Genomic DNA, 144,179 nt, shown 5'->3' on the forward strand with positions numbered 1-144,179 from the left:
AGTCAGAAGAGCACAAAATTCAGTCGGCAGACTTTTAATTTAAAAACTAAGATAAGACAAAGTCTATCTCTGTGAGGTTATTAGGCAAATAAACAAAAGAGCAAGTGACTCCACTGAATCATTTTCATTATAATGAGAGTGAGGAAGACAGTGGAAACTTTGGCTCCATGTTGGAATAAAATATAATGTTCATCTCCAACATTGAGCTGTGATCTAATTAAATTGTTTTCAGAGTGACAGCGTACATTTTTTTTAGATGTAATCTGATTACCATAATCCTGTAATCCATTACTTGTTAACCATTCAATTACAGTCATGGGTAAACAATCTAATCTAATTTAACTACTTACCCCTGTATTAAACAGTGATCTATCATGGTTGCTCTGGGAGAGATCCCTAAATTTGAGTCACTGCCAACAGTCGGAGGGCTTTATACACTCCCTCATGACCACGGATTTGATGGGTGAGACTTGACACTGGCTGCTAGCTGTTAATAGTTAGCTTCTATGGTAATTAAATTGGCGGCAGGCCAAATGGCGGCGACGGCGGATCATAAATTACCTTGGCGGGAATGGCCGATGAATGTGAGCGGAAGCAGAGCGGCATGAAGGGATGAGCGGGGGGGGGGGGCGGATATAGGGAGGATAGGGGTGTTTTACTGCAGGGGCCTTCGGAAAATACAGCAGTGTGGGGCAGTGAAACTGGATGATGGACTTAGCCTTATACTTTAACAATAATGGCTGCCGTATCACCTCTATATGTTCTGGTATTATGGTGGTCGGCTTTACAAGATTGCTTCCCGTTGTGGTGCCTATGATGACAGAGGCCAAGGCGACCAGGCAGGGAAGGAGATTTGGGGTCAAAAGGACAACTTGAGAGAGGAAAATTGAATAAGAAAAAGGTGTGTTCTTTGTGTCTGAACCTAAGTAGGCACCGTTGCTTCTATGCTTCCTGTAATAGTCCTGTTACAATGATCCACTCAACAGCTACATTGTGCGGATCTCTTTGCTATGACGACAACCACTGATCTGCCTGAAAGACAAGTTATCATATAATGTATTTACAACTATGGCCCATGTGTCTACACATAAGTGAAGACACACCAAACATACCAATAAAGCAAAGATGAGGATTTAGTACCTGAGCTTCTCAATGACATATAATCAACTTAACTGGGACAAACAACGAGTGAAGTGTCTGGGACACACCTCTTTGAAAATTTGAGTATTGGGTCAACTGGTATTTAATTGCCAACTCTCATCTACACTCGTGTTTGGCAAAAGAGACTTCAGTTTCATGTAAGCTAATCTTCAATTTTGAAGATAATCTGACTTGTGCTATATAAATAAACTTGCCTTTGATCGGACATTGCTTCTCTTGACCATTGTACTACTGTGCAATCCCTTAAAGTAAATATGAGTGACATTTAACTTTCTCTCGAAGGCTCTTTCTTGAGGACCTACCTGGACATACCTGGAAACACCAAAAGTACCTCGGCCACAGTTTTTGAGAACCAGTGGTGTGCAAGTGAGCTCTCACTAGTCAAGGCCTACTACCCCCTGAAGGAGGGGGGGGACAAAAACGCACACCCTCCCCTCCCCTTTCCGGAGGGTGTAATTGGAGCAGACAGCAGTTGGCCAGGCCGGCCTGACTGACTGACTGACAGACAACAACAGTCCAAGTTGGCCAAACCAACACTCAAACTGAAGAGTACGGGTGAGCTGCGCAGGAAAAGAAAAGAAAGAGGAGGGGAAAGGAAGTTTAAGAACGTGGATTATTGAACTAAAGATATTTTTCTTGCAGAGGGGAGACCTTGTTGTTTTGGGGGGCGCCATGAAAGGCCTAAATCCTCTCCTGCTGGTGTGTTGCTTGTGCAGCCTGAGCACATTGGGAGGTAAGGCACAAACTGACATATACTGTACCTATCGAACAGAGCTCTAGTGGACATATAATATTTCTCACATTAATGGTGTAAGTGATTCTGAAGAATGCTTGCTAAATAACTTTTAGTCAAAATCAGTGAATATCTCAGGCTGCCGTACTGTGTGTGCGCTGAATTTTTGTTTGGGAGTGTAACTACAAAGCCTTGGCTCTGTAAAGCATTCTCTAGAATCGCTGACTCCACCTTTAATACTACACTTATATAACATGTTGCATAGATTGCCATATGGAACACAAAAATAAGTTTAATTTCACTAGTATGCTAACATACTCACTGTGACATCCTAACATGCTTATGTTTAACTTACCTGATTCACCACCTTAGCTTTGAGCATTAGCATGCTGACATTGGCTCATTAGCACTAAACAGGAAGTGCAACCGAGGTCGATGGGAGTGTCATCATTTGTGTATGTATTGACCATCTGCCTTGCATCTAGCTTGGATACATTGTGACAATAAAACATATCGTACACCACAGATGCAAAATGTAATGGCCGGTACCATTTTTCAAAGTCAATTCTTGTATTGTATTATGTCAGATAGTCTTTACGGATTCATTTAATCACCCTGTCAACCAGGCTGCAACACTAGAAGTGTGAAAACCAACCAAAAAGCTGGTAGAAGTTCTGTTTAGAAAACCTTTGGTGTTGCGTTTAGTTTTGTGTAGCTCAATCTGAAGGGACATCTTAAACCAAAGCTATGCACAAGTATATCTATAGTTATGTGACAGAAAGGGGATGGAAGAAAACTGGGAAGTAATAAACAAAAGTAAAGTGAAATAGTAATAGGCTGTTATCCCTAAGAAAAAGACCTGCGTTGCTGCTGACAGCAGTCGTAAACTTAACACACTATCATCTGAGACACTAAAGCTATAAACAAATCATCGTCAGTTGAGTGGCATCCATTTCTTCAGAGAAATCAATGGCTTTCTCAAGGCCATTTATCTGATATCCGACCGCTGCCTTCTAGAATAAAAACAGTGCACTTAAACCTCTTGGAGAAAGATGTAGTTCATAAAGAACTTTACTGCTGTCATTGCCATTTTTTAAATCATGTTTATCGCTGCTCAGCAAGTGCACTCACTTGTTTGTTTTTTTGTGAAGTTATCATGCAGGAAAACAGCTGAAAGCACATTTTACAGGCTTTTCCAGATGGAGGAGTCATCAATTCTTTTTCTGCCCTTTTATCAGAGTGACTTCGGAGGAACAAAGCTTACAACAAGAACATTCCCTTTTGCCTATGTATTTTATTGCCATAAGTTGTATTCATTGCAAGCATCCGTCCAATGCTCAACACCTTCAACGTGGTCTCAGCTCACATGATCTCACCGGCCTTGATTGTACCAACCTATTTACCAAGTCGTCTGAACTGGCCAGAGGGAGAACAATGTTAAAATTCCAATCCAGCCTTCCACAACCACGTCCCAGCCTCGCCCATCAGCAGTGCCTATAGCTAATAGGTGGTGCCTTGCTGGGTGATCGTTGTCATTTATACCTGTCAGGTCAGGTCCTTGCCGGGGCCACAGCCATGCCAAACGTGATGAATGCTTTGTCAATGGAGCTGCTGATTATAAATGCTGCTAACCTTCACTAACAGCACAGAGGGGGGAAATGGGTGGAAATAAAAGTTGAAAGTGCCATTGAATGTTGAATGTATAAGCCTGTGGGTTCTTTCGAGATTTACATCTTCACAGGCTTGTTGTAAGGCAATTATAAACAGTAGCCGCTACTAGGCAGCAATACAGTCTGCTGGAAATAGTATAATAATATAGCTTTTTATATTTATTTTATGATTCAAATAGAGGATACATTTCTTACTGCTAGATAAGTTCATTAAATACTCGTCCTGAATGTGCCTTTTCGTAATAAAACATATTTTCGAGGCTGAGAGTATAGAAAGACACACTTGCCCTTTATTAGACCATCGATTGTGTCACCTCATCATTACTCGTCTATAAGTCCAACTCAGGTTTATCACTTCACCATACACTGACATATCTCCACTCTCGTTCCCTCCCACTTGCCGGGGAACTTCTATATTCCGACATGCTGTAATAGAACACTAAACTCACAGAGAATTTAAGAATTGAATTACATTTATAATAAGACAAAACAACAGAGTACAGAGTGTAAAGCTTCAGACCTACACGGTCAGCCCCCGATGGGACTGACAATATGTGATGGTCAAACAGAGTTTTTAAGGCCTCCTTCAACAATGGGGGTGTCAACTAACAGATGGTTAATAGAGTAAACAGGTCTCAGGGGTTTATTGTGGTCAGCCACAATAAACCTTAAAATAGTTTAAGCAACTGTATTGTCAGCACATGTCTTAGAGGAAATGCACATGTGTTAAACTGATGTGATATACATATGAAAAACAGATCAATTAGATAGTTACAAATAAATCTGCCCTCACACCACTCTCATTTTAATGAAATGTGTGCCTGCTGCGTTGTCTGTGGGATCTGCAGTCAATGTTAGTGGGTTCTGGGGCAGTAGATGGGTTACTGTCTAGTAAGACTTGGATCAGGACACAGCTTTGTTTAGAACTGTTATTTGATACCTTACTCTCCTAATTTTGCTTCATCTAGTCTTGCTATCTCCTATTGGGCAGCACATCTGGCTGTATTAGCAAATTCTCAGAAGCATCCGCCCACTGTCCCCTACTGAGCTAGAGGCTTCATTGGTTCTCATATTTAAATGCACAACACACCTCGCCTGCCTGTCAACTAGCTTTGGCCACACCTGTCACCAGTGTGATTGGCTTGGCACAGAGCACCCAGGAGAAACTTTAGTTTATAGTGTTTGGGTTCATTTTATGAATTTTAAGCTGTTATAGAGACAGGCAATTGGCAATAAAAATGGGAAATTGACACATTAGTAGCCATGTTATGACCATTATGACCATGTCCAGCTGCTACTGAGGCTTCTGCATTAAATAATGATGCAGTTGCAGCCTAACGCGGCTGATGGCTTTACTGGCTGTTGGTTCAAGAGTACTTCCACGAATGGGTTTCCCATAATCCATTCTTAATAAAATCAAAACAACCAATCAGCAGGAAACCCCAATGTCATAACTGAACCTGTCATCTAAGCTCTCTATCTCTCCATCATACAGGTGCTTCCGATGCAGAGAAGAATCTGACGAAGGCCCTCTTTGTCGGCTACAACCTTAAGGTGCGGCCGGCACACCGTCCTGAAGACAGGGTGGTGGTTCGCATTGGCATGATCCTCTCGTCCTTCGTTGGACTGGTGAGACTCAAACAGTAACATTCATTTACACTCCTACATGCACAACCATATAAGACCTAAAGCCTCCTTTCCACTGAGCGCTGTGTGGTCCGGTGCGGTGCGGCTCGCATGTATTTGCGTTTCCACTGTCAAAAGTTGAAAACGGTATTTATTATTATTTCCGTGTGAGAGATAAACTGCAGTGTGTAATCACCTCGGCGAGAGTGAAAACTCTTGTGTTTAGAGAAAAATGTTGGTGTGCATCTGTGTTTATTTTGTCCTGTTTTTCCTCTCCATTGAGTTCATCAGCAGGCTACACTGTGTCCCGCTGCTCTGATATCACGATAGTTGCGTAGCTGCTGCGGCCAGCGCTATTCAACATCGCATATACTGTATGTACTTGCGGCAACAAAACCAGATATAGGGTAACTGTACCCTACCAAACCGTTCCGTGCTGAACCAAACTGTGCTGCTCAGTGGAAACGAGGTGTAAGACTTATAAAGACATATAATGATATGGAAAAACTGCCCAGTCTACCCATGGCTTCCACCAATTGGACATTAAAAACAAAAGTTGTTTCACACCAAGTTTAAACAATTTTCAGACATCAGAAAAAGAGCCAGATTGAGCTTCGGAAAGGTCAGAATGGATGGATTGGTAAATGATCCCATAGAATAACCTCAGCAGGCTTACAAGGTAACCTATAGTTTAGATGTTTAAAAAAAAGGCCGACTATACCCTTGAAAATGGCTTCAGAACAGAACATTTTACAAAAAGTTTAAAGTAAGCCTTCGAGTTTGGGATCTTTGAAGGGTTGACAGTCGGGGCATTAAAATCTCCTGGGATACACCTGTATCAGCCCACACTTCTCTTCTCTTACACTTGACATTTTACTGGGATTTGATAATGTAACTAATGTATCCAGGGGGGGGAAATGGGCTCTTCTGCCTCGAGAACTGCTCTGCTGCTAATAAATTTTTTTTAATCAAACCTGAAATCCACAGAATCTCAATGTCCCTGTGAGGGTTTTAAGCACAGTGGCTTCTCCTCACACTGAGGACCAGCTATACTATATGGTCGCAAAATGACAGGATAACAGAAAATAGCGTATTTAGAACATAAATGTAGCGCTAGTTTTTCTGATGCAGAACTGCCAATATGTCTGAGAGCCATCTGGTTATGATGTTGGCCTGCTGAGTCATATTGCACAAAAGAGTCATGCCACTGATGAGAAGTAGGCTGCTGCTGGGAAGCAGTGATTTTGGCAGCATGTACTGACTGGGCCTCTGCCTGTACACACACATGCACACACACACACACACACACACACACACACACACACACACACACGCACACACACACACACACACACACAGACACACACACAGGCCATTATCTTATTATCATATCTTATTTTCCCCTTGGTTATCTTGTCTGCAGCACACGTATGCTAGCATCAACACACATATCTATGCAGTGTCATATTTCTATTCACATCTACAGCGAACATGCCCCCTACACCTGCACTCAAGGTCAGTCTGGCTCTGGAGAGAGAGTCAGATTTGGCGCGCAAGTTCCGGAATGGGACTATCTTGAAAACTGACCCACTTGGACGCTCAGTCCCCCTCCCCTAGAAATACTCATATTGAGCATGTGTTACTATAACAGAGAAAGCGTTGGTGTCATAGTAAGCCAGCCTTCTATTCTTAATTTTTAATCCAATCGTGTTGAATGTATAAGTCCCTATATCTCACTGAAGTGTTGCTGGTTAGTGGATTGTGTCTTATATTATTTCATGACATAAGTTGACTAGAAATTAGGCCAATATACTTAGGTAAGATTTTGAATTTTTTGAAGAGCAGCTGGATAATGGCAGTGATAAACCTTATGCCCAGGTGGTCAGTATAAACAGTTACAGGCAGTATTCAGGTCTGTTGTGAGAAAGGTATTTGTGTGAGGATATAGGATAGGAGAGAGAAATGGTTTAAGTCAACCTCCCTTTACCAGCAGCCCCCGACCCTGTTCCTGCTGTCCCAGCTGTCTCCCCGACATTCCTCCCAGTGTTTTAAATAGCAGTGCCGGCTTAGGGAAGCTCCACCTTACTGCTGGGTAGACAATCACATGCACACACACACTCGTAAACACACACACCCACACACACATGCATACACACACACACACACACACTCGCACATGACGGTGGGTATCTACACATGCAAACAATTTACGCCTTGAACTCTGTCCCAGAAGTGGCTGGGTCCATCGCAGTCCTGCCAGCCACTATCTCAAATGACTATCAGCTTTTTGAAGCAAGTAGAGACTGTTGTTACTTGTGTCATGACTCTCTCCAGCAACCATGTACAGTATAGTATGATAAGCAGCACTGTGACTATTGTTACAATTGCGATTTTACAAAGGACATGTGTAAAATCATAAGGAGTAACTGGGAGTAATATGTATGCATATATAAAAAATGTCAAAGATAGGCTAACATTAACTTCAAAAAGCATCAGCTTGGTAACGCTCATGTCACAATGCAGCCCACAAATCTGGTACTGCAAAACAATGCTGACATCATTTTATCCGGCTATATATACTGTAGTCATTGGAATACCAAAACATTTAAAATAAGTATTAATTAATAATAGTGTTGTTAAACATTTGCACATTGTACATTGCATTACTTATATACCTGGATCTTAAGCCCCTTTACATTCATTTGTTGGGAGTGATATCATTTAGTTTTCATGTCATGAATTGGATGCCATCAAATTAAAGTGATGGCAGCAGCAGCACAAGTAGAGAGAAGGAGAGAAGGCCTTGTTCTGCCCTCTAAGATCACTGTGTGTAATACATGTAATATCTCAGCCATAGGCTCTGATGTAATCAGCCAAAGTTTATTAAACTAGGAAACACTGTGGAAGAGCCCATTTTCAGTTGTAATGACGAGCAATCGTTTAATTTCAGATCAGTCTATAAAAAACTCACTTACCCTTCATGATGTGAGCGGGGCAGAAGAGGTTAAAACAACCTCATTTACTACCACAGTAATGATCCGAAAAGGGTTGGTAGTGGTTCTTATCACCCTTACTTTCTTTATGGGGAGCTTTACGCTTGGCCAGTCTTCGAAGCCATACATTTGTTGGAGTTACACAGCTAGAATCAGCCGTGTACACATCGGAATTTAATACCCAATCGTATCACTGTATATACTGTATGAACAAATGTATGCAGTTGGCTACAATAGCAAATGTCTGTGTTTACTTCTTTGAAAAGGAATTCAAGTAAAACCGAAGTTTCACCTTCCTTTTTTCTGTTATGTATATTTTGGTTCCAGAATATGAAGAATGAAGAAATGAGCACAACAGTTGTCATGAATCTGGTAAGTTTGATTTTGTGTCAGCACCTCTGCAAATAGGAGTTGGAGTTAGACATTTTTGTGGGGTTTAATCTGAAGTCCTCCCCAACCCACAGTGGGGGTGACGCAATCCATTAGCAGTTTGTCACAAGAGCTTGCTGCTTCACTAAAACTAAGAGTTTCCACGAAGGGAAACCCACACGCAGTCAGGTGAATAACTTTGAAGTATATTTCATCATTTTGGCTAATTCAACCGTGACTCCATGCTCCACTGCAAATAAGTGTATTAACATTGCACCTCCTTCATCATACACAAATGACCAAGGGAGAGTATGTGGTCCTAATAATGCAGAGCATATGCAAAATGAAAAATTATGCAAATGGTGGTTTGTTGCTAAGGGGGGAATGCTCTCTGTGGAATCTAATTACAGCAGAGGGAAAATGAAAAATAAACTGATGAAATGACAAATTGGTTAAATTCAGTATTAGTTTCAGTCACTTTCTGTTTCCCTCTTGCCCCTGCCCTTTTCATGTACTCACGTGTTATTCCCACATTCTCGCCGCATAAACACAAACACTTTAACATATTTTCTTTATGAAAACAGGAATGGACAGATCATCGGTTGTCATGGAATCCCAAAGAAAATGAGGGGATTCAGGTGTTGCGTATCCCCGCTGGGAAGGTCTGGCTGCCCGACATCGTCCTCATCAATAAGTAAGCATTCACGATGCCATGAATTTTCGAACACATGCCAAAAATATTTCCTTTTTTTTTTCATTGATGGACTTAAGGTCATGTTGATATAGAGCCAACATGCCTATTCCATTTCTGGTGTTTTACAACAGGCTAACCAGGCCTGTTTGCTTTTACTCTTGTCTGTTAGTTATATAATCAACTTTGAACCCGCTCCTTACACCTACACTCAAGGTCCTTGTACATTTTTTATAAGTATTTAGTCTGTCGGTTGTGAGAAGAGGTGATGTTGAAGTAAAGTAGACATTCTAGAGACAATCGTGTGAGCCAGTGTCCACCCATAGCCTGTTGAGACCAGCTCTCTTTTTATGGGGTGCAGTGCTTTGTTGCAAAGAACAAAGAGGAGTGAGAGGACGCAGGATGACATGAAAACCATAGGCGATATAGTAACCTTCCACTGACATGACGTTTAGTGGTTGTTGTTTTATTGACCCTTTCTATGCCTCTGTACTGTGATATTTTAGCAGTGAGACGGTTGTTGAGTTCACAATTAGTTTTTTGGACAAAAGGAACTGAAAGAAGCATTCGTCTTGTGGAAAGTGTAAGAAATGTAAGTGTAAAGGAATTTATCAGCTGTTTAATGAATCAGAGATATTCATCTTGTAATCATGTGACAAATATTCAAAAATAACTTTATCAAAAATAATTTACAGGTGTGGCCATTCTCTGCTCCCTTATATATAGGTATAAGAAAATAACTAAAGTTACTAATTCCTACTGTTTCTCCATCTCTGTTTGTAGTAATGACGGGGTGTTTGATGTGGCGCTGCATGTCCATGTCCAGGCTTATAACAATGGCAGAGTGACCTGGACCCCCCCGGCACTGTACTGTAGCTCCTGCGGCGTTCAGGTGAACATCAACACACATACATAGGCAAGCTAACTTAAAGCTATAATGCGTAACTTTTTTCATATAAATGAATGTCTGTTACATTCACGCAATTGCCAAATGAGTTGACACAAAGTTGATTAAGCCTATCAGCTCTGGAAAACTCTCTCTGTATTTCTCAGTATGGCAGCGTTTACAAATTGGTGTCGCCCCCCTGACACTGGCGCAGGAGCTATTAAAAATCCCAAGAAGTGTCCAAGAAATTAATGTTGTTGATTCTTCTGTTTAGAAAAAACCTGGATGTACAGCAGAAGGCATACAATCCATTTGCGATCACTGAAGGCTTACAGTGCGTCATGTAGATGCACAGACAGTGTTATTGTAATTACTCAGAATTCCTCATGGGGGCGACAGAAGTTACACACTATAGTTTTAAACCATTTTCATGCTTGCCATTGGTTTTCTTCTAAGCCAGGCCCTCTTCTTCTTCCATGACTCATAGTAACATCCCTCTTTGCCTCCCTGTCTAGGTAGCCTATTTCCCATTCGACTGGCAGAACTGCACGATGCAGTTCCGCTCGTACACGTACGACTCCACCGAGATCGACATACAGTACGCGCTGGATTTCAAAGGCAAAGAGATCAAGGAGATGCAACTTGACGAATCTTATACTGGTGAGAACTTGGATAGGGAACACAAGAGGAGGATGGGTGGATGGATGAGTGATTCAGTATAGAGAATAAGGATCATGCAGAAGATTGCAACAATACCACATTTAAAGGTGTTCCAAGGAACTTTCAGTAATTGTTATTTCTTGCACCCCCTTTGGACTAAGGTGGTGGTGTTTTTGCTACGCCAGCTGTAGTTCTTGGGTGAGCGTACCCATGACAAAGGCATAAAGAAAAACTATATCAAAATAGCATTCTTTGCGCTGACACCTCGTTTGTTTTAACATGTATATTATGATCATCAGAGGAAAAATGAGACTGTTTCAGAAATATTGAAAAGTTCCCCGTAGCACCTTTAAGCAGTTTCACTTAATTTTGAAAAGGGATGAAGGCAATCATCTTACCTAAAAAATTTGAACATTTTTCCAGAGGGCGGCGAGTGGATCATCGTACACAGGCCAAGCCGGAAGAACGTGAACGACGATGGCTACGAGGACATGACCTTCTACATGATCATTGAGAGGAAGCCCCTGTACTACGTGCTCAACATCATCCTCCCCTGCATCCTCATCACCATCATCGCCATCTTTAACTTCTACCTGCCTCCCGATGCAGGTATACGCAAACAACAAGAGAATAATACAGGCACAGCAGTTTACTGTGAGCTAAATGTAAAGACAGTTTACCAAGTCATTCGGTTTTACTATGACAATCTGATTTAAGAATTAACACAGTGTGGGCTTGATTGGGATTTTACCACCTTATCAATGCTTTCCATGACTGCTAATACCGTTTTCGTAATGAGGGTTGTGTGGTCTCTAGGTAAATTGGGCAATCACACATTTGTCCAATTTGCCGGCACAAAGGGATTCAATTTCAGATTAGATAATTGTTTCCCACAGAGGACTGCTGAATCAATAACCTCCTAAATAAAGACAGTAGAAATCAGCCCCACAACTACTAAGAGTGAGTGTGCAAAAGATGGTGCACTAATGCTTTTGAGTAAAATGTGCAAATGTGCTTATGAAGCTATACCTATTAAGATTTGACTTTACTGGCACTTTTGGTTGTTTCATGTTGATCAAGCGGAAAAAAGAAAAAACGTGAGATGCGGAGATCCCGGGCCAAAATAACATACCAACTTATCCTGACTAGAAATACATCCACAATACTAAATGGACTATCCAATAATCAAATAAAAACAATCAGAAGTTAACAAACGCTTAAATGTATAGGAATTTATATAGATTCCCAGCAAGACGTTGAGGAATAACTTGAAATAATGAACTAATTTAATAAAAAGTTAACAATAACAATAAGGGAATTTTTAAAACGAAAGGTTTTCAGCATTTTTCCTTCTGAAACTGTGTTCAGATCATCATGATGGATGGTGGTGCTATTGCATTGAAGGTGGCGTGTGTGTGTGTGAAACCCCCTCCTTTTCCTGCCTGTTTTACTTCATGTTTTACTTTTTTTATATTTCCCCCTCTGCATGGTTGACCTCTCAAGGTCTTACACATTCTGCAGACATGTGTGCACGCTCATGAAGTATGATCCTCTCCCCTGACGGAGAAAGGAACTCTGGATCATTAAAGTGGTAGTCCGTGAAAGATTTTACAACTTTCATAAGATGTGTGCTGCTATATCCATAACGTTCTGCACTGTACATCCCAGAGGTCACATGCCAGCCATAAAGACTCTGGCATGTTGAGGTTCGCTGGCATTATTTAATGAGTGAGGGAAATGCATGACTTTGACAGTTACTCACTGTTGGAGCATGCACTGCCCTAATGCACATCAATTTCTCATTACCTACCACCTCTTACCAATCAGAGGTAAACAAAGTGTGTAAGTGACCATTGGCACCTGGGAGGCCTTGCTCTGTTGGCCAATAAGCTTCACTTACAATGGGAGATGAATTTGCCATTAGTTTCCATCAGAGTCATTACTGGTGAATTATATGGACCAGCCACTGCGAAAATCATAGATCACAGTTGGTTGAAGGAGGAACAAACCTTGTCCAGGTAAAGCTAGATGAGCCGTAACACAGACGCTCCTCAACAAGAGTAAATATTTAAAACATGAGTATTGGCTGGTTACCTAACTTCTCTACAATGTTAACCCACTTTTGCATGAATTATAATTCAAATAAAATGTTTGAATTTGTTTTTATAACTTAAAATTGCTTAAGAATTAAAAATTGTAATTTTGTTTAAAGGGAGGTATTTTGTAAATGCACCATCCAACTATACAATCCATCTAATTACACAGATACATTAATATAAATATGAAGAGTATGTCATCAATTATTTGTTCTTCAAAGTTAAAGTCCCCCTTTTCACAAATAAACAGTATAGCAGTACAGTATAACAGTATAGATTTTTATATTACAACATTTTAGCAAAATAGAAATAAAGACAAATAAGATAAATTGTTGCCATATATCAGGTTAAATACATTGTTTTCCCTTTTTTTCCCCCACTACCAGGAGAGAAGATGGGTCTGTCCATCAACGTGTTGCTGACTCTCACTGTGTTCCTGCTGCTGCTGGCTGATAAGATCCCAGAGACCTCCCTGGGTGTCCCCATCATCGTCAACTACATCATGTTCACCATGATCCTGGTCACATTCTCCGTCATCCTCAGCGTGGTCGTCCTCAACCTGCACCACCGCTCCCCCAGCACCCACTGCATGCCCATGTGGGTGCGCAAGGTGAGCTCCCTTCATCCAGTTGTTATTCAGACTGGAGGATACATGGATGTTAAATTGTTTACGAACTGATTCTAAATGTTTGCCTGAATTGATATTTTTCTCTCTCTTGCTGTTTTTTTTCATCCATAGAAAGGTCATGCCTCTGTGCACTTGCCATATTACAGTGGTCTAGTAGCGGACCTTACCCTTTTAAGAGGATACTGTATCACAAAGTGATCAGGAAGTCACCAGACAATATCAGTCTGTCCTCTATGGGATAGAGGCACTGGGAAAATATGTACTCTGGTCTGTAACCTGGTCCTATGTGCAGATTCAAAACATGCAAAATACAACCAAGGTTTCTGAGACTTGTGGACACCTTTTAGTGAGAATGACCCAATACACCCACACAGATACATACCTACATTACCAACAGTGGACTATCGGTCTAAATTGACCAAGTATGGACGTCTATTTCTGATAATTTATATATAAAAAAAACAGAATAGAAAGCAAAGGCAGTGCCAATGATGCGCACACCTTCAGGTCCCCTCTGCACAAAAGTTGACAGGGGACCTGACAATGTCCCCTGTGTGACGACGGCAAAGTCCACTGTTAGATAGGTACACAAGTGTGCAAACAAACACTCATACACACACACACACACACACACACACACACACACACACACACACACACACACACACGTGCACACACATTATATTACATTTAAACACAATATCCATTAAGTGAACAAGCAACTTCATCAATTTAGTTAATTGAACCCTTGAAATAATTAGTTAACATGATGTTAATTATTTGAGATTATTCAGTGTGATGGGGGCAATTGTAGTTAAGGTTCATGCAGACTTTTGGATTAAGTCGACGCAGTTCCCAACACACTGAAGGCCATGTTTTACCATTAACCTCCTTCAGTGGCTGTTGCCCTCACTGTTCATTATGTGCAGCTAATCACAGGCCTGAGCAGCGGCTTTATACTGCGCTACAACTTCTGTCACGCTTTAAGGGAACATTCGCTTCAGACTGGCTCATACACAGGTGATTTGCATGGTTCAATGGAAATAAGCAGCTTGGTACTTGATTGATGGGAGACAAGAACGTTATAGGTTGAGTTTCTCTTCAGACCATCAGTGTCATGAGATGTGGAAAGGAAATATTTGTGTGGAGTAGTTGGAGATGGAGTCAGATGTTCACATATGGATTTTTATTTTGTTCTTGACTCCAGAAAACATTTTAATATAAAACAATTGGCTAAAACAAACCAATTAATGCAGCCTAACCCTATGTGAAGACTCATGACAAAAGTAAAGTACATGTGATGCCCCGGTGTAGCCTTAACTACCAACAACAAGCAACAATTAAGAAGAAGCACACATACCTTAATGTATACTTTAATGTGCATAAGGTTTTGTAATATCAGCAATTATTTACAAAATCCAAATGATCTCATTCAAAGTAAATATGAATCATGTTTGACAAAAGTGCATCAATTTACTATACAACAATTATATTCAGCAGTTGAGGAAAATATAGACTTTTCTGCTTTCATAATTACTTAATTACATGTATTACAATGTTGAATGGCACCACTTCCAAGCTGGGCATTTAGCTCTTCCATTTTACATATTAATCTTTACATCTAAGCCAGAAAATACTTTTTTTTATATGAGCAAGGAAAACACCTACATTTTAGTTTTCATCAGAAATCTGGTACGTGTTGAAGGTCAATTCTGTTGTAAGGTAAATATGATCAAACTTCTTACAGAGTGAACAGCAGGAAACCAGAGAGGTTGATGTCCCCAAATGCATAGGATGCAAACCTTGTCTCAGGAAATATTCGACTGTCAATAACATCTCCTTTCTCCAGCTGTAGGATCACAGTAAAGGACAAATTCAAGTGACCATCATTTCCATTTTGCATTTGCTTGTACTTTACACTTCGATCGTTCTTATACAAGAAAACACCCATCCACTTATTAGCTCGGTCATCTATTCCGCTGAACCTGAAGTAATACACTCCTCGCACGGGCGCGGTAAAGGTGCCTGTAGCCGGGTTGTAGGCGTTGCCAATGTTGGTGTTGACCCGTTTGAAGATTACTTTTGTCAGTGTGTCAAATGGCCCATATACGTTATCAAAAGAAGTGTCTAAAGAGACAGAAAAGGCCACTTTGGACCCCAAACTCAGTCCCTGGGAAGAGGACATCTCCCCTGCTTTTCCTCTCTCTTCCATGTTTGCCTTCAGCATTTCATTTGTTTTCTCCAGACGTTCAAGTCGGATGGCCGTGGCTGAGTTCTCTCTCCTCTGGATGTCCAGTGCTGCCTTGGTGGCTCTCAGCTCCTCCCGCTGCTCAGTTAGCATGTCTCTCAGTTCCCTCATCTCAGCCTGTGTGTGGCTGTGGATGCTCTCCTTCGTGATCGCATCCCCGCGTGTGAAGCTCCGGTCTGCAAGAGCCCCACATAGACAGAGCAGCAAAGCCAGCTTGGTTCCAACAGCCATCACAGTGACCTAATAGGTGTAGATGAAGTGGAGCTCCCAGGGCTGCAGCTTTTCTCTCTTATATTCACGGCTCATGACGTGCCAAGAGGTGGGAAATATAACAGGTGTCGCTTGGGGTCAGGGAGAAAAAAATTGTGTCCAAACCAACAATGCCGGTTACATTCAAGCCATTGCCAAAGGAGTTGACACAAAGTTGATTAAGCCTATCAGCTGCACAAAAACCGCGCTGTATCAGTTTTACTGCGTTTACAAATTGGTGCAGGAGCTCAAGAAGCGCCCACAAAATGTTTAAGTTGTTGATTTTACTGCTAAGAAAAATCTATAGTGTTGCTGTAATTACTCAGAATTCCTCATGGGCTCGACAGAAGTTACGCACTATAGCTTTAAAACCAGCAAAGGCTTGAAATGTGCATCTTAAGAGTTGATTTGGAAGTCACCTTGGATTGACAGAATAGTGTATTTTATCAAATTATTCAGCAGTTCCTGGCTCGACCTGTATTTGAACACAGATTCCACAAGTGGAACATTCCAGAGCGAAGCTTTGGGGAGGTGTTCTGGAGAGTAGAATTAATCATTAATTGAACGTGGGGAGAGCCACATCTGCAAGCAAAACATAATTCAATACACTCACTACAGTACACCACATATGACACAGTACATTAAACTCCATCAAACTTGAACATTGAACACGACAATCAACTGTTAACTCATTGCAATCTGCAACCAAAGACATATAATTGTCCTGCATTTACCTGAGTTTTAACATATCAACACCGTCTCCAAGTCCACCTGCGCCACTGTGCCGCACCTTGATTGCTTTGATTCGTCTCGTTCTTAATCTTTGTTTTGTGTTGTCATGAATGTGATTATTGTCTTCCAATTCATTAATAATTGATGCTACAAAAATCGTATTTCATGGGTAATATTTTGACTAATAGTAACAGTTTATCTCAAGTGGAAGTGGCCTAAGGAAATATTTCATAACTTGATAATGAAATGTTCACTTTGGCCACTTGACGGCGTAACGAGCTGCTTTCTTAGTAAATCAGGCACAGAATGCGCACAGCTGACGGCCGCCAACTCAAATCAAAACGTAATTTCTATTCGAAGTACTTCAGCCCCATTGTTTGTGCTTGTGACAATGACACACACAGACACAACTCCAATGACCTCATGTGATAGAGCTCTGTCTCTCTCTCTGTGTTGGGCCAGTTATGCCGCTCTCTGCTGTGTTCATGTCACTGTCTGTGACTCACTGGTCTGTCTGTTCCACGCACACACACAGAGCGAGCCGTCTCTGGGAAACATGACAGCTGTTATAGTGTACTGGGAAACGGGAGGACAGATAGAAAGTCACATAAAGAACATGGACATATTTGATTCAGAGTGAAGCCTTAGTCACCCTCTCTTCTTTATCTGATGTCACATTCTAGCTGCAGTACAGTATGAACCTTGCCACTGGGCTACCGTTGACATCCATCTGTCAATGCAGTCAAGCCTAGAGTCATTTTAAACGGATATCCAAGCCCTTCAAAGTGCAAATAAAAAGAGCTATTCACGGATTTAAACAGCGTTTCAGATATTGATCGAGATTAACATTTGGCCCAAGGATTTTCTGTTTTATCTTCCAAGTCATATTCCTCTGGTATTTTTCTGAAAGGCAGCCGTAACACTGTTGGTTGTATAATATCGAATATTCACTTAATTTTTCTCAGGTTTTCTCAAACATTAATTTCGGCTTTAATTACACACATCTGGGAGCCCAGTACAAGTGTAGTCCCTTTTGCCCAAGAGCTCCACCATAAGCATCCAGTTTACCTTCTCTGCTCAAGGACACCTTCAGAGTAGACGTTGAGGAATTGGAAATCATTACGCGATAGGTCCCCCCCCCCCCCCCCCCCGCCCACATCATCACAGCAACAACTGTTCTCAAAGGTTACCTCACCGCTAAATTCAACATTTCAAACTCATTTCTCAGCCTTAATAGGTAAATGCCGGGCAAAAAACGTTTCAGCTGCCCCATTAATCATGAGACGGGAATCCAAACAAATGGATTTTTTTTTTTTTCGTACCAGGGAAGACTATGGAGGTCTGGGATTGCCAACAGGCTATTAACTGAAGGTGGAACTATACATTTTAACATCTTGTTTGTCAATGTGGGTTTTGAGTGAAATAAATATACACCAATTTTTATGTTGACATGTGGGATCTCCATTTTGGACCTCTCAACAGCTCACTCAGGATCCACACCAACTCAAGAACTATAATTGATTGAAGTTGTGTCTTTAGCTCTACTGCTTTTTTTCCTTTTTCTTTTTCCCTCTCAGATCTTCATCCACATGCTGCCTCCTTACCTGGGCATGTTGCGGCCTAAGGTGGAGACCCCGCTGTCCCTGGAGGCCTTGCCCCGCCGAGAGCAAAAGATGTTCTCCATCAGCAAAGTGTCTGATGAATACTTCATCCGCAAGCCCGACTCCTCTATTCTGTTCCCCAAGGCCCACAGGTAAGACCAGGCACGCTCTGTGGTCCGGCGTCAAACTTTAGGTGACAGTATTGGTGCTTGTTGTTTATATGATAGCTCTTGGGTATGTATGTATTTTGGTTGCAAAATACCAAAAGCAATATGTATGGAAAGACACAAGTGGGACACACATTTTCCAAGGTCAGAGCAGACTGAGACAAGGTACGGTCCTAGCTAACTAAAATCTGTGCAGTCGGTTCTATTTATTGTGCGAGAGGACTTGACACACTGTAGGAACTAAACATATGCAAGGGCACACAAAAACTTTGATTTCAAAGTGTTATATCCATGTGTAATACATAGTTCACACCTGACTGGACTGCATGGGTTGTATGTAAAAGGAGGCACATTTGGCAGTAGAATTTAATTAATATACATTTAGCATGAAACGCATTGAATAGCATTGTAAAATATATATATATATATGTTTTTAATGTGTTTAGCATTCATAGAGTTTCATGTTTTTTGCAGTAGGTTATCTCTGAAGTTAGCTGGCCATCATTTCCTGTTTTCCCACAGCACAAACCTGTCCTTTAATATCCACCTCTAATTCTACGGCAATAAACTTTACGAGGTATAACAGTTACCTCGAATATGGAAGGACAGAATTTGTTATACGCAGTCACACACATCTTATCTCCATAAACCCGTACTGCAGTTGTTGACAACATTTGTGAATCAAGGTGAGGCACTGAGGCGTTGTAGATGGTTTCCTTTTTTCTTTCTTTTTTTTTTTACTCAAGGCTGCACTAAAAAACTGACATTTTCCTAAAAAGTCACTGTCGCATATTACATGACCTTTGTTTAAATATCACATTGTCATTATTTTACGTGTTGCAGTAAAAATTGCGCTTATGCTACCAAAATTTAGGCTGTCCAATAAAGTTACCGTCATTTTTGGAGTCATGGGGACTGATCAGGGAACAATCAGTTTGAGATGTAAAAGTAAGCGCTTCAGTGAAAACCCAGACTGATTAGACTTTTCATCTTTCACTATTTTTCATGGTGCGACCCCCTGAAGCTGTTGAGTAGGAAGTTGGATTCAAGCCAATGTCAGCACACACATTATTCTATCAGTCTAACCCTAGTCTCTACTGTACACACTGGACATGTGTGACCTTGTGGGGTGAATTTGTTAAATGGAGGAACCTTAAAGCTAAAGTGCGTAACTTTTTCATATAAATGAATGTCGGTTACTATCAGCCATCGCTAAACTAATCGACACAAAGTTGATTAAGCCTATCAGCTAGTATGGCAGTGTTTACAAACTGGTGTCGCCCCCTGACACTGGCACAGGAAAAATCCCAAGAAACGCCCGATACATTTTATTGTTGTTTATTCTACTTCTGAGCAAAAACCTGGACGTAGAGCAGAAGGTATCAAATCCATTCTCGATCACTGAAGGCTTACCTCATGAAGATGCGTCGGCAGTGTTGTTGTAATTCCTCAGAATTCCGCATGGGGGCGACTGAAGTTACGCACCATAGCTTTAACCGTGCTGCAAATCAGCTACTACTGTATGTGATATTCTCAACAGGCCTACTGCTCCATTAATACACACCGAAAAACTTCATCACAGTATGTAGCCGCCCAACCCTATCTCTATCCTTCTCTTCCTGTGAGAGCTGAAATATGTCTAGAGGGAAAGACTGGAGGCGGCAGAGAATCGTTGCTAAAATAATAATGACCCGCACAAATAGAGTCTGACACATTAGAGCGGGACACTGCGTGTCTCGGTTAAAGAATGGGTGAGAATGGAAGAGATGGGAGGGGGGTGTTTGATGAGACAGCAGGATCTCTCTTGAGCCCACACACACACATACACACACGCACACACACACACACACCTTCTTAATTGGGTTTAGTGCATGTCTTGGCACCAGACGCAGCCAGTTTTAGTTGAATTAGTCTCCTGAACAGTCATTTACTTCTCGCTGATGAAGTGCTACTTGCCATGTGGTAGGGAGGGGGGGATGGGTTAAGAAGCCAAATTGTGTGTGTTTTATTCTCTCTATTTCTCTCTCTCTGCATCGTCCTCTCTCTCTCTCTCTCTCTCTCTCTTTCTCTCTCTATCTGACGAGGCTACATCTCTCCTGGGTCACAGCCTCTTCACCTGCCACACTCGCGGGAGCGCTAGTGATGGCGGCTCTCGCATTGTAAACCTCCCCAAATTGCTGCACTGAATAACAAGCAGCTCTGTGCTCTGCCCCTCGCTGACAGGTTACACTCCTTCCCGAAAAAAAAAATAAAGTTTTCCACTTAAAGGCAAAGTGCTATACTGCCCTCTGGTGGTGAGCTGTCTGACCTGCAATTCATTTCAACTTTATTTTTCTTTGCTTATGAAATCATAAATATGAAGAGGTGTTTAATATTGGAAGTGTTCCATTAGGAAACAGATGCTTGTTAGATGCGCAGTGCAGCTGCTCTGGCATGAGATTAATCTTGGTTTAAATTGGGCCAAGGTCGCAACAGTGACCAAGACTAGATGAGTAATAGGACTAAAGGGGAATCCTGGTCAACATCTTTTGGTAACACATTAGACACTTTATGTATTTCTACTACTAGTGTAGATTATGGCTTAAACCACAAAAATAAGTAATAAGCCAGAATTGTCCTCTAAGAGTCAATGCCATTTCTCAACCAAGCTTGTTTTGCTGTGAAGTCCTGCAGAGAGAGTCATGCCGTATCACTACTTAAAGTTTGTATGAGTATTAGCGCTCTGTGTCCGACGCTCTACTGGAAGCAGCTAATGTAAAATCTATGTGTCATTGCTCAAGGACACTCAGTAGCATTGTGCATAGAAATGCAGCAGGGAATATCAGAGAGGTAAGAGGTTAATGAGCAATGCTTTGCGTTTCTCCAACAGCTGTGATTTAAAGCCATGCTACATTACTATGAAAGAAGAAATTACACTTTTCGTCCTCCTACAATAAAAAGTTGAATTCATAATCCAGCAAATGCTCCTCTGGCCTATTCAACAAGCTTAAGAGTTTGCTGCTACAGCCTCACTTGGTCTGGTATGATGACCGGTATTTTTTTGCTAATGTTAGCAAACAGGTTGGCAAATGTTAAGAAAGTTCAGCTAAATATCTGTGCATAGTTAACATTCCTTATTCATTTCTTGGCATCAGTTGTAACCCTAACAGTACCCCTTCATTGTTTGCCGTGGCCACTGCAAAGTTTAACAAAACTATCACTTGAAACCTCATTTCATAGGAATCAAGAAATGCAGCTGTAGTTCAAGTAGGCAGCTCACAACAAACGGTGTAAAGGCATGTTGATTTAATATAGTATTACAGTGGATCAGGATGTTTGGGAGGAACACAAGGCCCTTGAAAAACAAACACAAATGACTTTTTACTTTTATTGCAAGTGAGACAGTCTTATAAGCTACCTCTCATATGCACATGTTAGACCTATACTGAAAGATAGCGACAAGGACAACAAGAAACTCTGATTTGAATCAATGATGATTTGGGCTAACCAGAGTTCTTGTAACTCTGGTTAGCCCCGTCGTGTGTTATAGATTCTAGTGATGAAGTTAGGAAAGTTACTGACACTAACCTTCTCCCAGCTTTCCCCAGCTGCTGGCACGCTGTAGCAGCTGAGGGTTGGTAACCGAGGCGAGGGAAACAAGTAAACACAGAAACATGCACACACACACACACACACACACACACACACACAGAGGGTTTTATCAACCAGGGCAGCCCAGTCAGCAGATGCAGAGCGGCATCTCCCGCACTGAGAGAGAGAGAGAGAGAGAGAGAGAGAGAGAGAGAGCGAGAGAGAGAGCCCGGGGAGTTCCTCTGACCTTCTCTTTATTCCTTCCCGAATGACAGAGGAGTGCAAAGGAGACGTGCAGCTTGCCTCGTAAACGCTCTATTATTTTACAGCTTTTAATTAGTCTGGACCAGACATCTGCTCGCACGTCGCTGCATTCTGCGAGCCTTGGTGCATTTGACTCTTTATGTGCACTCACTCCATTTCTCCTGAATCAATCCTAAGATTTATTTGACGTTTTAAATGTTGCACATTGTTTTCCTGTGATTGATAATCATTTTAATACGTGTGTGTGTGTGTGTGTGTGTGTGTGTGTGTGTGTGTGTGTGTGTGTGTGTGTGTGTGTGTGTGTGTGTGTGTGTGTGTGTGTGTGTGTGTGTGTGTGTGTGTGTGTGTGTGTGTGTGTGTGTGTGTGTGTGTGTGTGTGCGTGTGTGTGTGTGTGTGTGCATGCATTGCTCTAGGTTTAATCCAGAGGGCATGTGTACAGATCTGAGGAAGTTCATCGACGGCCCCAGTACCTACCTCACACTACCTGAAGAGCTCAAGTCAGCCATAGACTCCATCCAGTATATCGCTGGAGCTCTGCAGGCTACAAAGGACTATGAAGCGGTAAGTTGGCCCATTCTGACCCGCGTTTAAATGCTTTTACTATATGTCCATGGAATACATCTAAAGGTGAAGTCAGACAATCTGGAGAACATTTCCTGTCCGTACTGTGTGTGCGTGAGAAAAATGAGTGTTAAAGGAGATGTATAGTGATATTTCTTTGTTAATATCTTCATACAGCATTCACTTAAACAGTCTGCGTAGTTCATAACACTGGTCTCCCAGTCATTCAGCTTTGCAGTAATTTCCAGATATAATTTTGAGTATCCAGCTCATTTTTTATCCAATCAGGAGACGGAGCGCTATAAAGAGGCGTGGTCTCTGTGCCCCGTGAACGATGACTCGCTTGCTCTCCATCGCGGCACTATCTGATGAAGACGGCTGCATGTTCATGTGGTGGTAACGTAGGGACGAGGGAGGGGAGCTAGAAGGATCATATCACTTACCTCCCCTTTATACACAGCCTATAGGCGCAAACAAAGTACGGACAGGAAGAAGTTGATTTTGGCAACAAGAGTTCTCCAGAATCGACGGCTACACCTTTTAAGAAAACCATCTTTTTACCCTGTTCTATTGTGAGCACGGTGTGTGTGTGTGTGTGTGTGTGTGTGTTTAATGTGTCCCTCCCTGTTCTCTATTCATTCATATTCAGCTGAGGGAGGACTGGCAGTACGTGGCCATGGTGGTGGACCGCATGTTCCTGTGGATCTTCGTGGTCTTCACCACAGTGGGCACCCTGGCCATCTTCGCCGATGCCAGCTTCAACCACACACCCACCGACCCCTTCAAAGCCCTCTGAAGTGGTGGGACGTACCCAATCCTAATTTACTGTGTTACAACTCAACACATGAGGGGAAAATGACGTTGCTGTATTTAACTGCCCAAATGATTCTCTGGGTGTAGCAAACCATTGTGATAGCAATTGAGAGACTCTTATACTGTATGTACTCTGGACGAGAAACTGTTCATCACACCTCACATGTTTTTCCACTCATCATCTTGTGTCTTTGAAAGCACCGTCTATGTACTTTACCGGCAGACCACCTCAAGTTTGTTGCTGCCAATCGTTTGCCTATATAGTGTACCTCTATACATCATTCTTGACAATATTCCATTATCGTGTCAGACTAGAATTCTTGTCCACATGGATGGTTAAGATCATGAAATTAAACGTGTAAGTCTTGGACTTTGATTATGTGAAGCAAGAGTCCCGTGCAACCTAATTCTTGACTCTAACCTGCAACACTTCTTCTTTGACTAACTAAGGTTTGTCAGATTTGAATGCGGTCAAGAATTCCCGCATGCTTTTAACCTCAGTTTGCAAGCGGTCGCGAATTAATTGACATCTTGAGGTTTCATGGTTTAAACTGGTCCAAAGTGCATTATGTGTGCAAGGGCATTTGTTATCGCATGCAATAGCAAGCCATAGCTAGCATCCCAGGGCGTGTGTACAAATACATGAATCTATGCTACATAGTGTGTTTTTTGAAGTGTATTATTATTTACTAGTGCTGTCAGTTTAACTCGTTATTAACGGCGTTAACGCAAACCCATTTTAACGGCGATATTTTTTTTATCGCGCGATTAACGCTCTTTACGGCCTAGGAAACGTTGTGGTTTTTTCATATGCTGTTGTATCAACTAGTAATGTTAGAACAACTGAAACACCACAAACTATACATATGGCTCGCAGGTAAGTTACTGTTAATTCAAACGGAACATGTCCTACAGCGTAATTTCACATTAAAATCATTTAACTGGCAAAACGGCTAAACGTCCAGTCAATTCTGACTTTTATTTTGAAGCAGAAACCGGAACCTAGCACTTCCTAGCTCAGCTGCGCGACCTTCACTAGCAGCTTCTTCCGTGTGTGACTCTGGGACTTTGCGGAAAAAGAACAGAAAAGAAAGCTTCTCATTTGCAGAAGTCTTACTTATAACCCTGCGCGCGCACCAAAACCTCCATGAATGTTAGCGGCAGCCGCCAGTCATTCATTTTCACTTTAATTTTCGCTACGAAGGGCGACTGCCTCGGCTGCAGCAGCGCCATAGCAACCACCCTACATACACAAACTACAATGTCCACTCCACACAGTCTGAAATAAGCCGTGGATGAAAGACTCCCAAAACATTTAGGCCTACAACAACCAGTTTAATTTAGCCTAAATACTAATTTGCTTTATATAGCCTATGTTGTTTTATGGTTTGTTTTTTAAATAAAAAAAGAAGTTCCAATTATGTTTGTGTATGCTGTTAGAGGTGGGGGATGGGGGGGGGGATCTACATTGTGGGCTATTTGCACTGAATTGATATTTTAGAAGAAATACACTGAATTACAAGGGTGTAGAGAATGGGTGTGATAAGAGCATTCAAATTAGAAAAAATAATGGGACAAAAAGAAATCAAGGGACATTTAGGCTAGAATAGATAAAAATGCAATTAATTGCGAGTTAACTATGACATTAATGCGATTAATCGCGATTAAATATTTTAATCGTTTGACAGCACTATGATTTACATTAGGAATCTAGGCCTGAGGAGTTTGGATCCAGCTTTAGATATGTGGTGTTCACACATAAACACCCAGACAAACCAGATGCTATAGTGAGCGAGCTGCACGCCTTTTATTGCACCGTGTCAGAATGTGCTGGAGTGTGTGGCGCATGCTTTCGTGGATATTTGTGCAACCATGGTTAATCCTTCTTTGTACTTTTCGGCGCTGGTTTCGCGTGGGGACATATTTTTCGGTCTGAGTGCATGCAGAGCAGCATGCCAACTCAATTTCACCAGCTGTACCAATAGCCTGTGGAATTCTCATTATAGTGGAGGGACCTGTGCCTCGGGATGTCTCGCAGACACCCACGCTTAGGCCCCCTACGTCGCTCATCCCATGTGAATCTCTCACACAATCACACACACTCACTCCTGCCCTTTGAATCCTGTATTTACATTTTGTTTTTTAAATAAAGATCTGAAGGGAGGATATCAAAGACTCCATCTGTTGTCAGAATGCTGGCGTGAGAGCTGCGCCCCTCGCCACGTCACCTTCCTGTTCTTCTATTAATAATCTGTAATAATCCTACACACACACACACACACACACACACATGCGCGCAGACACACACACACACACACACACACACACACGCACCCGCACGCATACACACCCACACCTATGCACACACACACACACACACACACTGGCCACCAGACACGGCTGCATGGGCTTCCCTGAAATGTCTATATGTGCAGATACACTCATGCACACATGCAGTGTCAGCTGATGCACTTGAATGCTGACAGTCTGACCCTGAACAGCTCATTTTGGCGACGGGCGTTGATTGTGCGTCAATATTAAAGACCCGGCTGCGGCATTATCGCCACGCAGCTTATTATCATACACTCTGACCTTGCGTGAAACCGTAGCATTGAGAAGAAGGGATGCCATGACACATACACATAAACACACAGGGGCTATTCTGACTGATGTATTTATTCTGGTGGTGGCGGCATGCAGCATGGGGCAAGTCGGAGACATTCTCCCCCTCACAAACTCCCAACCTGGGTCTGATTTACGGCCTGTTTGTGTTTTTGCCATGGAAACCCTGGCCATCAGGGGGGACAGAGGACAGTCCGAGCTCACATACATACACCAGGAAGGAGGCAATGGAAAGTTTTTTATCTCTCTGTATTTATCTCTTTATCTCTCTCTTTATTACTGTGATGACCACTCAGATACCACTGACATAATGTCATGGCTGTGGTCCTTATCTGTGTTCTTAATAGTTAGAACAGAGATCCCATTTCCATGTGATTAAATAAGAAATGAGAACAGTTGGTCCAGTCTATGTATGTGCTGCTTTCAATCCATGGTTGGATCCATAGCACATTGTCATGATCATTGCTGTTACCCCCCCAATCCCATCCCCTTACCTGTTTAAGTGGAAGACACCTACCGGGAAGTTGGAAATCTTAACATTGTAGATGACATATAATGGACAGGACGCTTTCAAGTTCTACCTGTGAACAATCAGTAAATCATACAGAGGCACTTATATTAGATAATCAGAGCAATTTAAATAATTTCCCATTTAAAGGTGGAGTCAGCCATTCTAGAGACTGCTCATTGTCAAAATCCCTATTTGTCATGTTGTTAGCTATGGTGGGCCGGGCCCCCTATTGCTTACATACCCTTTGTTTACATACCAGTTTATAGAGCCTAGGCTGTCTTTTTACACCATATTTTTATTCCGTGCACACAGAGTATAGACAGATAGCCAATCATGAAGAGATATTCACTGATTTTGACAAAAATGGATTTTGCATACAACTTTAAGTGTCACTTTTGGTTAAGTTCGATACATTTTTTCATTCATCTTTCATACAAATCTGTTGAGATTGGAGAACCAATTATTGAGTGGGAACAAATGTTTTAAAGGGACAACAGAGGAAGTGGAGATTTGATTTAACAGGAAAGAAGAAGAATATATGAGGGGGGGGGGGCACTAACAGGGTGATGAAGGCATCAAAAGTTAAATGAGCAAGAGATGCCACGTATTAACCACCTCAACTCCAAAGCAACTGTCATTCTTTGTCCAAAGAGAAAGTCAACCCCGCAATCCACTCCACGCTCCACACATCGCCCACTTGTTCTCCCACCCCAAAATATCTCCATTGTCATAACCCGTAGCCCATGCCATGGTCATCCCCACCCCCCACACCCCTCCACTTCTTCTTCCTCCCACCCACCGTCCCCACTGTGCTAACCTCAGATTGGTGAGCACCAACAGGTGTCTGTGCCGCAGGCTTCCCAGTACAAACACATTCCACCCTCTCGTCACTCCCAGCACGCGCGCCCAATCAGGCTGTGGTTTCACCCATGGAGCCATGGCCACAAAGAGACAAGAGAGAGAGAGCCATAAGCTGAACAGTGTGTGCTGCCGATGGTGACACTGCAATCCTACTGAAGACTTGCATGTTTAAACGCCTAAGGTAAAAAGGTGTGTCTTCTCGGGACACTCCATCTAGATTCCAGGTGAAGAGGAGAGAGGAGCGGGGCCTTTTATTGGAACACTAAAGCCTAAGATGTCATGAATGCCACGATTGGACACATGAAGATACGGATGAACATTCATATGAGGATGAACGCATTCATCATCGTTTGCAGCTGCCTTTGTCTCACTTTTACTGGTAAGGACATTTAATGGAATGTCGGTTGTCACTTTTGCGGACGACTCGAGGATTTTATGATTTTATCGGTTTTACCCAAGCTGATATTACTAAACTATTGAGGATACATCTGAATGTAGACATTTTCTGGCACTATAGAGATATATAGAGCATTACTTTTCTTATATAAATGATTGTTGGATACATGGAAGCCTTCGCCAAACAGGTTGACTGAAAGTTGATTAACCTTATCAGCACCACACAATTCTCTCTGTAGTTCACAGTATGGCAGTGTTTATAATCCCAATACGATGTTTCATTCTTGTACTGTACAGTGGCAAAAAGTTTGAAAGGGAACCAAACTAAATGTTTGACAGCACATGATATTGTGCTTGGTAAACAAACAGTTGCTCTGTGCATGTTGGCGACCTGTGGTGCAATGTTCCCATTTCGCTGTCTCTCCTAACACTACTGTACCTATTTACTGTTGGTCTGCCCGCTAAACAATCTTTTCCAACTCCATTTAACAGCGCATACACTTAAAACTCGAGGCATTCCTGCTTTAAGGGCCGCTACAGTATGATCAGATTACGGACAAGCATCCCGCATCCCACTCATTCTGTCAGTTCAGTTAAATTAGTATTGATTCCACTTTACCTGTTTTTTTTGGGGGGGGGAGGATAAAATCATAATTAGAATTGATTTGCCATGCCTAGTTCTTATCTGAGCTCAGCTGAAGTGCTTTGACTTTGACCCCCACAATGAGAATGCAAAGCAAAAAGCTGACCTGCGCTGGTTGGTGACCTCCACCACGGCGAGTGTAGTATTCCTGTCTCTGTGTAAGCCCTACAGCTGGGGCAATCCTACCAAACTACATTTCCCCAAAGACAGGGGGCCAACAGCCAGAGGAAATGAGCGGGAGACACCGAGGGGGGAATCCAAGCGGAGAAAAATCCTTATTCAATATCAAATCAAAGACGTTTTATGCTGTTCCACACAAAAACAATGTAAAAAGCGTTGTGTTCTAAAACATGTTATGAATCACTTTTACACATCATTGTTTGATAATCAGTCTATTTTTAGCCAATACCGAGCTGATATCCCAGACATCCCTTTGATCCCGTCCCCCTGCTGCATATCAATTACATTAGCTCAGTCACCTTTGCTACCCATCGCACAGCACCTGCCCTGGCGCTGACTGCTGCCTTTGCCTGTCCTGGCTGTCCTTCTCTGTCTTCTCCACATGTTTTGCCACATATTTTAAGTGAAAGTCAGTCCATTATCAGTAGGTATCGGTAGGTGCCCCTCACCACAGTATGCCTGGCTCAATTGATCCACAAAGAACAAGTGTGCTGTAGTCTGGCTATCATGTACTTTGGTAATATTGTAATGTAATTGATAATAATTATTTTTTAAAGTTTTTTTTTCTATTTACATTATGACTTTGAAGTACCGGTAATTGCTTTGATCTTTTTCATGTCCTCCATGTTTATTGTACGCACCAGCATATCAAGGCCAATTCTTTGTATGTGAGAACTTGCCTGGCCATATACACCCGATTCAGATTGTCACAAATTTTCCTTTAAAGAAACATGATTTTTAACATGTCATCCTGTGCTTTTTGGCACTAAAAACATGTGGTATGATTGAAACGCTGCAGGTCCATATGGTCGTGAGATGTGATATTTCACATTTGGATTACCAATTTCACAAATTCAGTAGGTTTAATTCTCCAGCCGGTCATCATGTTGTCAAAGCACTTGGATTGGATTAAAAAAATTACCCCTTTCATCAATTATTAGTTTTCTCCACTGACTTGTTTGTTACTCTTCCTTTCTCATCCTTATCACTATTCCCTGCCGTTATTTCTTTTTTCAGCTGGTGTTGGCCCTCAGATCATTAGTTACCATTTCCCCCCTCATCACTTTCTGTCTCTTTGCACTGGTCCTTTCATCCAGGAGCCTCAGAAGAAGAGAGGAGGCTCCATCAGAAGCTCTTCAAGAACTACAACCTGAAGGTCAGACCGGCTCGTGTCTGGCACGAGAAGGTGATGGTCCGAGTGGGGATGACCCTCTCACAGCTGGTCAGCTTGGTTAGTACAGCTACAGATAAACATATTCAGTCTCCTGAATAAGCGTATTTATGAAAATTCAGTGCTTTCTTCACTCTCTCTCACACACACACACACACACACACACACACACACACACACACACACACACACACACACACACACACACACACACACACACAAATAATGTCCTGACCGCAACCCTAACCTAAACCTAATTCTAACCTGCACCTTAAACCTAGTCTAAACACTCAAATAGCCCTTTAAAGGTCTGCCCCGGAGTGAAAACCGGTCGAAATGTCCACACTATTTTAGACGTAAGGTCTAAAACTCATATAGGTACACACACACTGTTGTCTGCAGCACTTATTCAAACTCAATTTCCATAGAGCAGGGTTGAAAGTAGACACTAATATATGTCATCTGTCTATCTCTCTGTGTCTCCCTTTGCCTTTATAGAATGAGAAGAACGAAGAGATGACAACCAACGTGTTCATGAATATGGTATAAGAATGAAACATTCATCTTCATCACTGCAACCCCTGTCTACTTTCTCTCTGTTTGTCTCTCTCTCTCACTCTGTATGGTTTGCCCTGCCGCTCGCCCTCGAATGGTCACTTTCTATAACTGTACATTATTTTCTTGCTTCATCTCTCCTATTCCCTCACTCGATCTTTCATTTCTGTCCCTCGCCTGGACTAATTACAGTTCAGCTTGGCTTGAGCGTTTGTGACAGTGGTGTGTGACTGTTTGTCTGGATCAGTGGGATTTCAATGACTTGTCAAAGGCAGGAGCGCTAGGGTGTAATTGACCGTGAAATCAGGGCGCCATAGTAATGAGTTTACCTCTTGTCCGCTATCCAATGCCTGTGATTCACGTTCTTTTCCCTGCTCCTCCCTTCCCTCCCTCCCTCCCTCCCTCCCTCCCAGGAATGGACAGACTACAGGTTGTCATGGGAACCAGAGGAATTTGACGACATTAGCGTTTTGAGGATTCCTGTCAACAAGGTGTGGCGTCCCGACATCTACCTCATAAACAAGTGGGTGTCCTGTTTGCAGTCACACTTGTCATATGGCACAGCAGAACAGGGTTCACAAACACAAGCTGATCAGTTTGATGGGCCGTGGTGTCATTTGCTATTTGCACAATATTAACAATGTGGACATGTTTGTGTCTGTTAACATACAAATACGGTGTGTTATTACCAGTGCACAGAAGGAACATATATTAACAGAGTCCAGGATAAAGAAGAGATATAATGCTATTTTCTCCCTACAGTAATGACGGCCAGTTCGATGTGGCTTTGTACGTCAACGTCTTGGTTTACAACGATGGCACAGTCAACTGGCTTCCCCCAGCCATTTACCGAAGCTCCTGCGCCATAGAGGTACCTACTGTCTTAGGGATCTCATATGAGATACAAGTATTACTGAAAATCCCTCAATAACTGAACTGTCTCGATATGGTGTTTTCATCCCTTGTGTTTGTCTCCTGTCGTTTGGCCGATTTTCTCTTTCTGAGTATTAAGGAAACTGTGTGGGTTCATTATTCTAATATCAATATCCAATACTAAGTAACATATTTTACTTATATGTTGATGGACCTATATCCGGTATTCCATATTTATAAATATGACCTTTCCCATGTAATAATGCTGTAACAGTTTGTAATTCCTCCTCTGGCAGGTGTCGTACTTCCCATTTGACTGGCAGAACTGCACCATGGTTTTCCGCTCGTACACCTACGACTCCTCGGAGGTGGACCTACAGCACTTCCTGGATGAGGACGGCAACGAGATCCAAGAGATTGTTATAGATGAGAACGCTTTCACTGGTTAGTTCCTCCAGCAACATCATCTTGTTTTCATAAAGGCTCCGGGGCCCAAAAGCAATGTCTAACAAAGGTGATATAAGGAGGTTTATCCACTCAGCTCATCTGCTGATGTCAGCATCTTTGTCACCTTGAGTGTCTCTCTCTCTCTCTCGCCGCAGAAAACGGAGAATGGGCCATCTGTCACAAACCATCGAGAAAGAATGTGAAGGAGGACCTGTACGAGGACATCACCTTCTATCTCATCATAGAGAGGAAGCCACTTTTCTACATCATCAACATCATCGTGCCCTGCATCCTTACCGGCGTGTTGGCTATATTTGTCTTCTACCTGCCTCCTGGAGCAGGTCAGCACATCTGACATGTTTTGACACATCACAGCCCAGATAGGATATAGAGAGGGGGTAGATTGGCCCCTGATGCATTGTCTAATGTCATGACAAGAAGCATGTGTCCAATTCAGAATGCTCCTCGTGACAGGGCAACCTCTGAAGGAATGTATTGATGTATTATATATTGAAGAAATGTGACCTTGGCGAAGGCTCTACTATATCCTTTTGGGTCTTGTGTGGCCATATTGTAGAGTGATGTTTCAATCGACAGGATTTATTATTGCAAACCCTTTGACCATGCTGAATTTTAACCTACCAGTAAACCCTGCAGTAGACATGCCTTTATCCAACATTTTTTAAAGCTAAAGCCAATTCATCAATTGCTTCTTGACAGACACCAGCATGGTAATGTTTGCTGCTATGCTTTCTTAATCACTTCTCCAAACTGTCCCTGTTGCGTACAGGTGAGAAGATGACTCTCTCCATTTCCGTCCTCATCGCTCTGACTGTCTTCATGCTTTTGCTGGCGGACAGGGTCCCTGAGACTTCTCTTGGCATCCCGATCATTGTCAACTACGTCATGTTTACCATGATCCTGGTCACGTTCTCGGTCATCCTAAGTGTTGTCGTCCTCAACCTGCACCATCGAACGCCCAGCACACATATCATGCCAGACTGGGTTCGAAAGGTGAGCCTTTTTCCACCAAATAATCTCCAGAATCCTTTTAAGGCTAACTCAGCACCTTCAATGACTTTCTATCCCTCATATTTACAGGTATGCATTGATTTCCTGCCCAAATATGTCGGCATGACTAGGCCAACCCCAGAGGAACCCGTGTCTAAGCAGGAGTCTATTGATGACACGCCTATCCGAAACTTTAACGGAAGGCAACCTGGAGGAGAGTACTTTTTTCGCAAGATCAACCCTGATCTGGTTATACCCTGGAGAGGCAGGTAGGGCCACTTTCACTTCAGGAATCTAGCAAAGCGTGGACCAATGAGCTTCATTCTGTTTGAGCAAGACCAAACTATTCATCCTGTCTCACTTGATGAAAAGCAAAAGTGAATTGAATTGTAAAAGCTGCAAACTGGCAATTTGCTCAGTCGATAAGGTGTTTCTCAGTATCTGACAAACTTGATTGAATTAGACTCGAAGGGTAAACCAAGCTCTTGGTTTGAGATATATTGAAAGAACTAAAATGCCATAAAGTTATGGCGCCTATTTTCTTAACTGTCATGACTGCTGAGCACTGTACACTTGAATGAATGTCCATCAGAGTCATTCATCCTGATTTAGCACCTTTCAAGGCTAAATTGTGGCGATCCTGAAATTACACTGGCAGAAAGCTAATACTATTAATGTTAATAAAAGCCAGAGCAAGTAGGAGTCTTCTTCGTAGAGTGTGCCAAAGTGTGAATGTTGGATCGGATGCCGGACTAGCTATTATAGTCAAGTACACAGTGTTCTAGACTTGGCAGAAATACAGTCATCACCAAGGCAGCTCAGAACTTGTCGAGATGGTAACGGTATGTGCACTTCATTCAGCCACACACATGTCATACCATTTTATAATATCATTTGCATTCATTTAAAAAAGCCCCATGTATTGTATTCTGATAACAGTGTCCTAAAGCCCTTAACCCTCCTGTTATGTTCCGGGTCAAATTGACCCGTTTCAAAGTTTGAAGATCTAGGAAAAATAGTTAAAAGTATTTTTTCAGTATGAAACTTCTTCTGCTTGCCTTAATTAGGGTAATCAACATATAATATGAAAATATTTCATCTCACACATTTGCAACCACCCCCTGCATGTTTATATCACATAGATACTGTTCGGGTCAATTTGACCCGGCAGTAAAACTGGAGGTAAAAGGGTGTCAGACATGTAAGACTATTTCTTTCTTTACAACTGTGAGACATATTTCACCCAAATCTCACACACGCACACACATACACACGCCCACGCACGCACACACACACACACCCACACACACACAAACACACACACACAGTTGCAAGTGTTATGACTTTTGACGGGAACCATTTATGTTCCCTTGGGAAAACTCCAGCCACATTCAGTGGACACTCAACAGGGGAGGGGCAAAACATATAAAATCTTCTCTGCATGGGAGTCCTACCAACATTCCACTCTGTCAGGCAGACCTTTACAAAATGAGAAGCAGAAGCAAAAGGATGACAGGATGTGTCTCAAGACGAAGACGATCTTGAGCTAAATTCTGATTCTAATGATTCTGAATTTGAACCAGATGAGGGAATTGCTATTCCTATTCCTCCAAGCAAGACATTCATGTAAAAAAATTGTGAAATTCATCCCCAAATATGCGTCAGGCAAACCTGTCTGCAGAAAGCATACAGGTGAAACTCATATAATTAGAATATCATGGAAAATGAATTGGAATTGAGGCAAGAAGTACTGAGTACACATGCATGATTATACTTTATAGAGGGCTGATATTTCTGTATTAAAAATCCCTTTTTTTATTGATTTCATGTAAGATTCAAATTTTCGGAGATTTTAAATTTGGGGTTTTTATAAGCTGTAAGCCATAATCATCAACATTATAACAAATAAAGGCTTGAAATATCTCACTTTGCATGTAATGAGTCTATATAATATATTAGTTTCACCTTTTGAGTCAAATTACTGAAATAAATGAACTTTTGCACGATATTCTAATTTTTTGAGTTTCACCTTAAAGACAGTGCCAGGGCCCACTAGGATGGCATTGACTCGTGTGACTGACATCAAGTCAGCTTTTGAGCTGGTCATGCCAGATTCAATACAGAAAATCATTCTGGAAATGACTAATCTAGAAGGGAGGTGTGTTTTTGGGGAAAAGTGGAAGGAGCTGGACAAAACACATTTAGATGCGTATTTGGGGCTCCTCATCCTGGCTGGGGTCGCAGGATGAATCGACAGCCAGTCTGTGGGATGCAGAGACAGGCAGGGCTATATTTCAAGCCACAATGTCTCTGGAGACTTTTCACATGTTCTCTAGTGTTTCAAAAGTAATAAAGTGGTGAAACATTACAAAAAAAGTTTGAACATGTATTTTTTTAATGAAAAACGAGTGAATTATCCTTATTGAACCATTACCTGTTAGAGGTAAGGAACACCACATTGAACTAAATATTGATAGAATAGTTAGTAATGGAGTTGGTAATGACATGTTCACACTGCTTGTTAGGAATTCTTTTGGTTTAGAACATCTTTTGGAGATTTAAACATGCACCGGGTCAAATTGACCCGGGAACACCATAGCTGTTCCTAACAAACGAACATAACAGGAGGGTTAACAAATGTTAGCATGCTAACATGCTAAACTTAGTTTGTGAACATGGCAAACATAAGTTGATGGGTGTCAGTCTGGTGGCATTGTCATTGTTGACATGATAGATTTCTGACATTAGAATTTAGATATACTGGAAGTACTGTCTCATAGACCAGTGGAATGGCTCAAAATCGTTGATGCTTAATTTGAGTGTTGGTCACATAATTATTTGGGATTTTTAGTTGTGTCTGTTACTTTTGTCTGTTGGTTTGCTAACCTTTGTTAATTAGAACAAAATAAAGAGTACAGCTGATGCTGATGGCACTGTCATTAGTTCTGTTGTATTTTGTTATTAAAGGTGCTCCAAGGAACTTTTAGTTTGTGTTCATTCTTGCACCCCCTTTGGAAAAAAGCGGTAGTGTTTTTACTGCGTCACCTGTTATTTCTGGGTGAGTTTACCCAATGACAAAGGCATTAAGAAAATCTAAAAAAATATATCATTCTTTTCACTGATGGAAAATTAGACTGTTTCAGAAATATTGAAAAGTTCCTCGTATCATCTTTAACCAAAATTTGATGATAGCACTTCAACCTGAGGAAACCTTGAATCTTATCGTACCAAATTCAAATACAACAGTGGTGGACCAACCAACAAACTATCCCCATTAGGTGTGATTGGTGAAAAGACTATCACAAAATTGAGATTCCAACTTACCATGTGGTAAAATCATTTGAACTCATACCGTAATGCGTTTTTTTATCCAACTGTTTAGTTTTTTCTTCTCTGTTTCCGTTGCCATTCTCAGATAGCACCTGTCAATCAAGCAGTGAACGCAGGACTGATTCTTTTCTTCTATCTTCTGTTGATGGAATTGGGGTTTCTGTAGCTGGTGCTCTTCCATAGGACGAGTCATTGTATATCAATCCTCGAAAGAGATTATTAAAATAAAATGTTGCTTCAAGCTCTTCTGTCCATCCAACTATGTTGGCTTCACTCCGGCTAATCTGCCAGTAGGCCTCAGACTTGCCACCCAGATCTGGCGGCATACACAGCTCCACTGTCCCATGAACCAGGACTGGTGCTGGGCGTCTCTCATCCCCTTCCAAAGGCATTAGATTCAGCCCCAGCTAAGCCCCACAACCCCGGCCACGGTCGCCAGCCACTAAGCCTTTGTTTAGGTTGGGCATTAGGTGGTAATCCCTCAGAAAAGTAGTTGAAGGGAGGGTGGAGAATGGATAGGGGTAGATGAGTGGAATGGAACCCGGTGCTGAGTGATTGGGGCAGGGGAGGATTTTAGCTGTATTTGATGTGGAAGATGGTGGTCTCTGCATTTGTGACCAGGCACCACCGTCAGGTTTGTGTCACATAAATGCCTTTGGCTTCATCCATGCCTATTTACCTTGTGATTCTGTCAGAGGGCTAGTTAGTAGTCAGGTGTTGTCCTTTACAACACATTCATGACTTATGACTATTTATTATCACACTTCTGCATGTGTGGTGAAGTGAGCTGCTTACATGTGCCTTACAATTTGAAAGGATTTATTTGGTATTGCAAAGTACATCAGTCTTTGTGAATCAAATTACTTAACTTCAATAATCAAATTACTCAAAATTGTTTATATCTTCAATGAAATATACATATACTGTACCATACATGTTCTTCTGTAAGCGGTGTGTGTGTGTGTCTGTGTGTGTGTGTGTGCGTTGAACGGTCCTGTATCTGCAGTAATGAATAGAAGCCATGGAATGTGAATGGCACGTGGCATGAAGAGCACCGCATAGCTCTGCCCTGACCTATGGCCACACAAACATACACACTCACACACACACACACACACACACACACACACACACACACACACACACACACACACTCACACTCACACGCACACACACACACACACACACACACACACACACACACACACACACACACACACACACACACACACACACACACACACTCACACACACACACACATCCCTCCAGCAGGAGCTCTCAGCCACACATTTTTTTTATTGTCCAGCAGTCTTGACATCTGTTTCTCACGCGGTCTCTTTGGGATTTTGATAACTTGTTCTGCTCCTTTGCTGATGCCTTCCCCCTCCCTGGTGCCAAAACAGAACACGCAATGTTGTCTACTCTATACACAGACTGAATGCACTGCAGACGTGTTACTGAGGTGCCTATCTGACAGGTGCACTGTGGGGTCCCGCCAGGTGTCTCTAGGTGGGCATCTATATGTGAATACACATATAGACATATGATATGATATGATACACATTATGTTGCATGCATGTTAGAAGCTGCATCCTGGTTCTATCTATCTATCTATCTATCTATCTATCTATCTATCTATCTATCTATCTATCTATCTATCTATCTATCTATCTATCTATCTATCTATCTATCTATCTATCTATCTATCTATCTATCTATCTATCTATCTATCTATCTATCTATCTCTTCCTTGTGCACCATGTACGCATATTTTATTTGTTTACTGCTTGTTGTAGTTTCTATTGTATGCTGCATGTGCAAATCAAGAATGCTTCATAGCGTGTGGTTGTGAAAAAGAGTGGGTGTGGTAACCTCCCATCACCGTTCACACCAGCTTCTCCACCACTCACAAATAACTCTCCCTCCACCACAGTCTCACATCACTGTGGCTTATTTGCACAGTGACAAAGGAGACAGGACCCTGATGTACAGTCAACACAATCAAAACTTTCCATTAAGCTGTACCACTACATTGAAATTTAGCTGAAAGTTATGTGCTGTGGGCAACGGCAGAAACCAAAGCAACGGATGGAGTGATAACCATTCAGTACACTGTGCAATAATCTATTAATAATAATAAAATAATAATGATATTTTGAAATCAGGGCTTTTACCTGAAATCGAAGGTCATGCAATAAACATATCTGTTTTTACAAGAGGTGATGGGTGCATGGGCTGATGGAAGGCAGAGGGCAGCCGGAGGAAGTGGAATCTGTAGTGAATAGTTAACACCATATTTAAGTGTTTGCTTCCACCTTTGTTATTGTGGCCTGACACGAGCGTCTGTGTCCTGACCTGCAATATAAGTACTGTACATGTTGTTGGGTCACATATTCAGATTAAAAGATAAAAACTTTTTAAGTTGCTGCATGCAGGTCCTCGTCAACAGTTTGTCCGATTTTGTTAATGACTAATATGGGGGTATTTTTGGAAAGGGAAACTAATATGCGACCAATAATTTTTCAATAAAAGTCACAGGGCAACATCAACTAGAGGATAGCAGTGCTTTTGCACAAATGAGAGAAGAAAATAGCGCCCTATACAGTAGAGCACGCGCAAAGGGGGAAATGCACGCAGACTGCACTGAAACTGCCCTGTTGTGCAGACAGCTCCCTGGGTGCACCTGGCCCATTTGAATGTATTTAAATGAGGGCATATTCAAAACCCAGCACAACATTGCTATATTCCTATGCAAATAAACCTTGTTGCAAATAGCACCATATCCTCAAAGGCCAGCGCTCATTGCAACAGGCCGCTTTAGTGGAACAATGACTGTGTCTGAAAGTCCTGTACTAAAGTCACGCAATCTTTCTATACTCCCCTTCTCTCTGTCTCCCTCTCTCTCTTCAAAACTTGTGAGCTTTAAATTGTATTGAATTGAAATTGAGTCAGTTGGGGGGGGGGGGGGGGGGTTTACAGGAAGAGGGTTGTTGTATACTTATATATGCTGATTTTGACTAAAAGTGATTTAGTCCCCTCATACAAAACAAAATCAATTTGTTGAGAGAACTTTCTATAAACTAAATGGTGAAAGACCATTCAAACATACAGAGTATAGTGTGAGATAAATACATGTTCTGTAGTATGTATTTGAGTGGTTGCAAGAGTTACTCACAAAAGCCTGAAGGCATTACAAACACACAGTCAATAAGACTCTCTCTTTCTCTCTCTCTCTGCTCGTATGTTTTGGTTTATGGAACAGCTGTGTGAGGGGAAGAATGGATGGGTCAAAGGTCACACTATCACATAATCGTTGACCCAGTGTTGTGTCAATGTCACCCCCCGTGTCAGTCGTGTGCTGCTGCTGTCACTCACCCTGCATTCCAAATGGCATACTCTTTCTTATTTCTAGTCTATATTCCAGCTGATCGTGACAAGTATGTACAGTAGTTAGCATACAGTCGGGACGTACTTTTACTCATTTATTTCATCATAACATGCCTTGACTTGCCTTTTGCTTCTACGGTATATCCGTCTAATCGCTGGTTGTTTTCACTTGAAGGCTCAGTTGATGTGACGTCACTTCCGCTGCGCAATGGATTGAGGGACCAGACAGAATCGCCAAAAAACGCATGATGATTTCCACACTAAAAATCAAGACCCGATGTATTAGGGCATCTGGGTATTTTTAAGCATGCTGCATCTGAATGCATGCATTGGAACATCCAAAATCTTTTTTTTTCACCATAGAGAGGTACAGGTATTGGAACACAGGGTGATTTGGCTGCAGGAAGGGGCCCATGGTACTTCTGCCTGTAAGTGACTAGAGGGCAGACAAGGACACACACTGTATGTTTTGAAACAACAACGCTGACATCTAAGTCTGTTGTGTACGTCCTACATGGGACAGCTAATGTCAGCGTTAATTTGTGTGAGCAGAGGTGAACAATGTTGTGCTAGTAACTCACGACATGCTCAACATATATCTGAGCTTATGGAGCATCGTAAAAGGGGCGTCGCTGCATTTTTTTACTTCTTCCAGAGGACACGCATGATAGGAATTTGCACGACGCTCTTCACAGGAGACATATCCCTTAACAAGAAAGTGGAAACCGGATCCCATGTTGTCAAAGTCCATATCAAGACTTTGAGACAAAAAAAACCTTTGTTCATATTTTAACAAAGATGCCCATCTCTGTACATTTTCGAATAAGTCACACAGTAGCGTATGTTGTTTCACTTTGTGCAACACTTAACTTAAACTCTTAACTTAAAAATGTGGGGAAAGTGCTAAATCCCATTGACACCTTGCAAGTGGCCACAACTACACTATGTTTTTTTTTATTTGTTTAACTTTACTTACTTTCCACTAAGCTTAGCATAAACTGTAGACAGGTAGAAAAAAACTAGCCTTGCTCTGTCATAAAGCATTGTCAAGACAGACCTGTGTGTGTAAAAGCACTAGCACAAAGCACAGGTGTGTAAAGTATCTTGAAAACGTTATACTTTTCTTTGCCGATGAACCAGATGCTACTGAGTTCTTTTGATAACATTTTTAAAATGTTGCAGCAAACTTCCCAAAACATTCACTGGACTTGAGCTTATACGGTTCATGTTTGATAGAAGTTTTAAAGACTTAATTCCTTGTTGCAGCCACATAAGTGTGTTAAAGCTTTGCATCTTCCTACATCCCCCCCTACTTGTCTCTCTGTGTTATAGAAGTGAGAGCACAGTGCAGCTCCATAGGCTCCCCGACACAGACAGCTACTATCTGATCCTCCCTCCCAACCTGAAGTCAGCCATCTCTGCTGTGACATACATGGCCGAGCAGCTGAAGAAGCAGGACACGGATGACTCGGTAAAACATGTGCACCACGCATTAAGCTCATACTGTGAATTTGATATATAGGTATCGCTCAAAGGATTCAAATCCCTTCTTGGCAACTTCTTTTTTAAAAAAAGCACATTTAAATTAATATTTTAAATCATCATCCATATTTATATTTTATTTTAATTATGTTTTTGTTCATGTAAAATACTAGAGGTCCACACTTGGTCAATGTAGACCGACAGTCCACTGTTGGTAATGTAGGCGTGTGTGTGTGTGTGTGTGTGTGTGTGTGTGTGTGTGTGTGTGTGTGTGTGTGTGTGTGCGTGCTTGCGTGTGTGTGTGTGTGTGATTGTGTGCTCCTTGCAGATGACAGGAGACTGGCAGTACATCGCCCTGGTGGTGGACCGTCTCTTCCTGTGGTTGTTTGTCATCATCACCACACTGGGCACGCTGGCCATGTTCTTGGATGCCAGTTTCAACTATACACCTGAAAACCCTTTCCCGTAGAAGACAAAACACACACACTATCCATCTCTCTCTCACCCTCTCTCACACAAATACACAGACAGTTGGGCTTTGAAGAATTGTTTGGTCACCAGTCATTTCTAGGTGATATCTGAGATCACTAGGGCTGACTTTCCATTAAGCCCTAAATACCTATTCCATATTTCTGTTTTCAGACTCTAACATGTTTCAAGGATAGTACGTGTGACGTGTTACATTTATTACGCACACAGGCCTCAGACGCAACCTCTACTCGATAATAGAATCCATGTTTAGGTCTATAGAAAATAAATGTATATGCTTTACCACTTTTTGGTCCAACTCATGTAAGTAACACATTCGTTGTGTGAGACTAAAAGTTTGAAATACAGATTTCCTGAAAGTGACAATGTTGGTGTTATTGAAAGTCACCTTCTGTGGTAATGTGTTTGTGTACTTTGGATTACCTGTTGTCTTCTCCAAGAACAGTGAATTACACTAAGCAAATGTAATGTTGGCCTTTGGGCAGTAGAGGGCAGTGATGTAATGTGCAGTCAAAACTTGAGTTTACTGTTGTTGTAAGTAAAACATATTTTTAAAGGTTTTTTTTTCTTCATGGAGAAAAAGGACAGAAAAAATTATTTGAGAGCTCATTAAAAAATGTTTAGCATTGTTTTATCACCTTTATAATTCATGATGTTTTGTATCAGAAGGAATAAGATTATTTACGATGTGGGTTGTTGATAAAGTCAAATGTGAAGAAAAATTATATTTAAAGGTAAAATGTTGCTTGATCTTGTAGTTATTATTACTCTCCTTATTTTCATTCTTGTTTAGCCTGGTGACTACACCCAAATTGGACTACCATCAATACATGACATTCCCGTTCCATCAATCTTTAAGACACCTCCCTAAATAAATATCAAATAATTAAATAAATAATATATTTGAGCAGCAAAGCTACAACTTATTTATTGTGTGCCTCTGTTTAATCCGCATGCATCATATTGTGGCTGAAAATAGGAAAAGCCAAAATGTCCAAAACTTGAACCGATGTTGTTGTTCTTAGTACTGTTTTGCTGTGCTGTTCAAAGCAAATAACCTGACAGATCAAAGTTCCGTCTTGCTATTGGAACTTGCATTTAAAAAAGCAATCTCACCAAAAGCTACATTCAGTCGTAGCTTTCTGGTGAACCATGCAATGTATTGACCTCTGTATTATTCTTCACATTCTCTTTCAGTTGGTCAATGTAATGCATGGCAATATCGAATAAATAAATACACAAATGAAGCCACTCTAAAGCATGAACACTAGCAATGAGGAATTGAGAACATGGATAGCAGACACATTCAGCACACTCACTGATTTGATCTTAGATCCCTCTGTTTTACTCCATTTATCACTGAACATTTCAGGCTATGGAACAACTTGAAGAACTACAAAGCATATGACATAGGTGTTAATGGTGAGTCTCTACACATCACCCCATTACAACATTTAAGTTTCTAAATCTCACGTCATGGGTTCTGGGTAGGGTTAACCCTGCATCAGTGCTAATGGACCCAAACATTTGCCTCAGGGATTTTAAGTACACATACAATATATTTGAAGGGGTCATTGCAGTGCACTGCCTCGTAGCTGATTAGGTTGTCAACACAGTATAGCACATTCCACAGCTACACAGCAGCCATTGTCATGCTCACTGAGGTGCAGCGTGAGGCCACAGAGTCTGTGTTTGTAATCATTGTGCCCGAACCGTCCAAATATGTTTCTGCCCGGTGAGTAGCACTTGCCAAAGGACAAAAAAAGGGATCACCTCAAAGCTAGAAGAAAGAGCCCACAAGACCAAGAACACAGTCTCCTGGTCCTGCCCTACTGCCAGCGCACAAAGGCCAAGCACTGTTACATAAGAAGAATGAAGGTGGCAAAGACAGGGGCCGTGTAGAGAAGGGGCGCCATCCCCCTCATTTGCGCTCTCGGGAGCTTTTCAGGGAAAATAGCCGTGGGCCCACAGCGTGTTTTATTGCGAATGCCTCAGTGACTTCCAAGGGGGCACTTAAATGACTTCAATCATTAGGGTTCTGCACTGTACTCGCTCACTCCAGACCCAGAGGAGGCCTTCGGAAATGGGAGGGAGAGTCCCCCGCCGCCCCCTCCCTCCCCTCCAGAGAATGTTGTTAGTGCCCTCCTTTGGGGCTGATTTAGCTGTTTTCTTTTTCAGCTCCCATTGAGCGCTGAGCGAGACAAATGTGTGTTTACGCTTTTAAAAAAAAAGGAAAGTTGTAAAAGGGAAGAGTGGAGAGAGAGAGAGAGAGAGAGAGCAGCTGGGAGGGGGCTAGAGCAATGTTCGCTTTTTTGTCTTCATTGCTTTTTGTGGAAAACAGGGCCAAGAGGACATCAGATAAATCAGGTTACCAGTGGCAACAGCATTGGTAGGGCCGAGACTGGCTCCAGATCTTGATTCTTAATCATTTTCCTCTTCTGCATTTATGTCTTCACTTTTTATTTGCCTTCCCATGTTCATCCTAGTCCAATCTCCTTCATCTATCTATCGCCACTTCCATGCTAACAACTGTTTCAACCCTCGGACCACCAACCAACTCGTCAACCTCTGTATCAAAGTGAAAAAGAACCCTGGAAGCTGTTGGGCTCATTCCTCCTCCCAGCAACAATGAGGTATTTGTTGGCCCCTGCAGCATATGACTCGAGGCCCATTAACCATGCCTGGATACAGTAGCCTATATAGAGGGGAAAGAGTTATAGTGAGAGAGAGGAGGTGGGGAGGGGGGGGGGAACGAATGTGAGAAAATGAAGAAACAGTTCAAGGCAGAGGAAAAGGAAAGGAGGGCTAACAGAACAATAAAGCAAAGCCGCATTGCATTTTAAATAGCTAATAATGCGGCCAGTAGGTGAGCACATTCCCATTAACCTGGCAGTGGGGATACGTTCCTAGAGGCTTATGGGTTATTGCTTCCGGTCTTGTTGATGTAGGACCATTGTTTAGCCCCAGTGTGAAGTCACACACACACACACACACACACACACAAACACACACACACACACACACACACACACACACACACACACACACACACACACACACACATACTTTGCCAACCTCTGATATTGGACAATGCATGCTATTGTCTGTTTGTTTTTGTCAACACTCACCAGGAAGAGGTCAAAGCCTGGCACGTTGACGCACCTAACCCAACTGATTTACTGAATTGTAAAAACAATAGTAAGTAACAAGAGTTCCTGCATTATTTAGATTCAACATTTAAGTTGGAGTCAGCGATTCTGTAGATGCTTGATGTCATATTAACTTTTGGTCAAAATCTGTAAATATCTCCTCAATATCCGCTACCTGTCTGTACTGTGTGCGTTCTGAAAAAAACAACTGTTGTTAATGCGGTATGTAAACAAATGGGCCCAGTGTAGCAAAATGCCCGTTTACAGAGCCTATAGGCAGTATATTAACACTGGATTTATTTTCAGCACACTCACAGTATGCAGTAGCAGATCATGAGGAGATATTCACTGATTTTGGAGTAAAACAAGAAACTATTTAAAGTGGTTTCAACTTTTTTTTTTAGTGTTTTATTTGACATTTTAAAAAGGCCTTGATTTTGTCAGGTCATGGTGAGTCATATAGCACCACCACTATGACTCATTCCTAAGTCATGGTCTGAAAGTGCAACCTTCACTGGACACAATGAGTTTTCAACATGGGTTCATTCCACTCTGAACCGACAGTTTACCTCGTCACTGCATGCCTGACAACAGCAAGCTCGTGAATCTGCTCCGAGACAGTGATTGGTGTGATCTGTGGTGAATGGACGGTTGGTAGTTTGGGCCATTTTGTACAGTGACGGGTACCTGAGTTATAGTATTAATCTGGGTTAGTGGGCATGAAGGACGTTTTAAAACACACACACACACACACACACACACACACACACACTTTCTAGACTAAAGTAGAAGAAAACACCAAATATAAACTAATAAAATAGTGTATATGACTTATCATTCAAGTACTTTGAACCTGCAAAATTAATATAGTATATTTTGGGAACTTTCAGTATGGGACAGATACTAAAGGAGGTAACACTTTACAATAAGGTACACACAGAAGAGTAGTTAGTATACTGTTCCAAAAAAGAGTAGTTACTGTCTTCAGAAATTGTAAGTTGGTGTTGACGTATCATGGTTGTGATGCAGGACTTTCAAGATTTGGAATGTAAAATATGTTTTTCTTATATTATATTTATTCTTTTTTGAACAGTAACTATTCTTTTTTGAACAGTAAAACACAGTAACTACTATTTTATGGAACAGTGACTACTCTTTTTGGAACAGTAACTACTCTTTTTTGTGTACCTTATTGTAAAGTGTTACCCTTCTTCTCACTTACTAAACATGGTGCTTCTATTGGGATACATATTCAGACTCCTCATAACAGCGTGACATATTAGCAGTACTAAGTCAACTTTGTAGTCTACAGTGAAGGTGGGTTAAAGCATTAATATTACGTTTGTGGACATGTAGGCTGTTTTCACCTTTCACACACACACTTTCTAGAATTTAAAAAAGGCAAATTCATTATTGATGGTGTACCTGTATTACAGAGGCAATATATTTTAAGGAAAACTCTTTAAACTTCTTGAACCCTGTTTTCTCTCACTGTAAAAGTATTTGGTGCGCATTTGATGATGAGGATTCAAAAAAGACGTTGCGTTTGGCTGCTCCTACGTGATTGTTGCGTGCGTGCGTAATGATGGAGCCACTTTGGTGTCGTCGAGTATGAAAGACAACCTGTTGCTTTCCTTGGAAGCAGAGGGGGCATTTCCCAGCGGCTAGAATTGCATCTTCATGCATCAGCAGGCATGATAGGATAGCTACACACACCCACTTCACTTCACACCATCACCCCCCATCTCGGACGCCCATCCCCATCCCTGCACACCGAAAAACCCCGGTACACAACTCAGGAGCTACGTAGGCTATACGCGACCATTCTACCAGCGTTCACTATTGGCGTCTTTGCATCACTTTAGGGACTTCTTGATAGAAATATCTGGAGTTGTACGGTTTGCAGAAGAGGAAAGCGACAAGGGGAACCACCTACGCCACTTTTATTTAATTCAATTTACTCAGAGAGGAGGGCTTTTTTCTTTGTTTTTTATAATTATTATATTTTGGAAACTATGGCCAACTCCGGTATTCAACTGCTGGGCTTTTTCCTGTCTCTAATTGGCATCACGGGGCTGATCATCGGGACCATTCTGCCGCAGTGGAAGATGTCAGCGTACATCGGGGACAACATCATCACAGCGGTGGCCATGTACCAGGGACTGTGGATGTCGTGCGCCTTCCAAAGCACCGGGCAGGTCCAGTGCAAAATCTACGACTCCATCCTGCAGCTGGACAGTAAGTAGCATGGTCCACTGTGACTGACTGACTGGCCATGTACAAAGTTAATGAGATGTCCATCAGCGCTGCTTAAATAAACAGTTACCTGCTAACTGAAATTCAATCACACACACACACACACACACACACACACACACACACACACACACACACACACACACACACACACACACACACACACAGTAGCCACTCTCTTCTCATTCATCACCACCACCTGCTCCATCAAAGCACCTCATGCACCTGTGAACTGGGGCGTAGTAGTGCGTGTGTTGGGGGGGCAGGGCCAAATCATTGAGCCACCCCCCCCCACCCCCCGAAAAAACTAAATGTGGGGATTTTAGAACTGAAATCTTAAATTAGTTATATTTTCTACATAATAAGTGTCACACATCTAATAGGGGAGAACGGGGTGAGTAGGCACACTTTTTACTCTAGTGAGAATTGCTTATCACCTAAACATCTTTCAATAGTCATTCCTATATTAAATTGAAGCTTAAGGTGTTGGCTTGAAATGTGTACCCCTCACTTTTTCTATCTTATTGTAATAAAGAAGAAATTAATCATCAAAGGCACCCTTACACATTGTGACAACCGACCCCATCAAGGGGTCGGTTGTCAAACACTATGGGGTTGTTTGTCACAATGTTATCTTAATGGGAATAATCTTAAAAAGAAGGCAAGAAAGTAGAACTGAATTTGAAAGTTTAATTGCATTGTCAAGTTGACAAATAGGCCTACATAACGTTCTGTAGCCTTGGCAGCTGGTCTAGTTTAGGATGCACTGGGTTGTTTTGATTTTGTTGCCCTTTTTTCTTTTGCTTGCTAGCTGCCTTTTCCTGCTCTATTCTTTCCTTCTCTGGGGTGTCAGTGAGGATACAGCTTGACAATTTCTTTCGTTATTGGGTTCCTTTTCTGGCTGCAGCCTTGAGATAACATGTGACAACCAACCCCCCAAACAATTTGACGACCAACTTGAATTTCTTGCTAGCATCAAGGCCAACAACCATCTGACAACTAATTAGCTTGCTAACCACAATCTAAACTATAGTTTACCCTTCACACTTTGTATGGGTAACAAGTGTTTTGTTATAAACCCATTGTGTAAAAGCCTAGAAGAAAAATACTGAGGAGCTAAATATTTTCAATTTGACATGAAAAACACAAACAGTCCTCTCACCTCAAAAGCAGCAGTCTAACTCCAAGGAAGACTATGTAGGTGACCTCTGATGCCAATTCTGGATATTTACATATAAAAATTTCACAGGCAGCGCCTTCTGGTTCCGAGATATAACGATTGTGACAACCAACCCGTGTGACAAATTACCCCGTTCCCCCTACACTTAAAGGTGCTACGAGGAACTTTAAAATGTTTCCTCTGAAGATCATGTATTACACAACAGCACACGAGACCATCAGTGAATCATCATGAATGCTATTTTTATGTTATATAGTTTTTCTTAATGCCTTTGTCATGGGTACACAGACACACACCCAGGAACTACAACTGGCATAGTAAAAACACTACCACTTTTGTCCATGGGGGGTAAAGAATGAACACAAACTGAAAGTTCCTCTGAGCACCTTTTAAGAGAATACATTAGATGAGTGACTAAGGTTTTTCCGGGGGGTTCGATAAGGGTCGAAAGATGAATCTCTATTTCGGAAAACATTCCTGAGAAACCTCACCCACACACTGTCACATTCTGGGAAGCCCTCCCACTCCACCTCCTAACACTTGCTCACACTTTACACACAGCAGAGGATTCCTAATCCCCGGTTCAAGGGTTAATCCTGTGATCCGTGATGAAGCCTGTTGGGGTCAGTGACCTTTAAGACGACCAGTCATTGGCATGCTTTGTTGTAATACAGCTTTACAGTGTATATCTCAGGATCTGGGCCACCGACAACTTCATAGACACAACGCTGCTCTCTTGTTTCAACCCAGATACATTAAATGTACATTCTGTGTGATGTCACTGACAGATGTGTGCAAAAAAAATCCATTTCAAACCATTTTAAGAAAACATGGAAACTTATTTATAGCCAATTTGGAGTACTGGTTTTAACATTGTTATCTTCTTTTTTTAGTAGTTGTAGTAAATGTTATGACTAAGTATATTGTTCGATTAAAAAAGGGCCTAAAGCAGTGATCTGTCTTGCAATATTACCCGTTGTTAAAATCACTGAAAACAAGATTCCATTGTGCTATATAAACAATCAGGTTTATACAGACCCAGTTTGATCCAGAACCAGTTTTTGTCCCAGGGATCTGGGGGCCCACTTATGGGCTGTGCAATGCAATGCAAAATGTATTTGAGAAAAAGATACATTTTTAACCATTAAGCATTATACATATACTGTATACTATCCATCCCATTATGTATGTGTATGACCATAACCAAAAAACAGCATCCTTCTCTAGTGTGCGTACCTTTGTCCCTGCAGTAAATGGCAGCAGGTGTTTCACATTTGTGAATAAACTGCAAAGCAGCAATAGACTGCTCAGTAGCAATAATAAGAACAGTGTGCTGTAACTCCAGGCCAGGACACTGTGCATCCTATTCTCTATCTAGCATTTACTATATAATCCACACTATTGTTTGTTTATAGCATCCTCTTCCCCTCCATTTCTCTCTTGCTGGTGCAGGGTTGTTGTTTGGGCAGGGCAGGGCAGGGATGACCTAGACTGGCACAGACTGGTTCTAGGTGGACAGAGGGGCAGAGACAAAAGGGGTGGGGGCTCCCTCTGTGATAGGTTTATAGGGTGAGGATGGGAAGGGGGGGCACTGACGGATGAGGACCCTAACAGTAGTGTTTCTGGAGGCCCCCACCCCCCCTCAAACAGACCGTGAAAAAAGTGTTTTTTTCTTTCTGTGTGTGTGTCTGTGTGTTTGTGTGCTGGTGTGTGTCCATGTGTATCCCATGGTTTCTATTCTAGGAAAAAGCTCACATTAAAAATGTCCTGACAGGCTTATGCGAAGGTAATTCACAACCTCTGGACACCCACATAAAGCCTCTGCGATAGGTCCTGGGCCTGTTTATTAGTCCTTCCCTTATCATTTCCCTGTTTGCGCTTTCATGATTTGCACGTCGAGATTGATGACTTGGCTCCGGGATCTCTTTGTGTTTTTTCTTTGTTGCAAAGTGCATGCATTTGTTTTTAAACCCTTTTAAAGCTACACTCCCACGTTCTGACAAAACAAAAGGCCATCTACAGTACCCCCCCTACCCCCCCCGAACCCTCACCCGCAAACTGAACCAACACAAATTTCTTGTGCTCTTCTCACACTTAATCATTTTTCCCTCTCTCCCTCTGCCTGCCCCCAGGTTCGCTTCAGGCTACTCGGGCCTTGATGATAGTGGGCATCATAGTGTCCATTGCAGGTCTGGGTGTGGCCTGTATGGGGATGAAGTGCACCACCTGTGGAGGGCCCGAAAAACTACGCAAGTCCCGCATCGCCATGACGGGAGGCATCATCCTGCTGGTGGGAGGTGAGGACGGCAGTTTGCACTTCAGATACAATGAAACATAAGTAATTCATTCCCATATTGACTAGCAAGCATTGGCTCAAACACATGACTCAAAAGTGCATCGTCACTGACATGCACGATGCACGTTAACTGTAATTGGACCATAATGCATTGCATTTGATGTACAAAAACCTATAGGGTACATTACTCTATGAGACAACTACATTATTGAGGACATTTATTGTGAGTGAACTTATAGTTTGTATATAACTTACTCCATATAGATGGATGACATAAGGTGTCCATTTTCATCATGTTATCCAGCACGACTTACAGTAAGCAGCTGAAATGAATGTATCTAAGGAGGACCAACTGATTATGTGCTGACTACGTGACACAGCCACTGTGTGGGATCTTTGCAAATCTATATTATTGCCTATGGGACCTATGATAATCAATACAGACCCTGTTATGTAATATTTCATCAAAACCCGCCCAGGCTCACTTCATTGTCCCATTTTCTTCTTAGATCTTGTGTACATGATACTCTAGGTAGGAGGTAGGTTTGATCTCAAGTCCAAAAAGCTTTCCACCCACTCTCCTCAGCTCTCCAGAGGTCATTAGACCCACTGAGTCCAGTACTGGCACTCTGATACTGGCTTTGAAGAGGACAGAAACACTAAAAGCTAATTGTGCTCCAGTCAATAGCTATAGCCGCCTGGTGCCTGTAAAGGGGATAAAAGCATATGTCTGCTCTCCCAGGTCTTGATGGACTGATTGATCTTTGTTGTTGACTTCCTCCCCTCTCAGGACTGTGTGCCATCGTAGCGTGCTCCTGGTTTGCTCACAATGTGATCCGGGCTTTCTATAACCCCTACACTCCAGTCAACACCAAGTACGTAAACCAAAAGAAGCTAACACATTTTGATACTGTAATCAAAACATTGTTTTGGGATAATTGCTTATTCCCTTTTACGTATAAACGTTTTAATCATTTTAGTTTTGAAACATCAGTACATTTAGTAGATTATTCGGTTATTTTACTTGTGTTAAATATAATGTTGAATGCGGCACCTTTATTTTAAATGAATAAACCCTACATTGTTGTACTGTTGCAATTCTGCTATGACAAACATGACACTTGAAAACAAAAGTCACAATGCCTCATCTTAAGTGAAAGACTATAAGACCTTAATACATCTTCCAACAGTGTGAGTCTGAATATTCAGAACTTTTAGATATCAATTTACTTTAAAACTGAACTGATGAGATAGAAATGTAGTATTTGTTTGCAACAGCAAAATGGACAGAAATGAACCCTGCTATAGGTTCACTCTGTCACTGTAAATCCAAACTATTAAATCTGATATAACACCATCTCGTCTTCCCCAGGTTTGAGTTCGGCGCCGCCATATTCATCGCCTGGGGGGGCGCCCTCCTAGACGTCCTGGGCGGGGCCATGTTAGCCGCTTCCTGTCCTCGAAAGAAACACGTCGCCAAGTATCCATCCATAGCCGGCTCCCGCTCCGGTCCGGCCAGCAGCACTAAAGAATACGTCTGAGAGAGCGCCCCCTACAGCATGGGAGGTGTATGGAAAGTATAGAGGCAAAGAATTACTGAAATGGGACTTCCTTTCCTTTTTGTTCAGGCAGGCCTTTGATAACCCCTCGATTATCATGCAGCACTCTCAATTGTTTCATGAATGATGTCTCTCACCCCTTCCACACATTCCACAGTTGTTTACAAGTGACCTTCGCAAATATATTATAATTGGATCCCCTGACTTAATAGACAAGCCCCTCGAGGTGTCACCTCTCGAAATTGAAGCCTGAATGGCAGATTATAGCCCACACTTGCACCTGGACGTTAAAACCAGCATCTATTAGCATTTGCCATGTAATTGAAAGTAATCAATTCCAGTTTGGTGGCTAGGCTGCGACTCAGGGGGCCCCCCGTACAAACCGAGACACAGGGTGACAATACAGTGTTTTATATGAACTGTTGGTGGTTCTAAAATAGACGATACGATGAGCAGGGTGTGACTTCACACACAGGGCTCAGTGTGTAGGGTTACCCTATCACAACAGGCCTTTTTACTACAACACTCACCACAGACCACGCAGCTTTTCATACCAGTCTGTTACAAACCCTGCTCGGATATGAAATATTTTTCTCACGTAGTCACTGTGCTATTATCGCTCTAACAGCTTCCATCTCACCTTGAGATTAAACTGCCTCTATTTATTTTATCAAACCTATAGGATGAGGCTTTTGCTCCTGTGTAGATTGTGTTTCATTGGCTCTTCACGATGGTCCGGTTCTAGCTTGCAGAGATTATGAAGTCATATTTTTATTATAAGATGTTTGTTATGATCCGAACAGTGTCCGCTGTTCTGTTTTAAATGTTAATAGTTTTATACACTCAGCTCATTTACTGTAGCGGATGATGATGTCATGACAAATGAATAAAATACAATTTTTAACGTGCCCAATGGTGCCTTAATAATAAAAGAAATTGCAACATTGTGAATTGTTTGGTAGTCATAGTGGCTTACTGTACAGCATTTTCTCACCCCTTGGTTGTTTGAGCTTGTGTTTGACACTAGAAGGCTTTTATTCACATTTGTTACAACCTGGCTCAACGGTTTGCAACAATAAAGCCAAACATGCACAGGTGAGCTGCATCTCGTTAGGTGGTGTGGCTCCGCCCACAAGCTCCCTGCAAGACAGAACACTCTAGAAGCAACAACACACCAAAACTCAAGGCAACCCTGTGGCCGTCACACATTCAACTGCTGGAGTATCTTTTGTATTTATATAATGTTTAAAGTAAAATCTATTAATGTACACGTGTGGTGTTGGTGTAGGGACGCGAAGTCTCCATTACACACACACTGAGGATGGAATGTAATTTAATATTTTCGTAGGACAACAATCAGACAGATTATCCCTGTGTTCCGAATCGCATACTCTTTCTTTTTTCTATTCTACATACTACATCCGACAATAAAAATAATCTAGTTAGGATGCAGTAGGCATACTATTGGGACATACTTTTACTCTCTTATTTCATCATAACATTTCGCCTTGATCTTGCCTCTTGCTTTTATATCCGTTGCATCCCCATTTGTTTTCATATGGAGGCTTCGTCGATGTGACGTCACTTCACGTGTGTGGGTCAGAATTGCCCAAATAGGATGCAGTTTTCAACATTGACAATCTTGGCCGGATGAAGTAGGACATCCGGGTACTTCTAACCATCATAAATCTGGCCACAAGAATCGGGACATCCTAAATATTTTTTCTACATACTATATAGTAGAAAGCATGCGATTCGGAACGCAGGGTAGGTCATATGTTTTAGACATGGCTTCAAGGGGAACAGTAAACTACAGTATTTACCTTGTCAATTACATCTGACAACAACACACTGTTATATTCCCCCAGGTTTGACAATTTAATTGTTGCGTGACAACAATGTAATTTACCCGATCCCGGCCCTGAAAAAGTTTATTTTAGAAAGACGAGATTATATTTTAGAATGAGCCTCTCCTGAGCCGCTTTCCCCAATTTATTTCGTACCTCACCTTAATCTGAAACTATTTCCAAATATCTTTGATTCAGTACTTGTTTTTTTATTTTCCTTCCCAGTGACTTCATACTGGTTATCCTGTCAACAATCATTTGTATCTTTGCATAATATCATTGTTCACATAACAGATTTTTTGTCCCCCCATTGTAGCTAAGATTGAGAATATCCCCAGGAGACGACTATGCCTATGTGAGAGAACTGCATGAAAGTGTATTTGAAGTTTTAGAACAAAATTGGTGAATCAGGACAGTAGGAAAAAACTCTATACAGTAAAATAAATAGTTTCAGAAAATTGAAAAAGATAAAATGAATTCAGACCAAAAAAATACAACAATTCCACAAAGATTTGTCTTTTATTTCCCAAGATGCATTGTGAAAAAGTCGACCATTTCCATGCAAATGGTAATAAACCCACGTCCCAAAACGACAATCTTTTGAGTCAGATCAACGAGCTGTGAGATGCAGTGCTTCCACGGCGTGAAAAACAAGTCAAAAAGTGAACAACAAGCAACAATTTCACAGCCAACTTTAGTCACAGACAGCAACACTTCATTTCAAAAAGGTCCACTGCAATTTTCAAAGACAAAAATCCTCAGTGTTAAAGATTGTGCCAGCCATGAGAGCTAATCATCGTTCCATTACGTCACACTGTCATTGTAAAGCAAAGGGTGGAGTCATCTTTAAATAGTCCCACCCGAAACCTGAAAGACACTTACAGTATTACACCACCTGGGTGCAGCTCAGCGAGCAGACTATACGGCTGCGTAAATAAATATTAAGAATACAGAGGAAGTGTTGTTCATTGTGACAATCCAGAATCCATTCTAAGTGATCAATCTCATACATTATTAAATAAACATTTGGCAATATATTTCAAAAACATTTAGACCTGTTCATGCCTATATACCGTCACAGTTGTACAGCTCAAAAACAAAAGAAAAACCTCCATAAATCCGTGGTTGTTTACGGTATTATACTGTTGTCAGCAGCTCGAGCTCAAACGATAAGCTCGGGGGATAACAAACGCTGACCCTGCATGATCTCAGAAAGGGTATGACAGTGATGTGTGTGTGTGTGTTTGTGTTTGTGTTTGTGTTTGTGTTTTTTTTTAAATACTACCCCATAGCCCTTGATAACAGGATACCCTTAGTTTGGATGCTTAAACAGACTCCATGCATAGGTTTCTGCAACATGTACACAGCACATAACAGGCAGTCCCACAGAAAAAAGTGCACCATTTGGAAATATTGTAAAATCTCAGTTATAGACGACTGAAGCAATTTTCCGATCATAAACAAGTAAAAAAAAAAAAAAAAAAAAAACACAAGAACATAAGCCATAACAACACGACAAAGTGCTTCTTTTTCGTTTTTTAAAACAATAAATAATTAGCAGTTGATTTTTTTTGTATGTGTGTTTTCTCTTCTTCAATACATAGCAAGCTGTCATCCACTGGATAATATTACACCACTTGCATTGCAGTGTGAGAGAAGAGAACGATAGTCATTGCACAATAAAAGCTTAGCATTTTTCGCCCCGCGCGTTCAGTCCCTTGTTTCCTTCCCGTCACACAATCCAGTCCACGGACAGTTCAGAAGAAGCCACGGCGGAAAGACGCCGCATCATTTTCCACCCAACGATTCGCTCGACGCCGCTTTTTTAGAAATGTAGCCCTTGTTAAAGAAGCTCCCAAATATATAGACACTTTCTCCTGATGGTCTACTGCCTACCGAGGTACAGTAGAGCAGAGGGCGATTGCAAATGCCATTCATTCACACTCTCTGAAACCAAAGGTAGGTGAAATAAACACTATGTACATGTCGGGGGGGGCTGGGCTTTTCGGCGGCCGCTAAAATAAAGAGCCGTTTATCTGTGCCTTGCCGAGCCATCAGTGGGACACTCGAGTCGATGGGCTCGAGGCCAAAGATCACTGATGGGGAGAAGTGGCGTTCCCAGTGGGGGATTTTTTTTATAGATTTGTTTGGCACTTCTTTGGTGACGTTTAGGTGGAGATGGGCGACAGGGAGACAGGACACTGGCCGTTGTTGTTCATGATGTCATCCAGGTCCTCATCGTCCAGGTCCACTGTGGAGGAAAGGTCAAAGGTCAGGGGGATTGTGTGCTTTTATATAGCGATACAAATAACAGACACTGGAGCTCAAACAGATCTAATTGGTCAATTTAGAGGGGGATCGGATCAGTTCTCCCGTGTCCCTTTGCGTTTCCAGTCTTGACACAAAGCTAAGCTAACTGCCAGTATAGCTTAAAGGTTGCATATTATGCAAATTTTCAGGTTCAATATCGTAAATTGGGTTTCTACTGGAAACGGTTTGTGTAGATAAACCCTTTATATTTCCCCACAGTGCCATTGCTGAATCACCTATTTTCTGCTTTTGCCTGAAACGCTCCGTTTTAGAGCCTGTCTCTTTAACCTTCCAAAAAGCTCAGCTAACTGCCAGTTAGATTCAGGGGTATATGGAGATTTGCTTATCACAGGTGGAGCTAGTGCTAAGTTAGGTTGGTAATAACGGTGCGTGGCTTCTCCCATTATGATGTCATAAGGGGAAGGAATTTCGACTGGGGTTATTGAAAACATGTTTTCAGAAAGTTGGAGGTGGAGAAAAAGAGAGAGGGTTGTTTTTTCTCAAACCTCTCTACGTCTCTAGACACATCAGGGACCGATATTAATATTGAAAAAACATGAAAAAGTGCATTTTGTATGACAGCTAACCTCTAATATTGAACAGGCATTTTTCACTGTACTATCAATCTTCCCATCTAACTATCGGTAAGAGAGCTAATAGGCTACATGTTTCCCTTAATATATGCCCATAATGTCCAACTGTACTTTAAATATTAAAAATGTTTGCCATTACCATCCCCCAGTGATACTCAATGGAGCTGAGCAACTGAGTTTTGAAATATCGACCTAATATACACCAAATGTTGTTGAAAAGATGGTCTCTGAGGAAATGCAAAGTGTGGAAGTTGTACAAAGTTTGTTATTGTACAATTACAGAGCTGGCATTATTGCTCTCCAAATGATCACCGCAGCCGCACAAAAAAAGAAAATGATTGACCAGAGTGTGCAGTCAGTGTAATGCGGTCTGGGTATTAGTGGTTTGTTTTAATTATTGTGTTTTAAGTAAAAACACTGTATCCACTACTTGTTTTTAAATGCCATAATAACATAGACCTCGAGCATTCTGTACAAAAAATGAAAGTTCAAGTATTAGATAGAGCTGTCTCTGCATTTTGGTGCATTTTCCTATGGAAGCATTGATTTGAATAGAGCACTTTATTTCCTTCACAGCATGCCTGTTCCTGTGTTGTGTCTCATGTAGTGTGCCATGTCTTGTTGGACATCATTCATATTAGTTATGGAACTGTTTGTCATTGAAATCATGTAGGCCTAGTTGCGAGCTGTGTTTTAAAGGCGAGACACAGCAGGTGAATAGGGTAAAATGTTTAACTTACATTAAAGCAATTATGTCTGTATTACAATTATTCAGAACGTTTGAAATCATGTGCAAATTTGGCAATATATAACTAATTGTGCATTTATTTGCATCTATTTCATCTATTTAAAAAACAATTTTAGAAACATATTAGTCCAAAGGTTGTTACAGAACAGATTTTGGATACAGCCTTTTTTAATTTTAAAAATACTATATACAGGTCTTAAAAATGCATTTTTTTAAATCAGACAACAACATATGAACAAATCCTTCTGTAGGAGTGACCTTCAGAATAGTGCCAAGATGATTATGGAAAGTTTAGTTGATGTAAGTGCTTTAGAAGTTGAACTTCGGTTCAGACTAGACATATTGGAAACAAAAGAATGTTGAGATAATGGCCATTAAAGCTGGTTGTAAGATAAATATCAAACCTAAATATAGGCCTACAGACACAACCGACACAGAAGTAAAATAAACACCTTAGTCTACATTTTGGACATTTATTTAAACTAGTATAATATAGAAGACATATAAGCTCAACATACCAAAATATCTAATTTGACTGTGTTGTGCTTGAAAACACTATAGTATTTTTGCCTGCAGTGTCTCGCCTTAAGTGGTGCTGATTTAAATTCGTGTGTATTTGGACCTGTAGGAATAGTACTGAGAGGCATCATGTTATGAGGGGGATCCAGACTAACACACTGCAGAGGAACCATCCACCTCACCTTTCTTGGTGCGGCCTATCGCGCCCAGTTTAGGCGCCCTCTGTCCAAGCCTTTGCGGGATGGACCCACCGCCGCCGCCGCCTCCGTGGACCTGGGGGTGTCCCGGGTTGAACTGTCCCGCCGGACCGGGCTGCCTTGGCGGGCCGGTGGGAGGGATGAGCTCCGGGATACCTGACGCTCCGTACATCTCTATATATGTGTTGGTGACGCGCGCCTTCTCCTCGGTGGCCGCTAGATGTCCGCACAGCCCAAGCCTTTTTTTTGCTGCTGCTACTGCGTCGTGTGGTCGAAAGGCAAACTCACTTCCGCAATGGCATTCAACACACGAATGTATGAACAAAACACAGGCGACAAAATGACGTTGGAGTGAGCAGGCAGCCAAACACAAACGGACAGACAGAAAGTCCTCGTATGCCTGTAAAAAGACAGTAAATACGTTTGTCAAATACAGCCCCCGTGCCGTGCGTCAGAGAGAGACAGAGAGAGAGAGAGAGCGGTCGGCTATTTTGGCAAGTGCGCACAAACACTTCTTCGCTGTTATATACTGAAATAAATAAGCGATGGTGTGTCAACCCACAGGTGTAGCAAACGCCTTCCTAACAATTTGAATGGCTGAACAGCAGTCTACAATTATGATGATCTAATTATCACCTTAATGTGCTGATCTCCGACCGCTTCAACAACCAACATGAACTGATCGCTGCTCTCTCTCTCTCTCTCTCTAGGATCCTTTGAAACACATTTGAAAACACTGAAACATAGCTTATATTATTACGCGTTACCTTACCTGTTCTTTGGTCTTCCCCGGGTCCACAGTAAAGAGCTGAATCCGGTAAGAGCGGTGGCTGAGAACAGTGTTGTTGTTTATCAGACCGTTCTCTCTCTCTCGCTGTCTGTCTGTCTTTCTCTCTCTCTCTCCCTTGGCACGCAGTACTGAGGAGGCGTCGATTTAAAGGGGCCCCTCCTCGCTGTTGTCTCTGCCTTGGGGATTTCCTCGCATTGCGCGTTGACTCACAGCGGTGGGTGGACGTTGATATAGGCCTAAGCCACGGTGCTGCTGCTGACGCTTCCGACTATTACGCGGCGGAGGTGTGCCAAGGTTCCGAGGGTGCATTGCGTAATTACGCTCTTTCGCTTTTCTGTAAGAGAGAGTGACTTGGTCGCCAACCAATGACATACTTCTCAGTCTTCCACCCCCCCAATGGGCACACATAACAGTACACACGAGATGCTGGGTGTCAGGTAAGGTCAGAGGCCCAAGTTAGCCCTGTTTCGAGAAAACATTTATTTGTTACATATAAAACGAATAATGTGTAGGCTTAGCATTATGTCCAGAGGTCAGCTCACTTTACTATACGTTGGAAATCCATCCATCTCAAATGATTTATCACCAAAAACTTCCCAGCCTGTTGATTGTTGAAGGAGTTCAGTTCTAAACAATTTACTAAGAGGATTATTTCCCAGTTCTTAGTCAACAAACCCCACTGATCTTGAATCAGTGCCAGACAGTGTTGTGTCTATATGTGAGTTTCCCCTTATATACCTTACCTTACCGTCTTAATCCAATTTGAGCATAATCCCAACGAGCTACCTCTGCACGAGATGCTGTAAATTGTTTGAGTCGTTCCATTTCATACTATTTTCAGAAAAGCTTTGTAGCCTACTCCGCGACATCTTTATTTAACAACTTTATTTACTAGTTATTTAGCTAATATACATTATAAATACAACATATGAATCAACTAATTAGTAACAATAAGTACTATAGCTTAACGCAGCCATATATGAAAGAACCAATTAAATGAACTCCATTTGTATCAGCTGCAACATAAAAGACAACACCTGAATGCATCATTATAACCCAGTAATGATATGGGCCATTCTGCATAAGGAGTATTTTTACTTTCAGTACATTAAATATATTTCAATACTATTACTTTTAAGTAAAATGACTTAGGTAAAATGTATGCCTTTCGTATTTTCACACTGAGTAATTCCCGCTCCACTGACCATGACCTAACTTTCCCTGTAATTAACACAGTTAGGGACACCCTAATCTCTCTTAACCCATCAGCCCTACCATTCATTATAAACCTAGGCTGTGCAGCCAAACATTGTTCAACCCCACTCCTGAGGTGATCCCAAAGCTATCAGCTATATATTTTTAAACAAATATATCTCAAATTTTTCCATTCGACTTTGAAAAATGCTGCAGCAATAATATGGAACCTTGGGTTTGAAACCTTCGGAACAAGATGATACAAAACTAATCGTACGGCTTCAATGAAGATAAAGGGGTTCATTATCAGGCTATATCAAGACAAACCCCAGTATTGTTTAAAATAATCAATACATGACCAATGCCTTCATGTTTGCCTGTTATATCAGTCATCAATGGAACAATGTAATCAGAAGAGTGTGTGTGTGTGTGTGTGTGTGTGTGTGTGTGTGTGTGTGTGTGTGTGTGTGTGTGTGTGTGTGTGTGTGTGTGTGTGTGTGTGTGTGTGTGTGTGTGTGTGTGTGTGTGTGTGTGTGTGTGTGTGTGTGTGTGTGTGTGTGTGTGTGTGTGTGTGTGTGTGTGTGTGTGTGTGTGTGTGTGTGTGTGTGTGTGTGTGATGTTCGTCTGGGGGAACATGTTATCACCATGTCCCATCACATATTATAAATGACTCCATGCACAGCTGAGGGACAATAAAAAATAAATAAAACATTCAAAAAAATCCCCTTGGTAGACTTGTCAGGACTGATCTGACCTAGATCAAAGTATGAGGGTCAACATAGAGGGGGTTGGTATAAATATAATTGCCAGTAGCTCTCTTATCCCACAGAACAATTTGAATACTTGGTCTTGAAGGAGCAAATACCCTGCTGCCATCATGTCCAGGACTGTAGGTGTTACTCTCATGCTCATCATTCTGCTGGTCAACTTCTACATCAGCACAGGTAATTCATTACTAAAGAGACTTGGTAGTTTGACTGTTTATTCACACAGATGCATCTTATGCTTTCAAATTGTCTCGCTTAACATTAGAGTCAATGAGTGACTCTGTATGCTTGTGAAATATACACCTCGGGTTAATTTGTATTTTGGACAGGAACTGTCATAAGTGGTTGATGAGTAATGTATTGCTGTTCCATACAAATGATTTCTTGCCCTTTTTTTGCCTTTTTTAACCCACTGTGTAAACACACACACACACACACACACACACACACACACACAATGGCAGCAAGCTACCACAGCGGCGGTCAGGATGGAGCTGCTAACCATGTGATCAGCGGCCGATACGCTCGACCTCGCCGTGCAGCCTCTCATGGTGACTTTCATGTGTCCAAGGTGCACATCCGCCAGTGCAGGTGCAGAGGTGAGTCGTGTCTTTCAAACATTTTGGTTAACAATTTTTGCATGGGTGAGCGGGCTTGAGGATGGACTAGTTGGCACATTGTACTACAGTGCTAAAGTAGGCTAAAGCAGACAGAATGGCAGCAGATGCAGGTGTGATGGGAGTTTTTTTTCTACAATGTGAATTTCATTGACCACCTCTGTTTCTCATTGCAGTTTTACCCAGTGGGAAAATAAAGTGCCGCTCCCCACTGTTCCCCACAAGCCATGCAGAGAGACAGGATCTGATCAAATGCTTCTGCAGCAAAGCCAACCGACACAGTGAGTGAACTGGCGTTGTATGCAGGCCTATGTGGGTGTGAGGCAGAGAGATTTCTTTTTTTAATCTTCCCCATGTTGATTTTTTATTTTTTTCATCTGTAGACTTTCCAGACTTTCAGAAATCATGCCGGTCCTGGCGTCCCAATTTTCCAATCTCCATGATGTGAAGGAGTGGAAATATGGAGAGAGAGAGAGAGAGCAGGGGAGAAGGCCCTTGAACACACCACCATCATATCATCAGACAATATCACTGCACTAGCCTAACACATGATGTTAACCATTCCAACCCATTATGTTTCACATTCTGCTTGGAACACACTATAGATGTATGTCATATGTTGTAAATAAAGATATATTTTCCATGACAGAAGAGTTTTTTTTTTTTGCTTCGCTGTTTGTAAGTTTGAATATACTGTAAGATGTGTGCAATAGTTGAACATTTGGGGAGAAATGCAATGAGGGGTTCCGGACTACTTCTTACGCTAGCTGTTTTCCCTTTTTCTGTCTTTATGCCTAGCTAAGCTAACCGGCTGCTACATCCAGCTACATATTAACTGTGCAAATTTGGTATCAACCCTCACGTCTTACTTGAATATTTTCACAAATTGGTGGAATTTTGGCTTAAAGCTTGATTTGCAAAAATGAGTGTGACATAAACGGTCCACAAGATGCCAACACAGAGTATGAGGCGGACGATTTGCGGAGTCATCAGATAATTTTTGCAGGTGGCTGCAGTGTAGAGTGTGTAGCAGCCCAACTTTTTTTCCATGCTGGGCCCCCTGTATATCTCTTGTTAATCTTCAGTGGGATCACCCATGTCAGCTGCAGCAGCCCCTATGGAAGAGGAGACAGGGTTTTGCTTGATAGGGCCAGGATACAACCCACTGACAGGGCCTTTCCTGTCAGGACAACCTGTCCGTACTATATGTGCACTGAAAAAACCCTCCAGTTTTGACGCACAGCATATAGGCTCTGTAAACGGGCATGTTGCCACCTTTGTTTAAATATTAAAAATATTCAATATATTTATTTTTGATCAGTGCAGTTGACCTTGATTGACCTTACCATTGGAGGTAGACACATCCCTCAGCCCCTGAAATGCCTTTAGACGTCAGCCTATTGAAGTCAGCTCTGAATACACAGTCAATATACTGCAGGTCAGCAGAGTACCGTATTTACCCATCTTATCTGATTGCTTCATATTTACACCAAAACACTCTGGTCATGCAAAAAGCGCACACACACACACACACACACAGACACACACACACACACACACACACACACACACACACACACACACACACACACACACACACACACAAGTGAGTGTCACAGTGAGACTACAGAACGACTGAAAAAGCCAAACGCTGCAGATCACCAAACTGTTTCCATTGCTTGGTATTTCCTTTGGGATTTTAATAGCTAAACTTTCCAAGAGGTAAGTTGTCTATTCTTCATGTTTTCAGTTATACTTTCACTCAACCTAGAAAAGGGGCGATGTAAATCATTATTAGTACATGCAGGCTGGCTCTGAACCAAGCACATCCCAGAGAAAGAGAGAAACTTTGGTTGGATCTTTAGTGTGACTGAGGAACTGACCTACAAAATAACTCGGGTCATGAGGCAAGAGCTGTTTAATCATAAGTGAGTGAGGGGCGTGAACTTTTTTGTTGAAGGCAAGTACCTCACTGGTTTGCTGAACCTATCTCTTGAGTGAGATAATGATTTCATGTGGATGTTTGGCTTTGGTTATTATCACCCAAGATGTATGGGTCACAGATCAAGCGTTTGCTGCTCTGTATCCATTTCATTCTGACTGGGGTTAATGTGCAGAGAAGTTAGGCTGGATGAGGCAGCAATCAACACTTTTACCCTTTGTGATACAATACAAATCCATACATCTACTACACTATGGCATATTATATCTCGGTCTTCTTTACAGTTAAATTGTTTGCCAGACAGGTTTTGTTGTTCACTTTAAATGACTGTGCTTAAGTAAATTTTTGAAGTATGTGTACTCCATTTTTAACTTCCACTACACTACATTTCACCACATTGTTCCCTTAGCTTTTAAAGAGCGTTCTAATTAAACTACCCAACAATATGAAAAATTGCTAAACAGCATTGTCCTTATGCCACTTTAAAATGCTTAAATCGTAGCTTGAAATATTTTATAAATATATCTGACTTAGATAAGTTGATTGACAAAATATGTTGAAGCCCCTGTATTCCCATTGTGATCAGTAAATTGTGTTAGTGGTATTTTAACTGTGTCCCCATCTCTTTTGTTATTGGACATGGCTGGCCAGCTCGGCTATGCCCAGGCAGGTGGTCCAGGTCCAGCCTAAGAGCAGGGTTCCAGAGGCAGGTCAATGGAGCACTGGTCTGTGTGAATGCTATAAAGACATGGGAGACTGTGAGTGTCCCAACAGGAACCATTCAGTAATGACTCAAAATATGATGACCTTTTAAAGATTCTTCCACGTATTTTAAAGGTCATATATTATGCTCATTTATCTGGTTCAAAATTGTAATTTGGGTTTTAACTATAAACTGTTTTCATGGTGTAGTGTCCAAAAACCCTTTATATTTTCTAACCATGCCATTGTTGAATCTCCTCTTTTCAGCCTCTGTCTGAAACGCTCTGTTTTTAGAGCCGGTCTCTTAAAGCACCGCCTTACAAAAAGCCAAGTCTGCTCTGATTTGGCTTTGAATCTAACTGCCCCTCTTAATCTAACTGCCAGTAAGATGCAGGGGTATCTCTGAGTGTGCTTATCACAGGTGGAAATAGTGCTAAGTCAGGTTGGTAATGAAAGGGTGTGGCTTCTCCCTATGACATCATAAGAGGAGAGAAATCTAACTGGGGGTTTTGCATACAGGTTCAGAAAGTGAGTCTCTAGTGAGTCTCTAACTGATAAACCATGAAAAAGTGCATTTTCCATAAAGGGTGACCTTTAATATGTTTTAAATTACATTTACCACAAACTGCCATGTTTTTGTCTACTGGATGTTGACGAATACTTTGTGTGTGTTTGTGTGTGTGTGTGTCTGCAGGCTGCTTTGCTCTGTGCTGCCTCCCAGTGTTTACCTGTAAAGTGACCAGAGCAGTCGGTGCATGTCCCTGTCTGCCTTTGCTGGACTGTATTGGCTGTGTTTCACCGGCATCTCTCGCCATGAGGGCGTCCGTCAGGGAACGATACGGCATACCGGTAGGTAGAATACGTGAAATTGGGTTGCCTACCATTATTGTTCACTTATTTTATTTAGGATCCCCATTAGTTTTTACCGGAAGCAAAAACTCTTCTTCTTGGGGTCCACACAAAAGATACAACAAAGACATTCAACATTCGATAAATACTTCAACATTGTTAAGAAAACAAGTCATATTTAGTTCTACTGTTAGGTTCACATTTCTTTCACAACACACTTTTGAGACAAGCGAACAATGGACACGCTGTACCAGTGTACATTATTGTCCTTACCTAGGTAAACATCACACATTAAATTAACCTTCACATACCCACTATGTAGGCCATGTCAAAATGTTCCAATTTGACATTGCCCCATACATCTCAGTTTTCTTAATGGCATTGTCATGATTCTGCCTGGGCCTCTTTGCCTCTGTTTTGTTTTTTGCCCTTTGCCCGTCTGCTTGTCTGTTTTATTGCAGGGTTGGAGCAGGTGTGTGGCAGGCATTAGTTTTAGGAAAGGGTAGTGAAGCATCCCATCAAGGCATCTCTAGTGTTGTAATTGTGCCTGTTGTGTGTGTGTGTTAGGTCTTAGTATACGTTTACTCAAATGATATATACTTATATGACACAAATGTTCTTCATATAAGTATATAGATCTGCTACAATATTTCAAAAGCGTTTTTTCTATAGCCGGGGCGGGAATGTCAGTTACATGTGTGACTCAAGTCTGCAGTCAAGTGGAGTAGGCCCCTGTAGCTGAGGTGTTGTGAACCCTGGTCTGAACCACACTGTGTCCCCAGCTAAATGACACAAAGATGCTTGACCTTTGGTAATTATTAGGATTACCGCTGAGGAGATGGAGACGTTTCAGTCATGAAAGACAATGACAGCACACAGGGGAAATAGCAGCAACATCAAGTAGGTGTGCCCTAATGACACAGTGGTTATTAGAGTAGCAATGCAAACAATGCTCTTCTAGGTCTGTGCAGTGACATCAGATAGACCTCAGTGGAGCCACAGCTATACGTACTATTGACTCTTTCAATACGAGGTGACTACACACGTCAAAAATAGGTGTTCACATATTTTGGTACCCATTCCAACTTCTGACAGTGGAAACGCAAATAAAAGTATGCTGAACCGTGAGGGACCGAACCACTCCGCCCAGCTTCATATACTGAGGATGCAGTGAAATCAGGACAGGTTTATTAAATGAATAACTCTGCACTAGAGCCATAAATTACTCAACCGATAATCAACAAACTCTTAGTGCCTTTTAAGACACAGCAAGCAAGCCACACAGACTGAACACCCACTGCTTCTCTCGAGGTGCCATTTGTCCACATTAAACCAACCCTCATACAGCTGCCTGCATGAGCACAGATCTCAGCAGACAACAAGTCTCCGTCACTGAACAGTGCACATTAAAGAACGATGTTGAAACAGATGTTGGACGTGAAAACACACACAACTGCATGCCAGGGCCGAGTTGTGGGCTTGATGTAGGATAAGGCCTTTCTGGGAAAGTGAAGAGACGGACAGATAAGGCAGGAGGAGGAGGGTTGGAGGCCAGCAGGCACGCAGAGGCATGGATCACTGCCATAATAGAGAATGGAGGCAGTTGGTTGGTTATTATGTTTGCTTCTATGGAGGTGGAGTGGGCCGTGTATCGGCTGTCAATACTGCAGAGCATCAGCTATGGAAGGTGCCAGAAGTTTCCTTTTGAAAACAAGTCCCAGCGTGTGTAGGTTGTTTGTAAAGCAAGCCAATGGCTCTCTGATGAGTGGAAGAAGGAGACAGCGCTGTAACATTGTGTGCCGTGTGAGGAAAACTGTATTTGGATATATTACGTCAACCATTGGGATATGGATTAAAAGTTCTGGATCAAATGTTGGTGTATGCTGAACTACATTTTGTTTTCTTTACTTCCTGAAACTAAAAGTGACTTTTGTGTTTTTGAAAATGGCATGGCTCTCAGATCGTTGGATGGTCTATCTACCACATGTGACTTATTTCACCATTCTGACATTTTGCACATTTGCATGATTGTCATACAAACATTAATATTAGTGAATGCATTTCTCGTTTTGTGGAGCTTATCAACTTTGTTTCGAGTCATTTAGCGATGGCTTACATGTAACCGACATATTTCTATGAAAAAGATACGCACTATAGCTTTAACTTCAAATCATACTGTTCATTAGACAGGGTGTGGGCATAACCTCAAACCAGAAAACAACAGGAAAACCAGAGACATATCTCCTGCATTAAAAATGCCTATTTTTCTCCTCAATGCAAATGTTCACCTTTTGTTTAAGCCTCCCACCTGTCTCTCTCTCTCTCTCTCTCTCTCTCTCTCTCTCTCTCTCTCTCTCTCTATCTCTCTCTCTTTCTCTCTCTATCTCTCTCTCTCCCCTCTCTTTCTCTCTCTCTCTCTCTCTCTTGTGTGTCTCACAGGGGAGTGTGTGGAGCGACTGCCTGTACGGATGCTGCTGCTACACGCTGTCTTGGCTCCAGATCTCCAGAGAGCTGAAGAGAAGGGCAGCCTCCCACGCCTCCTCCTCCTCCTCCTCCTCCTCCGTCAGATACACGCCTCTGACCAACCTGCAGGGGGCGCACTTGGTCTAAGCACATGGCAACAGCATAGAATAGATAGTATAATAAACAACAGGGCAACAGGCAGCAGTAGCCTAGCCAAGCCTACCTCTCTCTCGTCTGGCCTCCGCTGCAGTGTGCCCTCTAGAGTAGGCTACGGCTACAGAGCTGATTGAATCACATTTCCTTTGGCACTTTGGTCAGCCCTCCGGTTAGCCTACTAAGGAATAAAACAAATAGCCAGAATGTGTAGGCCTATGCTAGGTGTATCAGAAATGTTATTTATTTTTTTTGATGTTTAATTACTTTGATAGGGCTAATTGTTTGTTTTCTGAGTAGTGGTTAAGCCTACTTTTATAGTTTTTACAAATGCTAGTGGCGCCGCCTGCTGGTAAAAGTGTATATTGTTCAGAGTCACTGTTGTTCACAAAATTGAGGGAAAATGAAGTGAGTTATTGTTCATTATTATACCTCAGTTGTCATATTACTTAAATAAAAATTCTTACAAATAAGACATTGACTCATTGTGAGTGGAATTACTATTGTAGGCCTATTTATTCTGAACAAGAAATCAGAAAAAAGTGTAAGAGTTGAAGGAAGGAGTCAAGCCGATCACTTCATTTGGCTGCACACCTCTGTGGCCGTTTATTCACATCTCACAAACATGTTCCAGCACACAATACATCATACAGCCACCTTTTAACTACACCTGATGCCCCGTCTCCCCTGTTGCCATACTCACCCTCTATAGGGAGCAAAACATTCCATTCCTGAATCTACGTGAATACATTTCAGTGAATTATGTACATTTAGATTCAGTCACAAAAGGAAAATTGTTAAACAAGTGAACAGATCTAAGTAAGTTAGATTTACTATCAAAATCTAATCAAAATACAAGTAACTGGATACACCATTAATAAAAGGAGAAAAGGAGACTCGGGTATATAAACAAATAAGTGAAAATAAATTAATATAAAATAAAATAATAAAAAAAAACAATGAAAAGGATCCCTCTTCATATTTCAATGATTAATCACACCTTAACCACAAAGGGAGATAAAAGTAACCGTCTTTAACTTTCAAACTTAACTTTTATCTGTCACACATGTCAGTAAAGCAACTTGACGTAGAGGCCCACATTGTGCAGTCATCTGAGAGTCAGTTTTGATTCAAGATTCAAGAATACTTTATGACATTGTGTGTTTTGCACACAACAACATTTCTGCAGACAGCTCCAGCGGCAGCATAGTAAAAACAAGATGTAAAAATATACTGTGTGAAAATACTATGCACATGCATGTACTCACTTACACATGCTCTCTCTCTCTCTCTCTCTCTCTCTCTCTCTCTCTCTCTCTCTCTCTCTCTCTCTCTCTCTCTCTCTCTCTCTCTCTCTCTCACACAAATACAGTACAATAGGTGCAAGACATATTAAAGTCTCTATAAGGTGCATAGCACTGACCACATCGTTTGTGGGTGGGTGTGTTCTCAGACCGGTTGGGGGAGGTAATGAGTTTGTAGTGGGTGGGGGGGGGGGGGGGGGGTTGTCTCTTTCACAGCTCTGTGGAAGAAGCTGTTCTTTAGTCTGTTTGCTTTAGTCTTTTTATATCTGTACCTCTTCCTGGATGGCAGAGGTACAAACCGTCCGTAGTCCGGGTGGGTGGGGTCAGATGCTATACACCTGGCCTTCTTCTGGAGGCAGCTGGTGTATAATGAGTCCAGATTTGGTAGAGGGCTCCCCACTATTTGCCGAGCCATTTTCACCACCCGGGCCAGAGCCTTTCTGTCCTTCGCCGTGCAGCTACCATACCACACCGCCACGCTGAGACAGAGGATGCTCTCTATTGTGGACATTATTTGGGGATGGTAGCAGGAGCAGCAGGGGCAAAAGGGGCAGAGAAGAGGGTGGCACGCAGCACCTGCTGAGCAGCAACCAGCACAGGCACCTGAGAGTCAGCTGGAGCCAGCAGCACTAGCCCTAGGGCTGGAGGGTGGAGCAGGTAACAGCTTCAGCTTTACAGCCACCAGTGGTTAGACTGCAGACACGCCTTTTCTTCTCCACCAGATACTCTGCCATTCAGCCTGGCACGCTGTCCATATTGTACAGTACAGTCATCCACAGTCTTAAAAAAAGAGAAAACAGATACACTATCAGTGGTGCAAGCAGCAAATGCATTACAACCATTAACAGCTATCATAGGCTTCAGGTGGGCTAATACATTTCATTATTTCCTTGTAGCAACTAGGCCTACAATGCATGTCATTTGAATACTAAGTCAGACACACATAATGAGCTAATGTTTACATCATTATCTTTAAGGGAACCTACAGTAGCTCTTGTGAACAAGCAAACACTGGATGTACACATGCTAACTAACTACTATACACTGAGATAGTATTACACTAACATACTGTATGTGTATGTATTTCTTCACAGCCCCGGGACTTCAAAGCACTACTACACTGACAGCCAATCACATGGCTCAAACAGGATAGTCTGTCTAAGCTATTGGATTTCGCCCAATCAGTGTATGAGCTCTCCATTACCTTATTGGATTTTGGCCAATCAGTGAATGCTTGTCCAATAAGGACAAGGAAATACATCCATGCTGGTTACGTCTTTCGAACATACCTTTCTTTATAGGTCCATGGAACATACACTGTTGGATAATGATATTCCTTCATTCGTTATCAAAGTAAGTAACCAATGTGTTTACATCCATATTAGCTATGCTTCACATTTGAATTAATCCCTAACACAAAGCTTTGGCATTTAATCTCTTTATTGAAGCAACAGTCAGTAGACTGTAGTTAGCGCTTGCCATTGCTGACTACATTAACTTCGGTCAGCATTGACATTTACAAAATTAACTAATCTATTTTACATGGCTACAGTTCTCCTATGCTTGTGCTAAAAAGCTGCAATCGCCACAGGTCTCCGAGGGCTTTATTCATACAGCACATGCTCTCTTTAGCTACACATGTCCGCTCTCGCCCTGAAGGCTGCCCTAAACGTTAAAAATGATATTAGCTTACTATATAGGCTACAATTTATATTAGAAAATGAATTAATCGTCATATGGAATATTACGTCACGCATTAATGATATAGATGATTTTGCCTGTTAGCACTGATATAACGGTAGCGTGGCCGAGCGGTCTAAGGCGCTGGATTAAGGCTCCAGTCTCTTCGGAGGCGTGGGTTCAAATCCCACCGCTGCCAATACTTTTTTTTTTCTTGAGGCCTCGGCGAAATAGATAATGTACGCTCAGTTACAGGGGGTGCAGTTACCCTTTAAGTATCCCATTAGTTTTATTTTTCGGGTGTTGCCAGAAACGTCCGCAACACAACAGCGCATTTGAGCTCGATGAAGGAAACAATGAGAATATCAGGCCAGGGATAGTCTCGCACAGACCTAGCCAAACTACAGCTCATAGGTCAGGGATTGACATTTTTTTAAATAGATATTCGGCCAGCCGGCAACAGAACACTCCTAGCTTTAAATTCAAAGTAAAACAGTTTACATTTATTTTGGATGTTATACAAGAGTGTGAGCAATGTATACAATGTGTGTGAGCTCTGTAATAGGATCCCAGCCCAGAGACATGTTGGTTTGCCTAATGATTTTGACAGTGTTCAGTGTATTCTAATAGATATGTTAATTCATTGGAATGAAACAAATATATTTGTTTGATAGTTGCCACTTCGTTCCATGTCCTTATTCTATCTTAATGTAAGGGCATCTGTTTTTCTTTTTATGTGAGTACATTTGAAAAGGACTTAGTGAAGTTTCAACCCTGTATAAAAAGTAAAAATAATTATGTTATTAATAATAATTATATAATTATTATTGTTGTACTTTTAAGTTTATTTAATTTTGGCGAAAATAACGTTTTTTATTGTGAAAATATAACATCGGAAGTCGTATGTTTGTCGTCACTCTTCACAGAGAAACATCCGGCCGGGGTTACAACTGCGTGCACTCCGATGTTGTGAGGGAAATATATTTCAGTTTATATTCCGTAACTAGCATTCACAGTTCTCTGGGTTGGTCTCTTAAAACCTTTCGCTTTAGTCTGGTTGTTGTAAAGTCCGTCATCGGGTTTGTTTGTGTCAGCAGCGTGAGTGGAGATGAAGCCACCTTCCCGTAAACGCACCAAACCGACTCGCATAAGGAAAGCCGAGCCTGCGGTGTCGCTTGGTTCGGGTAGTAGAGCGTCCTGTCAGTGGCAGCGAGCGGACCTCAAGAAGCTTCTGAATGCTCTGAAGAGACTGAGCAAGACCATGCAAGCACAAGGAGACATCGACTATGCGTTCCTGAGGACCCATGTGCCTACTCGCTCCGTCTCAGAGGTACAATACACAAGACAAGCTGCTCTCATATATGTTTTGCATAAGGCTAAACATGCATAGGCTATTTGTGTAGAAGTAGTAGGCCTATATTAGCTGTTAATAAGGTCACAGACAGTATGTTAAACTGGCCGCAGAGAATTCAACTTAATTGAAATGTACAAGGTTTCCTCTCAATATTTCTTATAGCGAACTCTTCATCTGTGTTCATTGATGTGTTCTTCAGAGGATAAAGAGTAGACCTATCTAACTCAATAAAATGAATATGTGCTGATTAAACCATTTGGTTCAGTCAAAGTGTCATTACTGGGTTTTTAAAGGGTGCATGCATTATCATAATTGATCAATGTATAAAGTAATTATATCTGCTTAAATGTCATATTAAATATATGACATTCACACATTTGAGCCAAAACAATATCCATTTATATTCATAAATAAAGTTACAATGCATTATTCAACCACGGGGTGTTTATCAAGGTGGGTGCAATTCTCTGTGGCTTGTTAATATACAGTATAATAATTGTTTACCGTGCCAAATATTAAAATATACTGAAAAATGACCTTCATAAAGTGTCTGACGGTATCGTATCCACATCGTCTCATTTCTCCGACCTAAAGTCCAACATTCGATGTATCCAATTTACAGTCATGTGTAAAAAAAAAAGACGTCCTATTTGAAGAAGTCCTATTCGTGTGTGAAAGCCGTCTGGTCTGTCCCTGGCTTTCGTTAGATCCAATCGGCGGTGGAATCTCTGAAGAACAAAGTGATCTCATACGCCAGCTTCAAGCTGCAGCAGCAGAGATGGGAGGAGAAGAAGACGAGAAAGCCCATCGAGGTGTGGACACACATGGCTTCCGCTGTGGCTGGAACCCTGGAAGTACCCATCTCCACTGCTTTCTCTCAGGTACGGAAAACAACATATTGATTTTTAGATTAGATCATTCTTGTTCTGTTGTTTCTGATTAATTAAAGGTAGAGTCAACACTTGTTCTCAAAATCATATTCTGTCAAAATGTTTCCTCACGATCCGCTACCTGTCTGTACTTTGTGTATGTTGATAAGAAATCTAGTGTAAATACACAGCCTAGGCTCTGTAAACTAGTATGTAAACAAAGGGTACGTAAACCCACTGTAGAGCCCACTGTAGCTAATAACATGCCCTGCTCTGTGATTAATCAATCTAAATTAATCGCATACTTTTATGACACTTTTATGCCTGTTTATAAACTAGCGCCGAATTTTCTAAAAAAAAAAACAAGCAGACTAAATGACGACTTTCTATCTCCCACAACTGAGCCAATTCATTCACCATCGTCGTACTCATAGGCTAAAATATTGACACACACACACACACACCCGGGGCGGGTGTCCGTTTATGCGGAGACGAGACAGCTAGCAAACAAAATTGACACACGGAGGAAGATTGAGAGATACTGTTTTGAACCTACATTGTTGCACCCACTAAATCAATAATGCACAGACACTGCGGAGAATAAAGTAAGATGTCTTCCTACCTTCATGCTTATTTGCCCGAAGCATCCCATAAACCGTCCATAGAGCCCTCGCCCCCTTTCCCCTGCTTCTCTCTTTACTTTTCTCCCTTCTACCGGTGCGGGCCGTGTAAGCAATTGGCTACAGGTGCAGCTGCGCAGCACCGTGTCAAAGGGCATTATAGAAGTGCGATTAATCTGCGTTCATTTTTCTGTGATTAATTAATCAAAATGAACGCGTTAATTTGACAGCCCTAGCCTAAGGACTAAACCTAATGCTCAATTTGCTCAAGTGAATTCACATCAATAGGATACATCTCTGCCTCGTTTTATTCCACAACATAGCGACTGTCTGGTGAGCGACACTTTTGGTTGTATTTAAAAATCCATGTGGCGAATTTCCAAAATGACAAAATAAAAGCACTCAGACTTGTATCTACCTGCACAGTTCTTCTCTCTCCTCTTTCTCTCTCTCTCTCTCTCTCTCTCTCTCTCTCTCTCTCTCTCTCTCTCTCTCTCTCTCTCTCTCTCTCTCTCTCTCTCTCTCTCTCTCTCTCTCTCTCTCTCTGTGTCTCAGATGCTGCTGGTGTCATCCACAGAGCCTCGCTCACTGAGGAACAGTGACCCACCGCAGGTCAACAGAGCCCACACACTTCAAGATCGCACTGTCCCTTTAAGACCAATGCCTCGGTTCGCAGTCCGAGGTATGGACCAGTTTCTCTGTTATCACATATGTCATGTTTAAATTTGCATTTAATATTCTCTGAGTGGTAAAGGACCAAACGTTACTTAGTTCAAAAAGATCGCATCTACATGAGGTAAGCCTTCAGTGATAGTGCATGGATTTCATTCCTTCGTCTTGGTTTTTTCTCAGCAATAGAATCAACAACTGAAACCTTTTTTGGGCGCTTCTTGGGATTTGTCTGAGCTCCTGCGCCAGTGTCAGGAGGTGACACTTTAAATGTAATCAACATTAATTTACAGTATATGAAAGCATCACACACTACAGCTTAAACACAGACTCCAAAAAATGAAGGTTGATTTACCAGTTTCACCCCTGGGTCAGGAGGCTAACCTCTCAGCTGTTATATATTTACTAGATTACTGAGATAAAGAAAGCATATAACAGCTTTTCTTTCCCCCTCAGAGGAGCCCCGTCCTGGCACCACCACAGCCCCTCCTCTCCTGGTACCCAAGACTCCCCCAGCAACCAGTGGCCCAGCAGCCAAAAGACTAGCCGCACCATCTCCAGTAGGAAGAGTGCCAAATAGCACACTACCTCCACCTCAACAACAGCCTGCCACTTCCATAGCCTCACCCGCTGCCACCTCGGGTCAGCGAGACGTAGCACAAACGCCAGTTGTTGTGCCTTCTACGGGCCCACAGACTATGGCCCCAGTTACTGGAAAGGGGGCACCCAGTTCGAACTCTAAGTCTGTTCCATCCAGCCCTCACACGCCCATTGCTACACCATCCTCCGTGGCCTCTTTCAGTCCCGCCACCTCCAGCTGCTCCCCTGGCCAGACCACGCCCCGACTCTCCAACCCCAAATACGCCACAAAAGATAGTCCCGGCATGTTTGGTGTCAAGTGCGTTGTGGACTTTGAGAGGATCTATCGCTACCTGAGTGCCATCCCCAATCCTCAAACTGACCGTCCTCTCACGCCCATGGGTGAGTTAAAAAGATTCTCTGCTAGGTGTCATCTTGAAGTGTATTTTAATGTTACCATCATGTTAAAAAAGCTGGTCAATACGGCCTAGACTCTGTAAACTAATACTTAAACAAAGGGCAGGTAAAGTAGGCTCACCTTAGCTAGCAACGTGCGTTTACAGAGCCTAGGCTGTGTAGTCACACCGGGTTTATCAGCGCACACACAGTACGTAGAGGTAGCAGATAGTGAGGAGTTATTCACTGATTTTGACAACAAACGATGTTGACAACAAGCATTCTCCAGAATCGCAGACTCCCAGCTTTAAGCTTTGTGAGACATTTCCACTAGTACTGTATTGAGATTCATGTATTTTTCTAATATTGTTTTGTGTCCTCCAGAGAGTGCTATAGTGTTGGATCTGTTGATGTCTCTTCCTGAGGAGATTCCCAAGCTGGACTGCAACAAACTGCACACACATCTGACCCAGGTACACTGTCGGGTGTCTAAAGTGTAGGGCTCCCTAATGCGTTTTGTTGACTTTCAGTGAAAGTAGGGCATCTTATTAAAACATATTATTTCACTACCTTTCCATAATATTTCGTCTTTTTAATTGTGTTTTTGTTGTTGTTAAGTATTTCAGCGCAAATCCAGCATATATGCATGTTATATATCCTAGAGCTGGAATCGAACTCGCAACATTTTGTATAAAGTGTCATTTTGAGTGACCGGTCCATTGGGGGTAATCCCTGCTTGTTTCTTCCAGAAATTTGCACTTCTCCGGGTGAAGAATGCAATGAAGTCTAATCTAAGATCAAACATATTTGTATAACTTTTTTTGAAATGTAATATCATATGTCACATACTTAATTTGGAGCACACAATGGATGTGCATAGCAAATATGAACACAAATTCCCTCCGTAAATGTGCAGTTGATGCTGAAATTGAGTTTTTATGAGCCAGGTTGCAGTGTACTTCCTGAAAACGCTAAGTATCCGTATTGTATCATCAACCTGTGAGTTCTCTTCTGTGTGTCTTCAGGTTTACAAGTGTCTCTCATCCCGTGCTGACAGCAAGATGGCAAGAGAAATGTTTAAAGACCCGAAACATACAGCCTGTGCACAGACAGAGGAAGCAAGTGGACCGGCATGCAACACAACAAACAGTCAGCAGCACATTGCTGGGACTGCAGACAGCGGTGGCGTCACACAAAGTGGAGGGAAGAAACTGCCGCCAGATGAAGCTGAGAGCCAATCATCCAAGAGCAATACCACATTCAACCAATCAGGGCACACAGACTTGATGGGGCTCTGTCCCCCCCTCAACCCTTTTATGGTGCCACTGAAACTGTTGACACGTAGATAGCTTCAAAATGTATGAAAGAAAAGTGTATCGGCTTGTGTAGTATGCTTTAGTTATGCCTGTGTTCCGTTCTATAATATGACATTATTTTTATACCCACAGTTGAAACACAAATAATTAGTTAATTGTTCTTCAGGCAAAGTTCTTCTTTGTTTTAGTTGACATTAAACACTGATGCATTGAGAGGTTTAGCTCATTTTGTTAAATGAAAGAAAAAAGTTTTTGCAATGGGCTGCACCGTGATATTGTTTTCATTATTTATTCATTTTTGATTATAAGTCAGAAATTAGAATTAAAATGTGATTTTAAGATTATGAGTGAAAAATGCTCGCCAGGATTTCTCAGCACAAGTTGTACATATTCCAATGTCTTGTGTCTTTTGTGCGTCTAACCAGCGGTGAATAGTGGACACCAGATGGCAGCAGAAACCTTTCAGGGTTTTCCCTATAAGACAGGTCAAAATTTCACTTCCACGTGGGAACTATCAAAGAATAAGTCAACTAGATAAACCTGATGTGTTATGTCCTCTTTATATGTCCATGGTTATGAATCTTTTTGTGTATTAAATATACAAAACTTACCTTTAAGTCAATCGGTAAACACACATTACCAAATACCTTTTCTCTACTAATACAAATACCACAGTGCAGTCTCAAGCAATGTGATATTAGTAGAGTGTTGAGGCTAGAGACAGGGCCCTGCAGGTTGATGCCTCCACAACATCATGGATTATTGACTATACCTGATGGACAGACCACAGTTTGTGTGTCTGAGAGGATGCATTTCTGAGCAACACGTGAGCTCTATCTATCTATCTATCTATCTATCTATCTATCTATCTATCTATCTATCTATCTATCTATCTATCTATCTATCTATCTATCTATCTATCTATCTATCTGTCTGTCTATCTATCTATCTATCTATCTATCTATCTGTCTGTCTGTCTGTCTGTCTGTCTGTCTGTCTGTCTGTCTGTCTGTCTGTCTGTCTGTCTGTCTGTCTGTCTGTCTGTCTGTCTGTCTGTCTCTCTCTCTCTATCTATCTGTCTGTCTGTCTGTGTACACCAGGATACGTAGTTATACTTAGTTTTTATTTATATGGTTTAGTATGCCCATATTTTGTCAGATCAAAACCAGTGTAACATTTAAAGTTAAAGAATTACAGTATATTGGATAATAAAATAATATAATGAGAGATATAGTTTTCTTTTATGACATAAGTGAACACTTTAGACTTTCTTTCTGAAGGTTCCATTTTTCAATCACTATTTGATAACAATTCACTTGCAGTGTTTTGCTACACAGATTAATAAACAGCTTCTTGGTGTGTTTAGTAGATGGAATGGCTGTCTCTGTTGCTGCCTCCTACCCTGACTTTGGGCATATGGACACCTCGCCTGCTCCACTTCCTAAATCTTCATGATCAGATTGGGGCACTTGAGGTGGAGTCTCATTGTCATGTGGTGTGATGATAACGATGATAAGTAATAGCATGAGATGACGTGCGACCTGAACGGGTTGCAATGTATTTTACTGATTTACAGTATGTGTCTTGTGAAACTTGATTTACTCTTGCTGGGTAATCTCACAGCAGTGACACTGCTTCTGTCATGCGCCTTCTTGTTAAACATAGGGACATCGTAACAGATATCACATTATCCGCCTTCTTGTTAAACATAGGGACATCGTAACAGATATCACATTATCCTCGTCATTCTGTTCTCTCTTCTGATAATACAATTTACTATCATGTTTTCAGCTACCCTGATTATTTTTGTTATGTACCAAAGGTCAGCCAAATAAATTAAATTAAAAGTGTAAAAGTAAGACGTACTATTATGTTTTCTGAGTACAGTAAAATTTAGTATCAAAAATGTAACTACCCATTACGGAGAATGGTCGCCTCCACGCTGTGAAATCATTAAGAATACAACTCAGACAAGAGTCAAGACCCTGGCACTGCTCTGAGCAGGACGCTGTAATCTTCTCCCCATACCTCACCATAACCAATAACTATCTGTACTTTTTCCAAAGCTAAGAAAATATTATTTCTTCATAATGGACCTGAGTGAATTTCTCTTCAGCAAAATGGTTTCTTCCACAGCATATACAGGAATAAAAGCCATTTAAAATCAGCATGTGGAATTTCATGTGCAGCATGCACATTGGACGAGGTGTTGCTAGGAAAAGCTTTTGGTGAAACAATGTCTTAAGTGACACAGTTTGGAGCATTGCTAAAAAATGCTGCCTCTCCAATTTTCTTTCAGTTTTTTTTTGGTATTGAGTGTCTAGAAACCAAGCATTAGAAGATCTAAAGGCTTGTGAAGGAACATGAAGCCACGGGGAATCTGGAATTGAAGCCGTTGAGGCCTTTGTATACTAGTAAAGTGACTTTAAAATCAATTCTGATGGGAACAAGTGCAGAGCAGCTAAGAATGTGTTTTTTTTTCTTTTTTGTTGGGAAGACCAGTAAAAAGTGCATTTCGAGTCTAATAAAAGCATCAAGCATTGGTGAGTCAGGAAAGGCCATACCTTGCTGATGTGTCTGAGGTCAAAGAACACCACCTTAGTTACTTTGTTTATATGTGATGTACAACCTAAGCTCCCCTGGAAGTTGTGCAAGGATCTCACTGCAATAAACCTGCTTCAATTGACTTCCCATTAACGCTTATCTGTTTCCTGCTCACATTGCAAGACCTTGTCCACTGAAGTCAGTCACTTTATAGAGTGTATGTGGTGCATTTTTATGGATACATAAGTGGCCAACTTGCATTTTCATCATTTGGATTCAAGCATTCGGTGTCATACATCACGGGCACACAGCACTGTCTGGGATATAATCTGGTCATGGCATTTTCTACACGTTTGCTGATTATCTCTGCTCTTCTGATCTGCGTTTTTTCTGCCGATGGTAAGATGCATGAGATATTTCCACTTATTCAAATCTTACTATTCTGGGCCTAAACCAAAAATGTTCTTATTGTCAACTCAAGCCTTTATTATATGTTTGTCATGTCCTCTACAAAGTTTGCCACTTTCTTTAATAGTCTTACTGTTTGATTGGCTCTTAACTCTTAATTAATTTCCTCCATACATGTTATTGTGTGTAATGTGTTGATAAAAACATTGTGTTGGTTTTCCTGAAATTGAATACATAGGCCAATGATGTTATGGTTGTAAGGAGTGGGGTAACGGAGATCGGACCCAAGTGGACAGGCAGTGAGGCAGCAGGTTATCTTTCAGTGATGTATTGACCATAGATGGCTTACTGGCAGGTGCTGGTGGTATACAATCAGGTAGTACGGGGACATAACAACCATAACTAATTCCTATGTAGGAATTGATTCTTCTTAAACTTCACTCAGTGTTTTGATGTCAGGAATATTATTTAATTGATTGACATTTTAGATTAGTTTCTAACAAGATATTATTGAGTTTATTTTTAACCTCCAACAAGGAACTTTTAAACGTTCATGAAACAGTTTAATTTCCCTCTGCCGAGCATACATGACATGTAACCGCAAACAATACCTTCAGTAAAAGGAACGCTATTTTTAAATAGTTATAATAATTGCCTTTGCCTAGGTCTGAATACCCGCCACTTCGGACAAAACGATTTACAGCAGGCAGATTGGAAAAGCCTGTGTTTATGAACACAGTATTAATTTAAAGTTTACTTTCATTCATCATCTTCATCGCTACATTCAAGCCCATCTTTGTTAAGTCCAAGACAAAGACTAGTTGAGCGAACGAGTCAAGAACAAGTCGAAAGCGGTTTGAGTCCAAGTCGACTCAAGAACCATTCCAATTGAGACGGTCAAGACAGACAGATAAAAAGCAATCTTCTTCAAGACCACTTACTTACCTGTTCAGAATTTATGTGACGCGAGAGATGGCATATCTCCTATTTTAAATTATAATTTTGCATTATTATTTGTAATGATCAAAACGCAAGTTCAGAGTAACAAAACAGCAGGATACATTTAGGCCATTTTATTTACTTTGAGTAAAGCAATTTCACATTTTAGATGTTGAGTCTTTTTATTATGGTGTAGCAAAAACATTCTCTGCTGACAATGGAAAATGTAACAAATAAGCAATACAGGTGTCACACGTTCCCATTCTTGAACTTATTACTTGTCCTGAAGAATCCATAGTAGCCTACAAAGTTACCTAAATAGTAAACCAAAGGAACATTTTCAACAGGCCTCCCAAGCCATCATGCCGCTGCTCGCCGACATTGTGTCTGTGGCCAAAATGTAAATGATAGATGCCTCCACGTGTGCGCAGCTAGGCATATACAGGCAACCATTGTCAATGCCCATTCTAGTTGGATTGCGCATCTAACCAATAACATTACCCATTTTCTGAACAACAGTGCTAGATCAATGGTTTTCTTTTAAAGGAGGACTTTTCTTAAGAAAATAGCATATATTGATGGACCCGGTCCTGCAGGACAGCAGGCGCTGGTGTAGTAAAAACACTTAATTGTTTTTTTTCTATTCCCAGGATATTCCGCATTCCATCATCAACAGTTGTCCAACGTTGGGCAGATAAGGGGTGCGACTGCAGTAAGTGACCAACCCACTCCAACTTACACAACAGAAACTGAATCAACACCTACCAATTCCACTGAATCCACGTCAACCGATCCCACTGAATCCACGCCTACTGATTCCACTGAATCCACGCCAACCAATTCCACTGAATCCACGCCAACCAATTCCACCTCTGCCACTGAATCCACGCCAACCAATTCCACTGAATCCACACCAACCAATTCCACTGAATCCACGCCAACCAATTCCACTGAATCTACGCCAACCAATTCCACTGAATCCACACCAACCAATTCCACTGAATCTACGCCAACCAATTCCACTGAATCCACGCCAACCAATTCCACTGAATCTACGCCAACCAATTCCACTGAATCTACGCCAACCAATTCCACTGAATCCACGCCAACCAATTCCACCTCTGCCACTGAATCCACGCCAACCAATTCCACTGAATCCACACCAACCAATTCCACTGAATCCACGCCAACCAATTCCACTGAATCTACGCCAACCAATTCCACTGAATCCACACCAACCAATTCCACTGAATCTACGCCAACCAATTCCACTGAATCCACGCCAACCAATTCCACTGAATCTACGCCAACCAATTCCACTGAATCCACGCCAACCAATTCCACTGAATCCACGCCAACCAATTCCACTGAATCCACGCCAACCAATTCCACTGAATCCACGCCAACCAATTCCACTGAATCCACGCCAACCAATTCCACTGAATCCACGCCAACCAATTCCACCTCTGCCACTGAATCTACGCCAACCAATTCCACTGAATCCACGCCAACCAATTCCACTGAATCCACGCCAACCAATTCCACTGAATCTACGCCAACCAATTCCACTGAATCCACACCAACAAATTCCACTGAATCTACGCCAACCAATTCCACTGAATCCACGCCAACCAATTCCACTGAATCCACACCAACCAATTCCACTGAATCTACGCCAACCAATTCCACTGAATCCACGCCAACCAATTCCACTGAATCCACGCCAACCAATTCCACTGAATCCACGCCAACCAATTCCACTGAATCCACGCCAACCAATTCCACTGAATCCACGCCAACCAATTCCACTGAATCCACGCCAACCAATTCCACTGAATCCACGCCAACCAATTCCACTGAATCTACGCCAACCAATTCCACTGAATCCACGCCAACCAATTCCACTGAATCTACGCCAACCAATTCCACTGAATCTACGCCAACCAATTCCACCTCTGCCACTGAATCCACGCCAACCAATTCCACTGAATCCACACCAACCAATTCCACTGAATCCACACCAACCAATTCCACTGAATCCACGCCAACCAATTCCACTGAATCTACGCCAACCAATTCCACTGAATCCACGCCAACCAATTCCACTGAATCCACGCCAACCAATTCCACCTCTGCCACTGAATCCACGCCAACCAATTCCACCTCTGCCACTGAATCCACGCCAACCAATTCCACTGAATCCACGCCAACCAATTCCACTGAATCCACGCCAACCAATTCCACTGAATCCACGCCAACCAATTCCACTGAATCCACGCCAACCAATTCCACCTCTGCCACTGAATCCACGCCAACCAATTCCACTGAATCCACGCCAACCAATTCCACTGAATCCACGCCAACCGATTCCACTGAATCCACGCCAAGCGATTCCACTGATTCGACGCCTACCTCTGCATCTGAATCGACGCCTACCGATGCCACCTCTGTGACAGAATCCACACCAACCACACCACTTGCTACTCAAACAATCGCAACCGCAGAGCCTTTAAATTGCCAAAATGGAGGATCTTTCAATGGGGTCAACTGCACATGTGTAGATGGATTTAGTGGAACACTATGCCAATTTGTTGACACTATTGAACCAGGTATGTAAACTTAAAGCCACTGTTAACTGTAACTCAAAATGACTGAGGACTGTATCTTTAATATGATGTTATCATTTTTCATTAATGCTGTCCAATATGTTCTCTCATAATAATAATTACATTTGAATTATGCTTCTCTTTGCAGCTGCAGTGAACATATCAGTCGTGGTTACAGTGGTGATCAATCAGGAATTCATTAACGAATATGAAAACAAAGAATCACTGGAATACATAGAGTTTGTTAGAAACTTTACTAAGGATGTAAGTGAAATTAGTTACCATTGCAATGGGAAAAAAACTAGGCTGAACAAGCAATCATATTTCAAATTAAACTGTGCTCATAAAAAACATTTCATCTAAACAATTCTGTTCCTCCTTTAACAGAAATCCTGCTTTTGAAACTTGTTTTATGTTATTTCTATTTCAGATGGAAGTATACTACCAAAAAAGGAATATAAGTAACTTTAAAGGAGTGGTGGTAACTAGTGTCAGGTATGTTACAATTTCTAAGAAAAAAAAACATTATCATTGTATTTTGCCATACATAGAAATGGTTATCCCTAAACACAATGATATAGAGTTATTTTGCTTGTACAAAATGTTTCAGATAATATAGTGGGGTTGTTTTTTGAACTTTCTCTGTTGCTCTTTTCTTTTAGCAGAGAGACCTCTTCATTCAGAATCTCAGATGAAATGGTGAAAGAGGTAATGCAATTCACATTCATAGCAAGATATTGAATCAGAGATCAGATATTAATGCTAGCCATCCATTGTTTCATCTTTATTTCAGATGAGGTCATCAGCTGAAGCCATGGCTATCATAAGAATCACACCAAGAAAAGCGGGGTAATCAGTACTCAGCTAGCTGACACTTATACAGTTCACATCATTCAATGTTAGGCTCTGGGAAACTTTGCATGTTGGCATCTACAGATAGAGACATGTTCTTAATAAGGAAAACTTACAGTCACATGCTGACTCGAAGACACAGTTTGTTCCTGATATTTCCAGCTCTGTAAACGGGCATAGCTATGGTGGGCCCTCTTTGTTAACATACCCCTTACATACCAGTTTACACAGCCTAAGCTGTGTCTTAATACCAGATTTTATATAGCCTAGTTTAGACTCCACCTAAAGATGAGTTCTGGGACAACCATGCTTGATTTCTCCGAGACATTATATTAGCTCTCCTAGGTAGCCTTCTTTTAACACAACATAGTTATACAAATTAATTACCTTACCAGCATTGCATAATTTGTATAGCAAAATAATGACTTAAACATACTGACATTTGCAACATTTCTGCCTCAGGGTAAGTGTCGAACATGACGTCATTTTGGAGATTCCAAACAATGGCACTACACAACAATATGATAAGGACTTTGAAGCAGTGAAGAAGGCTGTTGATGGCCTTGTTAACTGTACAGAGGGTAAGACGGAAAATCAATACATACATATTCACATACAATATGCACTGATAACAAACAATGGGATCAAAACCATACTTTCCAGATAAGAGCTTTCTTAGCAACAAACATTAAGTTGGGAGTTATATGTTACAGACTTTACAGTTTTTGTTTTTATCCTTTTATCTTTATTAAACAATGTTTTGTCTACCACAACAACATAATTTGGTATACATACTACATAATGCATAGTAATTTTTGTCCTCTGAAGTTTCAGAATGTCCGTACAACATCACAGATAAGCCCACAGTGGTTAAAGATGATTTTGGATGTAAGTATTAAAGGTTTGTGAGGTTTTTCCTGACATTTATCATTGATGTTTAACATGCTGAACACAATAGCACTCCAAGTCCCAACCAAGCCCCAACCTCAGCGATTTTTACCAGCATCCAATAAGGAAGTGACCACAACTGTAGTAACCAGGAAGTGCCACTGGGGGCTGGGAGCAGAAGACAGCCATCTCTCATTGACTCCAATGTTAAACATGCCGTTTTCACAGCATTATTAAACCTATTTACAGCCTGGGCCACGAAAGCATTTTAGTCTGTATGTTTAGGTCATATCTCCATGACAACACTGAGGGGGGTGATTTTTTTTGGCCCACGCTAGTTTTTATTCTTTTGGAGGTTAAAATGTATTGGCGTGATCTCTTGAGTGACAGCTCTCCGCCCATTGTCCCTCACTTTGCCTCGGAGGTATACGTCAGCTATCTCCCTCCCCCTCACAAAATGGCGACGCGCACAAACCAGGATTATTGGATGCCGTGTGAATAATTGAGGTCAGCCCGGATGCTACATCCATATTATTTACTATCTATGGTCCCAACATGTCCTCCCATGTAACTGTTGAGGTTGATATTTTAACACTTAAGTGTGATACCTGTTGAGTTTCCACATTAGAAGTGTGTCGCGAAAAAATTTGAGGGGCTATTGTGTGATGTAATACATTGCAGATATCCTAAACAATTTCAAACATTGTCATGCTTTTATTAAGGGACATTAGTTCATTACAATAAACATGTACTATTAACCCATTAGATACACCTTCTAGCCTAACATAAATATCATACTTCTCCACACAACAAATCATATTGCTGCAATTGCATATTAAAGTATCAGACAGGAGCTGACATAAGATAAACATTGGAATTAGTAAAACATACTGACCTTAACTCTATGGCTCTGATATGAAATTGCAATGTGACACAATACGATGACACGCCATACACCAATTAACATGTTCAGCACCTAGTTAAATGCATGCCCTTAAAGATGTCAGGTATTTCGGGAGGCTTGAAGAAAGTCTTACCTTTACCAAAGCCACTTAGTGTGATTGCATATGTGGCAAAGCTATCGATTGAAAGCCTAATGAACTCTCAATGTCTGTGTTTCTCTCCTCAGCTTTATGTGAAAGCTTTGTGGGCAATTCGGATGTTGCTGAATACTACACACCTGTGGATGTTTCAGGGGTGTTTAAGTGTGTGACTGTGTGTGACGGTCGTCATCCTAGTCATAAATCATGCTACAACAAAGGAGTCTGTGAAGTGTACAGGGGCACTGGACCTCTTTGCAGGTAAGTTGATGTGCTGTCACTTTGATGCTCACGTTTGAATTATATGAGTGATGCAACGTGTGTAAGCATCAAATTAATGGTGCAGCTGGTCATTTTGGGGCAAACCTTTTTTTGTACTTCCAGATAGCTTTATAATAATACACCATTTGTTTTCTGTTAAGTACTTTTAATATTTATAACCTGAATCTGCAAGTAACTGGAAAGTGAATTTATCAAATATATGTAAAACAAAACATTTTATATCTTAAATGTAGGAGTAAAAGTATAAAGAAGAATAAAATACAAATGGAAAGTCACTTAAGGTGCATCATTTGATTAAATGTACATTCAATCAATGCTGTTATTTACGGCTTCCATGAATTTACACAACCTTTCACTCACACGTTCATAAAAGTTGTGTTGTAAACTATCAGACTGCCATTGAACTGCATTTGATTAAGATTACCTGACAACCTTACACACAATGACAGCATTGCTCAAGAATTATGACAACGTGGCAATTACTTTCAGCATGCCAGGTACGCCTTACCTTGGGGCTAACTTTAGCTATATAAACTAAGCTGTGCTTGCTTTGCTGAGATCATTTAGAACAACTGCAACCCTGTATGTTTGAGTCATGTCATATGCTTGTGATACCAGCAAAGTGAAGATATTGTGGATAGTTGTTTCAAGTCCTTAAAATTAACTGCTGTGTGTGTTTAGAATTCTAAATCCTTTCATTATCTTTGCTGGCAAAACATATTGAAATAAAAAAATGTGATCTGTAAACTTCGTACATTTTCTCAAGTGTGATCTCTTGTGATGTATTTGGGGGAATTGAGATTCATTTTATTTTATTTTTCCTCCTCTGTTTCAGGTGTCTCAATGTGGACTCCACTTGGTACATGAAGGATGACTGTAGCCTCCCTATACATAGGACTGCTTTCTATGCAGGGTTAAGTGTGACCCTTGGATGTCTGCTGGTGACTTTGGTTGCCTTGACCGCATACACACTGATCAACAAACAAAAGCAAACACAGTAAGCTGTACACTGACATAACTGGCAGTTACTCTACAATGGGATGTTAAAATGAAAATACAGTATAGGACAGTATGTATGATGTGATTCTGCTGTACATGAGCATGCTGTGAGTCCAACCAAATCTAATACTGGTAATTCAGGGCCATCTGTGATTTGTGCATTGTGCTTAAGTCTGCAGAATGTGAGTTTTTAAGCACCTTGGAGTTCTTGTAAAGCTCTATATAAGTTGCATCTATTACAATTATTATTACAATTTGTTAAATAATACAATGATACAAACTTTTGACTTTTCTTTCTAACAAATTCGGAACACAAACAACTCAGTCAAGCTATATTTGTACTCTATGTAGAGTCCAATGCATATAACTACTATGAAGCGATTACAAATGATTTATATGTGGTTATTATGAAATGCTAATAATGTTATAATCTGTTACCTAGTAGTTATCATTTCCATATTTTCTGAATATTTTTCTTTTCTGAAAGCTACAAAAAATGCTCTCTGTGTCTGCAGGAAAAGAGACATCAAAGAAAAGCTGGTAAATCAGTGGCTGGATGAGGACTTTGAGTGGTCCAGACCCAACAACGCGAATGGCACATATAATTCTGGTAATTGTTTAATGTCTTATCACGCACACACGCACACACACACACACACACACACACACACACACACACACACACACACACACACACACACACACACACACACACTCTCTCTCTCACTCAATCTAGCAGACAATTTGTTCGAGCTTTGTTGTAACCTTTTTGAATTATTAAAGCACTTACATACATGTTTTTACAGCTCAAATTACAAGATGATGTTGACAAATTTGTTAGATGCAACCCTACTACAGTGGGCTGGTGGATCCATTAACACATCTTCCTGTGTGGGCATATAGCCATGATTGAAAAATAGCTTCTAGGCCCCTACTTACCGTTATGTTTTTACTAGCTTTGGCTTAACTTTATGCCTTCTTCTAGCTGTTTCTAAACACATCTTATTGAAATCAAATTATTCTGAGTTGCATGTACAATGAAAGCTTTTGTTTCAGTAGAACATCAGTACATGTTTTATTTGTCCTTCAGTCTGCTAGCTACCCTGACAAATTTAAACCCTTTTCCCCACATTTACTGAATACCTATAGTTACTGCTCTCTACCTATTGTTTAGCAGTATATATCTCTTTGTTGTGTTTTACAAGCATGCAATGTGTTCTGGTATAATGTGTGTTCATCTCCAATAAACCCTTGTTGATGGGCTATGTTTAGGAGCTGACACACTTGAAAAATCAGCCGTCCCCCGAGAGGATCCAGCAGTTCACAGACGACCTGTACCCGGCTACCAGCTTAGTCCGCCTCCTTATACAGACAACAGAGAGTGGAGCCCATCAGCGAGCGGGTACTTCCCATCACAAAGAGCCCACGGACAGAGAACTCACTATGCTAACCCTGGATACCTGCAGTCTGTCGGTCAGGCCCTACCTCTCAGAGACCTCTCAACCAACCCGCTGGTCAGTGCACATATATAGTGAGACAGTATAGTGAGTGTATAGTGTTTTAGTTCTGTTTGAGCACATTCAAGTTTGTCTAATTTTGATCTTTTTCTTTGCTTTTCGTCGTCCAACAGACGAGAATCAGCAAGCCTCAGAGCAACACAACGTGGAATGCCTGAGCAGCACTCTGAAAACTGAAGATAACTTGGTCTTCATAATGATGAATACTTGCTCCTATGTCTTTTTGGCTGCCTAATATATACATGTAAATGCACGCAACCTCAATCCTTTTACTCCTGAACAATTTGACTTTGCAAAACATATCACAGCAACACAAAGGTATATTACTGTCCGGTATAACAGTAGCAAAAATATTAATACAAATAAAATATATATAGGTATGTATATATATATAAATAATCTAGCAATATCTCAATGGCTTTATACTTTATTGATGTTGTTAACATGGAACTGTCACTGGCTAGGATGCATGGCGCTAAAGATACTACTATTGTATCATGTACAAGAGACCCAAGTACATCAAGAACTCATGTAATTGTATTGTATGTTTTTTTGTCATTCCGATACACATTACCAGCATATTTATATGGAGATCTATCGAGGTGAGTGGGGTGGGTCACCGTTAGTTTTAGTTTTTAGTTCTGTTTTAATTTATTTTTGTTTTGTCTGGGGAACAATGCAGCTCTGAACATTGTTGTAAACCTTTTGTTGATATAACTTGAGGACTCTTTTGGCTGTCCAGCTATTTCCTTTCAGAATCACTGTTTTTTATTGCGAAATCTTGTAGATGCACCGGTAAATACGTGACATAATATTAAGGAGGCTGGTAACGATTATTTTGCTTTAGCGATTTTACTCAGCCCTACTTTTATATAACCCTCATTGTTTGTTTGTTTGTCCTGACTGTCAAAACAAATACAATAAAAAATTATTTAAAAAAAATCTGAAGGAATCTTTTTTCCCCAGGGCTTGCCATTAGTATCTACTGGATCGGTGCCCCAAATCTGATTAGCTTTCCAATATTCTTGCATGTCCAAAGGTTGACATTCTAACCTTTTAAGCCAGTGTGACTCACTTGAAGTTCTGCTGATGGTGAGCCATGATTACATATTAATTTATCTTCTATGTGTCTAGAATTGTATGACAGAGTATTATGTCTACAATTCATCTAATATGGTGGTTCTGCCTTTTGGTGCCTGACGTTAATCTGAAGTGAATATTGGATGTCGCTGCATTCCTCCTGAGCTGCTTATCTCTACATGTAACCCCTATATCATGACAATTAAACCAACAAAAATACAATATTTGAAGGATATTTAATTTCTTCAATTATTGTTATTTCTACACTCACAAAGGACCCTTTATGCCATTGTGATGGGGCTGCCACATAGTCAGGCGCCCCAAGCAGTTAGGGATAGGTACCTTGCTACAAAGGTATCGATTGGCACCTCTCCAGCTACCTGTCTATACTCAATACTTACTCATCAGTGCTGGACTTGAAGCATCCACCCCTTATTTGCCAAGCCATATAACTTTATTTTTAGAATGGACGTTTTACTACTTGACAGTGGGAAATGAAACCTACTGTAACTGACTAAGTACAGAAATATTATGATCAGGATCCAGCATCTGAAAACATTCAAACTGAACTTGTGGAGAAATTAAACTCCGGATAAATGAAACTTTTCATACGGCAACATGTTACCTAACCTAACCTTACAGTATCTTGACCTAGAGTAGTCCTATATAAACCTTTGGACCTGCAAGTGGTGAGATAGTGGTAACTGGGAAATATTGTGACATTTTCCAAAGTAATTGCATCTGACGCCATTGTGAAGTCATAAGTAAAGATACCTTTCCCCCCTTTGTTATGGAGCAAAAAACGGCATTAATGGTAGAACACTGTATCATTTGATCAGCTTGGGTTTTGCCAAGCAATTATAAAAACCTTAAATTAATTATTAAAATTAAATTGTGTCCTTAACATGCAACCTTAGGAGGATCAAGCCCATAACCCCAAGAGCCCAGAGGTGCATGTGAATTTAATTCGATATGGCAGCAGTCTTGTCTTTCCTTGTTGGCATCAAATGGGCTTATGCTAGTATATATATATACATTTTTTTTTCCTAGTATCCCAATGAATTCAGTTTTATTGGACTATTCCTCAGGTAAATGGGCATATAATGCATCTGACTGTCATGAGGTGGAGACTGAAGTTTGTGATCGGTCACAGTGCAAGAGTTTATGTGAATGTTAAACTGTAACACATGTCCCCCAACCTTAGACAAGTGACTAGAAGCCTAACCCTAAACACACCTTAATCATAGATAGTCATATTTTCTATTAACACAATATTTATTTCAGCCAAACTACATTTATGTGTGTAAATAGTAAATTGTTATGCTGGTCTTACATATTTTCTGTTTGCTACAAGGGCTGCTGGTTTGTATGCTTTACTGCCAGGTGTGCATCGATTTTATTTTAAACCCCAGCACACTTTCCCAAGAATTGCTTTGCCATGGCACCCCGCTGCCCCTATGATATACCATTCTGTTCAAACAATTTAAAATGAAATCGTGCCAGCATATTCTATTAGCTGGTAACCACAATTAAAGGGGAAAGTAGTTTTGCTAGTAACTATTAAACTTTAAGCATGAAAATTGGTAGATTTGATTTCTTTCATTTTAAGTTTAAGTAATATATGCTAATATTTTAGGCGAGACTTGAGATGCATCTTATGTTCAGGCTCTATTCACAATGGTAAAACCTTTAATCTTTTCTTTACGTGGTGCACAGTCGATAAATAAACACCAGCAATTGTTATTTTGCTGTGGTATAACCACATTTTGAATGTTATTTTTTCTCTTGTCTTAATGTTTTTTTTGTGGTCGATATGTATTGTTTAGTTCTGCTGTTATGATGCTGTTTTATAACAATAAAAAATGGAGTTGAGATATAGGCTGAATGTCTCCTCATTCCTCCAGTTTAGCATGGTGACATTTTTATTATGTATCGCACATAAATGAACAAGGTAGGAACCCCACCTCACCCTTTAGGCCAGGGGTGTCAAACTCATTTTCACAAAGGGCCGAATTACGACATGATAATCACACTAAGGGCCAGACATGTCGCTTACTGACATGCCTTCTTTTTATTCCAAAAATCAAACAACATATCTAGGTATATAACCTGCGTACAAACGAGGCATAGGCTTGATTTTGTTTACATATTTTGGGGGACAAATTATATGTGGGGGGTATGGGGGTGCTCCCCCAGAAATTTTTGTGCGTCAAACACTTAATTTCCTGTATTCTGGTGGATTTTTCTGTTTTGGTTTTCTGTGCCTTTTCTGCGTCAATTTATTGTGGAAATGTCTTTATTTTTGTAAAGGAAAAGACAACATTCAGGTTCCTGGTGAAACAATTCTAAAGGACTATAATGCAGTAAGGCTCTCAGGCATCCTGGATTGAGCCACAATATGTTTTCTCTTGGATTTATCAAAACTTTCTGCACATTCAAAACACATCACGTTTTTTTATTTTATTTTTTTATAGGAATCATGACCCAGCACCAGTGTTAACTATTTATGACACTTAACATTGGTAATGAAATGCAAAGCCACCATTGGAAACAAAAGGGGTGGGCTATCAGCAGCTAGCTAACGTTAGCTAGTGAGCTATATTGTAACTTCAGGCAAAAGTTAGAAACCAGATAATGTTAGCATTCATCCTTAGACAGTTGACACAAACAATCATCAATATTAGCATGCTATTTAGCCACATAGATTGGCCTATTTACAGCCATTAGAAAACTGACATCTTTTCTTCAATGCAAGTTCATCAATTCATGGCTTAAAATCCTGAGCTGTGGAATTTTCAGCAGACATTCCTAGTGGTAAGCTGTGCGAGTGTCCTAACGGTTGGGAGCGTGTACGACGTGCCAATATGGCACAGGCTCCACATGAAAAAAAAAAAAAAAAAAAAAAAAACATGATATTTTTTTTTTTTTTTTTTTCGCGGGCCAAATTGAATGGAATTGCGGGCCAGATTAAATATTGAAACGGGACAGATTTGGCCCGCGGGCCAGAGTTTGACACCCCTGCTTTAGGCATTGCCTTAATTACCAGTGACTCAAAGGCCAGAGGTGATCACTGAAACAAACACATCTTATCAGTTACAGTAAATGGCCGTTTGCGTCAGTGAGCTCTATCGGTAAATATGACATTCAATGCCCTTAGACCCACAACTCGACTTAGGAAATACTCCCAACAAAAACCTTTCTACCAGGAATGACAGACGTCATGTGCCATTGGTAGTAGGAATGTAAAACGGGAAGGATATACACAAAAAAGGTGTGTATGTGCAATAAACATGACTCAAGGTCAAAATGATTAACACTGTGCCGCATTTCTCGAGAGTTCTGCTATCTGGGACATTTCCCCAACTTCCCGACACTGCTTGTAAAGTACATACTGTTATTAACATTTGTTATAAATATTTATATGTAAAATATATATATATTTTTTTTAATAATCATAATTATTATTATTTTTATGTTTCGACAATTTTGAGTCATTCATCCTTAAAGTTCACCAGTGAGATTTCGGAAATCAATCTAATGATTTTATGTTTATTTTTGTATTTTCTATCTATCTATCTATCTATCTATCTATCTATCTATCTATCTATCTATCTATCTATCTATCTATCTATCTATCTATCTATCTATCTATCTATCTATCTATCTATCTATCTATCTATCTATCTATCTATCTATCTATCTATCTATCTATCTATCTATCTATCTATAACCCGGATGAGAAGGGGTCTGGTTATTAATAAGAATGTATAGGCCTAACAACAACTATCTTGTTCAAAATAGAGTTAATTGTTTTCCATACTAAGTGATTTAAATAATTACATGACATGTTGTATACATCCTTTGTTTAACGTACCTATAATATAGCCATCCAGTCACCAGGGGGCGCATTGATGTGATTGTGGGTTCATGTGGGAGTAAGAAAAAAGGAGGGAGAAAAGAAGACGGCATTAACTCGGAGATTCGGAGAAGGACACTAATGTTTTAAGTTATGGACTTTTAGTTGATGACATATCAGCTGTGTAAGCTTCAAGAGTGACTGATGCATGTGCCGTAAACTTCAGCACGGTCTTTACTAGAAGCTTCACCAGCCCACGGTAACAACGAGTGAGCAGTTAGTTAGCCCAGCTAGCTGAGCAGCAGTAGCCTGTTAGCTAACACAGCCAATAACACAGTCAATGAACGCAACTAGACTGGATTTCCCGAGGATCGCCGGCCAGATATTGAGTGTAGCCACCGGGTTTGCTCACCTTCCTCTGGCGAAGATGAACCAAGCAGCGAGCAAGTGAGGAGCGCCTTTTTTCTCTTTTCACCCATGGACTTTTGCAGACATTCATTGCCATTCTCCTGGTGAGTACACTATTTTCATTGGCTCAGGGGAGCGAAGGCGACAGGCCTGCAACGTTTTTTTTTTTCTTTTGTTTTTATTATATTATGCCGGCTTGGTTAGGTTATTACTGTGAAAAGGTAGATGCACATGTGTAGGCTATTTGTTTATAGCCTACTGGTTCTGTATGGGATATTGAAAGAGGTAATTGTATTCCCTTGATATTTTATTGATATTGTGAACACCGTTTGAGTACATTTTTCACAAATCTGGTATCTGTGATACACCCAGTATTTTTTTTAAAAGTTAATATTTAATTACTTACCTTTTTGTTTGTCCGCTTGAATACAGTGAAGTGGTGAAATTGTGCATGTTTAAGAGTAATTAAGGGTACTGTTTGCATATGTATAAATTAAAGGTGAAGTAAGCGATTTATTTATGTTAATAAAAGTGTTAAATCGCTCTTTATTCATACAGTGAACACTAGGGATGTGAAAAATGTGTCGATTCTCGACTCGATTCTCGACTCGTGCTCAAGACGACTCTAAAAATAGAAATCGGTAAATCGGAGGGTTTTATTTTATTCGATTTTTTGGGGACATGGGAGACGTCCGTGATGCAAGTTCACGTGTGGTCCTCACGTGTGTGAGACCTCAATAGTGCGAGTGAGTGAGCCGCCGTGCAGAAAAACGGTGGTTTGATGGATACAATGATAACCGGGGCTTTCGCGAACTGTTTGTATGTCTCGAGCCCGAATACACAGAGCCATGTCGGCAGGCTCTCATTTTATTATCAAAAAGGTTTTGATGCAGATGAAGTCTGAACACACACTGTGGGCGGCAGCAGTGTTTTTTGAAGGAAAGCGCAGTTGCTAATTTTTATCAGCACCACAACTGCGTGCTGCTGGCACACTCCTTTTTTTTTGGAATGTCACAGTAAATCGATCGATTTGTCGATTCATGCCTCCGACACGTCGACACGCAAATAATGAGTCGTTTAACATCCCTATTGATCACTTACATAGTGTGCACATTTCATAAAGCCGATCTCTCAGTCACCCGCTCTGCATGTAATCGGCAAATACACTTTTCGGGGATCCAGAAACTGATATACAATCGGAAGAGAGAACGCAACAAACCGGCAACCGTCTCACTGCCGGTGCATGCGCAGAGCGACAGATATCTATCTATCAATCTATCTATCTACACACAAACATAAATGTAGAACATCTTTACAATTACATGAGAAATCATGTTTACAAAATGCAAATAATTCATTGTATTGCAGGAAAAAAAGGATAGGCCTATAAGAAAGAGTCAGTTAATCTTTACTCGTGAAATGAAAGAAAATCCCAACTCAGTATCCCATGTCTTTGTTATAGACATGGCAGAGCTAAAACAATTATACAAATGGGGGTCTTTGTTTATATCTAATATTGTAGCTCTACCTTTCAAAACAATTATTTCCTGTAAATAATGATGTTTAAAATAAGAAATAAATGAATAAATTCATTTCTTTGAATTGCAAAATATATAGATGTTGCCTATCAAGACAACAATATTAAGTAATGCATCATGATCCTATAAGCCCCACATTACATATGGAGCTGAAACTTTGGTTCCGCTTAATCTGGTATGAACACAGGCTGGTTCGTCAGAAAGCAGTGCACCATTGTTCTGAGATTCCATAATGCAACCAGAGCTAGAATCAGAACTGTCTCGGTCTGAATGCAGCACCACTAGAATCCTCTCCTTCAGTTTTTCTATGAGCAGATACTCGTTGACAGAGTTCCCACAGTGCTGCAGAGCTCTCAGTCCATTTTAAATCTACAATGCGTAACTTTTTCATATTTTTGAATATCTGTTACATTCAAGCCATTGCAAAACAAGTTGACACAAAATGTAGCCTATCAGCTTCACAAAACACTTTAATTCTCAGTATGGCAGCATTTACAAGCTGGTGTTTCCCCCCAGACACTGATGCATGAGCTCAAGAAGCGGCCACAACATGTTGCAGTTGTTGATATTACTGATAAAAAAAAACCTGGACGTACTGAAGAAGGTATCACCAATGGCTTACCTCATGTGCCAACAGTGTTATTTTAATAACTCAGAATTCTTCATGGATTGTTCGTAATTTCTGTAGCCCCAATTTTTTTAATCAAAATTGACAGCTTTATCAATATTCAATAATATTTCCTAATTGGTTTGGGTTTTGTTATTCAACTAATGACATAACTGAACTAGTAGGCCTACTGAATTTGGATGTTGGGAACTAGAGATGTTGATCAGGGTTACACAAATTACATACAAGTTAAAATATATACATATATAGATAGATAGATAGATGGATAAATTGATTGATTGATTGATTGATTGATTGATTGATTGATTGATTGATTGATTGATTGATAGACGGATAGATGTTGAGCTTTATGGTGATAAATCTCACCCGTTCACCTGTGCACATAACTGTCTATGTTGACTGTGAAGTGGTTCTAAATAAAGCATGTAGTGACACCTAGTGGCTGCTGCAGGAAACTGCAACAATATCAGTGAACTGGTGTCCTCCACACAACAGTTTGCTTACCTTTTAAATGCATATTGACTGTAACTGTGCTTTTGGTTTTGAGACTGCAAGGGTAATCTTAGACAACAGTTTGCTCCTAAAATTGTGTCAACAGTTTGTGTTCAATGTGGTGGAAAGGGTAACTAAAATTATATATATATGGTGAAACTCGAAAAATTTGAATATCGTGCAAAAGTTCATTTATTTCAGTCATTCAACCGAAATGGTGAAACTAATATATTATATAGACTCATTACATTCAAAGTGAGATATTTCAAGCCTTTATTTGTTATAATTGTGATTATTATGGCTTACAGCTTGTGAAAACCCCAAATTCAAAATCTCAGAAAATTAGAATATTACATAAAATCAATAAAAAAAGGATTTTAAATACAGAAATGTCGGCCCTCTAGAAAGTATAATCATGCATATGTACTAAGTACTTGGTTTGGGCCCCTTTTCCACAAATTATTGCCTAAATGCGGCGTGGCATGGATGCTATCAGCCTGTGGCACTGCTGAGGTGTTATGGAAGCCCAGGTTGCTTTGATAGAGGCCTTCAGCTCGTCTGTTGGGTCTGGTGTGTCTCATCTGCCTCTTGACAATACTCCATAGCTTCTCTATTGGGTTCAGGTCAGGAGAGTTGTCTGGCCAATCAACACAGTAATATCATGGTCAGTCAACCAGTTACCAGTGGCTTATGGTACTGTGGGCAGGTGCCAAGTCTAGCTGGAAATGGAAATTGTCATCACCATAAAGCTTGTCAACAGACAGAAGCATGAAGTGCTCTAAAATCTCCTGGTAGACAGCTGTGGTGACTTTGGACTTGATAACACAGTGGACCAACACCATCAGATGACATGGTGCCTCAAATCATCACTGACTGTTGAAACTTGACAGTGGTCTTCAAGCCCCTTGGATTTTGTGCCCCTCCACTCTTCCTCTAGACCAGGGGTGTCAAACTCTGGCCCGCGGGCCAAATCTGGCCCGTTTCAATATTTAATCTGGCCCGCGAACCAATTCGGCAATTCCATTGAATTCGGCCCGCGAAAAAAAAAAAAAAAAAAAGTATGATATTTTTTTTTTTTTTTTTCTCATGCGGAGCCTGTGCCATATCCGCACGTCGCACACGCTCCCAACCGTTAGGACACTCGCATAGCTTACCACTAGGAATGTCTGCTGAAAGTTCCACAGCTCAGAATTTTAAGCCATGAATTGATGAACTTGCATTGAAGAAAATATGTTTTTTCTAATGGCTGTAAATAGGCCAATCTATGTGGCAAAATAGAATGCTAATATGATGATTGATTGTGTCAACTGTCTAAGGATGAATGCTAACATTATCTGGTTTCTAACTTTTGCCTCAAGTTACAATTTAGCTAACTTGCTAACGTTAGATAGCCGCTGATAGCCCACCCCTTTCATTTCCAATGGTGGCTTTGCATTTCATTACCAATGTAAAGTGTCATAAACATTTAACACTGCTGCGTCATGATTCCTATAAAAAATAAAATAAAAAAACGCGATATGTTTTGAATGTGCAGAAAGTTTTGAAAAATCCAAGAGAAAACATATTGTCGCTCAATCCAGAATGCCTGAGAGCCTTACTGCATTATAGTCCTTTAGAATTGTTTCACCAGGAACCTGAATGTTGTCTTTTCCTTTACAAAAATAAAGAAATTTCCTCAATAAATTTACGCAGAAAAGGCACAGAAAACAGAAACAGAAAAATCTACTAGAACACAGGAAATTAAGTGTTTGACGCACAAACATTTCTGGGGGAGCACCCCCATACCCCCCACCTATAATTTGTCCCCCAAAATATGTAAACAAAATATAGCCTATGTACGCAGGTTATATACCTAGATATGTTGTTTGATTTTTGGATTAAAAAGAAGGCAGCGACATGTCTGGCCCTTCGTGTGATTATCATGTTGTAATTCGGCCCTTTGTGAAAATGAGTTTGACACCCCTGCTCTAGACTGTGGGACCTTGATTTCCATGAAAGCCAACATTTAATTTGGATCAGTGATGATTTGAGGTATCATGTCATCACTGTGTTATCAAGTCCAAAGTCACCACAGCCATCTAGCAGAATATTTTAGATTTTAGATTTTTTTTTAATAAAAAAATTCCAAATTCTCTGATTTCAGCTTCTCAAATGTGAATATTTTCTAGTTTCTTAAATCCTATTATGACAGTTAACTGAAATATCTGTCTGTTTTGGACATAACAATACATTTGAGGACGTCAACATGGGCTTTGTAAAATTGATCAACATTTTTCACCATTTTCTGACATTTTACAGACCAAAACACTAATCGATTAATAATCAATTAATCGAGAAAATAATCGACAGATTAATCGATTATCAAAATAATCGTTAGTTGCAGCCCTAGTGCCATGGCGCCAAACTGACTGTGCAACTGGAGAAAAAGTAAAGTGAAACAGCCGCTTCCCTCTGTGAGATTATGTCTACAGCAGTTATACAATCAGTCACCACCGTCACATGGACAGTGTTTAAATAAAGCTCCTCTTTATTAGCCTACAGTACCATCATTAGAGCTTTGTTGCAAATTCTTAACATTACGGTGGTCGCTGCCTGTGGTGCTTAAAGGAAACCTCCGATCGCATTTTGTTTGCCCTGCCGCTGCAAAAAGTCACAGTGAATCGACTGATTTGTCGATATATGCCTCTGACATGTCTACACGCAAAATAAGGAGTCGTTCATATAAAACAAACTGGCTCACATAATAAAGTGCACAAAAAATTATTCACGCTGCAAGTCAGAAAGCCAGAATAAAAAATAAAAACGATTTATACGGTTTATAACAGTATAACACCTGCAGCGACTTACCTAGGCCTACTATAATAGCCTACTTTAAATAAAGTTTAGGTCTTTTCTCATATCAAATAAAAAAGATAAAAAAAAAAAAAATGCACAAATTAATAACAGTCTCTCTCTCGCTCGCTCTTTCTCCCTCCTTTTCGGCTGAGCCACGGGCATGGCATCCGCTGTCTTTCCGGAGTCCGAGTCTTTTTCATTGTAACTTACGTTAGACTGGCTGCTGCATGGTATTAAGAAGTTATTTATATATATAACATTTCCTTGTTTTGCTGTGGCTTAAGTTTACATAGAAAGTCAATGTATTTCACGTGCCGCCGGGCGAATGGGCGGCCGGCGTCGAGCGGTTCACGTGGTGGCGCGGCCGCCGCAGGAGTTGACAATATTGAACTTTTTGCCGCCGACCGCGCCGCGATAGCTAATCAGCGTTGAGCTCCTCCCGACGTCACTCGCTTCGGGACGACTGACAGAGGAAATTAAGATGGATGAAAACATAATAGTCACAGTTTGCTCCCATACATTCTGTGAATAGCCTATGTGTCTGTTGCCTGCTGTGTACAGCTATCAGTTTTGCTTTATGAACCAAGTCAGCACCGGTTAGCTTGGGTAAAGCACCATCAGCACAGCAGACTGGTGCTCTCAGCACCGGTTAGCGCCAGCATATCCCCAGAGTAGGAGAAGGCTTTGATTTTCCCGCTTGATGTCGCCATTTGTAGTTTGTAAACCAGTCCATTCAATCAGAAGGAGCGCGTCATGCAGTTTTTTTCCTTTTCCTTTTACGCTGCAGTCTACCCACTTATTGTTATAAATGAATGAAACATGGTTTTTCATCTATTCAGTAGTATTAAATAGTTGAACATCACTGTAGCATGTTTTAAAAAATTCAAAGTGTGAAGAGGGAATTATTTCAACCAGACAATCTGGAGACAATTAGAATTTTCGGTCCCCGTCTTTTTTTTCCGGTCAATGACCGGTAATTACCGGACAACGGAAACTCTGCATGTACCGCCTTTGGGAAGAAACTGTCCATGAGTCTAGTGTATCGTGACCAGATAACTGTTTTTTTTGTGAGAGTTTATAAGCCCATGAAGTTGGGTTTTAATCTTTAACCAAGTGTTTTATAAGATAAGCGTATCATACATCATTGTACTTATACCTTCCACCACTGTGTTTTATTAACTTGCCACATTGCTGCTGTGATGTAAGAGCGTGCGTCAAGTGTACGGTTTGAAGCCAATACAATTTCTGAGCACACAATCAGCTAAGAACACTCCTCATTACAGCCGACCACACCCAGCGAAAACAGCCTCGAGACATGCCTTCATGACAGTCAGTAAATCACTTTGCTAATTGATATGATCTTATGTGGAGGATATAATACCAATATTACACACACACACACACACACACACACACGCACACGCACACACACACACACACACACATTTTTTGTGATGAAATGTAGATGTTAACCCTCATCCTACCGACATATTTAACAGACATAGACTTAATAGAAAAATAATAATAATTAATAATTTTTGGGATTATTGCGAACATATTGATTGAAAAAGCCATGAAAATGAGAATAATGAAAAAAAACAACTGTGTTAGATATGGCAAAAAGTTGACCTAGTCTTTGAGGATGAACGTTACATACATTACTTACTATGCTAAAAACTGCAGCTGTCCATACCAGTATGTATGTTGTATGCAGTATGCTATGATTGGAAGATACTAATAAGTCATAACATTGATTTAAATTCGATAATCATTATTGTCCTCCAGGGGCAATAAAGAGGCATAAATAAACAAGAATACAAAGCCTACAGGAGATGTAATGGTAATACAATTGGACAGGCTAACACAAAAACTAGGTATCTGTTTGATCTAGACCTCTTTGAAAATATGTAAGACTCAAAACTGCATGGAGAGGATGTCGAGGGTCAAACAGGATAGCCTTTGCCTTCTGAGTGGCTCTAACCTCCTGTGTCAGTTAGGGCTGCACAATATATCGAATTTTCATCGCGATGACGATATTGGCTTCCCACGATGACGTGTACATGAATGTGCGATATTTTAAATGTGTGCTCAGCTGCGAAGCAAATCAATCACTCCTCAAACCACTCGCTGATCATGTGCCTGTCCATGCTCCAACCTGGCAACCCCAGGTTCCCCAAGAGCTGTCAATCAAAGTCCAGTGGCTCCGCCCCCAAAGTGTGAACAATTTTTTGCCCGCATAGATAGAAAGCACTCCAAGAGCCTGCTTATCGCGCGAGCGAGAGCAGATATTTGCGCTTGTGAAATCACATACATCCCCTTGTTAGTCTCTTTTTTTGTGTGGGGCCGGATTTATAACCCATTATTACATGACACTTTGCCAGGTCTGTTATGTCCAGCAAGACAGACCGCTGTCAAGACTATAATGTATAGCGAACGGGTCACCTAAGGACCTACGTCATAGTTTTGATGGATAGACGTCCACAAACAGGGCTACTACTCGTTCAAAAAACAATGGAATACTTTTTCAACACGACTTTGCATGTATCAGGAGAGCAGGGAACACAGGAGTCATGGCTAATGTCCGACAGGACTCCAGTCAACACGACGTGAGTATGTTTGGCCGCATATGGACAGTTAGCCTATACAGTAACTTCAGGCTGCAGCCCGCCATGTAAATGTTCGGCAGTCATTTTCTCCGCGAATTGTGTTATTGATTTTGGGGGCTATTGCTTTGTTAGCTAGATGGAGCTCTTGTTAAATATGTTGGCCGATTACATTTACTGTTTGTACAGTGTGCGAGTCTTGAGTTGTGTTAGCAAAACAGTAGCTCTGTGGCTAACAGCCGAGCCTGAGCCTTCAGTCAGCTGAAGCATACAGTCTAGCTGGGCGAGTGGACTATAGACCCCTTATCTGTCTACGTCACACAGCGTCACTCCTCGCTCAACTTCGCATGTCAACCGCAGAAAGAGACAAGAGCGACACGAGCCACAATCATGTCTTGTTGTGCTGTTGGATGCACAAACCGTTTATTTTTTGTTTGAATGGTGATAAAGCTAGTAAATGCCCAAATGCACCGCTGTATAATTACATAAATGAGTTGTGAAATGTTTACAATAAGGACAGTGACCGGAGACGAGGCTATAGCAATGGAAAGCAATGGAGGCTTATTTACAATGACCCAGACGTTATACATCTCCGTCCTCTTCCCTTCTGTTTGACTCTATGGTTTGACTAGGCAGTAGGGGTTTGCACGTGTACACGTGTAGCCGGTAAGTAGGCTAAATCATACCATTTAGGAAAAATCAATAAACGAAAACCGAGTGGGGTCGACATGTGCTAGCCTACTGTAGGCTACTAAAGCAGATAACACAACACATTATTGTGTTTGGTTATAATATTTATTCATTTAACTATTTAACTGCTCCACCATAAGTTTCACTTTCCTTTTCATCTCCGTCTCAAACAGCTGGTCTGATAAGCTGGTTGGCTCGTGAGCCCAACGGCCCCCAAAGCAGGAGTCAGTCTAAAAACAGATGATCACGGCTAGTTATGATCACTTTTAAATCAAAAAGCAAAATTATGAAACAAAGGCATCTCTGCCTCTCTCTGTCTATCTGTCTGCTGGTCTTTACTGTCACTCTCCAACAGCAGTCCGGCCACTGAAGTCGTCGAGGCCATTTCTTCTCATCATTTATCTACTCAACTGCCGGCAACGTGTATGGGTCATTAAAGGCCTACTTCACCGGTTTGAATATGAAGGTGTATTGAATTCTGAGATCTATGTAGTATAAATGTGCAAAACAAATTAAAATCGGTTCATCCTAGCCTGAGAAAAGGCAGAAAGAGTGTTTTTTTTAACCCTATATTTCTCTTTCTCGTGACATCACAGAAAGAGAAATATAGGGTTAAAAAAAACGTACTTTGTAAATATTACTGTGATGTCACAGTAAAAGACATCACAGTAATATTTACAAAGTAAGTTTTTTTTAACCCTATATTTCTCTTTCTGTGATGTCACGAGAAAGAGAAATATAGGGTTAAATAGGGTCAATACACCTTCATATTCAAACCGGTGAAGTAGGCCTTTAAGACGTATCTCGTTCAATAGTGTTAATGTTTCCGCATAACCAATGTTATCACTCGCTGATAAACTGTTTTTAGTAAGCTGACAACATCGCTATTTAGCACCATGGACCTATAAAGAAACACCGCAACTGCAATATAACCAAACGGGTAACCATGGCAACCAGCCAAACCATTTTTCTTTCTGCAGCTATGCAGCGCGCGCATCCGCCGTGTTGATAAACAGATAAGGGGTCTATTCCACCGTTGCTAGTTCGTATCCTTGGTCGTTCCTATTTACTGGCGTACTGAACTACGTTTTCATCACATAAGAACTTAGTGGGTTTGCAATGACTATTCCAGTTATTAGACAAGCTCTCAGGGTTGCTAATAACTCCATACAGTCAGTGCCTCGGCGTACACACGACCTGAAGCGAAGATGAAACCTTGCGTTGCGAGTAAAGGCATGAGAGGTAGCAACAGTTAACTAACGTGTTGCTGAGTGTTACCTGCCACTTCCCGTCTCTGTCCTTTCAAATTAAATTCCGACATAGTAGAGCCATATAGGTTGTAATTTATTTTGACAGGGCGCAGCTCATAATATAGGGGAGAACGGGGGAAACTGAGGCATCGGGTAATGTGAGCCACCCCCTGTATCTAGGCAACGGAAAACATTTTTGGTCATGTGAGATATATGTTTTCAAGCCCCTCTCATTTCCCCATGGCCCTGAAAGAGAGGACCTCATGGTGCTGTGGTAAGCATGTTTTTTCACCAAAATAGGTATTTTGCATGTAAAAGTAAATTTTCCTGCTGTCAACTTAATCAACTGTTGTGCCAAAGCAAATGTATTCACGTAGAAAAACTTCTATCATACGTGTTGATGAACTACCAACATATGAAACCATGTGATTCTGATAACTGAAGATTAGCCTGAAATGCTAAGAGAGGTAGTTTTTTCTCAAATTGTGGTGGTGGGGGAAAGTGAGCCAAATGCTGTGGGGGAAAGTGAGCCACTGTCTCACTTTCCCCCACCATGAGGCACAAGTTAAGTTTAGTCTTAAACATATTTTAATGTAATAATATTACATCACATATGTTTTATTTTAATGTCATACACATTGTAGAAAAGCCATCATGCCAAGGAAATACACCAGGAAGACAACCTGGGGCAACCACACGGAAAGAGCACTTTCTCATCTTTCCCTGTAACCTTCAGGGCTGGAATGTAGACTAGGCCTAGTTGTAGAGTATGACAGGCTGATGTTATAATCCAGTTGGGTCTTCTCCTGTGTTCTGAGTCCCAGGCTGTTCTCGCTGGTTCTGATTTTCCTATGTATTAACCCCCAGACACAAGCTGGCTCTAAGGGTCCTGCGTTCTGACCCCCAGACTGTGTTCTAATCTAACTGGTTCTAACTTTCATTTGAATCTTATTAAAACCTTTTGAATTATAATATGTTGTATTTGATTTTGTTCAGAGTTACTTTCAAGTGCTTAGAAAATTAGCTTTGCTTAATTGACCAAACCCCATCATTCTTTTACTAGTCCGACATTAGTTCTGGAATGTGTGGCTAGCTTTCAGGATTATAACTGTTACAATATATGTTGTTATGGTAGTTTCAGAGTGGAAAGTGGTTTACCCCCTTGATTTTCCTGGTCTGGATCAGTTTACCCCACAGCTGGGGTAAAGTGAGACACATGACAACTTTTTTTAAAACAATCATATTTTCACTGCCCTGTCTTGAAAAAATTCTGCTAATGCCCATTTCTAGGAAACATCCTGAATTAATGGGAAATGTGTAAATTTGAGTGATAAATCATTGTAGCTTGCTTAGAGGGGAGCAAATGTAAAAAGTGGCTCAGATTACCCCGTTCTCCCCTACTTATTTTTGTTATACATTGTGGGCACAATTTTATTTAGTTAAAAATCAAGTTTTATACACATCCATCATGCAGGTACAATGAATGGAGTAAAATATTTAATATTTTGCTTTTAGGAGATGCAATGAGGTCAGATGAGGAAACAAAGATGTGTTATTTAGCAGAAATGTAGCACAAGGAAAAGTTAAAGCAGTGCTCTGTTGATTTGATTTTGTGTAAAGTTTTGTTGCAATATTTTGATTTATATTTTCTTTGTGGAAATGCATTGACTTCAGGTAAATAATTATTATATTTATGCAAATATATGTACATTATCAGTAATATTGCATAGCCGATCACATGGATATGAAAGCGCTGTTATGTTTACGTGACAATCCAATAAAAATATTTTACTCACTAAAATTACTGAATAATCGTGGTAAAATATCGTGATATCAATATTGACCAAAATAATCGTGATAATCATTTTGGGCAATATCGTGCAGCCCTAGTGTCAGTAGCATCTGAACATCTCTCCACGAGAGCCTGCAAGGAATTTGCCTCCTGCTTTACTGTCAAAATTCATACAATTAGACAGCTGTTAACACATCGATACCGGGTTCAAGATATGTTTTATTCCTGTGCCCACTTAAAATCAATTCAGATGCCATGACAGCATCTTGTCTGATCAACCGGAAAAACCTGGAGGACAGTATACAACACCTGAACTCCTCCTCCTGTTGCCTTGACATTCTGCCCACAGGCTTCTTTAAAACAGTTTTGAACTGCATGGCCTCAGATGTCCTAGAAATTGTCAACATTCCCTTCGCACAGGTGTATTCCCACGGGCCATGAAAACAGCATTAAGCCATTCCTAAAAAAAGAACAATCTAGATACATCACTCATGAACAATTAAAGGCCCATATCTAACCTACCATTTTTAAGCAAACTCATTGAAAAAGCTGTTTATAAACAGCTAAATAACTAGTTAGCAATGAAGAACTGCTTTGATGTCTTGCAGGTTTCGTCAACACCACAGCACTGAGACCGCTCTGGTTAAGGTCCTCAATGACATCCACTTAAAAACAGACAGTGGCAAACTTGAGTTCTGATGCAACTCTCAGCTCCTTTAAAACACGTCTGAAGACTTTTCTGTTTCCCATTTAACCTGTCATTTTTATTTAACTTTCCACTTTTTTAATGTGTATTCTATGCTTGATATATTTTAACTTGATGTATTGTGTGACCCTGTGAAGCACTTTGAGTGGCCTGGATTGTGCCTGAATTGTGCTATAAATAAACATGCCTTGCCTTGCCTTGCCTTGCCTTGCCTAACTTAGACTAAATGTGTTCGAGGTCATCCAGGTCAAAGCCAATGGTCTTCTGGCAAAGCAAGACAATTTTAAAATTGTATAACAGTAAAGATCTGTCCATTCATATCTTAGGTAACTTAGATCACAGCGAGGTCGTCCTGTACGTAATAGGATGAACTCTCTTGGCTCTAAGGTACCCAAGATATTAGTAACGTCACTCTGTAAAATTACATACACTACATTTAATTGTTTGTAAATAATAATAATTTGGCCCAACAAATAAATAATTGTTTATACATAGCCTATAGTATAAAACATTATATAATTATTTCTTGTTTAATTTAATAACAACATTTTATTAAAATTTCCATTTAGTACATCACAACTGTGGTGGAATCTAACTAATTATATTTACCTACTTTTTAGAAATTTGTATTTTACTTGAGTATTTTCATTTATACCACTTTATTCTTCCTCTCCACATCTCAGACGGAAAAACTGCTCTTTTTGCTGCACTTAATTGTGTCTGAGACCAACGAGTTACTTTGCAGATTATGTGGATCAAATCCTTCCAAACTACCCAACAGTATAAAGAAGTTAAAATGAAATACACCTTAACCATCTAAGCAGGAAAATGCAACATTAACAGTATTGCAGTACATATAAATGTTATAACAGTGACACACGCTGGCTGACTATTTTTATGCAAAGTATAAGTGTACTTTTACTTTTGGAAATGTAACTACATTTTGCTGCCAATACTACATAGATGCTTTTATTCAAGTAATGTTTTGAAATAAAGAGGTTTAATTATAGTGGACTATTTCCACAGTGTGGTACTTTTACCTAAAGGATCTAAATACTTCTACCACATCTGCATCTGCAATTGCATGGAAAGTTAAAACCCAGTCTTAAAAACAATCCTGATGGGGATAGAGCGCGTACCATATTGGCTCCGGCCTTCGTTGCAGTGGACGCGGGTTCGAATCCGATCTGTGGACCTTTACTGCAGGTCCTCCCCCCTCTCTCTCTGTCTTCCCATTTCAACTCTGTACTATCTAATAAAGCTTGAAAATGCCAAAAGAAATTCTTAAAACAAAAACAAAGAAACAATCCTGATAATATAGGACTTCTTATTAGTTTTTGTTCCAGGAAGATAGACCAACCCTTTTGCTTTGTGTTGTTTCAAGATTGTGATAATTGCCATTGCCCCACCTTCTATTGAATTGCTTTCTATTTCAGACTCACTGTACTCTCTATTGTTAAGCCAGGACTGTTCCTCGGAAAAAATCAAAACCACAGTAGTCGACAGGTACACCCTAGTATGTCAGGTATAACAAAGACAAATTCATCAAAGGAAAAGGTTAAACAAAACGCATTTGAACAAACAATACAAATGTGCTATTTGTTCTGAGCAGGCAGAAAGTATTAATCTATTTATTTTTTTGATATACCTGTACAGCATTGTACTGTTTCCCATGTACATTCTTTCATGTGACATTGCGCCAACAAACATAGCTATTAAAGATCTCTTTCTGTGGTTGATTGTAAACCAGTCCCTCTTGTCATGCTACGTTCCTGATCTTTAAAATTAACTCGGTTAACTCCTCTTAAACAAACCACACCTTGATACTTGAAAACAAACAGCTTGGGAATTTCTATTTGGATAGGCTAATACATTTTTCAAGATTGTGGCCATGACTGCAATGAAAATTGTTATTGCAAAAGAGTTGCGCAGACTAGTGTGATTTGTATTATCTCAGTGTCAAATCATAGATTTCTTAATTGAGATTATAAACTTGAAGAATTGCTTGGAAGCTACAATTCAAGACTCAAAATAAGCGATACCAAAAACTAACCCCACCACCTCTGGGTCTAGTGCATGTGCTGGTTTGGTCATAGTGCAGGATAACACACCTCTTGTTCGTAGCCTTTACCTTTTGTATTGTGCCATCCAGGTCAGAAGGTCAATTTAACAGGGCATTTTTATTAACATTGTGTGTGTATGTGTGTGTGCAGCAACATTATGAGCTTGATACTATCAAACCGTATCAAACACACAAGAGCACTTTCTGTTGTATCCCGTTCTAGGCAGAGCATAAACAATAGGCTACTGTGGGGAAGAGATAGGGGAAGGGGAGGAGTTTGGCGACATTATCGGTCGCGATCCCCGTCGTCTATATCCGGTTAGCCAGAATAGGTGGCCTGTAAAGGTTGATAAAGTGTCAACGTCGTCAATACATGGAACACTGGAAGTTCACGTGGCTTCTCTGACCCTTACCCTGCTGCGATTTTATGGGCCGCTAAGTATCGAAAACTCTTTCCAGCTCCAAATGCCAACCACATCTAATCTTCTGGCTTCTGTAAAAGCCATTGTGTGTTAATGGACAGGTAAGATTACAAACACGTTTGTGAATACCACTACAGTATAATATGTTCTGCATCATTAATGGTCCTATTACGGTTGTCCCTGCCATCATTTTATTCAGAAATGTCAAGTCCATCAAAATCTCAGCTCTCTCAGCCTCTCTCACCAACGTAATCTCCTTCTCTCCCCAAGACTTCTGATGATTCCACCGACCTTGTGGACTATTATAAAAACACTTTCTCCTCCTGTCTCAATCTGCTCACTCCCACTTTAACCAAAACTGTATCTTTCACATAGTCAGCTCCCTGGTACACCCCTGAAATCCACCAATGAAATCATGTAAACGTTATAGCTGGAACTACTTTAAAATAAAACCAGTTCAATGGTTCCCCTCAACTCATACACAATGCACCAATACAAAAACACTCTCAACACTGGCCAGTCCACCTGCCATTCACACCTCATACATGGCTCCAACAACCCTAAGACTCTTTACTCTGCCATAAACAACTTCTCTAACATCCTGTCCAACTTCCGTCCCATCTCCAATCTCCGTCTTCATTTCTGGAATGTGTTATCGCTACCCATCAAAACCCACCTCACATCTAATAACGTGTTCGAACCATTTCTAATTCACGGATAATTACATCCAGAATCGACTACTGCATTAACATCTTTATGGTTAATTTGCCAAATCCCTTAATAAAATCCAATACACTATAACTTTGCTGCCAGCCTCCTCACCCACACCCGCAACCACATCACCCCCATCCTCCATAATCTCCACTGGCTCCCTGTTCCTCCATGCATCGATTTCAAAGTCCTCCTCCTCACCCACAAAGCCTTCCATAACTAGGCCCTTCCTTACCTCACTGACCTGCAACCATGTTCAGTTTGCATTGCTGCATAGCAGTTACTTAAAGATGAAGTAAGCGATTTATTTATGTTAATATTAGTGTTAAATCACTCTTTATTCGTACAGTGATAACTTATATAGTGTGCACGTTTTATAAAGCCGATCTCTCAGTCACTCGCTCTGCATGTAATCGGCAAATACACTTTTCGGGGATCCCGAAACTGGTATCCAATCAGAAGAGAGAATGCTACAAACCGGCACCCGTCTCACTGCTGGTGCACGTGCAGAGCGACAGATGAGTGGATGTGTATGCGCCTACAATGGCGGTGCAGGTAAAAACCCTTCCCAATGTCTGTTTTGATGGTTTTTATCCTGTTTTATCGCACTTATGGATCTGAGATGATGCTAGATAACTCACTGCTTGAAGAGGCTTCCGATTCCGCTTACTGAACCTTTAACTGTGTGCTATAGATAGTGTTTTTCATCTGCACCGATCAAGGCAAAATAAGCCAATTGGTATTTAGGTATTTCAACCCAGTGCCATGACTTATCACCAGCCCTCGCAGCCAAAAAAAAGAGCGGCCCACCAGGAGTTACCCGGGGCTCTCAATAAACCAATCCAGGCCTGGTCAGACCAGAATTAATAATCTAAAATGTATTAAAACCTTTTTTGTGAAAGATATACAATTATAACAGTATGTTGGGGTAAGCAATTTCAGATTTATAAATACTTCATTACTGCTTTCCTTATTAACCAATACAAATACGCGTGTCTGTGTTCATTCAGTCATTTGTAAATGTATTAAAGTATCTTTATTCTGGTCATTGGTACATCATTCTTGGACTTCTGGATGAAAACAGCACAGACGAGCCACACATTGTTATTGCTTTGTGCACCAGGATAGGCTTTATTAGACAGCTTATGAGTTATACAGTACATTCTCATCCCATCCCATTAAACAGCTAACATAAATTAATGTGATAAAGCAAGAGAAGACTAATGTTCTATTTAGAAAGTTAGTTTAGATTAAATGACAGAGTATATGCATGAAATAGCGGTACAAAAAATAAGAATACATACTTAAATTGATATTCTTATAAGATTAAACCATTGCATTACATTCAGGCACGTCCATGCTCTAGCCTTCCTCCTGGTTCTACTGCTACACAGTGTTAAACCAGGATGTGCAGCGCAGACACGCAAAAGTCAGTGTGAGAGTTACTTTGAGGCATACATCAGGTATGTGGCCAAACAAGTATACATATACTGTTCATTTTAATTTTATATTGATATTGATGCCTTTAGGGATTGTTTGACATTATTTGGCAAGTAGAAAGTAGTGAGGATAATTTATACTTTGCACGTGTCATAATTAACTGTTGTAGTGTTTGAGCACACCTCGGCCAGGGGTTTATTGTTAATACATACACTTTTATATTTGTTTACCTACATTCACTCCGAGTGTACAATATAACGTGAATTATTAGAAAATATTTACCTTTCTGAATTTCGTACATGCACCTCTAACATCTTTTGCACGTCCCTAACAATACTTAATCCCAGATGAGTGTGCCTTATATTTGAAAAAAAAATGCATGGCTCTGAGAAGGCATCCCCATTATTAAATGACTGCAAAGCTTATTTTGGATTAACCCTTGCATGATATACAATGTGAAATTAAATTGTTTTGAAGCTGATGCATACCAACTATAACTAAATATGCCACTGAGCAGTAAATCCAGGACTAGGTTTTACAAGGTCCATACAGAGTTATTCTTGTTGCTTCAAATGTGGCCAGTCCCCTTTTCTTCTGTAATGTAAATGAGGGTAAAGATAAGGAGTCCCAAAAGCAGATGGATCAGACCCAGTCTGATACAGCAGGCATCACTGGCGGTAGTTGGAGCTACAGTTGGTGTAGTGCTTGTGGCAGCAGTTGTTGTAGTTAGAGCAGTAGTTGTTATTGTGGGGGCTGCAGTTGTTGTGGTTGGGGCAGTGCGTTTATAAATTGGAGCAGTAGTTGTTGTAGTTGGAGCAGTAGTTGTTGTATTTGGAGCAGTATTTGTTGTTGGACAGAAGTTGGCGTAGTTGGAACTACAGTTGTTGTTGTTGTTGGGGCAGTGGTTGTTGTTTGGGCAGCAGTTGTTGTCGTTGGGGCAGCGGTTGTTGTTGTTGTTGGGGCAGTAGTTGTTGTAGTTGGGGCAGTGGTTGTTGTCGTCGGGGCAGCAGTTGTTGTCGTCGGGGCAGCAGTTGTTGTAGTTGGGGCAGCAGTTGTTGTTGTTGTCGGGGCAGTGGTTGTTGTAGTTGGGGCAGCGGTTGTTGTTGTAGTTGGGGCAGCAGTTGTTGTCGTCGGGGCAGCGGTTGTTGTAGTCGGGGCAGCGGTTGTTGTCGTCGGGGCAGCGGTTGTTGTCGTCGGGGCAGCGGTTGTTGTCGTCGGGGCAGCGGTTGTTGTAGTTGGGGCAGCAGTTGTTGTAGTTGGGGCAGCGGTTGTTGTTGTTGTTGGGGCAGCAGTTGTTGTCGTCGGGGCAGTGGTTGTTGTTGGGGCAGCAGTTGTTGTAGTTGGGGCAGCGGTTGTTGTAGTTAGGGCAGCGGTTGTTGTTGTTGTTGGGGCAGCAGTTGTCGTCGGGGCAGTGGTTGTCGTAGTTGGGGCAGCGGTTGTTGTTGTTGTTGGGGCAGCAGTTGTTGTCGTCGGGGCAGCGGTTGTTGTTGTTGTTGGGGCAGCAGTTGTTGTCGTTGGAGCAGCAGTTGTTGTTGTTGGGGCAGCAGTTGTTGTCGTTTGGGCATCGTTTGTTGTTGTTGGTGCCGCAGTTGTTGTAGTTGGGCAGCGGCTTTTTGTTGTTGTTGGGGCAGCAGTTGTTGTAGTTGGGCAGCGGCTTTTTGTTGTTGTCGTTGGGGCAGCGGTTGCTGTTGTTGTTGGGGCAGCGGTTGTTGTAGTTGGGGCAGCAGTTGTTGTAGTTGGGGCAGCAGTTGTTGTCGTCGGGGCAGCGGTTGTTGTCGTCGGGGCAGCGGTTGTTGTTGTCGGGGCAGCGGTTGTTGTCGTCGGGGCAGCGGTTGTTGTCGTCGGGGCAGCGGTTGTTGTAGTTGGGGAAGCGGTTGTTGTCGTCGGGGCAGCGGTTGTTGTTGTCGGGGCAGCGGTTGTTGTCGTCGGGGCAGCGGTTGTTGTCGTCGGGGCAGCGGTTGTTGTAGTTGGGGAAGCGGTTGTTGTCGTCGGGGCAGCGGTTGTTGTCGTCGTTGTTGGGGCAGCAGTTGTTGTAGTTGGGGCAGCAGTTGTTGTAGTTGGGGCAGCGGTTGTTGTAGTCGGGGCAGCGGTTGTTGTTGTCGGGGCAGCAGTTGTTGTCGTCGGGGCAGCTGTTGTTGTAGTTGGGGCAGCAGTTGTTGTAGTTGGGGCAGCGGTTGTTGTAGTTGTGGCAGCAGTTGTTGTAGTTGGGGCAGTTGTAGTTGGGGCAGCGGTTGTTGTAGTTGGGGCAGCAGTTGTTGTAGTTGGGGCAGCGGTTGTTGTAGTTGGGGCAGCAGTTGTTGTAGTTGGGGCAGCGGTTGTTGTTGTTGGGGCAGCGGTTGTTGTAGTTGGGGCAGTTGTTGTTGGGGCAGCGGTTGTTGTAGTTGTGGCAGCAGTTGTTGTAGTTGGGGCAGCGGTTGTTGTAGTTGGGGCAGCGGTTGTTGTAGTTGGGGCTGCTGTTGCTGTCTTTGGGGAAGCAGTTGGAGTTGTGGGGGAGGTGGTTGTTGGAACAGCATTACAAAAGTTTCCTTCACAACAGTGTGGTCCACTAATGATGGTACTAACATCCTGTGTGATATTTAGTGTACTTAGAAGGGGAGTAACTTTGCACAGGCTTTTAGATGTGCAGCCAAAGGCCGGAGATGTGTTCTTCCCAATCATCACTGTTAGTAGTCAAGAATAAAACAAAAATGTTAATCTGACAGTTCACTCATCATATGGCAGGAAAAATACTGTATTTACAATTGAGATTCAGTGGATACAAAATGTAAAGCCTAATACAAGTATTCAGGTAAAATAAACTCAAAGTGGTATATCGTACTTAACTAAATGTATTTTATTTGGCTCAACCATTTCATTTTCTACTTCCCACACATAGTCATTTATTTGAAATACTTTGGAGACATATATGGAGACATTTTTCTTCAAGTAGGTAGCACAAAAGACTCACCACTTGCACGTACACATCTGTCCTCCTCTCCTTTGCATTTTACCGTAGAGGTGCATTGAGAGGTGGAACAAGTGAAACACTCTAAGTCCTTTTCTGGCTGAGCCTCAGGAACTGAAAACATAGAGAACATTTTAGTTGACCAAAAGAGAAGTAGAACAATATTACCTAAGTTATCATTTCTTATCTTAAATAAGCTAGATCTCCATCTGTACTCACAAGGTAGAGTTTCTGAGTTGCAGTCATCTGTGTTGCAGCACTTAGTAGTTGAAACAGCACTTAAAGCACCCAAGTTGACTGAATTAACCTGAGTGCCAGTGGCTGGACACAGGGAAGGCGATGCACATGACTTCAAGATTTGCGTTGATTTAATTGGCCCGTTACAACCTACACAATCAATGGAGTTTTTAATGTCAGAATTTTTTTAGCTTTGCAGGAGATGCATTTCACTGAACATTTGAGGATTAAATAAAGAATATACCTCGGATGGAAGCTGTTATACACATCATGTCTGAGGGACATGGAACTAGTGCTGTTTTTTTACATTTCTTGTCCTGTGGATCGATGCAAGTTTGACATTGTAGTGCTCCAGCAGTTGTCGTTGGAGCAGCGGTTGTTGTTGTTGGGGCAGCGGATGTTGTTGTTGGGGCAACAGTTGTTGTTGTGGGGGCAGGGGTTGTTGTTGTTGTTGTTGGGGCAGGGGTTGTTGTTGTTGTTGGGGCAGCAGTTGTTGTTGTTGTTGTTGTTGTTGTTGGGGCAGCGGTTGTTGTAGTTGGGGCAGTGGTTGTTGTTGTTGTTGTTGTTGGGGCAGCAGTGGTTGTCGTCGGGGCAGCGGTTGTTGTTGTTGTTGGGGCAGCGGTTGTTGTAGTTGGGGCAGCGGTTGTTGTTGTTGTTGTTGTAGGGGCAGCGGTTGTTGTTGTGGCAGCAGTTGTTGTACTTGGGGCAGCGGTTGTTGTAGTTGGGGCAGCGGTTGTTGTTGTTGTTGGGGCAGCGGTTGTTGTAGTTGGGGCAGCGGTTGTTGTTGTTGTGGCAGCGGTTGTTGTAGTTGGGGCAGCAGTTGTTGTAGTTGGGGCTGCTGTTGTTGTCTTTGGGGAAGCAGTTGGAGTTGTGGGGGAGGTGGTTGTTGGAACAGCATTACAAAAGCTTCCTTCACAACAGTGTGGTCCACTAATGATGGTACTAACATTCTGTGTGATATTTAGTGTACTTAGAAGGGGAGTAACTTTGCACAGGCTTTTAGATGTGCAGCCAAAGGCCGGAGATGTGTTCGTCCCAATCATCACTGTCAGTAGTCAATAGAATAAAACAAACATGTTAATCTGACAGTTCACTCATCATATGGCAGGAAGAATACTGTATTTACAATTGAGATTCAGTGGATACAAAATGTAAAGCCTAATACAAGTATTCAGGTAAAATAAACTCAAAGTGGTATATCGTACTTAGCTAAATGTATTTTATTTGGCTCAACCATTTCATTTTCTACTTCCCACTAGGGGTGTAAATCGCTGCTTTCATCACGATACGATATTAAATAGATTAATTAGACAACGATATGATATTTGCCTATATCAAAAATCTGCTGCGATACGATTTCGATTCGATTCAGGGGCCTGCGATCGATATGAGACGATATTATATGCCCATTTAACACAAGATGGCCTATCTCGTTATCTAACAATACATGTTGATAATATAATAGCCTTCTTAATTGTTTGTATAATTTGAATCCATTGTATGCATTCTGAACACTAAAGATCTTGAAATTAACAGGATAAACAACAAATTTAAGCTGCTACCTCGGCTATTTCCTTCTTTTTGATGACATTTTATGTCAAGGGGACTTCCTTATAAAATACCTCTATCTATGTAAAATACAGCTAAAAAATATTAGCTTGAATTATTTGATTGAAAGATTAATATATTTCATAACCTTAATATCATTCATAAGATTAATATCTTTCATAAGATTAATATATTTCAATCTCTTACTATTATTCATATCTTAGTGTAGTGGCAGTAAACAATGCTTGGAGTGACATTTGAGTAGTTTTGGGCCGTGCAGGGTTTCAGGGCACATGACTGAATTGGTGGATTCCTCGCTAGCTTAGCTCATTAGCCTAATAGAGCTATCCTCTTTAGCTGAGGCTGCGGTGGCTTGTAAATTCACCCCGGGGAGAGGGTGACCGCCCCGGGGAGCGCAGGAGCTTCTCACCGCTGAGAGAGCAGCCGAGCCGCGCATTCTTGGAACTTTACACTGCGAGCCGGGCAGCGCTGTGCTGGACAGCCCGCGGGGATAACAGCCGAATGCCCCGCTAGCTCAGCTGCTAACCCCGCGAGCTGCCCCGGTAAGCGCCGGCTCGACTGCTCTGTCAGCGGGGATATATGATTCTCTGCCCATGGTGCAAACACCTACAGGTCTGTTACCGATGGTTTCAGTGTCCGAAATGAACTTTGATAATCATAACAAGCGTGAAAAGCCTGCTGCGGTCGGGCGGAAATGGTGTCACAAACATCCGGGCAAGGACATTGTCAAAATAAAAGCATATACAACATCGATTTGTATCGATGTTTGGACGTTGTATCGATTCAGTTGGATCGTTCGCAAATCAATCGATGGATCGATCTACATCGATGGATCGTTACACCCCTACTTCCCACACATAATAATTTATTTGAAATACTTTGGAGACATATATGGAGACATTTTTCTTCAAGTAGTTAGCACAAAAGACTCACCACTTGCACGTACACATCTGTCCTCCTCTCCTTTGCATTTTACCGTAGAGGTGCATTGAGAGTTGGAACAAGTGAAACACTCTAAGTGATTTTCTGTCTGAGCCTCAGGAACTGAAAACATAGAGAACATTTTAGTTGACCAAAAGAGAAGTAGAACAATATTACCTAAGTTATCATTTCTTATCTTACATAAGCTAGATATCCATCTGTACTCACAAGGTAGATTTTCTAAGTTGCAGTCATCTGTGTTGCAGCACTTAGTAGTTGAAACAGCACTTAAAGCACCCAAGTTGACTGAATTATTCTGTGTGCCAGTGGCTGGACACAGGGAACGCGATGCACATGACCTCAAGATTTGCGTTGATTGAGTTAGGCCGTTAAAACCTATACAATCAATGGAGTTTTTTAATGTCAGAATTTTTTTTTAGCTTTGCAGTAGATGCATTTCACTGAACATTTGAGGATTAAATAAAGAATATACCTCGGATGGAAGCTGTTATACACATCATGTCTGAGGGACATGGAACTTGTGCTGTTGTTTTACATTTCCTGTCCTGTGGATCGATGCAAGTTTGACATTGTAGTGCTCCAGCAGTTGTCGTTGGAGCAGCGGTTGTTGTTGTTAGGGCAGCGGTTGTTGTAGTTGGGGCAGCGGTTGTTGTAGTTGGGGCAGCGGTTGTTGTTGTTGGGGCAGCAGTTGTTGTTGTTGGGGCAGCGGTTGTTGTTGTTGTTGGGGCAGCAGTTGTTGTCGTCGGGGCAGCGGTTGTTGTTGTTGTTGTTGTTGTTGTTGGGGCAGCGGTTGTTGTAGTTGGGGCAGCGGTTGTTGTTGTTGTTGGGGCAGCGGTTGTTGTAGTTGGGGCAGCGGTTGTTGTAGTTGGGGCAGTGGTTGTTGTAGTTGGGGCAGTGGTTGTTGTAGTTGGGGCAGCGGTTGTTGTAGTTGGGGCAGCGGTTGTTGTAGTTGGGGCTGCTGTTGTTGTCTTTGGGGAAGCAGTTGGAGTTGTGGGGGAGGTGGTTGTTGGAACAGCATTACAAAAGTTTCCTTCACAACAGTGTGGTCCACTAATGATGGTACTAACAACCTGTGTGATACTTAGTGTACTTAGAAGGGGAGTAACTTTGCACAGGCTTTTAGATGTGCAGCCAAAGGCCGGAGATGTGTTCGTCCCAATCATCACTGTCAGTAGTCAATAGAATAAAACAAAAATGTTAATCTGACAGTTCACTCATCATATGGCAGGAAAAATACTGTATTTACAATTGAGATTCAGTGGATACAAAATGTAAAGCCTAATACAAGTATTCAGGTAAAATAAACTCAAAGTGGTATATCGTACTTAACTAAATGTATTTTATTTGGCTCAACCATTTCATTGTCTACTTCCCACACATAGTCATTTATTTGAAATACTTTGGAGACATATATGGAGACATTTTTCTTCAAGTAGGTAGCACAAACGACTCACCACTTGCACTTACACATCTGTCCTCCTCTCCTTTACATTTTACCGTAGAGGTGCATTGAGAGGTGGAACAAGTGAAACACTCTAAGCCATTTTCTGGCTGAGCCTCAGGAACTGAAACAATAGAGAACATTTTAGGTGACCAAAAAAGAACATTTAAGTACCTAAACACAGAATTAGAACAATATTACCTAAGTTATCATGTCTTATCTTAAATAAAGTAGATATCCATCTGTACTCACAAGGTAGAGTTTCTGAGTTGCAGTCATCTGTGTTGCAGCACTTAGTAGTTGAAACAGCACTTAAATCACCCAAGTTGACTGAATTAACCTGAGTGCCAGTGGCTGGACACAGGGAAGGCGATGCACATGACTTCAAGATTTGCGTTGATTGAGTTAGGCCGTTAAAACCTACAAAATCGGTGGAGTTTTTTAATGTCAGAACAATTTTAGCTTCGGCAGAAAACGTAAGGTTTAAATAAAGAAAAGATTACCTCGAATGGAAGCTGTTAGACACATCGTGTCTGAGGGACATGGAACTAGTGCTGTTACTTTACATTTCCTGTCCTGTGGATTGATGCAAGTTTGACATTCAAGTGCTCCAGCTGTAGGGGGAGAAACATGATTAATGAATGATTTGACTGTAATGATTTCCAATGTGCTATTCTAGTTACTTCTGCTCAAACATTATATACTTACATAGGCTTCACCTTCCATCATGTATATACATTTAAAATGTCATTCACATGGGAGATAAGTGACCCAGCTGACTTGATATCTTCAATATCTTTGCAAATTAATCTTTAATCATTCAGTTTTCCACGCATTATTCAATTTACTGGTTTTTGGTCATTACAATATTTTTTTTTCTTTTTCCTTATTTTCTTTAGAATAAAATTTATATTTTTTCTACTCGAACCTTCTAATGAACAACATGGGTCAAAAATGACCTGCATTCAGTTCCTATTCCTACCTATTTTAAATATGTTATTATTGTAATTTCTGTGTAACCTTAATGTAGTAATACACAACGGGTTTCATTCACAATGAAAAAAGGAATATTGAAATAATGGTTTATAATGAAAATGTGGAACATTATTTGTTAAAATAAATCTATTTCAAAAATATAACACAAAAAGTAAGCTATGTATAAAAGATAATAGGAAATGCATTAGTAAGGGTTTGCATAGCTTGTGAATCATACGATTTTGATGTTATTTATTTTCTATTTATTATTCTATATTGTCCTTATATGTAAACAGCCTCTTGAGGCAACTTCTTTTACTGCTGTACTTTAGCATTTGAATTAAACCTTGGAAAATTAGTTATCTGATTCTGATCTCTTAAGAGTTTTAGAATACGCCTTCTAGTTTCTTCTTAAAATCTAATAATAGAAACATGGACTTACATGTGCTGGAGAATACCCAGACGAGAGTCAGAGAAATGATGAACTTCATAGTGAACATAAGTACTGTAAATTAGTTTTCCCTGGATGGTGATACTACACTTTATCATTGCATCTGCACTTTATATACTGTACAGGTGTTGAATTAATATGCAAAATATGCATGGGTGTGATCACATTTAGGCAGCATTGTCATTCAAGGACTCGCCTAGTATTTCATGAGAACACCTTCACACACGTATTTGCTTTAATTTATTTATTTAAAACTTTTCATGTATTGTATTGTGCACCAAAACATAAATAGTAAAATATGATTTCATGTTTGAACTGTGGTTTTACCTATTCTGCTTACTGAAAAGATTTCACTGTCTTTTTTTTCATTTTTTTTTTCTAACACACTGTACAGTATCTTACTGTCAGACAATGAATGCCCCAATATTTATAAACCCATCAGTATACTTTAAATTTAAGTAATCTGGTCTCAAAGTCTTAAAAATTATGTATTTTCTTTTTGTTAATATATTTTTTTGGCATTTTTATGCTTTTATTGATAGTGTAGAGACAGAGTTGTAATGGGGCAGAGAGGGGAGTGACATGCAGAGACTGACCGCAGGCTGGAATCGAACCCGGGTCTGCTGCTGGCCGAGGCCCATTGGGGGGACGCCCTACCAACTGAGCTAAGGGCGCCCCCAAAAATCATGTATTTTTGCTAAAACTTAACTCATGGAGTACTATAGACCCCTTACCTGTTTATCAACACGGCGGATGCGCGCGCTGCATAGTTGCAGAAAGAAAAATTGTTTGGCTGGTTGCCATGGTTACCCGTTTGGTTATATTGCAGTTGCGGTGTTTCTTTATAGGTCCATGGTGCTAAATAGCGATGTTGTCAGCTTACTAAAAACAGTTTATCAGCGAGTGATAACATTGGTTATGCGGAAACATTAACACTATTGAACGAGATACGTCTTAATGACCCATACGCGTTGCCGGCAGTTGAGTAGATAAATGATGAGAAGAAATGGCCCCGACGACTTCAGTGGACGGACTGCTGTTGGAGAGTGACAGTAAAGACCGGCAGACAGATAGACAGAGAGAGGCAGAGATGCCTTTATTTCATAATTTAGCTTTTTGATTTAAAAGTGATCATAACTAGCCGTGATCATCTGTTTTTAGACTGACTCCTGCTTTCGGGGCCGTTGGGCTCACGAGCCGACCAGCTTATCAGACCAGCTGTTTGAGACGGAGATGAAAAGGAAAGTGAAACTCATGGTGGAGCAGTTAAATGAATAAATATTATAACCAAACACAATAATGTGTTGTGTTATCTGCTTAAGTAGCCTACAGTAGGCTAGCACATGTCGACCCCACTCGGTTTTCGTTTATTGATTTTTCCTAAATGGTATGATTTAGCCTACTTACCGGCTACACGTGTACACGTGCAAACCCCTACTGCCTAGTCAAACCATAGAGTCAAACACAAGGGACGAGGACGGAGATGTATAATGTCTGGGTCATTGTAAATAAGCCTCCATTGCTTTCCATTGCTATAGCCTCGTCTCCGGTCACTGTCCTTATTGTAAACATTTCACAACTCATTTATGTAATTATACAGCGGTGCATTTGGGCATTTACTAGCTTTATCACCATTCAAACTAAAAATAAACGGTTTGTGCATCCAACAGCACAACAATACATGTGGCTCGTGTCGCTCTTGTCTCTTTCTGCAAATGACATGCGCAGTTGAGCGGGGAGTGACGCTGTGTGACGTAGACTGATAAGGGGTCTATAATGTAATTTAGATGAATAATGATAGTTGAACAAAAAGCTGTGTTTTTTTTTTAATTAAAATTGGATTATTTGTTTCATACATCGGTGAATTGAGTAAACAAAAATGTATTGTGGATCCTGATCAGGTCAGTGTGTTGGACATTGTTTTGTGAAATGTTGAAACACTCTGACATACTGTGCAAAAAAAAGTCATGGCCCTACTCATACCTTTTGTTACACCGCATATCTCGTATTTTTCTCTTTAATTGCTTTACCTGGAGTGATGAGAAACCTGTCGGTACACTGACAGTTCTGTTTTCAAGTTCAATTAGGATATTAGGACTATATTGCGCACGCTCAACCTCTAGTTGGTGGAAAGTGAATAGTGACATAGGTATTACATACAGGGGGAGTGGGGAAGGAATTATGCCAGATGTTTTTTGACAAATGCAAAGTTTTAGTGTGTCTTCATCACTTGTGGTGTGCACTTTATGTGGCATGAGGGCACGTTTGGTGGATTGGTAGGTTCAATGAGGGAGTTCTTAAGGATCTCCAGAGCTGCAAGGTTTGTTATGTTTTGGAGTTATTTATTAATTATAAAGGTACTGTAAATGTAAAACAGCAATGTTGTCCGTCAGTCCATCTTGGTGGTCTCCCACAAACACTCTCACACTTGTTGCTGGTTTGCCTAGTCAGTGTACAGCCGGCCGTGTCCCAACACATTATGGGGCAGGAACACACCAACTCTCTTGTTCTCCCGTCCTACCGAAGACACAGGGTCAGGTTCTTACCAATCAAAAGAAAGTGCAATGAGAAAATGTGCATATGCAAGATGGATTGTATCTCACCTTTACTGATTGTGACAGCAAAGGCCAGGCGAAGGGGGAACTGCCTCTGGACCATAGTGAATTGAAACTCCTGGGGCCAATCATGGAGAGGTGTCCCTGGCAAGAAGAATCCCTTGTTAGGGCCGACTGCTACCCCACAGTCCACTGCCCCAGCAACATTAGCCCAACCATGATACTGGTCCGTTTTTTTTTTTTTAAGATTTTTGGCATTTTTATGTTTTATTGATAGTGTAGAGACAGAGTTGAAATGGGGCAGAGAGGGGACTGACATGCAGAGAACGACCACGGGCTGGAATCGAACCCGGGTCCGCTGCTGGCCGAGGCCCATGGGGGGGACGCCCTACCAACTGAGCTAAGGGCGCCCCCCTGGTCCGGTTTCTGAGGCTGCAGCCAGGTCCAGACTGGATGCTCCTCAGCAGCATGGCAGGGCATCCTGCCTTTTTTGTATTGTGTCATCAGTGTTGTGTTGTATAAGATGTGTGGAACCGGCTCCATGGTGAAATTGTCTCCTACTGGCAGCTTGTGTCTATGGAGGCCCTCTGGTGACATCTGGGGGAGAAAAAAAATTTTGTTTGCACGACTTAATGCTCTGTTTGCATGACACTTGGCTGGACTAAACTATTCTGTGAATTTTGGAAGAAAAAAATAGAAAACTTTTGTCAACCACTCTTTTGATTATTTATGACACTTATAATGCCTATAGCATATTTGTTTTTCCCATGAGAACTATAATTCACACCATAGGCCTACACAATTTTTTTGGAACTTTCCTTTCATGAGTATACGTTTGTACAACTTAGGCTGAATTGAATAGGTCATTTTGAATGCATTGGGAGTTTTCCTTCACAGCTCATTCAGGCATATGCTACAGTGGAATCACTCCTAAAACATCTTCAAATACACAGGGGCCTCAGCTGAGAAGCTTGTCATTGCAGTGCCAGTTGGCTGCCTGTTACCCTATAACGCTAGCATTAGCGGTCAGCAAAGGAGTGTGGGGGAGGGGGCCTACGGGAGTAATGGCGGAGGCTGAAGGACGAGAATAATTTGCAAAGTGTACATCTTTTCAGAAATAGTCTCGGTAGTTTAGGCGAGTAGCAGCCGGGAGTAGCGGCCACATGTGTGTGTGTGTGTGTGTGTGTGTGTGTGTGTGTGTGCAGCATGCACTCTCACACCCTTGCACATGCGCACTGCACAAATTGAATAACTCAAGTAACTGTTGCCGGAAGTGGTCGTCCACAGGGCTGCTATTATAGTAGTGAAATAATAATACTATATTCTATTTTCTGTTGTTCTAATGTTGTGTGACATCCCCAATCTTCAATCTGATCGTCCTCTTACACCCTTGGGTGAGATAAAGATGATCTGCTAGGTGTCATCTTGAAGTGTATTTAAATGTTAACATCGTGTTAAAAAAGCTGGTGTTAATGCAGCCTAGGCTCTGTAAACTAGTATGTAAAAGGGTAGGTAAACAAAGTAGGCCCACTTAAGCCAGCAACGCGCATTAACAGAGCCTAGGCTTTGTAGTAACACCGGGGTTTTCAGCGCACACACAGTACGGACAGGTAGCAGATAGTGAGAAGATATTCATGGACTTTGACAACAAATAATTTTTACAAGCATTCTCCAGAAATGCTGACGTGTGAGACATTTCCACTACTACTGTATTGAGATTCATGTATTTTTCTAATATTGTTTTGTGTCCTCCAGAGAGTGCTATAGTGTTGGATCTGTTGATGTCTCTTCCTGAGGAGATTCCCAAGCTGGACTGCAACAAACTGCACACACATCTGACCCAGGTACACTGTCAGGTGATTAAAGTGTAGGGCTCCCTAATAGGTTATGTTGGCTTTCAGTGGGGTAGCAGGTAGTAATAAGTAGGGCAACTTATTAACCACTACCCCTTCCATAATATTTAGTCTTTTTACTTGGGTTTTTTCGTTGAGAACCTTACTGTAAATCCAGCATAAACTGTGTGTATGTTATAGATCCTAGAGCTGGAATCACTTATTACAGACTTTTGTATGGCTTTGAATGTTAACCACTTAACACTTTATCAGCTACAGAGCAGTTTAAAATCCTGTTTTTGTTTATCTATGTATAACCAGTGGTAGGATGGGAATTCAGTTCCGTAACTTACGTCAAAGTACCAATAGGGCCAGTTATACTCCGATACAGCATAAACAATAGGTAAAAGCACATGAGTAGGTAAAAGAGTTTGTTTTTCCTCCGTGGTTATTTATTGTATTATTAGATGCACCCATGCATAATTAAGCTCATGGAGATGGAACTATTTTGAACTATGTTATCTAATACCTATTCTTGTGATGTATATAAATGTTGTTTTTTTCACATGATTTGTTTACTTTGTGAAACATTGGTTGATACAGTATTTAACCCTTACCCCTAACGATTATTTATATAAACTGTTTTAGGGAAAGTCACTTGGTAGAGCTATTACCAGCTCGATCATATGTGAAACATGACAAGTGGCACCACAGAGAGCATTACGTTTTCTTTGTTATGCGCACAGCAAATAGAGGAGCAGTTGTTGGCAATTAAACTCTTAAATCTGTGGCTATATGTGTTAGGGGTGTGCACGTGTACACGTGTAACCGTTTAGTAAATCATAACCGTTTAGGAAAAATCAATAAACGAAAACCGTTTTTTTTTTTTTTTTTTTTTTTTTTCTTCAAATTTCAAAGTTTTTAAATATGTTCTGGAGACACGCGTTTATTGATTTTACATCACTAATAAACTAATTGGGGAGGATAAAAGCTAGTCTGCCGAGAATCTGTCTGTCCCTCGGCGAGTGTGTGTGAGTGAGTGTGTGTATCGGCGCACACACACACACGGGGAGTCGCCGTGCTGGGACTCGACTCACAGCCATTGAAGAGTGATGAAAGATAACCTAAAGATTAAAGTTACCCGGTTGACGTGAACTACGCTTGTAAGTAGCCCGAACTTTATAACACCTGTTCAACATGCATTTAACGTGGACATGTAGAAAGCGATAGGCTATATTAATCAGGAAATGAATGAAGCGCGATTATGACGGCGAACGTGCGTGTGTGTGTGTGTGTGTACCATGGACCTATTATAAGAGGTGTGTAAACGAGCGTAGTTCATGTCAATTGTGTGTTTACAAGCGAACGAACGCGTATGTGTGTGTGTGTGCGCGCGCTCGCGCCTACAAGACGGCGGGGGCACGAGGACAATGACGTAACGGTTAACCGTGTACACGAAAAAAAATTTGTCGTGTACACGGTTAGGCATTTTTGTAAACGTTCACACCCCTAATATGTGTATATATTATTATAAACAAATGTAACTACATATTTAAACTAACAGGTGGTTTAACTATACATGTGGGCGTAGCCTATTATGTAGATACAGATCTGAACAGATGAATTGAAAAGAAACATTATGGACAAGCGCCGTAACTGTCCATGAGTCTAGTGTATTATGACTGGATAACTGCTTTTTTTGTGAGTTTAGAAGCCCATGAAGTAAGGGGTTTAATCTTTAACCAAGTGTTTTATAAGCTAAGCGTACCATATTCTTTGTGTACAATCTGAAACTGTAAAAGAAGCAGGACCTGCTGGTAAAACATTTTTTTCCCCCCTTGAGATGTTACAATTAAATAATAGTAAATGTACTTATGCCTTCCACCATTGTGTTTTATTAACTTGCCACACTGCTGCTGTGATTTAAGAGCGTGCGTCAAGTATACGGTGTGAAGCCAAAACATTTCTGAGCACACGTGCAGCAAAGCACACTACTCATTATAGCCGACCACACCCGGCGAAAACAGCCTCAAGTCAGTCTTCAAGACAGTCAGTAAATCACTTTCCAAATTGATATGTAGTTGCTCTTATATGGAGGATATAATAGCAATCATAAATTGTATTTGCCTTTCAAGTGACATAAAATAAGCACTTGCAAAAGTTAAATATTACTATATATATATACACACACACTGTAGAGTCTATTAACCGACTCTACATTAGGCCTGTTTGGTGTGGTGTGGGAGAACTTGGTCGTACGCGTATTTGTGTATCCAATAACCAATGTCCAATGTAGGAGCAGTAATAATTTAATATGAAGGGGGCCAATAAGTTACAGTATGTGTATGTTGTTTGAAAATGGGGATAACATTTTCCTCTAAGCTGTGTGGAGGTTTGTTAAAGGAAAATGTTTGTATTGTGTGAATTCAAGTCTTTGGAGGAGAAGATGATCATGGTAGTGTCTTATATGCCTCTTTAATACAACAATTTTGGAAGAAGGGACCTCTTTAAGTATTCTAATGTAACCAAACTGATCCATGATCCATGGTATTCAACAAATAGACCCGACACCATAGTATGAGAAACATCCCCATAACATGATGTCTGTGCCACCATGCTTCACTGTCTTCAAAGTGTACTGTGGCTTGAATAGGGGCCGCAGACAGTTTGTCAGACGACCCCCAAACACTGAATTCAAGCCACGGTACACTTTGGAGACAGTGAAGCATGGTGGCACAGACATCATGTTATGGGGATGTTTCTCATACTATGGTGTCGGGTCTATTTATTGCATACCATGGATCATGGATCAGTTTGGTTACATTTTAATACTTGAAAAGGTCATATTGCCTTATGCTGAAGAGGAAATGCCCTTGAAATGGGTGTTCCAACAAGTCAACGACCCCAAACACACCAGTAAGCGAACAAGATATTGGTTCCAGACCATTAAGATTAACGTTATGGAGTGGCCAGCCCAATCCCTGGACCTTAATCCAATAGAAAACCTATGTGGTGACATGTTTTTGAGGAAAAACCAAGAAATGCAGAGGAATTGTGGAATGTAGTCTAATCGTACTGGGCTGAAACACTTGTTCACAGGTGCCATAAGTTGGTCGGCTCCCTGCAACACAGATGCTCAGAAACAAAGGTTATACAACTAAATATTAGTTCAGTGATTCATAGGAAAGCTAAATCTTCATGCATTTTTCAGTTAATACAGTAAATGTTTGAGTTGTAAAGAAAAATGCAGACACTGCTATTTCTTTTTAACAGTCTAATATTCCTTTCTCTTCACTTTCTGTAAAGATGAAGAAACATTTGATAAAAGTTTCTTCATATTTGGATTTGGAATAGAAAGTGCAATGTCCCCAATGCTTTTGCGTGTTTGGAAATAAAAGCTGTGATAAGTATTTTGATCTTGCCTCACTTTTTTAAACACACCGCTATTATTTTGAACACAATTGTACATATGATATTAAAATGCAAGTGTGAAGTACAGGAAAACTAAAAATAAGAACACATTTTCAATTATGCGTTTTCCATCTCCCTTACAATGAGTTTAAAATCCCTTTGTGGAATAAAGCTGGACAGCTTCTGCTCATGCATCAGTGTGTTTCAGGTTGAAGGGGCTTTAACTTTCTTTGTTATTTTTTTTCCTTCCCTGCAGAATCTTCAGGAAAGGAGCCTCACTGGAATTTCTTGAAGTGTCTAATACTTATTGATGTAAACCTCAAAGTGGTGGATGAATGGGGACCAAAAGTTTCTGTCAGAGAAATCCGACCCCAAAATGGCTGAAATGGTACAAAACATAATCTTAGAGAAGAAAGAAGAGCTTTGACCTCCTGTCAGTGTTGTGCAGTATGAGGTTAAAATGTACAGGTACATGACCCAAAGGGATGAAGTGAACACATGTTTGTTGCTTGTACGATCTGACTTTGTTAGAATAACCATTGCTTTGTGAAAGCACTGATGAAACACCACTTTATTTTTAAATTAGACGTTACGTTTATATCAGTTGTGTGTCATTTGAAACTGCAGCTTTAAACTAAAGAGCTTCTGTTTCCCGATTTGTTTGTCACATGGATCATGTTTATTTTATATTTGATTTTGTGGAATAAACTTTTACTGTGATGAGAGCTGTGGTTTTTTCTTTGTTGACTCAATACCCTTGAAAGGTCCTACATCTACCGCTGCAGTCAAACTCTTGTCCTTTTTCTTTTTACTATATTAAAAACTGCAGCTGTCCATACCAGTATGTACTTTGCATGCAGTATGCTATGATTGGCAGATACTAATAAGTCATAACATTGATTTGATTGGATTTGATTTGATAATCATTACTGTCCTCCAGGGGCAGTAAAGAGGCATACATAAACAAGAATACAAAGCCTACAGGAGATGTAATGGTAATAACATTGGACGGACTAACAAATTACTAGGTACGTTTGATCTAGACCTCTTTGAAAATGTGTATGAGTCAAAACTGCATGGACAGGATTTCGAGGGTCAAACAGGATAGCCTTTGCCTTCTGAGTGGCTCTAACTTAGAGTAAATGTGTCCGAGGTCATCCAGGTCAAAGCCAATGGTCTTCTGGCAAAGCGAGACAATTTTCCGGACGCTTTTTAAAAAAAACAACGCTGAGGTTGCCGAACCAACAGATCATTCTAAGTGTTAAAATTGACAAAATTAAAGATCTGTCCATTAATATCTTAGTTCTCAGAGAGGTCGTCCTGTACGTACATAGGACAAACTCTCTTGGCTCTAAGTTACCCAAGATATTAGTAATATCCCTCTGTAAGATGACAAACACTACATTCATTTGTTTGTAAATAACTTTTTTGGCCCAACAAATAATTGTTTATACATAGCCTATAGTATAAAAAAATATATACTTATTTCTTGTTTGATTTAATCACAACATTTTATTTCGATTTCCATTTAGTACGTCACAACTGTGGTGGAATCTAACTAATTATATTTAAGTACTTTTTAGAAAAACTGCTCTTTTTGCTGCACTTAATTTGTCTGACACCAACTAGTTACTTTGCAGATTATGTTGATCAAATATTTCCTAACTACCCAACAGTATATAAAGAAGTTCAAATGAAATACACCTTAACCATCTTAGCTGGAACATGCAACATTAACAGCAATGCAGTATATAGAAGTGTTATATAAATATACAACAGTGACAAGCTGGCTGACTATTTTTATTCAAAGTTTGTACTTTTACTTTTAGAACTGTAACTACATTTTGCTGCCAATACTACATAGATGCTTTTATTCAAGTAATGTTTTGAAATAAAAAGGTTCAACACCTTCATTGAATTGCTTTCTATTTCAGACTCACTGTACTCTCTATTGTTAAGCCAGGAATGTTCCTCAGTCAAAATCAAACCACACTAGTCAACACGTTACGTCAGGTATAACAAAGACAAATTCATCAAAGGAAAAGGTCAAACAAAACATATTGAAACAAACAATACAAATGTGCTATTCCGAGCAGGCAGAAATAATTAATCAATTTATTTTTAGATATACAGCAATGCACTCCTTCCCACGTACATTTTTTCATGTGAGAATGTGCCAACAAACATACCTATTAAAGATCTCTTTCTGTGGTTGATTGTAAACCAGTCCCTCGTCATGCTACGTTCCTGATCTTTAAAATTAATTTAGTTAACTCCTCTTAAACGAACCACACCTTGATACTAGAAAACAAACAACTTGGGAATTTCTAATTGGATAATACATTTTTCAATATTGCGGCCATGACTGGAATGAAAATTGTTATTGCAAAAGAGTTACGTAGAATAGTGTGATTTGGATTATCAGTGTCAAATCATAGATTTCTTATTTTTCTTAATCCAGATTACAAACTTTAAATATTGCTTGGAAGCTAAAATTCAAGTCTCAAAATAAGCGATACCAAAAACTAACCCCACCACCTCAGGGTCTAGTGCATGTGCTGATTTGGTCATAGGGCAGGATAACAAACCTTTGTCAACATGTCAAATCGCAAGGTCCAGTTTTAGAACGTCTCAACCGTCTCGTTGCAAGGAGTTGCGAGTTGCAAGCAGTTGCAAGGCAAATCTTTGGTCTGAACTGGGTTTAAGTATCGAAAACTCTTTCCAGTTCCAAATGCCAACCAAATCTAATATTTTGGCTGTAGACCCCAAACCACTTCCATAGCCAACATTTGTGTCAACAGTTTGTCGTGATTTTATTTATTTTTTTTTTCAAAGATTTTTTTAGTATAGTGATTTTCTGATGGCCACTTTTTAGCTGGATGGGCCCTATAGGGCTTGATCTGTTGTGGGACTGTATTTTGTCTGAGTCTTTGAAAGCTGCTACAAGAGCAAAGCGTGGGAAAAGGGAAATCACAGCTGAAAGCAAAACTGTTGCTGCAAATAAGGCAAGGGTTTAATGCTGTCAGACTGGTTCTCTTAGTGTGTCACTCGACATTTTAACACAATTAAACTTTAAACTTGACTCAGCAGATTTAAACATACTATAAAAACACTATTGTGCTACTCAAAATTGTCATTTAGGTCTGACACTCCCAAAATGAAGGTTACGTAGGAACCATTTTAGTTTTGGGCCCCATCATAGTGAAACTGATTCTGATACCAATCAACTTTATTAATTACAAAGCATGTGCTGTCTGAACATATTTCTCACAAATTTGAAGTGTACTGTGTAGCAGCTGTTTTGAACCAGGAGCAATGTCCTTATGTGATACCTCATCAGACAGGAATGAGTCCTGAATTAACCTTAACATTAATACAATCTCATCTCAAGTTCCCATGAGACACCTGTGAGATACTGCACCTTTAAAGAGAATCTGAAGGATTTGTACCTCACCGCATTTAATATCTGTAGCCTTAACGTCATACACAGTCTATTATTAACTGCCCATAGCGAACTAATATTGCAACCTGTGATTTTATAAAGGGCTTCTGTATAAGTCAGTGTGTGTTTATGGCCAGGTAAGATACAAAACCGTGCAATAATTCAGTTAAAGCAAGATCAACTTCATGAATAGCACTACAGTATTTAAAGGGTAACTGCACCCCCTGTTTGAGTGTACTGCACAATTTTGAAAAATGCGCTCAGACCTTAATTCTTAATTCTGTTTGAGAACCAGTGTTTTTAAAACATTCCAATATCAGTATGCCGACATTCGGGAGGGATGGGGGCGCGCGGCCTCAGTGACACAAAGTCTACACAAACTATAACCAAAGATGCCACTGAGCAGTAAATCCCAGACTAGGTTTGAAAAGGCCCATACAGAGTTATTCTTGTTGCTTCAAAGGAAATTAGTACTTTTTTCTTCTGTGATCTAAATTAGGGTAAAGATAAGGAGTCCCAAAAGCAGATGGATCAGACCCAGTCTGATAAAGCAGGCACCACTGCCTGTAGTTTGAGCTACAGTTGTTGTAGTTAGGGCTGCAGTTGATGTTGTTGTTGTTTGGGCAGCAGTTGTTGTGGAGGCTGCAGTTGTTGTTTTTGGATCTGCGGTTGTTGTAGTTGGTGCAGTTGTTGTTGGGATAGCGGTTGTTGTTGGGGCAGCGGATGTTGTTGTGGGGGCACCAGTTGTAGTGGGGGAGGTGGTAGTTGTAGTAGGAGCTGCAGTTGTTCTAGTTGGAGCTGCAGTTGTAGTAGTTAGGGCTGTAGTTGATGTTGTTGTTGTTGTTTGGGCAGCAGTTGTTGTGGGGGCTGCAGTTGTTGTTTTTGGATCTGCGGTTGTTGTAGTTGGTGCAGTTGTTGTTGGGGTAGCGGTTGTTGTTGGGGCAGCGGATGTTGTTGTGTGGGCACCAGTTGTAGTGGGGGAGGCGGTAGTTGTAGTAGGAGCTGCAGTTGTTCTAGTTGGAGCTGCAGTTGTAGTAGTTAGGGCTGCAGTTGATGTTGTTGTTGTTTGGGCAGCAGTTGTTGTGGGGGCTGCAGTTGTTGTTTTTGGATCTGCGGTTGTTGTAGTTGGTGCAGTTGTTGTGGGGGTAGCGGTTGTTGTTGGGGCAGCGGATGTTGTTGTGGGGGCACCAGTTGTAGTGGGGGAGGCGGTAGGAGCTGCAGTTGTTCTAGTTGGAGCTGCAGTTGTTGTAGTAGGAACGGCAGTTGTTGTTAAGTTTTGTTCAATGTCGAAACCCGTCACTTCTGAAGATGCGTTCAACAAAGTCTCCCTAATATCATCGACAGTAGGAACAGATGTGTTGTCGAACCCAGCTACCAAATCATTGATAACTGACCCTTTTCTGCAGAATGAGAAAGAAAAAATAGTGTGTGAAATAATATATTTAGGCCAATATTCTTAAATTGCGACCTGATAAGCCTTACAATATTACCTGAATTGCAGGATTTGCAAGAACCTGAATGAATTGTAAGTCCTTTTGAAGATAGGTCCAAGCTGCAAAAACAGAAAGCATGTTGTATTTTACAGGAGAAAACTAACTGATGGGAACCAGTACTGGTCAATGAACAGTCCATCAACAAACATGACCATCACACCAAACAACTGTAGTGTAAGAATTTTCCGTGCAACAACTCTCAATTCAAAAAAAGTTGAGAAACTTTGTAAAATATCAATCAAACAATGTGATAATTTGCTAACTCCTCATGACACATATTCATTTAAATAAGGGGTACAAAAACAAGATAACACTCAAACTAAAAAATGTAATTGTTTTTTGTAAGTTTATCAAAATATTAGCTAATTTAAAAAAAGAATGTTAGCAACTTTTTGGCATGTCCAATGTTTATTTATAGTGCAGAGGGACAGAGGTGAAATTTGGCATAAAGGGGAATGCCATGTAGAGAACTGTCAGATTCAAACCAGGTCTGCTGCGAGGGCTGAGCGTCATCGGAGGGGGTTTCTAACCACTGCACCAAGAGCGCCCCCATGAGCTTATTTTGACTTTGATACATATAACACTTTCCCCGAAAAGTTAGGACATGGGCCACTGTATGACCCTTTCTTTTAAAAACACTAAGTGTTTGAGACCACATTGCCGACCTTTTGAAAGCAGAAAATTTGAAAATTCTTCCCTATTCTTGCTTGAATGACTTTAGTTGCTGAACATTTCGGGGTCTCTGTTGTATCTTTAGATTCATAATACGTCACACAATTACAGTGGGAGACAGATGTGGGTTGCACCCAGGACAGTACACTCACTCTTTTTCTAAGAAGCCACATTTGTTAAGACTTTGTTGTTTGCATGGATTTACTTTAAGGATTGAAGGTCACTGGCATGCAATTTTACTTTGTTCTGGCATTATATTTAGAATATACACATATTTACAAAAATCTGAAACTTTGATAGGTAAAACACTAAATAAATACTGTGTTGGTAGTGTTTTCAATTCAATATACAGTATATCAAGCTTAAATAAAAAAAATAAAATAAAATGATTTAGTAGCTTTACCAGCAGAATTTCTTTAGTTGAGGCATACCTGTGTTTCTATCATTGTTGCTCGATCTTTAAAAGCTGTGGATGACGAACTGCCCAAGTCATTTATAAATGTGGATTGAAAAGAACTGAAGGACACATGTCGTAAAACGAATGCAGCCACAGTTTTCGTTGGCTCTGCAGTTGTTGTAGTCGGTGCAGCAGTTGGTGTGGGGGAACCAGTTGTTGGGGCAGCGGTTGTTGTAGTGGCAGCAGTTGTTGTTGGCGCCATGGTTGTTGTAGTTGGGGTAGCGGTTGTTGTTGAGGCAGCAGCAGTTGTAGTTGGAGCTGCAGTGGTTGTTGGCACTGTGGTTGTTGTAGTTGGTGCAGCGGTTGTTGTTGTGGGGGGACCAGTTGTTGTTGTTGTTGGGGCAGTGGTTGTTGTAGTTGGAGCTGCAGTTGTTGTAGTTGGGACGGTGCTTGTTGTTGTTGGTGCAGTAGTTGTTGTTGTAGGGGGACCAGTTGTTGTTGTTGTTGGGGCAGTGCTTGTTGTAGTTGGAGCTGCAGTAGTTGTTGGCGCCATGGTTGTTGTAGTTGGTGCAGTGGTTGTTGTTGTTGTAGGGGGACCAGTTGTTGTTGTGGGGGCACCGGTTGTTGTTGTTGTTGGGGCAGCGGTTGTTGTTGTTGGAGCTGCAGTTGTTGTTGGCGCTGTGGTTGTTGTTGTTGGGGCAGCAGTTGTTGTTGTTGGAGCTGCAGTAGTTGGCGCTGTGGTTGTTGTAGTTGGTGCAGTGGTTGTTGTTGTTGGGGGACCAGTTGTTGTTGTTGGGGCAGCAGTTGTTGTTGTTGTTGGACCTGCAGAAGTTGTTGGCGCTGTGGTTGTTGTTGTTGGGGCAGCGGTTGTTGTTGTTGGGGCAGCGGTTGTTGTTGTTGGGGCAGCAGTTGTTGTTGTTGGGGCGGCAGTAGTTGTTGGCGCTGTGGTTGTTGTAGTTGGTGCAGTGGTTGTTGTAGTTGGTGCAGTGGTTGTTGTTGTTGGGGCAGTGGTTGTTGTTGTTGGGGCAGTGGTTGTTGTTCTTGGGGGACCAGGATTGTTGGCAAAAGTTGTTGGCGCTGTGGTTGTTGTTGTTGGGGCAGCGGTTGTTGTTGTTGGGGCAGCAGTTGTTGTTGTTGGGGCAGCAGTTGTTGTTGTTGGGGCGGCAGTAGTTGTTGGCGCTGTGGTTGTTGTAGTTGGTGCAGTGGTTGTTGTAGTTGGTGCAGTGGTTGTTGTTGTTGGGGCAGTGGTTGTTGTTGTTGGGGCAGCGGTTGTTGTTGTTGTTGGGGCGGCAGTAGTTGTTGGAACAGCATTACAAAAACTTCCCTCACAACAGTGTGGTCCACTTATGATGGCACTAACCTCCTGTGTGCTATTTAGTGTACTTAGAAGGGGAGCAACTTCGCACAGGCTTTCAGATGTGCAGCCAAAAGCCGGAGATGTGTTCGTCCCAATCATCACTGTTTATGAAAAACAGTTTTACTGCATTATATTGATATCAATTAGCACATTTCCTGGAAAAGGTATGTCAATCTTAATCAAAATCAAAATATAGAGCTCTAAAGAAATACTGTATTTACAATTGAGATGCAGTGGATACAAAATGTAAAGCCTAATACAAGTATTCAGGTAAAATAAACTCAAAATGGTATTATATATTATATATGTAGGGGAAGGTGGGGTGATTTGTGCAACTTTTTACTCAAAGTGATTTTAAAGTGAGGCCTTGACAGTTATGTCTCCAACTCAAATATGTACATATAGTTCAGGATGTTGTGCATCCCTGGCAATAAAAACTTTGGATCTGGAATAAACTGTTTAAGAAATATAGCTTTCGGAAAAAAAGTTGTCTTGACGCACAAATCACCCCACTACGTGGGGTGATTTGTGCGTCATTGTGTCACAATGACAAAGTCACCATCATCATCTTTCTGGCCATCTGAACTCTCATCAGTGGTGTCGTTAAGTGGAATTGAGATGTCACTCTCTTCTGAGCTACTGTAGACAATCACTTTCTTTTGGTGACCAGCGTATACAGCCATGCAACTGGCACAACTCTCAGAAATGTACTTTGCACTAGTTGCTCCGTGCTTGTGGAACCAACTGCCACCTGACAAATGTGATTCCCCCTACATTTCTGCCTTTAAATCAAGGCTCAAAACCCATATGTACACCCTGGTGTTTCCTCCCCATTAACTATCTTACCTCTGCACTACTATCTGTGTTTATGTGGATGTATGGGCTTTACGTCTTTTATTTTGGTTATTGTTATTGTACCTTCATTGTTTACCTACTGAATGCACTATGTACAGCACTTTGGACAGTGCAAACTGTCATAAATGTGCTTTTATAAATACATTTTACTTACTTACTTACTTATAACTCACCCAGGCCCTTGCGCACAAATCACCCCATCCCCAGAATTTTGGATAATAGGCATGATGCAGCAATTTAGGGTTGACATTGTGCTAACTATATAGACTCAAAGTGTAGCATACCAAAGCACTAAAACATGTGTCAAATGTTTTCAAACGTGTCTATAATTGTTCAGACACAATAATCAAAAAACCTTGATCATGGAAATTTTACTTTGAAAGGCAAAACACAGTTTTTTGAGCTTAAATGTGCTTATATCTTATTCCTTGTGTCTCCCTTCTTTACAGGATGAGTCAAATGGATGGCTCTTCTTAAATATGTGGTCACATTTCCAATTTCTTCCACGGTTTTCTAGAAACAAGGGGTTTTGCAACTTCCAAAACGCACAAATCACCCCTCCTTCCCCTATATATCGTACTTAACAAAATGTATATGTTTTGGCTCAACCATATCATTTTGTACTTCCCACACATAGTCATTTATTTGAAATACTTTGGAGACATATATAGAGATGTGTTTTTTTCAACTAGTTAGCACAAAAGACTCACCACTTGCTTGTACACATCTGTCCTCCTCTCCCTTACATTTAACCGTAGAGGTGCACTGAGAGACGGAACAAGTGGAACACTCTAAGTCATTTTCTGGCTGAGCCTCAGGAACTGAAAAAATAGAGAACATTTTAGATGACCAAAAGAGAACATTAAGTACCTAAAAACAGAAGTAGAACAATATTACCTAAGTTATCATTTCTTATATTAAATAAGCTATATCTCCATCTCTACTCACAAGGCAGAGTTTCTGAGTTGCAGTCATCTGTGTTGCAGCACTTAGTAGTTGAAACAGCACTTAAAGCACCCAAGTTGACTGAATTAACCTGAGTGCCTGTGGCTGGACACAGGGAAGGCGATGCACATGACTTCAAGATTTGCGTTGTTACAATTGGCCCGTTAACACCTACACAATCAGAATGTTAATGTCAGAACAATTTTAGCTTTGCAGTGAATGTATTTCACTGAAAATGTGAGGATTAAATAAAGGAAATATTACCTCGGATGGAAGCTGTTATACACATTGTGTCTGAGGGACATGGAACTAGTCCTGTCTCTTTACATTTCTTGTCCTGTGGATTGAGGCAATTATGACATTGAAGTGCTCCAGCTGTCGGGGGACCAGTTGTTGTTGTTGTTGGGGCAGTGCTTGTTGTAGTTGGAGCTGCAGTAGTTGTTGGCGCCATGGTTGTTGTAGTTGGTGCAGTGGTTGTTGTTGTTGTAGGGGGACCAGTTGTTGTTGTGGGGGCACCGGTTGTTGTTGTTGTTGGGGCAGCGGTTGTTGTTGTTGGAGCTGCAGTTGTTGTTGGCGCTGTGGTTGTTGTTGTTGGGGCAGCGGTTGTTGTTGGCGCTCTGGTTGTTGTTGTTGGGGCAGCAGTTGTTGTTGGAGCGGCAGTAGTTGTTGGCGCTGTAGTTGTTGTAGTTGGTGCAGTGGTTGTTGTTGTTGGGGGACCAGTTGTTGTTGTTGGGGCAGCGGTTGTTGTTGTTGGGGCAGCGGTTGTTGTTGTTGGCGCGGCAGTAGTTGTTGGCGCTGTGGTTGTTGTAGTTGGTGCAGTGGTTGTTGTTGTTGGGGGACCAGTTGTTGTTGGGGCAGCACTTGTTGTTGTTGGGGCAGCGGTTGTTGTTGTTGGGGCAGCGGTTGTTGTTGTTGGGGCGGCAGTAGTTGTTGGAACAGCATTACAAAAATTTCCCTCACAACAGTGTGGTCCACTTATGATGGCACTAACATCCTGTGTGCTATTTAGTGTACTTAGAAGGGGAGCAACTTCGCACAGGCTTTCAGATGTGCAGCCAAAAGCCGGAGATGTGTTCGTCCCAATCATCACTGTTCATGAAAAACAGTTTTACTGCATTATATTGATATCAATTAGCACATTTCCTGGAAAAGGTATGTCAATCTTAATCAAAATCAAAATATAGAGCTCTAAAGAAATACTGTATTTACAATTGAGATGCAGTGGATACAAAATGTAACGCCTAATGCAAGTATTCAGGTAAAATAAACTCAAAATGGTATATCATACTTAACAAAATGTATATGTTTTGGCTCAACCATTTCAGTTTATACTTCCCACACATCGTCATTTATTTGAAATACTTTGGAGACATACGAAGACGTGTTTTTTTTTAACTAGTTAGCACAAAAGACTCACCACTTGCTTGAACACATCTGTCCTCCTCTCCCTTACATTTAACCGTAGAGGTGCACTGAGAGACGGAACAAGTGGAACACTCTAAGTCATTTTCTGGCTGAGCCTCAGGAACTGAAAAAATAGAGAACATTTTAGATGACCAAAAGAGAACATTAAGTACCTAAAAACAGAAGTAGAACAATATTACCTAAGTTATCATTTCTTATCTTAAATAAGCTATATCTCCATCTTTACTCACAAGGTAGAGTTTCTGAGTTGCAGTCATCTGTGTTGCAGCACTTAGTAGTTGAAACAGCACTTAAAGCACCCAAGTTGACTGAATTAACCTGAGTGCCAGTGGCTGGACACAGGGAAGGCGATGCACATGACTTCAAGATTTGCGTTGTTACAATTGCCCCGTTAACACCTACACAATCAGAATGTTAATCTCAGAACAATTTTAGTTTTGCAGTGAATGTATTTCACTGAAAATGTGAGGATTAAATAAAGGAAATATTACCTCGGATGGAAGCTGTTATACACATTGTGTCTGAGGGACATGGAATTAGTTCTGTCTCTTTACATTTCGTGTCCTGTGGATTGAGGCAATTTTGACATTGAAGTGTTCCAGCTGTAGGGGGACCAGTTGTTGTTGTTGTTGGGGCAGTGCTTGTTGTAGTTGGAGCTGCAGTAGTTGTTGGCGCCATGGTTGTTGTAGTTGGTGCAGTGGTTGTTGTTGTAGGGGGACCAGTTGTTGTTGTGGGGGCACCGGTTGTTGTTGGGGCAGCGATTGTTGTTGTTGTTGGAGGTGCAGTTGTTGTTGTTGGCGCTGTGGTTGTTGTAGTTGGTGCAGTTGTTGTGGGGGTAGCGGCTGTTGTCGGGGCAGCGGATGTTGTTGTGGGGGCACCAGTTGTAGTGGGGGAGGCGGTAGGAGCTGCAGTTGTTCTAGTTGGAGCTGCAGTTGTTGTAGTAGGAACTGCAGTTGTCGTTAAGTTTTGTTCAATGTCGAAACCCGTCACTTCTGAAGATGCTTTCAACAAAGTCTCCCTAATATCATTGACAGTAGGAACAGATGTGTTGTCGAACCCAGCTACCAAATCATTGATAACTGACCCTTTTCTGCAGAATGAGAAAGAAAAAATAGTGTGTGAAATAATATATTTAGGCCAATATTCTAAAATTGCGACCCGATAAGCCTTACAATATTACCTGAATTGCAGGATTTGCAAGAACCTGAATGAATTGTAAGTCCTTTCGAAGATAGGTCCAAGCTGCAAAAACAGAAAGCATGTTGTATTTTACAGGAGAAAACTAACTGATGGGAACCAGTACTGGTCAATGAACAGTCCATCAACAAACATGACCATCACACCAAACAACTGTAGTGTAACAATTTTCTGTGCTACAACTCTCAATTCAAAAAAAGTTTAGAAACTTTGTAAAATATCAATCAAACAATGTGATAATTTGCTAACTCCTCATGACACATATTCATTTAAATAAGGGGTACAAAAACAAGATAACACTCAAACTAAAAAATGTAATTGTTTTTTGTAAGTTTATCAAAATATTAGCTAATTTAAAAAAAGAATGTTAGCAACTTTTTGGCATGTCCAATGTTTATTTATAGTGCAGAGGGACAGAGGTGAAATTTGGCATAAAGGGGAATGCCATGTAGAGAACTGTCAGATTCAAACCAGGTCTGCTGCGAGGGCTGAGCGTCATCGGAGGGGGTTTCTAACCACTGCACCAAGAGCGCTCCCATGAGCTTATTTTGACTTTGATACCTATAACACTTTCCCCGAAAAGTTAGGACATGGGCCACTGTATGACCCTTTCCTTTAAAAACACTAAGTGTTTGAGACCACATTGCCGACCTTTTGAAAGCAGAAAATTAGAAAATTCTTCCCTATTCTTGCTTGACTGACTTTAGTTACTGAACGTTTAGGGGTCTCCGTTGTATCTTTAGATTCATAATGCGTCACACAATTACAGTGGGAGACAGATGTGGGTTGCACCCAGGACAATACACATTTTCTAAGAAGCCACATTTTTTAAGACTTTGTTGTTTGCATGGATTTACTTTAAGGATTGAAGGTCACTGGCATGCAATTTTACTTTGTTGTGGCATTACATTTAGAATATACACATATTTACAAAAATCTGAAACTTTGATAGGTAAAACACTAAATAAATACTGTGTTAGTTGTGTTTTCAATTCAATATACAGTATATCAAGCTTAAATAAAAAAATAAAAATAAAATGATTTAGTAGCTTTACCAGCAGAATTTCTTTAGTTGAGGCATACCTGTGTTTCTATCATTGTTGCTCGATCTTTAAAAGCTGTGGATGACGAACTGCCCAAGTCATTTATAAATGTGGATTGAAAAGAACTGAAGGACACATGTCGTAAAACGAATGCAGCCACAGTTTTCGTTGGCTCTGCAGTTGTTGTAGTTGGTGCAGCAGTTGGTGTGGGGGAACCAGTTGTTGGGGCAGCGGTTGTTGTTGAGGCAGCAGTTGTTGTTGGCGCCATGGTTGTTGTAGTTGGGGCAGCGGTTGTTGTTGTTGTTGGCGCTCTGGTTGTTGTTGTTGGGGCAGCAGTTGTTGTTGGAGCGGCAGTAGTTGTTGGCGCTGTGGTTGTTGTAGTTGGTGCAGTGGTTGTTGTTGTTGGGGCAGCAGTTGTTGTTGTTGGGGGACCAGTTGTTGTTGTTGGGGCAGCAGTTGTTGTGGTGGTTGGGGCAGCAGTTGTTGTGGTGGTTGGGGCAGCAGTTGTTGTTGGGGCAGCACTTGTTGTTGTTGGGGCAGCGGTTGTTGTTGTTGGGGCGGCAGTAGTTGTTGGAACAGCATTACAAAAACTTCCCTCACAACAGTGTGGTCCACTTATGATGGCACTAACATCCTGTGTGCTATTTAGTGTACTTAGAAGGGGAGCAACTTCGCACAGGCTTTCAGATGTGCAGCCAAAAGCCGGAGATGTGTTCGTCCCAATCATCACTGTTTATGAAAAACAGTTTTACTGCATTATATTGATATCAATTAGCACATTTCCTGGAAAAGGTATGTCAATCTTAATTACAATCAAAATATAGAGCTCTAAAGAAATACTGTATTTACAATTGAGATGCAGTGGATACAAAATGTAACGCCTAATGCAAGTATTCAGGTAAAATAAACTCAAAATGGTATGTATATATCATACAACAAAATATATATGTTTTGGCTCAACCATTTCAGTTTATACTTCCCACACATAGTCATTTATTTGAAATACTTTGGAGACATATGAAGACGTGTTTTTTTTAACTAGTTAGCACAAAAGACTCACCACTTGCTTGTACACATCTGTCCTCCTCTCCCTTACATTTAACCGTAGAGGTGCACTGAGAGACGGAACAAGTGGAACACTCTAAGTCATTTTCTGGCTGAGCCTCAGGAACTGAAAAAATAGAGAACATTTTAGATGACCAAAAGAGAACATTAAGTATCTAAAAACAGAAGTAGAACAATATTACCTAAGTTATCATTTCTTATCTTAAATAAGCTATATCTCCATCTTTACTCACAAGGTAGAGTTTCTGAGTTGCAGTCATCTGTGTTGCAGCACTTAGTAGTTGAAACAGCACTTAAAGCACCCAAGTTGACTGAATTAACTTGAGTGCCAGTGGCTGGACACAGGGAAGGCGATGCACATGACTTCAAGATTTGCGTTGATTGAATTGCCCCGTTAACACCTACACAATCAGAATGTTAATGTCAGAAGAATTTTAGCTTTGCAGTGAATGTATTTCACTGAAAATGTGAGGATTAAATAAAGGAAATATTACCTCGGATGGAAGCTGTTAGACACATCATGTCTGAGGGACATGGAATTAGTTCCGTATTTTTACATTTCCTGTCCTGTGGATTGAGGCAATTTTGACATTGAAGTGCTCCAGCTGTAGGGGGAGAAACATGATTTAATGAATGGGTAACACTTTACAATAAGGTACACAACATTGTAGTACCTACATAGATATGTGTTACCTACTACATAGGTTTTTTTTGTGTTACCTACTACATACGTTTTTTTTTCGTGCTACCTAACACACAGGTTTTTTTTTGTGCTACCAAACACATAGGGTTTTTTTTTTTGATGTGTTACCTACTACATAAGTTTTTTTGGTGTGTTACCTAACACATAGGTTTTTAGGTAGGACACAAAAAAAAACCCTGTATAGTAGATAACACAAAAAAAACCTGTGTTAGGTAGCACAAAAAACAATCTATGTGTTAGGCAGCACAAAAAAAACCCCTATGTGTTAGGTAGCACAAAAAAACCCCGATATAGTAGGTAACACAAAAAAAAAACCTACGTGTTTGGTAGCACAAAAACAAAAAACCTATGTGTTAGGTAACACAAAAAAAACCTATGTAGTAGGTAACACATATCTATGTAGTAGGTGTTACCAATGAATAATTAGACTGTAATGGTTTCCAATGTATTACTCTACTTACTTCTGCTCTAACATTATATACTTACATAGGCTTGTCTTTCCATCATGTATATACATTTAAAATGTATTTTACTTAACCCTTTGATGCCGAGAATGGGAGAATAGTGACCCAGCTGACTTGATATCTTTAATATCATTGCTAATCCATCTTTTCTCATTCAGTTTTCCACGCATTATTCAATTTACTGGTTTTTGGTCATTACAATTTTTTTTCTTGTTCCTTATTTTCTTTAGAATAAAATAACATTTTTTGCGACTCTAGCCTTTTAATGCACAACATGGGTCAAAAATGACCTGGATTCATTTGCTATTCCTACCTATTTCAAATATGTTATTATTGTAATTTCTCTATAGCCTTCATTTGGTAATACAAAACCCTTGCCTTTTCATTCGTAGTGTATACTGTAAAGGAATATTGAAATAATGATTTTTAATGAAAATGTGGAACATTATTGGTCAAAATAAATCTATTTCAAAGATGTCACAAACAAAAACTAAGCTATGTATAAAATATCATAGGAAATGAATTAGTAAGGGTTTGCAAAACTAATGAATCAAACTTTTTTATGTTATTTATTTTCTATTTAGTATTTCTTTATAGTCCTTATCTGTAAACAGCCTCAGGCAACTTATTGTACTGCTGTACTTTAGCATTTGAATTAAACCTCTGAGAATGAATCATGTCTTATCTGATTCTGATCTCTTAATAGTTTTAGAATACACCTTCTAGTGTCATCTTAAAATCGAATAATAGAAACATGGACTTACATGTGCTGGAGAATACCCAGACGAGAGTCAGAGAAATGATGAACTTCATCGTGAACATTAGTACTGTAAATTAGTTTGCCCTGGATGGTGATACTACACTTTATCATTGCATCTGCACTTTATATACTGTACAGGTGTTGAATTAATATGCAAAATATGCATGGGTGTGATCACATTTAGGCAGCATCATCATTCAAGGACTCGCCTAGTTTTTCATGAGCACACCTTCACACACGTATTTGCTTTGATTTATTTATTTAAAACTTTTCATGACTTGTATTGTGCACCAAAACATAAATAGTAAAATATGATTTCATGTTTGAACTGCCGTTTTACCTATTCTGCTTACTGAGAAGATTTCACTGTTTTTGTGTTCATTACATTTTTTTCTTAATTTTTTTTCTAACACACTGTACAGTATCTTACTGTCAGACAATGAATGCCGCAATTTTTATAAACCCATCAGCATACTTTTTATTTCAATAATCTGATCTCAATGTCTTTAAAATTCCGTATTTTTGCTTAATCTTCATTCATGGAGTACTAAAATATAATTTAGATGAATACTGATAGTTGAACAAGTACTTGAAAAAGCTGTGTTTTTTTTACTAAAATTGGATTGTTTGTTTCATACATCAGTGAGTTGGGTAAAAAACATATACATAAAAATGTATTGTGGATCCTGATCAGGCCAGTGTGTTGGAAATTGTTTTGTGAAATGTTGAAACACTCTGACATACTGTAAAAAAAAAAGTCATGGACCTACTCATACCTCTTGTTACACCGCATATCTCGTATTTCTCTTTAATTGCTTTA

The 144,179-nt window shown here is 40.8% G+C and overlaps 6 protein-coding genes across 6 annotated transcripts; 5 read left to right on the plus strand and 1 right to left on the minus strand.

The window, feature by feature from the left end:
* Nucleotides 1–1,691: 1,691 nt before the first annotated feature.
* On the plus strand, nucleotides 1,692–23,702 carry chrnb1 (cholinergic receptor, nicotinic, beta 1 (muscle); the record flags this gene model as incomplete). The annotated part of the gene is made up of 12 exons (XM_080051593.1): nucleotides 1,692–1,716; nucleotides 1,804–1,894; nucleotides 5,060–5,193; nucleotides 8,511–8,555; nucleotides 9,137–9,246; nucleotides 10,027–10,135; nucleotides 10,645–10,789; nucleotides 11,213–11,398; nucleotides 13,272–13,495; nucleotides 18,320–18,495; nucleotides 22,759–22,906; nucleotides 23,556–23,702. Exons 2-12 carry the CDS (start codon nucleotides 1,834–1,836, stop codon nucleotides 23,700–23,702), a joined length of 1,485 nt encoding a protein of 494 aa, XP_079907719.1. The 5' UTR covers nucleotides 1,692–1,716; nucleotides 1,804–1,833.
* Nucleotides 23,703–28,025: 4,323 nt separating this feature from the next.
* Nucleotides 28,026–41,658, plus strand: chrnb1l (cholinergic receptor, nicotinic, beta 1 (muscle) like; the record flags this gene model as incomplete). Its single annotated transcript, XM_080051594.1, has 11 exons — nucleotides 28,026–28,092; nucleotides 30,030–30,163; nucleotides 30,602–30,646; nucleotides 31,072–31,181; nucleotides 31,421–31,529; nucleotides 31,828–31,975; nucleotides 32,134–32,319; nucleotides 32,769–32,992; nucleotides 33,080–33,258; nucleotides 41,040–41,178; nucleotides 41,518–41,658. The coding sequence occupies 11 exons, from the start codon at nucleotides 28,026–28,028 to the stop codon at nucleotides 41,656–41,658; spliced, it is 1,482 nt and encodes a 493-aa protein (XP_079907720.1).
* A 5,184-nt stretch (nucleotides 41,659–46,842) lies between these two features.
* cldn7a (claudin 7a) lies at nucleotides 46,843–52,100 on the plus strand (the record flags this gene model as incomplete). Its single annotated transcript, XM_080052516.1, has 4 exons — nucleotides 46,843–47,065; nucleotides 50,396–50,560; nucleotides 51,350–51,434; nucleotides 51,932–52,100. 4 exons carry the CDS (start codon nucleotides 46,843–46,845, stop codon nucleotides 52,098–52,100), a joined length of 642 nt encoding a protein of 213 aa, XP_079908642.1.
* A 2,448-nt stretch (nucleotides 52,101–54,548) lies between these two features.
* Nucleotides 54,549–59,225, minus strand: LOC307269406 (uncharacterized protein). The gene is made up of 3 exons (XM_080052370.1): nucleotides 59,105–59,225; nucleotides 58,318–58,732; nucleotides 54,549–56,216 (listed from the first exon to the last, which is right to left on the minus strand). The coding sequence occupies exons 2-3, from the start codon at nucleotides 58,502–58,504 to the stop codon at nucleotides 56,134–56,136; spliced, it is 270 nt and encodes an 89-aa protein (XP_079908496.1). The 5' UTR covers nucleotides 58,505–58,732; nucleotides 59,105–59,225; the 3' UTR covers nucleotides 54,549–56,133.
* Nucleotides 59,226–63,325: 4,100 nt separating this feature from the next.
* On the plus strand, nucleotides 63,326–67,810 carry LOC307269596 (placenta-specific gene 8 protein-like). Its single transcript, XM_080052590.1, has 4 exons — nucleotides 63,326–63,422; nucleotides 64,294–64,400; nucleotides 65,039–65,193; nucleotides 67,633–67,810. Exons 2-4 carry the CDS (start codon nucleotides 64,301–64,303, stop codon nucleotides 67,801–67,803), a joined length of 426 nt encoding a protein of 141 aa, XP_079908716.1. The 5' UTR covers nucleotides 63,326–63,422; nucleotides 64,294–64,300; the 3' UTR covers nucleotides 67,804–67,810.
* A 3,936-nt stretch (nucleotides 67,811–71,746) lies between these two features.
* Nucleotides 71,747–77,499, plus strand: snapc2 (small nuclear RNA activating complex, polypeptide 2). The gene is made up of 6 exons (XM_080051882.1): nucleotides 71,747–72,123; nucleotides 72,855–73,028; nucleotides 74,192–74,318; nucleotides 74,762–75,286; nucleotides 75,665–75,753; nucleotides 76,306–77,499. The coding sequence occupies exons 1-6, from the start codon at nucleotides 71,902–71,904 to the stop codon at nucleotides 76,627–76,629; spliced, it is 1,461 nt and encodes a 486-aa protein (XP_079908008.1). The 5' UTR covers nucleotides 71,747–71,901; the 3' UTR covers nucleotides 76,630–77,499.
* The last annotated feature ends 66,680 nt before the right edge of the window (nucleotides 77,500–144,179 follow it).

This window comes from Ammodytes marinus, assembly GCF_949987685.1.
Source record: "Ammodytes marinus genome assembly, chromosome: 23".
Taxonomy (NCBI): Eukaryota; Metazoa; Chordata; class Actinopteri; order Uranoscopiformes; family Ammodytidae; genus Ammodytes; species Ammodytes marinus.

Bases quoted from the DNA above. Each gene is read 5' to 3' on its own strand.
- LOC307269406 (XM_080052370.1), bottom strand. From the start codon at position 58,504: ATGTACGGAGCGTCAGGTATCCCGGAGCTCATCCCTCCCACCGGCCCG. The intron at 56,217-58,317 runs GTGAGGTGGATG...TTTCCTCCACAG, and splicing joins GATAGGCCGCACCAAGAAAG to TGGACCTGGACGATGAGGAC.
- LOC307269596 (XM_080052590.1), top strand. From the start codon at position 64,301: ATGCCCAGGCAGGTGGTCCAGGTCCAGCCTAAGAGCAGGGTTCCAGAG. The intron at 64,401-65,038 runs GTGAGTGTCCCA...GTGTGTCTGCAG, and splicing joins CTATAAAGACATGGGAGACT to GCTGCTTTGCTCTGTGCTGC. The intron at 65,194-67,632 runs GTAGGTAGAATA...TGTGTCTCACAG, and splicing joins GGGAACGATACGGCATACCG to GGGAGTGTGTGGAGCGACTG.
- snapc2 (XM_080051882.1), top strand. From the start codon at position 71,902: ATGAAGCCACCTTCCCGTAAACGCACCAAACCGACTCGCATAAGGAAA. The intron at 72,124-72,854 runs GTACAATACACA...GGCTTTCGTTAG, and splicing joins CTACTCGCTCCGTCTCAGAG to ATCCAATCGGCGGTGGAATC. The intron at 75,287-75,664 runs GTGAGTTAAAAA...TGTGTCCTCCAG, and splicing joins CCGTCCTCTCACGCCCATGG to AGAGTGCTATAGTGTTGGAT.